At 38.4% G+C, this 144,179-nt stretch overlaps 3 protein-coding genes and 1 pseudogene across 6 annotated transcripts in view; 2 read left to right on the forward strand and 2 right to left on the reverse strand.

Moving 5' to 3' along the window:
* Window positions 1-788: 788 nt before the first annotated feature.
* On the reverse strand, window positions 789-74,339 carry LOC139984172 (uncharacterized). Of its 3 annotated transcripts, none has more exons than XM_071997941.1 (49): window positions 74,106-74,339; window positions 59,751-60,006; window positions 58,470-58,490; window positions 58,206-58,226; window positions 57,155-57,267; window positions 55,288-55,355; window positions 54,301-54,500; window positions 49,978-50,028; window positions 45,317-45,559; window positions 44,533-44,775; window positions 43,483-43,722; window positions 41,017-41,256; window positions 40,185-40,424; window positions 38,973-39,138; window positions 36,650-36,933; window positions 36,083-36,231; window positions 34,830-34,989; window positions 33,921-34,217; window positions 32,338-32,691; window positions 31,694-31,816; window positions 30,406-30,759; window positions 29,167-29,277; window positions 28,465-28,800; window positions 28,158-28,271; window positions 26,840-26,950; window positions 25,907-26,242; window positions 24,888-24,929; window positions 19,710-19,829; window positions 17,887-17,946; window positions 17,333-17,659; window positions 16,406-16,654; window positions 15,894-16,016; window positions 14,971-15,312; window positions 14,543-14,662; window positions 13,950-14,297; window positions 13,016-13,131; window positions 12,366-12,436; window positions 11,604-11,770; window positions 11,114-11,374; window positions 10,400-10,723; window positions 9,799-9,906; window positions 8,666-8,776; window positions 7,475-7,828; window positions 6,653-6,760; window positions 5,686-6,048; window positions 4,295-4,481; window positions 3,281-3,540; window positions 2,278-2,420; window positions 789-964 (listed from the first exon to the last, which is right to left on the reverse strand). In XM_071997941.1, exons 1-49 carry the CDS (start codon window positions 74,130-74,132, stop codon window positions 797-799), a joined length of 9,330 nt encoding a protein of 3,109 aa, XP_071854042.1. In that variant the 5' UTR covers window positions 74,133-74,339; the 3' UTR covers window positions 789-796. The 3 variants fall into 3 exon arrangements, with proteins under 3 accessions (XP_071854042.1, XP_071854040.1, XP_071854043.1); XM_071997939.1 differs by lacking the exon at window positions 74,106-74,339 and adding an exon at window positions 64,850-66,467; XM_071997942.1 differs by lacking the exons at window positions 24,888-24,929; window positions 74,106-74,339 and adding an exon at window positions 64,850-66,466.
* Window positions 74,340-76,710: 2,371 nt separating this feature from the next.
* LOC139954680 (uncharacterized) lies at window positions 76,711-81,270 on the reverse strand (annotated as a pseudogene).
* Window positions 81,271-83,201: 1,931 nt separating this feature from the next.
* LOC139984408 (structural maintenance of chromosomes flexible hinge domain-containing protein 1-like) lies at window positions 83,202-133,082 on the forward strand. Of its 2 annotated transcripts, none has more exons than XM_071998320.1 (43): window positions 83,202-83,381; window positions 84,873-84,951; window positions 86,245-86,406; window positions 87,312-87,394; window positions 88,567-88,700; window positions 89,319-89,445; window positions 90,312-90,431; window positions 91,315-91,478; window positions 93,923-94,236; window positions 95,443-95,569; window positions 96,242-96,425; window positions 97,375-97,569; window positions 97,718-97,831; window positions 98,097-98,203; window positions 98,935-99,017; window positions 99,567-99,677; window positions 100,339-100,416; window positions 101,427-101,546; window positions 102,664-102,808; window positions 104,348-104,514; window positions 104,716-104,858; window positions 105,597-105,734; window positions 106,017-106,182; window positions 107,615-107,828; window positions 109,061-109,190; window positions 110,144-110,383; window positions 111,451-111,576; window positions 113,257-113,336; window positions 114,801-114,958; window positions 117,065-117,245; window positions 117,994-118,078; window positions 119,157-119,291; window positions 119,773-119,919; window positions 120,993-121,128; window positions 121,831-121,950; window positions 122,509-122,594; window positions 123,536-123,658; window positions 123,868-124,058; window positions 124,490-124,605; window positions 125,223-125,293; window positions 126,135-126,306; window positions 127,918-128,076; window positions 129,078-133,082. In XM_071998320.1, exons 1-43 carry the CDS (start codon window positions 83,217-83,219, stop codon window positions 129,272-129,274), a joined length of 6,093 nt encoding a protein of 2,030 aa, XP_071854421.1. In that variant the 5' UTR covers window positions 83,202-83,216; the 3' UTR covers window positions 129,275-133,082. The 2 variants fall into 2 exon arrangements, with proteins under 2 accessions (XP_071854421.1, XP_071854423.1); XM_071998322.1 differs by lacking the exon at window positions 83,202-83,381 and adding an exon at window positions 83,770-83,820.
* Window positions 133,083-135,763: 2,681 nt separating this feature from the next.
* The window catches only part of LOC139984750 (uncharacterized), a 28,050-nt gene continuing 19,634 nt past the window's right edge, over window positions 135,764-144,179 (forward strand). The window contains exon 1 of the mRNA XM_071998781.1: window positions 135,764-135,988. The gene's annotated coding sequence lies outside the window, so the exon portion shown is untranslated. The remainder of the gene's footprint in view (window positions 135,989-144,179) is intronic.

Consider the following 144,179-nt stretch of genomic DNA (forward strand, 5'->3'; position numbering starts at 1 on the left):
CTACCAAAATGTTTGGCGACTGATGATTGTTTTGAGATTTTAGGAAATTGTGAGTAATAAAATATACCAGAAATTAGGCCGTTAGGCCACACATCTATGTACTCTAGGCTATGGCTGGGCGTCTAGGCTTCGCAATGCAAGAGTAGTAAACGAGTCATGAATCTTGTTCCTTTGATGCTGTAACAAATCTGTGTGTGCGGGTGTATGTGTATGCACCTGTTTTGTATTCTGACTGAGGACTCTAACAAAGGAAATTCAAGTCCTCAGATGCCATTTCAAAGACTACCCACGTCCTCAGATGAATTCCTTTGTTCAGGGGTATTGTTAAGGTTTAGGTTGCATGGATTTAAACAATGGGAGAAACAAATTATTATCATTAGAAACATTCTGAGTTGTTCTAATTAATTAATTAATTTGAAAATGCCAGAGTACATTGGAAATATATATACCACGAAATACCCTCAAATCTGCTACAGATGTGAAGCAAATCTTCAGCATCCCAAAAAAAGAAACCTTTAGCAACCTTACACAAAATATCAAAAAACATACACACCATACTTGCTAGTTTACTAGTATACAATGTTGCATATTGATTTGGTTTTAAGCAATCTTAATTCAAAATTGAAAAAAATATATATGAAATGAATACACATTTTAAAATGATCGTTTGGTCATGATATCATATTTTAAATTTTTTTTAAATATCTTACAAAATATCTTAAATACTGTACAATTTCATGTAGAAAAGAATATTAAGGTTATCTGTTTTCAAAATACAAGGCTTTTACTTTCTCCTTCATCCAAATTGACCAATCACAGTTGTCACAAAATCCGTGTGGGTGGATATTCTTGTGTACACTCCTGGAAGGCGAGGCAGAGCACAGCTATAGCCAAATGACGTGACCCCCACCAGATGCCAGCGTCCGTCCTCTCCTTCACAGATCAATGGCCCGCCGCTGTCACCCTAAATGAGAGGGGAAAAAAATTGAGAATTATATGGAGTGTTAGCTCAGTGGTTAACGCCGGTGCCTTTCAATCGTAAGGTCCCTAGTTCGAGCCACTCCCAGATTAATGTATGTCGTCCAGTTACAGAGTTGTTGACAATTAACAATTCATAATCATGGACGTTAAATATGAATCTAAGAGACTGACTTCAGTCAGCTTGCGACTTTGATAAGCCAATGATGGCTTCTTCGCGAGTTCCTGCTTGTGGGAGGATCTAAAATACATACATGCATACATACACACATACATACATACATACATACATATGCTAGAAGAAGATATAATCTTTCTGACATTGAAACTTCACTTAGCCAAAAGGGAGACCAAACCCCCTACTAGGTGTTATCAGGCCATAATAAGCATTATCTTTGAAAGTTATGAGAACACATTCATCAGTAATGGCAAGAATCCAATCAGTTGTCCAAGCACCACTGTAAAGTCCCCGTTTCAGAGCAAAAAATTTCATATCCAATCAAATGGGACCCTTCAAATTCTTTGCCAATTCTTAAAATGTACTGAAAATACTTCAAAAATATAAAAAGACTGAAATATATAAGAAGCTGAGAATGGTTATTAAGAAAAGAACACAAAATGCATAGTTTTTCCTTGAATTCAAATTTTTCCTTGAATTCAAATATCTTTATCTACAAACAAGTCCAAGCTTTGTCAGTTTCTTTAATTCTCTCGTTTGTGAGGTTTCTTTCACTCGATTATTGGTGATGTTTTTTGACTAATATTTCAGGTAAAATATCAATGAATCTGCTGCTTGAAAAGTTACATCCATTTTTTTACTCCAAAGCTGGGATACATCTCAATATGAACACACCTCAGTCCTTGGTTTCACAGGGAATCATTTAGTGTTCAAATTTGGTGTTGCACTATTGAAGGGCTCTGACTTTTTGTTCTTTACAAAGTACTACTGTTCCTCTGTAAAGACAAAACGCTACACATCTTTGGACTTTGTATAGCAATTTGCCCATTTTTACACAGCATTTTGGGCTGCGATACTACATATGAAGGAATACAAAACATTTGCTGTCAGTGTACAACTATGACATCATCACACTTGTTTGCTTCAAGTTCACTCATAAATGATAACATCTGCAACAATTTCAATCATCAATATCTAGACATAAATGTTACGTAGGAATTATTTGCAAACTTCACCAGGATCATTTGGAATATGTTCACCAGTCATAAATAAGATTTTTCCTCTGAACTATCCTCTTCTATCATAATACATATTTTGCGCCAAGTAATCACTTTCCTCACCTGACAAGAATCGATGCCTCCTTCCTCATAGCCCGCACAGAGCATGAGAGCTTCGTAGAAATCACTGCCGACTTGGTTGTGACATTGTTCAGCTGTGATGAACCTCGTCAGTGCCTCTTGGAGACGGTCTGGCACCTCTCCGGCTGAAACAAAACAAACGTTTGCTCTTAGGGACGATTACCTCTGGTCATCGACTGGTGTGAGCGGGGAGGGATTGTCATATCTTAAGTTAGTTAGTTAAGGTTCCAATGTAACTACTGCATGGGAATGACAGACAAAAGCCACAGTTACTTCCATACTGCCCAATCAAGGGGGAGCACATTTTGATTATGATCCAACCTAGTAAGGCAAACGAACACTGCCATACAATTAATGATATTTTACTTATTGTATCGTTACTGGCCAACATGCTATGCTTGTACAAGTTTAATCCACACGTCAAGTCACAAAAAATAACACTATAAATGACAATGATTTTGAATATTTCAGCCTGACCTTCCGGTTCAAGGTGCACCCATCGGGTTACATGATTACATGGTTATTATGCATGTACATGTTTGATCCACACGTCAAGTCACAAAATAACACTATAAATGACCATGATTTGGAATATTTCGGCCTGACCTTCCGGTTCCAGGTGCACCCATCGGGTTACATGATTACATGGTTATTATGCATGTACATGTTTGATCCACATGTCAAAGTCACAAATAACACTATAAATGACCATGATTTTGAATATTTCAGCCTGACCTTCCGGTTCCAGGTGCACCCATCGGGTTACATGATTACATGGTTATTATGCATGTACATGTTTGATCCACACGTCAAAGTCACAAATAACACTATAAATGACAATGACTTTGAATATTTCAGCCTGACCTTCCTGTTCAAGGTGACCGCATCCGGTTACATGGTTACTATGCATGTACATGTTTGATCCACATGTCAAGTCAAAAAATAACACTATACATGACAATGATTTCGAATATTTCGGCCTTACCATCCGGTTCAAGGTGACCCCATCCGGTGACGTAACATCTTGTATAGGCCTCCGTCTCATTCTTCAAAGTGGTCAAGCATGCAGGCCTTGCATAATCAGTGAAATTGACCGGTTTGTCGAACCTCAGAAGTGCAATGTCGTGTTCTTTGGTGATGTAGTTGTAATCCGGGTGTGTGAAGGTTCTGAACGTGGTTTCATGATGGTAAGGGGTAGGTGAGGACAACAACAGGTCGCCAAGTGTTGCAGTGGACACAAAACCGCTGAGGGAGATGAGAAGATTATAAGATCAGAGATTTCTTGAAAGAGCAAATACTGATTAATATATAAAATTAGTAAAAACAGTTGGTGCTTAGTGCCGGTCCATGATATACTGTTGGTTGCAGTTATAAACCCACTTACATTCAACAGGCTACTGTAATAGCACAGAGATAGTCATGGTAATAGCATACTATTACAAGAGTCTTTGGTGCAGTGGGCTGCAGTAATAACCCACTCTACAATGAGTAAACTAACATTCAGCCAGCTACTGTAATAGCACAATCTCCAAGAGATAGCCATGGTAATGGCATAGTATTGCAAGAGAAGTGCAGTGGGCTGCAGTTGTAGCCCATTCTACATCATACTTACATGCAGTGGGCTGCAGTAATAGCCCATTCTACATCATACTTACATGCAGTGGGCTGCAGTAATAGCCCATTCTACACCAGACTCACATGCAGTGGGCTGCAGTAATTGCCCAGTCTAAATCACAGTTACATGCAGTGGGCTGCAGTTGTAGCCCATTCTACATTACACTTACATGCAGTGGGCTGCAGTAATAGCCCATTCTACATCACACTTACATGCAGTGGGTTGCAGTAATAGCCCATTCTACATTACACTTACATGCAGTGGGCTGCAGTAATAACCCATTCTACATCACACTTACATGCAGTGGGCTGCAGTAATTGCCCATTCTACAATACACTTGCATGCAATGGGCTGCAGTAATAGCCCATTCTAAATCATACTTACATGCAGTGGGCTGCAGTAATAGCCCATTTCTCTGTGATGAGGGTAGCACCACATTGATGGTCACCTTCACTGTCCCTTAGTGATATCATCCAGGGCCAGTCACCAAATGACGCTCCAACACCACCTACGATACGACCACGTGGGGGAGTCGCTAGACGGGTGCCACATATTTCTGTGTTAAATATATCTGAATGGAGGGAAATGTATACATTACATGAGAATGGCATCAACATATATCAACACAAAACATATTGACAAAACTGCAATCTCAAGACCAGATGACATATTGTACAATAATTCCCACATTGAAACCAAATCATCTCAGTATTACTTCCCACATCTGCCCCCCCACCCCACCCCTCATCAGAAGTTCAGGTTACCTACAGGTAGGGCAAAATGAAACTTACACGTCTTTTCTCACTACGTGGAACTTTACTGCATACTGATCCATCACAGGTTCCTTGTCAAACTTTCCCCTTAAAGGATACACGTGGTATCCCAAAATTAATTTTAAAAGTGTTGTAGGCCGTTAGAAAACACTGCTAGCAGTCCAGGATGTTGTCCTATACCATTTTACATTTTTTATTTTTTGTTGTTTTGGGAATGACCCTTTAAACATATCAGGCTGATCAATGAAGTGGCTGAACTACTTAGTCTAACACACAGACCAATAGACCAGTTCCTAATATGCAACACCATACTCAATAGGGAAACATAACTTTAAATGGCTTCACAACATGTTAACAGTGTGCATTCCAAATCAGTGAAGGACAAAAGGCATTAAACTTCATCCAATGGTGCCCTGATGGTCATATAAAGTAAACCGCAACACATTTTGGTTGAGTTATTAGAATTTATGGATTGACAGGCCTGCAGTGAGGAACCAACATCATCAATTTACCCTTAAAGTAACATTTCAGATATATAACATATTGAAAGGTTAACATTATGAAAACCCAGGACGGCTTCACCAACAAAACCAGCTTTCAAATATTCTTTTTTTATGAAATATCAAGACAAAAATTCTGCCTTAAAGTCATCCATTAAGACTAGAATGAACCTGCTGGTGATTCTTTTTATTCATGGTGTAGTAAACATGTAAATATTGACCATCAGGGTGAATTTAGCACTTTGAAATACCAACTTCTCCTTTCTCAAATATTAAACACAACCAATGCTGTCCAGAAAGGCAAAAACCCTCTGACATAAGAGCAAGTAAAATCTATTGAGAGATACTCATTAAAAGTTAGCATTGTAGATGCAGTACAAGTTAACCCTTTGCAGCAAACAGCCAATTTATGAAGTAACATGTATGCTACCGACACAGAATGAAACTACACTCCTAATTAAAATCCCTGAATTAAATAACATTCAATGCAAAGTGAACTTACCTCCACTGCCTCCATCACATAAACCGTTTCCGACCGGCAGGCGGTCATCGTATCCGTTGCAGTCGATTGGCCATGGTGAACTGGTCATGTTCTCGTAAATGGCTCTGCAGGAATCGGTCACATTCTTACAGAAGGACCGACACGGTCTCTGGACGGGGCCGGTGTGAGGGCAATCGGGGAAGAAGACAGAACAAAACAACAGATGGACGTCCGGATGGCAGCCCGAGACCATGGAAGAGGAGGAGGAGTTTGAAACAATCTCTGAAGCCTCTTCGGATGAGCCCGCCAAAAGGTGGGGGAAGATGGTTTCTCCATAAGGGAGAAGAGGGGAACAGACAGGGTCTGCTATATGTACACAGGGTGCTGTGGAAGAACACAATAAATAAAATGTAATGGTAAAAGTAGGTTACCTTCCCAAGCATCAGTAATGACTTTTCTAGACATGTCTGGAGACAAAATCCTTCCTCTATAGGCAGTGAGGTTGTGTTAGGCCCTATAGCCTATACTCTTAGGCCCTATAGCCTATACTGTTAGGCTCTACAGCCTATACTGTAAGGCTCTGCAGGCTTGCAGGCCTGTTGGATTAAGGCTCTACTTTTTGGTTCTCATCTCAATAACCATTAGAGGGGCTTGAAAGCAAACTTGCAAGCCACTACCAGAGTTGGTGGTTATTTAAATTAGCAATTAACATTAATTGCTTGAATCTGACAGTATAATATTTGATTTACATAAATTCTGCAAGCTTCAAGTTGAAAAAGAAGTCTACAAGTCTTGTCCAGTTCTGAAGAACTTAATTTTCATTCCTCACAAACAGCAGCAGATAAGCTGTCTGGTTAGCTTTCCAAACCAGTTGCCAAGCAGTTTAAAGTGTACTTGATGGATCGTGGATAATATTCAGGAATTGAATATTTTGATCTAATTCTGTTTGATCATGCTTACACTTGAAAATTTACTAATGTTCACTTACGGCATTCGTCCTCATCTGCGAAATCCTTGCAGTCGTTGATGCCGTCACAAACAGCTGATTGGATGATGTAATCACCTGAGTAACATTGGAACGTCTCACTAGTAAAATCTGATCAAAAAGATTACAAAATTATGGAAGAATTTTAGTCATCCAAGAAAACTACTTCAATAAAAATGTCAGCATTGAACCAGTGGTTAAGAATATTAAAAAAGGAACCTATTATTCGTTATAAAAATATTGCAGTAACATATACTAAGTTTGAAACTGACAGAAAATGAAAAATCTAAAGAAAAGTGTTTTTTTTTAAAGGCAAAGCCATTAATTTTGTCTCTTAATACCTTTTCACCAGATACAACGCCTAGCCTAGCTTACTTTTCCTTTGCTACTTAAACGTACTTCTCTCAGAGCCCACTTTTCACAACTCTCAGCCCCAAAAAGGTTCTACTTCTTACAACTTTCAACACCAAACAGGTTCCACTTTTCACAACTTTCAACACCAAACAGGTTCCACTTTTCACAACTTTCAACACCAAACAGGTTCCACTTTTCACAACTTTCAACACCAAACAGGTTCCACTTTTCACAACTTTTAGCCTCAAAGAGGTTCTACTTTTCACAACTTTCAACACCAAACAGGTTCCACTTTTCACAACTCTCAGCCTCAAAAAAGTTCTACTTTTCACAACTTTCAGCACCAAACAGGTTCTACTTTACACATCTCTCATTCTCAAACAGGTTCTATTCAAGCTATCACTACCAAGCTACCAATCTCAGAAAGTTTTTACACAAGTTTTATCTAAAACTAAAGATTTCAATGCTTACCTTCTGAGGTCAAGACTTGCACTTCTAAAGAGAACCGATTATTTCTGACATCTCTCCCACTGCTGAATCGAATCCAGGCCATGTTGCTATTGATCGGGATGACGTCGTCTCCTGCCGAGAGAGTTCTGATGGCACTGCTCGAGTTAAGGTAATCCCGGCCCTGTCCGATCTGGACAGAGTCACGGCTGCCAAGATCCAGGTGCTTAATGCGGACAATCATGCTGTGATTTTCTGGTGCCAGCAATGACCAAGCGCACTCCATATTTGGGTAATAAAATCCAGGGAAGTTGGTGCTTTGAATGGTCATAGTTTCATTGGCATCTAGGGTGACGTTGCCCGCAGAGCAATTCCGATCTAAGTACAAAAGTGGAAATTCTTGAAAGCAATTGGGAAATGCCATCTGGGTGCATGGAATCAATGAAAATGAGTGTTATCCTTATTCATGGGGTGCGCAGGGTGCTGTATGTGATCATTGGCCAAGGTGTATTCACAAGGTCACAGCGAAACGGGGGAAGATAAAAAATTAAAATTTTGGTTAAGGAAACTTTCAAAGTAATTTTTATATTGACAACCCATCCTAAGCTTGTCTGAGAATAATCTGAAATATTGCAATAATTAAAACCATTCATGAAACAAGATTTGTTACATGATAAGTACCTGACACAAGTTTTACTAATGTTACAATATTATTCTGACAAAAAAGGGTGGTATAACAGTGAAACGGAGTCAGAAATAAAGAGAAAACCATCAGAATTGAGGTCGTAATGCATATTCCCACGAGTCCAAATCATTATACCTTATATTATGTCAGGGCGCATCTCTATAACAAACGCAGAGTTAATGTACGACAGTCAGGTCCAAATGGTTGATAAAAACAGACCCAGCACCTCATTTAGGTCCTACCATAATATAAAAGAATCAACTGTTTATCTCCTACCTCTCCTCTTCCCCTGTTGGTTTCCTTCTTTCTTCTCTCCATCCCTTGTCTACTAATCCCCTTACATCTATCTCTTTGTGTTCACCATGCTCAATAACATGTCTGTATTCTGTGTGTGTTTTTGTCCAATCTGTTACTGTTACTTGTCATTTGGCCTTTGAAGAAGATCCTGCTAGGATTGAAATTTCAGGCCAACTTACTTTTACACATAATATAAAAGAAACAACTTGGTTTCCCGTTTCTGAATAACTTACGACAGTTGATTTCATCATCGCTCTCAGCGCAGTCTCGGACCCCGTCGCAGATTCTGTGGTCTCTTGCACAAATATCTCTCCCATAGCAGACATAATCACCATCTCTACAATCTAAATATATGAAAAAATAAATTAAGATGGAAGGAACATATCTCTGGAAAAATTCTGAAAAAAAGTAACTCTAGTAAGTGACCAGGAAACTTGTTATACAAATTGCAGATTTCAAATTGGAAGACATTTATCAAAACTTGTATAGATATTTAATTCACTCTGAAAGATAAATGGCTGTCACCATATACTGTCTAGATTTGTTTTATTCACTAACATAACATTAAAGATTCAAGATTCTTAATATTAAATGTCAGCAAAAGCATACAACTCATGCTAACCTTACAAACCATGGTGTTGTTGTACTCTATTGAGGTCAACATCCTCATTTACTCAACATGTTGACACTAAAAGATGTCAACCATGATGTTGCTGTTCTGTGCTAAAATCAACATGCTCATACAAGCTGTTGATACCTGAAAGATGCAAACCAGTGCTGCTGTTCTATGCTGAAGTCAACATGCTCATATACAACATGTTGACACTTAAAGATGTAAACCATCATGTTGCTGTTCTGTGCTAAAGTCAACGTGCTCATTTACAAGCTGTTGACACCGAAAGATGTAAACCACAGTGTTGCTGTTCTATGCTGAAGTCAACATGCTCATATACAACATGTTGACACTTAAAGATGTAAACCATCATGTTGCTGTTCTGTGCTAATGTCAACATGCTCATATACAAGCTGTTGACACCGAAAAATGTAACCACAGTGTTGCTGTTCTATGCTGCAGTCAACATGCTCATATACAACATGTTGACACTTAAAGATGTAAATCACAGTGTTGTTGTTCTATGCTGAAGTCAACATGCTCATATACAACATGTTGACACTTCTATGTAAACCATCATGACTGTGATGGTTACACAATGTTGCAATGTCTTGTACATGCATGTATCTATACACTTATCAATTTGATAACATCTGTTTCAGGCTGTGTCACTAAGGGTCAAACTGTTGATGTACAATTGTCAATTTCTGTTTCTCTTGGCATTTACAAATTGAGTCCTGCAGTTAGACTTACTACAGTCGCTTTCATCGCTATCATCGAGGCAATGGCCGACGCCATCACAGATGAGTTCTTCTCTGGGTAGAACCTGTCCGCCATTACTGCAAAGGAGTCCTTCGTAATCTGTTCAAGGGAACATAGATTCAAAACAAGCTATGAATGCGATTTAGCCTCTCGAAGTAAATTATTGATCTGTCTTCATTTCAGTTTTGCCTCTGAAGATTCTCCTCAGATTGAAACATCAGGCCCTCTAACTTATACTGTCACCTACACATCATGTTTTGTAGTAGATAAAGCCGGTTGTTAACAACTTTCTCTCTCTTAGTACATTATTTGAACAGGAATGTTAATTGTCTTTTGTAATATCCAATTCAAATTTCTTTGGAAACCCCTTCTCTGCTGCTTATTGGTTTGTATTAAACATTAGTGGGTTTCTTTGTGACATAATAATGTGGCTTCTGACTGTTACCACCCTTACCCACCCACCCGCCCCCCTTCCCTCCCCCTCTGGCAAAGATAAGCAGGGATTGCTATTGCTAGTTCTCCATTTGATGGCAAACATTGTCATATAGAAGCTTGCAAGGCCAATGAAACAGTTCTGCATCAATAAACTTACCACTGACATTCACTGCTCTTACGGTGGCTAAGAAGCCCTGGTGACTAAACTGTTCAAAGCTGCTGACAAACTTCACGTGTGACTGCGATCCAGCTGAGATCAACGGAAGTGGAGTCACAAAGCCGGAGAACACTCCGATCTCCGTGATCAGTTCCGCCACGCCGATGGCAAACTGAAGGAATTCGGTCATCACCCTCATCCCGGACGGGGCGGTGAAGTTATAGACGCAGGTGATGTCTCTGGGGTAATCCCGGGGAAAGAATGGGGTCGAGATGTTAATCTGTTCCCCTTCCCGTAGAGTCGCCACGATAGGTTCGCAAACATCTGTGAAAGTTTCACCAAATTCAGAGGGTCGGCATTAAACTTTCATACTTGAAAGACCGAGTGAAAACCTCCCCATATCAATTGAGAGTTAAAATATTAATTTTCTGTTGTCATAATGAGTTTCAAATCTACTCTAAATAGTTTATGTGTTCTAAATAGTTAGGAAGCTTACAACTTGGAACAAAACAAAGTGGTAATCATATCATATAATTATTAAGTCAAATGAAGTTTGAATTCTTTCATATATATCAAAAAACATTGTTATTTTGTGTTCTTATAATTTTTCTTCTTCATAATAATTTCATGCTTTACTTCAATGTCTTCTGACATTTAAACTTTCTACCCCCAGACAGAGAGACAGACAGAGAGACAGACAGACAGAAATCTTACACGGTAGGACGGCTACATAGAATTCACAGCTAGCTTGATTCCCGGACGGATCCACAGCAACGTACAGGACATCTGTGATGGTGTTCACCTGAAATAACTTGTAAGGGAGGACAGAACCTTCAACTAATGACCAGAGACCAGAGTTATCCTCAAACTGAGGGACGTCCCACGAAACGTTGACAAATTGCTCGTACGCAGCAGTGACTCTTATGTCACTGGGGCAGGAGAGAACAGTTGGGGGCTCGTTGTCGACCACACTCGCTGAGGAGAAACAAAGTCAAGGTTTTTTATTGTGACCTGTGATGAACAGAATAAACACTTTGATCACTGTATTAGGTCCCTTGCTTATAAATACCAATTGCATGTTAAAATCATCTCAATTTCTAATCAGAGCTAGTAACATTATTATCAATAGTTTTCCAGAATCTCCATTTGAAGACATAACCCACTATTTCTTGAGCACTCCAAAATTTAAGACACCATTTCATACCTGGTGAGATTGTCAAACTCTCTGACTGGAGTGGTAGACCCTGGTAGTGCGTCCCGTACTCGATGCCGTCCAGGACAATTTGCCTGACGAGGCTAGTCGTAAAGATGAGGTCGTTATCCTTGAGTTGATTAAGGTAGATGTTAAATGAGATGTTGATGCTCCCAGGACTGAAAACATAACAAAATTAGACAAAGATTATACCATCATTAAACAAATGTAAGCAAGAAATGGTACTCTAAGTACTTAAGAATAAAATCTGTTGAAAATGACATGTTTTGCAAGAATTAAAGTTTTGTAAGAAGTATTAGATAGGTACAAATTCCCCAGTATAATATAATTAAGAGTACAAGGTTCTAAGCAAAAGTAATTAGTCTTGCATAAGTAGCTGTACTAGAATTACAAACTACAGGAGTTTGAGTACAAGCGAAACTCCATTGTGGAGAGGGTGGGAGAGGGGAGGGGAGTGGTGAGTATGCGTAAAGGCAATTAGATACTAGAAGGATATGAGTGCGAAGTCTGTTTGTAAATAGTAACCTTTGTTAATATTCTAGGAGCCCGCTTCTTAGAAGTCTGTTTGTAAATGTGACACTTTTTAAGTACAAAAATATGCTCTCTACAAATCTGTTTGTAAAACCGACAATTAATTCATATCCTGTGAATAAAAACACCATACAGACAAGTTGAAGTTTCTCTCTTTAATCAGATATATTATTATAAATATTTAAAATCACAATTTACATCTACACTAGAATAATCACACACCTGAAGCCTGTTACTTCTGTCATAATGTATTCCTGACTTAGCAAACTGCTATCTTCAAACACAGAGGCAGTCTGCAAAAAAACAATAAAAAAAATCCAAAAGTGGATGAAATAAAACAAGATTTTTGTTAGTATCAATACTTAATAGGCTCAAGAAACATTGCTACAATATGAGAGGCAAAAATGGAAAAAAAAAACCGATGAAAACAACAAAATAAACATTGGAAAGGATACCAAAAGAACGGTCCAATTTCACTGAAAATTAGCAATCAATAACAAGACTATAACCATACAAGGAAAAACAGCGGAAAGGCAAATTTAATAATTCAAAATTATTCTAAGCATAAACTGCTGCAAAAATTCACTTAACTATACAACAAATGAATGATACTCCCTACAACTTGAAACATGCACCTTTTATTCCTGAAAATGTTACAAACAGGAAAGAAAACACAGACCAAGCAACGACTGATGTTCAAAAGGACTTCTTTTTCCAGGCTTGATTAGATGTTGGCATCTTTTCTGCTCCTTTTGCTGCACAGTGAATGTTTTAAAAAGATTCCAGTCTCAAAATAAAAGAAGCCACACGATTGAATTCTGCCATTATTCAACAACCCAGTGCTTTTAAAATATGACCATCTCGCGACTCACCTCTGATACAAACTCCGATTCAAGTGTGAGATAACTGGTTGAATTTGAATCCAGAAGATCTGGGGTGAAAGAACCATTCATGAGAACAAATCCAGGAACTGTCACAAGGTATTTCACTGCAAGTACAGAAAAGAAGAACAGAAGATAATAATAATTAATAATACTTAACAGTTCTTATATAGTGCAACTGACAATAAAGTCTTGCTGCGCTGTACTTAACCCTGGTCATTGGTAACTTGTCACACCTACGCACCAAAGTGTGCACAATTCAAACTTCTCTCCTGGGGCACCACAGTGCACCACAGCCACGTGTCCCCTGGGGGACTTCCCATAGGGTGCAGCCACAAACCGGCGCATGCAACTATATTTACAAGTCACCTCGCAAGTCCCCATTTCTACACCTGGGTGAAGAGAGGCAATGGAGACAAAGTGCCTTGCCCAAGGACACAACGCAATGATCTGGCCAGGGCTCAAACCTGTAATCCTCAGATCACAAGTCCACTGCCTTAACCACTTGACCACAACGCCCTCAAGATGATAAAAGAGGATCAGCCACAGAACCCCATATATCCCAAACGACTGTAAGAAATAATTGTTACCATCTACACACACCTCTCTTCAATAAAATTATGGAGTTTCTAAATTTCAGATAATCATTTTAGTAACGAGGAATTCTCCCGTCGTCCTACAAAACTTTTCTCAGTTTCAGAAAAACGAGCGACATCATCTAAAATTTCTTTTGGGATCTTTGTGCAATTCCATGATTAAAATAATTGTCATTTTAAAACAAAGAAATTACATCAAGCATCTCCTTTCAGTTCTGCTAGCTCCCCCTCCCGATCCCCTTTCCCGGCCCGCTGAAGAGAAGAAAGGAATTTAACACTAGGTGGAAGGTCCGATTCTCCTGTGTTACAAGACACGGCATACGATTTACCTGTGATGCAAAATCCGTCGTCCCGTTCTTCATAATTTCCATAGTGGGAACAAGTGAAAGGCCACAATTCCTGCGTTTCGTTAAAGTACGTTTCCTCGCAGTTCTGGATCACGGCGTAGCAGGTGGTGTTACATGGCTCGAGGACCACACCCGTGTCGCGACAGTCAGGATAGAGGGCAGCACATATGTATGGCAATGCATCCACATGGCAACCGGCAATGGGTATCAGTTGCGATAATGTCGATTCGGCGTCCGTGGCGTTTGCGGCGAACCGATTGGGAAATTTGGTGGTACCGTACGGGAGGTAGGGCTGGCATTCTGATGGGACACTTGAACATCCGCTTGTGTCTGTAATTACAATTCACAGCCTCAGATTTGTTTGTTTTCAAGATTTGTTTGTATACAATTATATCCTACAATAAGAGCATGACTTTTAACATTACAAAGACATTCTGAGCACAAGTACTTCTTGGATAAACTACAGCCCCTCCAGTACCCTACACCCCCTCCCATCCCTTCACCCCCCTCAGTCTCTCCACCCCCTCCCATCCCTCCACCCCCTCCAGACCCTCTGATTTGTAACATATCTGTACCTGTACAGTTGGCTTCATCATCTCCATTCCCACAGGACACAGTATTATCACAGACAGCTGACGGTGGAATACAGGCATAGCCACTACAGCTGAACTGGTTACCCTCACACTCCAAGGAATCTGTCAAAATATGTGAAAAACATCGAATCTGAAAAATGAAAACTATAGAACTACAAAATAGCATGGAAGGACATCTATACAACTATCGATATCATAAATGGTAAAAGAGAGAATCTATAAAATTACAAAACAGACATGAAGTGATAGTCTACCAAAAATACCCCCCACCCCCCCAACCCATCCCCCTACCTAGATTTAAAAGGCCCTGGGAAGATTCCTATGACCACAGTTTAAAAATTCACTTAAGAAGAAAGAGGGTTCCATTTTGAACCTGTTCTATAAAGTCACTGAATGTAGATCACACTCACCATTTGAGGGGACCTTGATGGCATAAGCATTTGCAACAAAACCGGCCTCCTGGTGTGAGACGTCGGATGTGAATCTCAGCCAAAGGTAACCTGAAGTAGATAATGCGTATATGGATGGGTCGCTACCAGACCATTGCAATATTGTGTGATGGGGAGGCTGAAATCCGTTGCCGATGGTTACAAAGTCGTAGCCGCTCTCGGTTGCAAATTCCGTAAAGTAGAGGAGTATTTGTACTCCTTGGTGTGTCGTGAAGAACCAAGTTATATCTGTGTTGTTGTCGTATTCGCCGGGATAATTCGGCGATTTGATCTCCTCGATGGCGTTTTCTTGAACGTAAGTTACTAGAGGTGAGAATTAAAAGAATCAGAAAATGGAAATATTTAATGACCAAAAGGGAGACAGTAACTATTGCATCATTCAAGAAAAGGGGAATGGGGGGTGAGTGGGGGGGGGGGAATAAAACATTAAACCCAGAGACAGGAACAACAATTGTATTACACCCTTCAAAAATAATAAATCATAAAAATCAAACCCTCCTATGGCAAATGCAGTTGGAGTCACAGGTAGAGCTTTATCCTATATTTGGTTGCTGTGTGTAGTTAACATGAAATCAAATCTGATGTCTGTGGCTTTATCTTTTAAAGCATTTATTACTGTTTGGAATGTTAACTTGTCCAGACATGCAAGTATACAAGAACACAAAGTTTTAATTCTTTGTCGACGTATTAAGGTAATGACTGATTCAATGGGAGCAGATCAACTGGCAGGTACTGCTTGGACAATTAAAGGTACTGATTTATTATTAGGTAATGGACAACTCATGGTCTCCTAATTGACCAATGTTCATGATCCTACCAAGGTACTAACAAACCCAACCCACTGTTCAATACAATTAACTCAATAAATACACTGCAGTTATTACCTCTTTTGCAGAAAACCTCATCTTCAGCATTGGGACAATGGTCCAGTCCATCACAGACTTGGTCGTTGCTGATACAGAAGTCTCCGCAGTTAAATTGGTAGAGGTTGCAGCCAGAGTTATTCGCTGTTCAATAAAATTACATAGAGTACAATTATGTGTTAGGAGAAAGAGGGAGGAATATTGAAAAAATCCCAAAACCAAGGAGTAATCTAGAATAAAATTTTACACAAAACTTGATACACTAAAATGTGCAATGGAGGAGGTAAACTGATCCAAATCCCTCATTATCTGGCCCTTCTAATCTTGTTGCTTGTGTGGGGTGCATAAAAGGGAAATAAATTATACTAGTACTCAGACTTGGTCAATTATCTACATCAGCTATCAGAAATAATTACTGACATTTCAAAAACAAGGAAAAGCCCCCAAGCAAGTGAAAACTCAGAGACCAATACAACCGAGTCTAACATTAGGCGGACCATTCACAAGAATTCGGAGAGGCTGTGACAACTCACCCAGACATCCCACTTCATCAATCTGTGTCGAGCAATGATCGATCCCATCGCAGACGGCTACCTGGGGTATACAGGTTCCGTCCAGGCAGTCAAACTGTGAGAAGGTGTTGCATGGCGCTGAACAGTTAGACTCATCCAGTGAATTTGGACATTCGATGATCCCGTTACACCTCTGGAATGTGGGGATGCACGTGTCGTCTCCCACACCACCACAGTTTAATTCTTGAGAATAGCACGGACCTTTGAACTCTATCAAATCCAAAAAAAAGGAGCTATAAACTTGAAACATTTAAATATGTTTTGCATTTTATTGTGACTTTTAAAATGATGGCAATGACTTTATCAAAATTCCTGATGGGATCAAACAGTTTTTGGGATCTGTAGTATCAACCAACCAACCACCACCACCTTTCTGAATGTACCAAGCGATTTTCAAAGAAGAATTCTTTTGAGTTTTATTGTATTTTCAAAATGTTACATCATCGCTTTCGTTACATTTTATCCTTCGATTGGAAAATCATTATTTAACCTTTGCTTCTACATTTGTACAATACTATCATCCAAAAGTAGAAAAGTAGAATTCTGAGAATAACAACAGCTAAAAATCTTGTTAATTATGTCAGGAAACATGATATTTTTGGTCACAGAACTATCCTGCTGAAAAAGTGACAAATTAAGCCCCCCCCCCAAAAAAATAAACCATTTCTTAGTTCGGGGTATGTTGTAAAAAGACAGGTTTTTAACGTCAGGGTCACAGCATGCAAAATCAAAGCAAAGCTTAAAAGATAAAGATTCAAAATGGAGGAATATAGGAATATGTCCAGAAAGAGGACAACAGCACAATTTGTAACATAAACACTTGCAACATTTTACATAAGAGACACACAAAGGTTATATTTCTTCCTTATTTATTGTTTTCGGGCTCACCTTCAAGACAGAAGCCGTCTGTACTACCATTCTCTGATGGTAGTCCGTTGCATAACATCGGTATCGGAGTACCTGTGACGTTTTCGATCGTCTCTCTGCATTCGTCTAAAATCTCTTGGCATGTTTCCAGACAGATGGAATGGACGAGTCCGGAGTCCGGCGGACACTCTGGATACAGCATCCAACAAAACAGAGACGAGAACTTAGGGTGACAGCCGGAAAACTGGGTCCAGGTCAGTCCCGGGTCGCTTCCGTCCCAGTTCCTGGAGGCATTCTGGTAGGGGAGGCTAGACTGGCAGGTATCAGGGATGACAAAACAAGCTGAAGCTGGGAAAATCGGAATAAAAAACTTTTAAAGTTTAAAGCAGCTGATTGTGTCAATTTTAAAAAAAAAATTCTTGATGCTATGATCCTTGCTAAAAACTAAATGCTATAGATTTATTGGTAAGTTTAACTTCCACTCTTCAAGAAACAGTCAGAACAATTTGACCTTTCTGTGTGGTTCATCATAATTGATTAATGGTTTAGAGTTTCATCATCCTAGCCTTACTCACCATCATCAGATGGAGTGGTGGATTGACTATTGGTAACCATTCCTGCTGATGTGGTAGTCTCTGGGAAAACAAATGATACAATAATAACTGTTAGTACCACTATAGCATCACTTTAACCCACTGTGTCAATATAACTGTTAGTACCACTATAGCATCACTTTAACCCACTTGTCAATATAACTGTTAGTACCACTATAGCATCACTTTAACCCACTGTGTCAATATAACTGTTAGTACCACTATAGCATCACTTTAACCCACCATATCAATATAACAGTTAGTACCACTAGAGCATCACTTTAACCCACTGTGTCAATATAACTGTTAGTACCACTATAGCATCACTTTAACCCACTTGTCAATATAACTTATAGTACCACTATAGCATCACTTTAACCCACTTGTCAATATAACTGTTAGTACCACTATAGCATCACTTTAACCCACCGTATCAATATAACTGTTAGTACCACTATAGCATCACTTTAACCCACCTTGTCAATATAACTGTTAGTACCACTATAGCATCACTCTAACCCACCGTGTCAATGTAACTGTTAGTACCACTATAGCATCACTCTAACCCACCGTGTCAATATAACTGTTAGTACCACTATAGCATCACTCTAACCCACCATGTCAATGAGACAAGCTGCAGCAGCTGCAAGATCCCCTGCAGCAAGGCTGAATGAATATCAAACAATAGAGATTACCTAGGCAGACCAGTAGCACCTATTGTGTGAAACTGCAGAACGCAAAGAGTATGTCCTATGCAGTCTGGCTGCAGCCCCCTCAGCATCTGACTTTCGACATGATGCCTAATGCCTAATGTCCATTCATGTTGGTTACTTTAAAGGGGTCACAAAACCAAGTATTGTTTTTTAATAGCTAACATGACAGAGATCCTTGTGAAGAACAACTCCCCCACCAAAGAGCTAACAAAAATAGTATACACCTAACTAAATTTAGATATATTTTATATTAATTCAAGTAAACTTGTACTCTTGTTGCACTGAGGTGATTAAGGCTCAAAGGCTTCTCTTTACTAATCAATGCCCCCCCCCCTTCTCCCCACCTAACATCTGCATGTTTCATCATCCTCAAAGCTGTCCCAATCACTATCCTAGTTGATTCAAGTTTTTACTGGTTCTCTTTCCAAAGTCAAAACTAACCTAAAGAATAGGAGGTGCAAATCTCTTTTTTTTAAGAAGGGGAAGTATTTTTGTTTTCTCAACAAGAGCTAATAATTAGTAAGCAATATATTCACAAACTAAACTCCTGCATACTATAGGTTATAGTATAAGGTGAGTTAAAGGTAAACTTACTAAAATATCTATTTATTTGGATAAAACAGCAGTCAGACACTTCCAAACTTTGCATCATGTTCTTATATGAGGTTTGGCTGTGCCATCTTCCAAGAATGACCTCCCACTATCACTAAAGAACACATCACCATCATTGTCTTGGATAAAAATAAATAAAAAAACCTCTCCCCCTAAAAGTCCTCCCCCAAAAAAGCCCTCCCCCAAAAGAGCCCTCCCAAAAAGAACCTTCCCCCAAAAAAAACCTCCCCCAAAACCACCTTCCTCCCCAAAAAAAACCTGCCCCAAAAAAACCTGCCCCAAAAAAACCTCCCTCAAAAAAAACCTCACCCTAAAAAAACCCACCCCCAAAAAAAACCACCCTCAAAAAAAACCTCCCCCAAAAAACCTCTCCCCAAGAAAATCTTCGTCCCCAAAAAACCCTCCCCCCAATTGTATTAATTAGGAGATAACAACATGCATTTAAAAAGAAACATATATCTCAAAGTGTGGACTTCATACCTGGGCATGGTTCTTTGTCAGCCTCATTGCCACAGTTGATTTCTGTATCACAGCCCGCCTCTCTCCTGAAACAAGCACCATTGCCGCAGTTGAACAACTCTGCTGGGCACAGGCCCGTCACTAAAAATTTTGGAAGCAAATGCAAAAAAAGTCAGCACTTACCAAAAACTAAATGGGGTTTTGTTTTGTTTTGTGTTTGTTTTCTTTCTGTTCATTTTGATGTTACACTTAATGGAGAAAATAAACTAAAACAACACATTTGAAATGTTACAGAAATATTTGATGAAGTTGCATCTTTTTTTCTGCAAATATTTAATGTTTCTAAAGGATTGATATATTTGTAGTTAGTTCTAACTGGGATTTAATTTAAATCTGAAAAACTCTGGTAAAAAAAATATAGAATTAAAGAAAAAGCAAGATTTTACAAATAATGACATGCAATTGGACAATTTAATGTAGTAAATATCAGCAAGGATGTAGTGCATGCAGGGCAGCTATAGATTTGTAGGGGTACCTCATGTAGTTAGTGTCATACCCCCTCCCTGACCCATCGTGACACCCTCCTCCTACCTCACTCCCCACTTGCTCCCCCACAATCTATCCCTGCACCTTAAATTCATATATAGACCGTGGGGCATAAGGCAAAAATCCCTTTAGTTTTTGAGTTCCGTAGTCCACCTCTGGGGGCAACATAATTTCTTAATAAAAGTGTTGCTTAGAACACCCTAAAATAAAAATCACTTTGTTCCACCAAAATTTCGCGGACGTTAAGGAGAAAATGGCGGTAAAAGAATACTGGAAATAAAGGGCGCCCTCTATTTTTTCAAACTGGCCTTAACGCCTCTACATTTAAATGGAATTGACCTAACTCTTTTAGAAATGTCTAGATCTATTAGAAAGTAACATAACAAATGTCAATAACAGGTTTGGGGTTATAACCACACATATATTCAGTTTGTCCATACACACTCATAGTTTAAAAGCAAGCTTACACATCATGTAGATTCGAGGATTGACATAACTTAATGTGTGAACATGAAATGCAATGTTAATGTTACCTTAAATATGCCAGTAGTTATGCCAGTGGTGCACCTTTAATAACTATTCCTTCATTTTCTCACAGCATGTGCTATATGGAGAATGAGATTGAAGATCAACGACACAGACATTGTCAATGTGACAATTGTGAAGCTTAAATGTTCACTCTGAAAAGGGTATTTACAACAAATTTAAGTGATGTTATAGTTTAGAAACATTGCAATTGGTACCATGAACTTTTTCTGGGGGTACAATTATCCTGAACTCATCCCTTCAAAATTTGTTTGCATAAATAATGATACTATTGAGTTCAACTTTCTGCTACCTTCTTCTGCCTTCTGCTACCTTCATTCCTTGAATTGACCACAACATAAAAGTAATTACAATATGGCATTGCAATAGGTTTTAATTGACCAGAGACACAAAATTCTGATGGGGAAGCCCCCTCCCCTCCTTTCCAGTGCCAGTACCCCATGGCTTTGCCAATTCTTGATTCTAACTTCATGCTACAAAATACCAACACATGAGAGCTCTCAAACTTAACATATAAATGGCTAGATTTGCAGAAAGTCTGCCTGGGCACAGCTTACACAGTCAAACATTATCATGGCTGTTCCAAGACTACAAACTAGTTATTCCATCTGATCATCTTCGTCTGTGTCCAAGTCTTCTTCAATCTCAAGTATCATCTGACTGATGTTTTCACACCCCTTGCATTGGCATAAATCTGTGCATGGAAGGCCGAAGGATACACAGCAACTGTCTCCTGCATTTGGTAGTTGGCACTTGTTTTTCTTACATGAGCAGTTCCCAAGTTCAATTATGTTTTCAGGAGCAGGTGGGAGGCTCATCCAATGGATGTCATCCAATGGATGTCAAGGTGTCCATCATCAAATATCCATCCATGTTCACTAGATGGTAAATCTTGATTCTTCATTAAGCTTAGTTTATAAATTCTTCCCTGGAAGTTGGCACGAAGGATATGTTGACGAAGGGCATCATTATTTGGAGGCATTGTACTCTCCATCCTGTTGGCTTTCTTAAACATATCAAACCGCACGTCGTTGACTGAAGTTGCATCCATTTGACCATACAGCTTGTAGACAAATTTTTCAACGGCAAGGAAATTGACTTCATCAACTGTAAAGGAGTCACCCAACATCTTTAGTGACTTTGCAGATTCTGCATCACCTTGTATGTGTCTCAAGGCTTTCACTTTTCCCTTCAAGAAAAAGGCACTTACTGAATCACATCTTGGCTTTCTTAACCATTTCAATTCTGGTTGCATCGGTAAATCTCTGATAGCATTTCCTGTGAAATCCACCATTAGTTGGAACTGGAAGTGCAGGTAGGAAGGCTGACTGTAGATCACAATTTTGAACATGTAAAAACTTAATGGCAGTTTTTCCATTTTCAGTGTGAGGATGATCCTTTCAGATATCCATGCATTTTAGGAAAGTATCCCAAGTCTTGGGAGTGAACTTCTTGTAAATGTCACTGACATCTACATTGGATGGTGTATGACACATGGTTCTTCACCCCTATCATGATCAGTTGAGGTTGGTTCGGTCATAGTTGAAAGACCTACAAGGGAATGTAAATAAGCAATAGTTTAATTACTTTGCTGTAGAAAAATGAGTCGACTATTTAAGGTTTGCAAAAATAACAGAGTTTGGTCTACGTAACTCGGTAACTGTCTTGATTTGTCAGGCATAGCAAAATTGATTTGATGTGGTTAGGTAAATTTCCAATATATACCCTGAAAATGAAAACACGTTTTACTGAATACAATGGGTTGATTTTTGACAAAGCTTCTCGATAGAGGTAGTGTGACTTTGATAGTTTCCAATCCAAACTATGTCTTATATGCGACCAGGTTATTGCATCTCAATTGTCAAACCATAAAAGCTGTCTACTTTTCAATAGTCCTTAAATGTAAAGCAATGTCATACCGCCTTAGACATGTTGTCACAAAGCAGTCTATATTTATTCCAATTTCCAACAGTGTACACAATTGGAAAACGAGACTGTTCAAACAGTAGCCCACAGTCATTACAATTACTGAACGATAAAGTAAAAACAAGACATCAGTTTTATCCTAGTGCAATTCAGTTTAATATACATGGGACAAGTACTTCTATTCCTTCTTTTGACTACTGGTAAATGCTAGTTGTAGAAGGCCTAGGTCTACAGTAGCTTAAATTACATGTAGGGGAGGGCCTCAGTGTGATTAGCTTATTAAGCTAACCGAATTTCACCCTCATGCCAAAAGTTAAATAACAAAACAAATAAACAAATTGATGTTATCTAGTTGTAAATATACATATAGTATACACATAGATTACGATACGAAAGCATGTGACTTTACCTACGTACACTAGCAGCCTCTGCGAATAGTCACCATGTTAATGATTAACGTTAGTCTATCATTCAATTTGTCCTAATGTCATTTTCAATCTTCTTTTAGTTGACGGACTATAATGTAGACAAGCCTTGTTTTTAGCTTCCAGGGGTCATAAAAATGTAACTTTACTACCCACAAAGCTCAAGAGTATGAAAAAGTTAGGCAAATACTGAGTAAAATGTCAGTAAACACGGGCAAATCGTACACTAATGACTCAACATTTAAGATTGAACCGTTTTCGCGAAACTAGCTGTTCCAGTGTCCATCCTATAAATACTTGCCAAACGTGATTCGGCTGTGTAAATACGAACTTCGAATGATGATTTCAACTTTATTTCATATGAAAAGAACCTGAAAAGTACTCACCATTGGGTAAATAGGTATGTTGTTTTCAGGTCATATCGGTACATCTATCAAATTTGAAAAAACTTGGACGAACGAACTTGTTTTCGTACGCAAAATATGGACGTTTCAACATAACTATGTGATAGCCATGCTGATTTGTGTGTGCTTATTGTCATGTGATTGTCATTTGGCAGTAATGCTGCTTTGCGATTGGTGTATACGGACTTAATCCTACCTTGCAAAGAGAGAGTTTCCAAGTGCTTTCGTGCAAAAAATAGTACCAAGTTTACCGAATAACTAAAAAACGTGCGCAAATTTTTGGTGGAACAAAGCGGATTTACGAATAATATAATTTTTGTGAATTTTTGAGAGTAATTTTGAGTTGCCCCTCTGACTGGACTACGGAACTGCAAGAAAAACGGCTTTGCCCCACGGTCTAATAGCAATGAGGCCACGGTTGGACAATGGTGAGGATCATACAAACTTTATCCCTGCCACCCCCATCCATCAACTCTATCCCAACTTTCAATTTCTACCCCCCCCCCACCCCTTGCCATCTGCTAATCCCCTTTCTCTGTAATTACTACTTGACAAAGCATGCAGTGAGCATCAACAGCTTTTGCATTTTACATGCTTGCATTTGCATGTTAAGTTTGGTATTAAAATAATTACATATCTTACAATTCGGAAGCATTGTTAGTTTTGTTCATGCATAAAAACTTCCTTCAAATATGCAGGAATAATGTACACTAAATCATGCTTATGCTTCATGTCACTCTAAATTTAACAGCGATCGCAGACTCTTATATTAAACAATCATTCTTTGCTAAATTTCATGAATTTCATAATCCTTCAAAAGACTCAAAAGAGTTGCTGCCTTGTGATCGAACTACTGGAGACCCCCCAGGGAAGGATATTAAATCCTACAGCTGAAGGCTTTGTTGGTTCTATCTGGTTTGAATCAATACTTCTAACAGAATGACACAAAGGGAATGCCAAGCACGTGAAACTAGCCTCATGTTAAATTTTTTTGGCAGAGTTGTTCTTTTGGTGATAATGTTCAACATTTTTTGTTCATAAACTCTACATTCTACATACTGCGACCATATCTTAATATTTTATGTAAAGTGGCTTTCTTCATATACGGCTACTGCTGTCCTCAGCCCTGTGGTTTGACGAGAGTAATATTGTGAATAATAAGGCTCAGTTTGTAAGTCACTAAAATACTACATTGGGCAGTGATGCAAATCACTGTAGCAAAATTACTTTAGCCTCAACTAAAGCGGACAGACAAAACACAGAGCACAAATAGCATTGTACGAGCAGATTAGTATAAATATTGTTAGGAGACAGCACAACATAGTTTGAGCAGGCGGTCATGCTTAAACTACCTGAGAGTAGTGACCTGTGGCTGAGACAGTCTTCATCAATACCTTCAAATGAAATTAACCATAAAATACAAGAAATCTTTAACTAGAAATTGAGTTTATAAATTAACAAAAATACTCAAGACATGGTCTAACCTGTTGAAGGAAAATATTATTAATATTATTACATTACTGATCTTATTATTATCATTATTAAACTTATTATGATTATATTATTGATCTTATTATTATTATATAATAGTTATCAGCAGGTATCATTTTTTTTTATGATGCACAAATGTGGGAGAAACCCGCAACAGCATATGGCTTACAACTTACTTGTCGGGTGGCTTCCAAGTCAACATTTTAACTCAAATTTGGAATCTTTTCAATTTAGAAAGTCATTACAGATTGGAAAACCGTAGATTGCTCTTGGATGAAAAGCCCACTTTACTATGACCGGGTATCGGACCCCAAACCTCCCAATTGCTAAGTCTCATTGCTTCAAATGCCACCGCCTTTATCCACTCGACCTATATATATATATTATTATATTATTGAACTTATTACTATTGTTATTGAATTTATCATTATAATATTGAACTTATTAACCAAAATGAAGAGAGGCCTATTTATATTTGTTCACGTCTAAGCTACTTCATTCATAAAACAATAACAAACAGTTGCTTTATTTTTATTACGGTTCATCTAATTGCTAGAATAACAGTATCTGAATAGTTTGAGTTAGTGATAAATTTGGAGGAATCATTGACCGAAAATTGTTACACCACTACCTTAATGCCTAGCCTGCTGAATAAATCACCTTAGATTTACACAACTTGTTTGAACTCCCATTTTTTTTTTAAATGATACCTTTGTACATTCCAAACTTTGTTGATAATTTCCTCTTCAGTGTTTTGCTGACATACAAATTTAATTGAATAATATCTGATATTTAGGTTGCAATTGACTGGAGATTATTATTACATATATTGTGAGATACATATTTTTTGTAAAGACCGTAGTCCAATTTTTCAGCTTACCCAATGAGTGGGAGGTGATGTTAATTTGAAATCCTTCCCTCTTGATGGCATCGTCAGATCGGAATGATATATGGACTTGTTCCCTGTCGGAGAACACCACCAAGCTGTCATCGTTCCCAGACCACGTCCTGACCAACTCTGTCAGATTGTTTCCGACCCCCTCCGATACAGAGATAAAGTCCGATTCGGCCTCGGTCTGGAAGGAGTTGATCTCGAAGGAGAGGTGAGATCCGACCTCGCTCTTGATACTCCAGACGATGTCCAAGTCATTCGGATAGCCGTTGGGAAAGTTGGGTGAGGAGAGCACCAGCCGCTCAGAAACGTTGAGATATGTCGCTGGAAGAGAATTGTAAGGGTATGAAAAAAATATTAATACCGGAACGAGAGAATAAAACCTTGCGCCAAACGTACTTCATCGTGTTAGGAGGCTTACATTGGAGCAATTAACTTGATTCTAGTGAACTGTGTTTTCCACTTTTTTATGATAAGAGACCCTCTGCACCTTGTGTGGACGCCACTATGTTTACGTAACTATAGATTGCGGTCAAGACTTTTTGAAACATTGAGCAGACAGAGATGCATATACGCAAACAGAGATGCATATACACAGTTCTGATATTGTTGCATTTTCTGGGCCAACTAGATCCAAACCACAAGCAAGCTTGCTAAACCTTTCAACCAAATAAGGAAAACACAATTACAGCACTTACAAATGAGTTGGAGATTTCAGTTTAAGTTTTGACTTGATCATCCAGAAATTAAAAAAAAAATTGAGTTTAATAGCAGAATACACCAAGTAACCGACTAAGCCATCTTAAATGGTATGTAGACCAATGAAATAAGGGGATAATCTTTGATGGTATAACTAAGTTCACTTTGTGTTTAGCCTCTTTATCCAGTCACTTTTGTCACAAATGTCACAGTGTTACTTACTTCCTCCACAGGAATCAAAGCTCTCATCCTTCCCATCGACACAATCACTGAATCCATCACAAATTTGGCTGGATGTGATACACTCTGAGTCCCCACAAATGAAATCACAACCTGCAGGGACAAAATACGATAGGCTAAAAGATTGTAGGCTTAAGCCATAATAGGATACGAGATAATTGGCTACAAGCTAATAGGTTAATAGACAGACAATAGGCGTTAAAGATAATAAAATAAGAGATACTAGGCTAAAAGATAATGGTATAAAATAGTGGTCCAAAAGACAATGGGGAAAATTTTTGTATGCTAAAATACAATAGGTAGCAAGCAGTAGACTAAAAGACAATGGGTAAAAGATAATAGTACAAAGACCACAGGTAAAATAATACTACCAGCATTGATTCAAACTTTATCCCAACGATCCTGCCTGGATGTCATCAATGCAAACCTCTTAATCCTTCCTTACATTATATCCACTGGTAAGTTCGTTAGGGTCAATTGATCCAGTGGGTGTGTCACTTCACCGTAAAAAATCCCTTTGTTTTTGAAGCAATAATGGTAGAATCCTGATTAACTGGAATAATCTGGAATTTGCCACCTGTCTAGGTTTAGTTTTATTCTTTCCTTGGTTGTGTTCATATCTTAGAAACTGCTTTGCCTGAATCAAAACATTATTTTACAATGTTTGGATGCTATCACTTCATAGTTTTAATTTACAATGCAACAATGACACTCAGAAATTGTCCCACATTATTGTGCGCACTGTCAAAAGTCCATATGTGTGTTTTTGCTGTAATTTGTACTAACATTATAATGGTTGATTACTACAAGTTTTTCATCGTAAAGTTATATAGAGTAAATAATTATAATGGAAGTATAAAATGGCTTAGCATGCATAACAGGACACCCTTGCAGTCAGCAGTACGTCTTCATGGAGTCACATGACCCCAAACCATCCGCAATACCTTGAAGTTATGGTTCGTATTATGAATAATTAAAAATAAAATCAGGTATGCATATATTTGACAATCATGAAAATCAAACTACAAATCAGTGTTTAATGCAATCATACTTAACATAGAGTTGATAGGAAGGTCTTATGTATAACAGGGAAAAATTTACTCCATTATCACAATATCATAAAATGGGCAAACTGCATAACAAAATGCTTCATAAAGGAACAAATTTCTGAACATGTACAACAATGTATGGCAGATATTGTACACAGTGCAATATTATTTTCAAGATATTAATTAGAAATATAATTTATAAAACCTGCTACACACGGTATGAAAACCTGGTCAATTAAGAACCAACTCACAGTTAAAGATAACTTCATCTTCTCTGTTCCCACAATTCCTTTCTGTATCACAAACTTTATCATGAGGAAGGCACACACCATTTGCACAATTAAACTCATCCCCACAGCTGTGGTCTATAATAACAAGAAAACAAGGAAAGAAAAGTCATAATAAGCACAAGTTTTCCTTTAACACCATTGACATAAGACAACTTAAAGTATCTTGTTCAATCAAAGAATAAACAATCATTCAAAGTGCTCCCAAAATGCAGTTGAATATTGAAAACCAGAAAGTTGATGAATATAATAATGATAAGTAAGGGATTACCCTCTAGAGTGATGCTGGTCATTTCTACCGAAGCTGCAAATCCTGACGCTGCTACAAGGTCATCGGTCTGGAGCATAATCCAGATGTTACTGTCCGAGGAGAGGACCCTTAATTGACCGTCTGTCGAACTACCGGACCAGACCAGAAGACGAGTTGCATTCCCTTCTCCTACCTCTACAAAGTCAAAATCTGCCTCGGTCGTGATATCGTAGAAAGTCAACAGCAATCGCTGGCCGGGGGATGTTGTAAAATACCATTTGTAATGAAAATCGTTTGGATACGGGAATGGGTAATACGGTGACGTCAGGTTGTAGGTAGAATTAATGAAAACGTGCTCTGAAATAAAATAAACAACAGAAACTAGAAATATACAATGATTTACCAATTATTTCAATGATTATAACTTTATAAGTGACAGCAATGCTTGCAAGTAACCATCAATGTCAACAGCATCTGTCTAAGACACAACTACTTCTAACATTTAGTGTGACCATATAAACAAAATTCAGGATGGATACAGGCCGAGAGATAACATGTTATTTATTCAATAACTAAACAAATAAAATCATTTTACAGAATTTCTTGTATTTCTTTTCCCTGCGTCTTCCTGCTATTTTTTTTGTCCTTTTGTTATTAATTTTTCTCTTTTTTTGCTATTTTATCTTTGATACCAAGATAAGAAAACTGTGGTTTTCAGCTCACCTTCACACACTTCATCCAGACCATTAAAGCAGTTCAAACCGTTATCACAAACAGCTATTGTCGGTAAGCAGACTCCGTGAAGGCAATCAAACTTCTCTCCGCAGTCATAAACTGTTGGAGGATAAAGAAAACAAGAACATCAAGCGATAACAAGGAATGCTTTCTGGAGTACCCTTATGAGCACCATCATGGTACATGAGGATTCTATGAAAATACCAACAGGGTAAAACAAGAGTACCATCAGGGTAGCTTATGAGCACTATCATGGTACACAAAGATAATATGAGAATACCAACAGGGTAACACGAAAGTACCATAAGGGTGCCTTATGAGCACTATCATGGTACATAAAGATTCAATGAGTGTACCAACAGGGTAACACGAGAGTACCATCAGGGTACCTAATGAGTACCATTGCAACACCCTGAGAGTACCATGAGGACACAACAAGGTCTCATAATACCATCAGGGTAACATGATCGCATTTGTGTCGAGTGCATCAGGATACCAAGAGACTGCCATTAAGGTACCTAAAGAGAACCAGTGGAATACCTAAAGGTAAAGGTCATTATCCTTGCACAGAGAATACCCTTAGGGGTACCACAATATGACAGAGTACCAGAAGAGTACCACCAGGGAGCCTAGACAGTACAATAGAAATACTTAGAATATACAATCAGGGGTACGATTGTAGTACCATCAGGCTGTTAGGGAATAGTCAAGGGATATCTTCATAGTACCACAGCAATATCTTGAGAGTACCATCAGTGTTTTACTTTACAGTACCAAACAGCATACAATGGGAGAATTATGACAGCGTCATGAATATTCATGAAGTGTATTCGGCTGTCTTGATTAGCACACAACTATCCTTGGTGTACCTTGTGTTAGCCAGAGTCTTTATGGTACCTTTGACCCATACAAAACAAACAAACTCACTTTCCCATGGAAACTTAACGTCTTTATTAACACTAGTTGGCTAAATCCATAAATCTGGAAAAAAGCTCTAAAAAAATGTTGCTTTTACATCAGATTTATATTACACTCTCTTTGTTATACACATTTGTCCACTGTAACACACTTAATAAATGAATATGTTAAGCATGAAAGGAGGTTGATGAGGGCAAACACAAAAGGTATTTCTCTCTGTTATAATTTCAGTTGTTCATCAGCTTCGTCAATCAAAATCTAAAAAAAAAAATCTAAAAAAATATTGTCCTGATAGTTTCATCTACTTACGATCCCTCTCAGAAACATTGAATCTCTCGACCTTCCCCCAGAATCCAGCAAACTGTACTCCATCATTGGCTCGGAAGTTGACCTCCAGTTTATTACCGGTGGACGTCACTGTCGGGAAGTCACGGTCAGAGTAACCGGACCAGCTTAAAAGTTCTTGACCGTCGCCGTCTTGGACGGTGATGATATCACAGCACTCTTGAGTGTCCGTGTTCAAGATTGTGATTCTGAGGACGTAGTCCTTCGGGCAGGTGAAGACCCAAGCGGCGTCGATGTTTGATGGGTAAGAGTGAGGATAACCGGGTGAGAAGAAATGCAGCTCTTCATCACTGTTTACATGCATGCTGTAGCTGTAATCTGGTTAGGGGGAAAAACAATGGAGAATTAGAAACATAAGTTAAAACAAATACAAAGGAATACAAAGCAAAAGTTGAGAGGAAAGGTTGAAATTGTACACAAATAGAAGCAAATATTAACTCTTTTTGATATTTTGACATGGTAAGAATTTGCTTTTAATTTTCCTTGTCGCTACTCTGTTCTGATTTGCATGTATGTGTTGGGAGGGGGGGGGGGGTTGGTTTTGGGGGATGACCATATATATGATTTGATCAATTGTTTATTAATTTTGCTGCACGATAGTGCCTACAAATTGAGGATCTAACAAAGAATGCTATACAGGTACATTAGAGCACTAAAATCAAGCAAGCTAAAATTGGTTTTAGTTAACTTGGCTTCTTTTCTGACAAGTATTCCACCCATTTTATCCCTTGTCCCCCATCCATTCTGTAGTTCTTAATCCTCACTGGTTTGTGAAGAATGCCTATTCTACACCCAAGATAAATGCTGGTAAATTACAGGCAGGCAGGATAACTTGTAGTATAGTTAGCTCTACAAGAACTGAAACTTTACTTAAATGTTAAAGTGAAAGGGTGATAACTACTTTAATGCCTTTCACCAGATTTTAAATGCAACTCGTATTCCAGGCCGACATCCAGAAGAACTCCAAATTAAGAATCAAAACATACAAATACTGCCTAAAGTTTCATACAGAGACATGCATTATTAGTAATGAGACCAAGTAGCTAGGCTTATCACTATAAACTGTATCATATTGTGCACACTTTGGTGTGTAGGTGTGACAAGTTACCAATGACCAGGGTTAAGCTGTAAAGTCGTGTGAGAGGGCCTTGGCCCTGAACAAGACTGTAAAACCTAAAATTAAAATTAAAAATGTTTAGTTTAAATTGTGTATCGTTGTTGCCCCAGCCCATACAGTAGTTTCAACCCTCACCGGTTTGTGAGCAAGAGGCCTCATCCTCTCCGAGGAGACAGTCCGCCACACCGTCACAGATCCAATCTTCTGGGAGGCAGACACCTCCACAGATCAAACTGTCAATATTACAAGGGAAGGTTTCTGAAAAAAATGAAAATGAAAAAACAAAACACAATCAAAATACGCTGATAAAAAAAACTGGTTTGTATCAACCACATTTTATGTAAAGAAAAAAAAATAACAAAATGGTGACATGCATGTCTTGGATTATTTAACATAACATTTCGTTACTCAGGACATGAAAGAGAAGAAGCAAGTCTACAGACTAAGAATGAAATGTAAACAGTTTCATTTTTAATTGTTGAAGAAGACATCTTTTGAAATATATTTTAAAAGTCTCCCTTGTTTTTTAAACATCCTTAACTTGTGTTTTCTAAAGCACAAATTGCACAAGTTTAAACATTGGACTAGCCAATCACCCAGCATGGCTTTATCCAAGTTCACCCTGTGTGTTCCAATGCTTACGCATTGGTGTTACTTGGATTCAGAGGTCTGTAAACAGTAGGGTAAAAGCACATTATGACAGCATTCTCTGTTCACACACTGGAGAGCCTCAAAGAACACAACATACCCCAGTTCAATACAAATGTGTTTATACATACCATTCATAGTGATGAATTTTAGAGCAAAGCCCCGGTAGGAATGGTCCAGACTTGCTCCGAACCGCAGCCAAGCCAAGTTACTCTCAATCAAGACAAGTTCAGTGTGTTGGTATCGCCTAGCAACCGTTGAAGTTCTGTTTTCCGGGTTGGACCCCAATCCAAACGACAGTGTGTGGAAGTATGTATCTATGTCCAGAACATCAAACTTCACTACTATGTGGTAATCTTCTGGAGCAGAAATAACCCAGACACAATCCCTCTTAGCCTTATGTTCAGTGGGGAAGAATGGGTTGGTCAAGAAATATGGAGTTCCCTCTGGTAGTGTAATACTCTTCTCACCACAGAAGTCTTGTCCTAATATAGAGAAAAGGAAAAAACACGAATTGGAATAATTCCTGCTTTATAAAAAACTCTTCATTCTCATCAAATAATATTTTATGTCATAAATTGTAGTATAAAATAGAGGGGCCTGTCATATCACTCCTATCTAGTTCCGCAAAAACTCTGACAAGCTGCATCCAGTCTGGAAATCACTGATCATTAATTTTAGAAATCTCTGACAGAAACGTCTAGGCAAACTACCTGCACATTCCCTTCACACATAGTGTGACATGTTCAAGCTAACATACGGTTTGTTTCTAACCACTCATAACTGGCACATTTTAGCAACGAATATTCGTTTGGCAAATTAACATACGTCTGACTGTCAACCAATCAGAGAGTTTCTTTCAGGTATTTTCAATCACGTCCACTTGAACTGAGTTTAAATTTGAGCATCAGTGAAACTATATCCAAGTCTCCGAAATGGAAAATACTGTACTTGTACCAGCGATTCTCCTTGTAATTAAAGAAGACAAACATATTATTCACAACTAGCACATAGATTGAAATATATGTTACATTGCTACACAAAAATCTTTGGAGATCTGTAGACAGGATAGATTATGTACATTAGGATCCCAGAGTCGTTTCTACGGCCCTGTTAGGACCGATGTGACAGCGCCCTCTACTAAAACACTGACGATCCCCATCGACAGTTTTTCATGACTAACATTCTATCGTTGTATTCCACTTCCTGCCACGCATTCACGTAACTAGTGCGATGTTTTCTATAAATGCTATAAAGAACTTCTGCGTGCTTAAGAAAGGTGTAATGACATGGTACTCAGCCGACATTAAAATGACATAATCACCTCTCCCTTTACTATAATCCTGTTGGTGTAACCAAAACCTCTGTTCATAACATAAGATGTGCCACCAAGAGCAGACACAAACTGGATTGGTAAAAAACATTACCGATTAAATCTGACAGTAAAATTTCCCCTGTAATGCAGTCAGCCCCCCCCCCCCCCAGTTTTGATAAATGTGTTTGCTGCTGCCGTTGGTTGAAGCTTCAGTCAATATGCCAATCCATTGCAATCAAATCAGTAAAATTTACCATTTAATTATCAGCCACTGAAGGAGTATATATTGGATGCCTTTAGGCCTTAGAAATTATGGGTGTTCTCTGTTAAGCTATGGAAAATCCCTACATCGTTAATGGTAAGCTTTGAAACCGGTTAACATTTCAGACTGTAACTCACCCTGAATACACCATTCTTCCCCTGGAGGGCCATAAGGTAGATCGGAACAGAGACCGTCCTCTAGTATGCACTCTTCGCAGTGTCCTCTACAGGGTAACCGCCCCTCTGAGCAACCTCTGAAGAAATATCCACAGAGGAGTGAATCCAATTCTTCCACGGTGCACATATCCATATAGACGTAGTTGGATACCAAGTCCCTGTAGTCGAGAATGACATCTTGGGAGCTTGTAAAAGTGTCTGAGTAAGGTACTTGGGCGAGACAGTCTTGATTCACAGTTTCGCAAGTGACGACAGGATCTGAAGAGGAGAGAAGTCTGCACTATCTCACATAGAACCCTTCCTATTAAAGATCATCAGTAGTGTTGGCATCAACTTCTCACCTAATCTAAAAGTTACCTTCTGGGCGGCTTTGCCTCTCCTCATTATGCATACACATTGGAAATTGTCCAATCTGACAATTATATATCTCAACTTTCTCAAATAGGATGCAGCTTGCTATTAAAGATCATCAGTAGTGTTGCTAACAACTTCTAACCTAATCTAGGAGTTACCTTCTGGGCGGCTTTGACTCTCCTTATTATGCATACACATTGGAAATTGTCCAATTACACAATTAAATATCTCAGAGAGGCTAAATGCCTTCAGGGTTGCAGTATAAAATACCATTGAAGTTTGAGCATGAGTGACCATAAATAGCATTTCTAGCATATTTTGTGGTATTAATTTAACAACAATTTATTTTTTCTAGCATGTTTTGTGTGGCATTAATTAAAACAATAATTTTGTCCCATACTCCATGTTTGTCTTAACCATCACCAAATGTCATGAAATTCACAACTCCTACTGGAAACAGTGAAAATCAGTAAGAAACTTTGGACCAAGAAAATTAAAACTTTATTGTGGACTTACCTCCTCTAACAATTGAGCTGATGTAATCCACATACTGGGACACCCTAGTAAAGACGGACGGGTTCTGTTGTTGGCCGCACTCGTACCCCCAGCTGGTGATACCAACTAGTGTCCAGCGGCCATCTGCTTCTTGGCAGACCAGGGGCCCTCCGCTATCTCCCTGTTAGATCAAGGTAAACATACTCTCTAATGACAGCCATTACAACAGGTGGTAACATAACCTACACTAAAAAACAAAAATAACAGTCCAAAATCAGCAACTTTAATATGGAATTAATTTGACTTATAGCAAATTCAAGGCTTCCAAAAGCTTTCTATTGTACACTTTCACAAAATCCAAAATTCATTGTCTCCTTTCCTTCAATTTTTTTACCAACTATTTTAAATTCAAACAAAAGACTTAAAAAATCTGACTACTTCTATTTGATATTTGATATGCAGATGTATATATTTAAAACTGAAACCTTTATTTTGTACCTGGCAAACAGATTCGTTACTAAATTCAAAACGTAAACCTTTATTTTGTACCTGGCAAACAGACTCATTACTAAATTTAAACTACTGAAACCTTTATTTTGTACCTGGCAAAGAGATTCTCTACTAAATTTAAAACTGAAACCTCTATTTTGTACCTGGCAAACTGATTCGTTACTAAATTTAAAACTGAAACCTTTATTTTGTACCTGGCAAACAGATTCGTTACTAAATTCAAAACTGAAACCCACATTTTGTACCTGGCAAACGGATTCGTTACTAAATTTATACCTACTGAAAACTTTATTTTGTACCTGGCAAACAGATTCGTTACTAAATTTAAAACTGAAACTTTTATTTTGTACCTGGCAAACTGATTCGTTACTAAATTTAAAACTGAAACCTCTATTTTGTACCTGGCAAACTGATTCGTTACTAAATTTAAAACTGAAACCTTTATTTTGTACCTGGCAAACAGATTCGTTACTAAATTTAAAACTGAAACCCACATTTTGTACCTGGCAAACGGATTCGTTACTAAATTTATACCTACTGAAAACTTTATTTTGTACCTGGCAAACAGATTCGTTACTAAATTTAAAACTGAAACCTTTATTTTGTACCTGGCAAACTGATTCGTTACTAAATTTAAAACTGAAACCCACATTTTGTACCTGGCAAACAGATTCGTTACTAAATTTAAACCTACTGAAAACTTTATTTTGTACCTGGCAAACAGATTCATTACTAAATTTAAAACTGAAACCTCGATTTTGTACCTGGCAAACAGATTCGTTACTGTTGTCAGCCCCGGCGCATATCATGTTTTCAGTCACTGTCATAAAACCTTGCTCTGCCAACTGATGGGCACAGACTGTCTGATTCACCAATGGAATGTTAGCTTGAAGTAGCTTTGTTGCTAGGGGACCTGCATCCAGACAGAGGGAAAAGGAAAGAAGTAAAAAACTTGAAGCAGCCTTTAGTTTTGACCGTGACATAAAAATGCAGATTTGGGACAAAATAATCTCTACAACACAGAGACTAGATCCCTACGTGACGACTTGATGGCAAATGCTTTTCACCACACGGTTTTGTCAGAATAATTTATATGTCACATTTGTTCATAGATAGAAATTCCCTATTTTTCATTTTGGTTTGGTCTTTAAAAAAATTCCCCAGTTGGAAACTTTTCAAAAGGGAAGCTTAAACAAAAAGTTGGGGGAAGAGGGGGGAGGTAGAGGGGGGGTAGCTAAATATAACTAGTTTTTGAGTACTTCTTACCTCCTTCCTTGGGGGGGAGGTAGAGGGGGGTAGCTAAATATAACTAGTTTTTGAGTACTTCTTACCTTCTTCCTGGGTATAACCCCACCCAGTGATATAACAGTTAGAGTACTGGCCTTCTTCGTTGAATGAACTACCTTCTGGAATGCAAGCAGGTCGGACGTAATCGTCGTACTCCACTGGCACAGACAACTCAAGGAGGGCGATGTCATTGTCTACGAAGGTCCCCAAATAACCGGGGTGTAAGATGACACGTTCTACTTCTACCGTCAGGCGGGTTGTGGTACCATTGATAATGTCTGTTTCTCCTAATATCACTGCCTCCAGACCATCTCTGACACCTGGGTCACTGAACAGGATAAAACCAATGGTACTAAATACTTTAAGTCGGCTGGTTAAAATTACAGACAAACATTTTTTTTTCAAAATGAAAGTAATTTTCTAAAACATTGACCAATTCCTTGAGTAGAAAGATATTGGCCTCAAAGTAGTAATGGGGGTGGGATGGAGGGGGGTGGGGGGAGGAGAAGTATGAAGGGCAGTATTTTGGTTCATTGTTCTTAATGTCATGTTGGCTTATCAGTGTAGACTGCATGCTGAGAGGGCTGTAATTAATATTTTCTGCAGCTGGAAGTTGAAGGAAATCTTTGTTCTTTTCAGATTCACACTATAGGCACTGCAGGGTCTGTCAGTGTTGCTTGTTATGGATGCAGCCTTGCTGCAGCTGGATTTGCAATTGCTGCAGCTTCTCATTTCGACACAGTACCTTTAATCCATACGTAGGCTCATTATGTACCACCATGTCTGCTGAGACAAAAGAGCTCTACTTAAAGTGTTTAATCCACATTAAGTGATAATAAGGATCCCAAGATTTTACAACACTGAACTCACAACCAATGCCATATTAAACCTGGCATGTCTGACATAAGATAAGATCCATATATCCATTTTAGGAATTTCGCATTCGACCTGTGTCCAAGGAAATTGAGTTCTTCAAGGACTGGGAACGTTTATCTTGTCTCACACCATCACTAGAGGGCATAGGAGACTTAGCAATGACAAAGGGGGAGTGGGGGAGGTAACCGCCAAAAAATGTGTGGAGAAATAAGAAAACGTTTAAACTTTACAATGGGTAACAAAAAAAGGCCCCCTACTGTACACCTATGGCTGCTACAACAGACTGCATTATCAACATAGTAAAAATCCCAATATATAACAAATAACTTCACAAATAGTCATGAATTATTGAACATTTCTCTAACAGAGGAGGATGAAAATATGACCAATTAATACCTTACGAGGCATCTCAAGCTTACCATGTTCCCCCAGAGACAATACACACCCTCTGGGTACATTGATTAACTCACCTTACACAATGAGCTGCTGTCACCGCCCATTTGTTGGATACCAGGACAGCCCCGCAGACGATGCTTCAGAATTAAAGGAATGCCTGCCACGACCAGCTACCAGCAGTAGCTTACCATGTCCCCCTAGAAACAATGTTCACCCTCTGGGTACATTGATACACTCACCTTACACAATGAGCTGCTGTCACCGCCCATTTGTTGGATACCAGGACAGCCCCGCAGACGATGCTTTGGAATTGTAGGAATGCCTGCCATGGCCAGCTACCGGGAGTGGCTTACCCATGTTCCCCCAGAGTCAATGCACACCTTGTGGTTACATTGATTAATACACAATGAGCTGCTTAACATGTCCCCCAGAGACAATGCACACCCTCTGGGTACATTGATTAACTCACCTTACACAATGAGCTGCTGTCACCGCCCATTTGTTGGATACCAGGACAGCCCCGCAGACGATGCTTCAGAATTAAAGGAATGCCTGCCACGACCAGCTACCAGCAGTAGCTTACCATGTCCCCCTAGAAACAATGTTCACCCTCTGGGTACATTGATACACTCACCTTACACAATGAGCTGCTGTCACCGCCCATTTGTTGGATACCAGGACAGCCCCGCAGACGATGCTTTGGAATTGTAGGAATGCCTGCCATGGCCAGCTACCGGGAGTGGCTTACCCATGTTCCCCCAGAGTCAATGCACACCTTGTGGTTACATTGATTAATACACAATGAGCTGCTTAACATGTCCCCCAGAGACAATGCACACCCTCTGGGTACATTGATTAACTCACCTTACACAATGAGCTGCTGTCACCGCCCATTTGTTGGATACCAGGACAGCCCCCGCAGACGATGCTTTGGAATTGTAGGAATGCCTGCCATGGCCAGCTACCCGGAGTAGGTTACCCATGTTCCCCCAGAGTCAATGCACACCTTGTGGTTACATTGATTAATACACAATGAGCTGCTTAACATGTCCCCCAGAGACAATGCACACCCTCTGGGTACATTGATCAACTCACCTCACACAATGAGCAGCTGTCACTGCCCATTTGTTGGATACCAGGACAGCCCCGCAGACGATGCTTCGGAATTGTAGGAATGCCTGCCATGGCCAGCTACCGGGAGTGGCTGCTTCCCCTGAAACAATCTTAATACTTGGAAACAGAGGGTTGCTACCACATATGTCTAGAAAAGAAAAGAAACAAAATAAAAGAGAGAAAAATGTAAACTGAAGATGGCATGCTATCATAAATACCATAAATACCTTAAAGCCATTGAACACAGCAAACCCTATACCAAAAATAAACCACAGGTAATACCACAGGTAAATCCACAGGTGAAACCACAGGTAATACCACAAACATTTATAACAGGTTTTAGTCTCACATAATTAAAACACGATGCAGAGAGTTTAAGTCCCTATTTCTAATAACACAGCAGTTCTTTTGCATTATTTGTAAAGAACTAATGACAAAAAGGTACAAATAATGCTGATTTTGACCGATTTTGACCAAACTTGAATCAGCATTTGCAAGTATCACAATAAGAAGCATAAAGTGAATAACATTATCAAACAAGACAATATTTATTAAATAAAATTTTACAAAATGTGTGAATAATTAAAGACGTTTCATTCAGATATAACAAATATGTTATATGCTTTGCTCTTATTCTGTTTTTAGAACACCAGACCTTCAACAGTGGTTTATTTCTAAGGTATTCTAACAAAACCAGCCTGTCATGTCAGTTATCTATGTCTGTTATGAAATGAACCACAACTGAAGGAACTATTCATAACTTGCAAATCAAAGCTTTAAAAGTGTATTTGCATTAAAATGTAATTTATGCTGACCAAGCTATGTAATATTTATATTAGACATCTCTCTGGGTTTTACTGTGGTCTCCAAGTTTTGAAGGCAATCTCATGCTCTCCCAACCTTATGCGCAAATGCCTCGACAGAAATAATTTTCTTGCTAAATTTGCAATCAGAAACAGGCCATGTGTATGTTTTTGAACAGTGTTAGGAACATTGAGAAAAATCCCCTTTTGAAAATTTGAAAAATTGAGAAACCAAATTTTTTTTCCAGGATATTAGCACATAAAATAGAGAGAGAGAGTAGGGAGTTTGGTTATGTTTTACCAAAATGGCCAAGTAATTGTTACGCCAGCAGAAAATGGCTGCTTCATGTTATGACTGTTTTCAGGTTCATCATGTAACGTAAATACTTACTGAGTATTGTCAATGTAAATGAACAGTCGCCAATGTTCCCTGCTTCATCTGTAGCTGTATATGTCACGACATGCTGGCCTACTTCGTACTGCCCTGGTCGAAGGTCAGAGGTCAAATTGATGACGACACCAGAATTGTCTGTGGCAGACGCAGGCAGCCATGTGACACTGACTGTCGGCTGCAGAGAATCTGTTTCCATGGTGACATCCACAGGGCATGTTACAGAAGGGCTTTCATCATCTGAATAAAAATTTGAAAAATATCAGTGCTGAAAATAAAGTTCTTTAATCAAATGGGCTTTACAAAGCTAATAATAAACTCTGTACAGAATATCGGGGAGGGATCTGGGAGGTTTGTCATGGACACGAGCAGTAACAACATTGAACAGGTTAATGCCTCAAAAAGTGGTAATCAGTTTCATGGCATATATGTTTGGTCTTGTTTCAGTAAAGTTTTGGAGCTTTGGAGTTATGAAGCTTACAGAAACAGATTCTTTTTACACATGTTCCTTCCCCTCCCACCCCCCCCCCCCCCCCCCCGTTTCACCAACCAGAGAATAAGAAAAGCTGATGTTCAGGCCGCATTCAGATTAGCTTACATCAAAATTAAACCTGGGATGGTTGAAAAGGCAGAATCTGAGAGGATGAGACTTATATTAACAGATTTAGTTTGGAGCTTAATTTGTCTTACACATCTAGGGAAAGGATAGCTTAAGAGATCCAACTACAGCGGTCTCCTTCAGTTCTATGCTAATACATCTCCGCTTCCACCCAAGTGTACGTTTCTTTTTTCTTGCTTAAAGACTTGTGATTAAGTTGAGTTTTCATCTTACCATGAACAATCACACTGAAAGAACAATTGGCTTTGTTCCCTGATGGATCTGTCCCTGTATATGTCACCATGGTTACCCCAGTACCAAATACTCCTGGTCGATAGTCCGACGTAAGTGTTTTTACTGTTCCAGAGTTATCTACCGCTAGCGCATCGGACCATGTCACGTTGGTTGTCATCTTACCCAGATCGGTGCCCTGCATAACATCGTTTGGACAAGTCACTGTGGGAGCTTCCTCATCTAAAGTAGGCAAAAAAATTGGTTTTGATTCCATTTTATGATCACACCCTTGCTTGGCTATTGAGTGTTCTAGCATTCATCCTCTTGTCTTGTCATGAGATGTTTGCATCTCTATATGACAATCACTTGTAATTCCAAAGGCCTCAAAATTCAGGCTAAAATACTAGCTAAGATGCCAGTGGATTTTTGCTGTTTACCAGAGTGAGAGAAAAAAAAAACACTGGTGCCTTACTGCCAGTAGATAGTGAGAACATAAACACAGGGTTAGTCGGATAATTAAAATAAAAAATAGTATGATAATATCCATACCTAACATACTGTAAACCCTGATTATTATCAGTATATAAATATTATTTGACTGCTTCCATAAGCCTGTATATATGTGCAGTAATTGATGTGCACTGCTGTGCAGGGAAATGCCCCTACGAACTTGATTTTAGCCAGTAGATCTTTTGTTTTTGAAGGACTGGAATTCTTTCAGCAAGATTTTATCATCCAGTATTTATTCCATGTCTGGCTATGTAACATATAATTAAATTAATTTTGCATGTCATTACATGACATTTGCACAAATTTCCATGACATCAGAATAATCTCTCCATGACATTCTTATCCCTTTTTAAATACCAATTCTTTCAACTGCAAGTTTCTTCATTCCAAGACATTTTCATATTTTTCTAGGAAGAAATTTATACTTTCCCATGACTGGTTATGAATTCCATGATATCATTTGTCTTTGAGGTGAAATTTATCTTTCTAACATGTCCACATCTTGCCTCTAGAAACATTTCTCATAGCGATATCATGCAATATTTATTTTCCATGACAATTTCATTTCATACTTGCCAAGGTCTTGTGTTACATCTTTTGTCATCACAATTTCTCTATTTCTTTGACCTTCTCATTGCTCTGTATGACATTTTCTTTGTCTTTGTTACATTTTCATCAGCTTCTTTGCCTTACAATATCAATCTTCTTGTCTTAAACAAATATTCCCATATCATACTCCCAAAAGTTACCCACTGCCCAAACAATAACAAAAAAAGCATCCTCTAAAATAGTAAACTCCCCCCCCCCCCCCAGGCAAGTATCAAAGATTGGAAAAAACCCTAACATGAAAAGAATCGCTCAAACCGGATTTTTCCAATTAATTGTGACCATTCTTTATTTAGGTTCAATGACTTTATGAACTCAGGCATGCCACTGGTTTTATTGACTTACCAATCTACTCAATTGGCCAACACCCACTGCTCTCAATTTATGACTACGTGCTCAATAGCATACATTTTTATTGAACTTTGAAAGACCCATCCAAGCATGGAATATAGTTTCCGTTATTACTCACATATATACTTTGAAGGCATGCACAGTCATGACCGCAAAAATCTATCAGGTGGTGTGGGAAGCCCCAAAGTTCATTTTTCGGTGTCATACCTCATCAAATATAGTGTTGGGTAGGGTGTAATTCAGAAGACTAATTTCTATTTCTGTCACAATTTTGTTAATTAAGTTTGTCCTCTTTAGGGCTAGCTCCTTTCAATGGATTGTTTGATATTGCAAACTTTTGCATAGGTTGTCGTTTGGGGTAAAAACAATTATTTTGGGATAATGGAATGCAATGAAGAAATACAGGTGTGGTATGTATCCATGATGACAGCTAACCTCAAAAACTCAAAGTGGGGTCAGATTCAAATACCCGATTTCAATTTACTTCCGGTAGACATTCCGATACTAGTGTCTTTATTTGTCCAGATTTATATAAGGCTTATGAATCAGTCCATGTCATATTGGTTATCATTTTATCCAGATCGGGGTGATTCAACTATCCACGATAGATAAACTAGGACTCCATCTAATATACCGACGTAGACTTGTTTGCTGTTTTACTGTTTGACGATACGACTGCAATCTATCTATCAAACCGAGAACGCTTACTTTCTTCACTTTTCATGCCATGTGTACTAAACTAAATTCAACAATGACCATCATAAAGTCATTTGTATCATCATTTTCTTTCTTTTTTCCCCCCGTTTTTCTACATTCTTACATTTTTTTTTACGTTAGTTATCGGTCCACATGAACTTTGATTCAGATACCAAGACAGATTCTTGATAACTTTTAATAATTCAACTCAAACAGTTATGATAATGAGCTGCATAATTTTGGGTTGTTAATGAAATCTTTTCAGAATCAATGGAGAATAGTGCATAATATCTGTAGACTCACCCAGAACAGTGACATTAAATGTGCATTCGGCAGTATTGCCTGAAGGGTCCTGGACGGAATAAGTAATTACGTGCCGTCCGATGCCATAATCTCCCGACTGTGGATCTGCAGTCGGGGTGAGTTCTTGATCGGAGTTATCCGTTGCGACTGCAGCAGGCCATGTCACGCCAGCTGTCGGCCGGCCAGGCTCGGCGTTAACGACGATGTCTTGTGGACACACGATGATAGGATTCTCCTCGTCTAAAAAATGAGAAGTATTTGAAAGGAAAGTTATTACGATTGGATGATATAAGAAATGTTTTAAAGAGAACGTCATTATGATTGGATGAAATTAGGAATGGAATTACTATATTAATAAATGAAAGAGATTGATACTTTTTTGTTTCCTATGGAGTAAGTTCAACTTTAACATGGTAAATGAAACCAAAAAGAGAGATCAGTTCCCTAACGATGCAACACTGTTATAATGCCAAACATCTGTACCACACTCTTGCTTAAATGCCTGTACTACTATGTTGTATGACATGATACTGCAGCTTACCATTGCCAAATGGCTTGTTAACTCATGTCAATGGCCGCATCAGAGCGGGTAGGTGGATGGGGATGGGTTGGGGGGGGCACTCTGGAAATAAAATGCACCTGTTTAAATGTGTACATCACGGGGCAGGTGGTTTCAGCTTTTCTACCAGAGCTGACTAGGGGATAACTAGAAGTGCAAATGCTCACCATGTCTCCCCCCCTCACCTTAGTGCCACCACTGACTGTGGTCTTTTTATTTCTTTAAACACATGCATTAGACTTGAAAGAATAACTTAGTACAAGACAAGTGATCTTCGCTAAAAAATAACAATATCTTAATTAGCAAAGTATTAAAGGAGACAGATTATCATTAGCACAATTAGATTGGAATTATTTACAACCATAGCATAGTTGTGCACAGCCCTAGCAAAACAACAACAACAAATGCAAACTCTAGCGGTTATAAGTTATAACCAATTGCATGAGTATAATATATTAAAATCTCAATGAATTTGGTAACTAAAAACTTACCTATAATCTCAACGATAAAGATGCATGAAGCGGCATTGCCAGTGGAGTCTGTTGCCACGGCTACCACCTCAGTGACGCCGATGGGGAACGGGTACCCTGCCTCGGGCTGAGAGGACACCTCTACCGGGTCTTCAGAGTTATCGGACACCTCCGGATCGTCCCAGTACACCTCTTTGGTGGACATAGATTCATCAACAATTTCACTGATGTCCCCAGGACAGGTTATGTAAGGGCTTTCTTCATCTAGCAGGAGCAAATACAACAATTTCAAAAATGTTAAGCCTCTTTTTTTTGGCATGAAAAAAAGCTTTGATAACTGTACTTCAATCTCTACTTTTTTTCTTCTTTCTTTTTGATTTGATTTAGCAGCTAACAGGGATTGCTAGGGTCCACAGGTTATGGAAGTCGGGCATCCAATCAGAGAACATGTGTTACAAAGTAGAAACAGTCACGTCAATTATAAAGCCCTTTGATATACTTGGTAGCTGTGAAAGAGTTTTATCATTTTCTTTGGTGAGGGGGAGGAGGGGAAGGGGGAGAGAGGGAGGGCAATTTTTGTTTTAAAACTCTGGCATTAAAGAACACAATGAAGCAACCTATGAGAGACATCTTTGTTCATGCAAGCAACCAGTCAATGAAACGGCCCAAGTTATGCTGTACCACATAACAGTCACACAAAGACTAATTACTGTAGCAAAAGTTGAAAGGGTCGAAATTGTCATCATGTACCAAATTGATGAAAGTAACTTTAAATTTCAAAAAGTATATTTTAATGACATATTACCAGTAATGGAAACGGTAAATGCGCAAGTGCCGACATTGCCTGCCTCGTCATATGCAAGAATTATGACCTCAGTCAATCCTAGGTGGAATTCTGATCCAGAGACTGGGAAGGATTCGATGAGAACTACTCGTCCCGAATTATCCGTAGCGATCGGAGGATTCCAGAAGACGTCTGTTGACGATTGGCCGACATTTGTCTTTTCTTTGATGTCATCGGGGCAGGTAACAACAGGTGGTTCCGACTCTGATGATATTAATAAGGGCAAAAGTCAGAATAAAGTCTCAAATTGCAGCGATTATATATTACAGTTATTTGATTTATAGATCATCAGTATTGCTCCCAAAATATGCAAGAATGTCCGATAATGGTGGTTACCCATGGTCAAACCTTTTGACTGACTCTCTGAAAATAGTCATTATACACCCTGAGATATCAAATTAAGTCTATTTGAATAATCGTCAATCGCTAGGAATAACTTAAAAGATCAGAGCCTCTAGGATGTGTAATATTTATAAATTTTGCAATTTATACTGGAATAAAGAAATTGAAAAATTGAAATTGAGGAACTTAAGCACTTTTGAAAACTTCTAGCAAATTTTAGTGCGCTAAAATATTCCCAGCAGGCTTTGTCTCACACCAGCCTTCCACCCACCACCCAACCCCTCTTCCCCTCAGGTCACACAGTAATTCGGAGAACTATAGCAGGCAATATTGGGTAAAATAAAAATAAAATACTATTCTATTCTATTCTATGCAATACTACAAAATGAAGGGCAACAAGGGTGCATGGTATTATTAATTATTGTCTTTTCTAGTGGGGCAAATAATCCCATGAGATACTGTGCGGTAAAATCAGTGGTTGATATATTCATCCACTTAATTACACTCCATAAGACTCTTATTTTTTATAATAAACCTATGGACACATTTGATTCACTTATATAGTTCCATACATTCTCCAATCATTGCATGTATCAATGTGAGTTGAGAGGTACAGTATAGCCCTACGGAGACAAAACAAAGATGTCACCTACAGTACTGTATGCTGGCAACATATAGTGACTTTATTAGTCACGTACAAACATGAACTACACACAGCCTACAGGCTGTATTATAAAACGAGTTACCCTGGAAACAGATCCGTATGCTTGAGTAACTTGTGTGCTTTTGTAAGTTGGCCTCTACAGAATACTCGTTTGGTCTGGACTGCCTTTTGACACATTCACAATTCACCAACAAAGGCTTCTTATTTTTTTTCAAAGACTTTGCTATTTTAAACTTTTCAAAATTATGAAACATCTGCACTGGAATTTACTTCCTCTAAGTTTGAATATAAGCTGGGTTAGTTAGAGATTCTGCAATATCCACCGGAAATTACCAAACCGAAATGGTCAATAAGTTTTATATAATCGCATCAAATGGCACATTCCAGTCCCATGAGCATAAGAGATCCTAATATATATACACTATAAAGAAGGACATCTGTTGGCAATCCCCAAACCACTTACCTGTTTGGGAATTTGTTAACCATGAGGTAAGTGTGTGTTATAAATTAGGAAATACTCTTAGTGATGACACCATTTCTGGTAATGAGGCTAATTCCATACAAACGAGTCAGTGTCAACACTCACATATATATATCAATAAACGCAAGTACCTTAACACACAGAAGCCATAAATTTATGTTTTTTCTCTCTCAAACTAGATCTTTTAGCCTTTCCTTTATATTTAAACTTATATTTAAATATCTATTTCAAAGTCCTGTTGTTTATTACAGAGTTACATTCCTCAGAAAGTCAAATATTGTAAGCACGAGACATGAATAGATATATTGGACCAGCACAGTCCTCTTTCTAATGCATATGCATGACCAAGCAATTTATATTCAGTTTACTTACAATTTACTCTCTAACAGAGTTGTATGCACTTTGTGTAACACAAAAATGGTGGAAGAAAAGTAAGATTCTGTGCTACAGTACATGAACCACTGTGCTTATTTATCCCTAAAAACATACATACATGTGTAGCTATGTCCATCTTGTATACATTCTGTACATAGGAGTATTTTATTGAAATAATGTTACACAAGATAATTTATTCGCTGATGACGACCTTTCCTTATTTCTACTACTTTTGCACGATGACGTAGTAATGTTTTACGAAACAATTTATGACTGATATAATTTATCTTCTGCTACTAGACCTACTAACTTTAAAGGAATTGAAGACTCGCCCCAAACCACGTGCGGCCATCTGAGAAAGTTAATTTTCTGTTGCTTGCAAGTGACGTTTTGTTTGTGTCGCTACAAAATGCAGACAGTAATGAAACGTGATACCTTGTTATCTTTAGCTGGACCTGAGATGTCCATCGCTGTATCGTACACTGTGCTGTGGGTATTGACCACAGCTGTATGTACTGACTGTACACTAGTGTCTAATTAACGAAGGTAGCAAGCTGTGTGCGTATTTTCTGGGATCGATGGTGGTGTCTAACACTTCTGTTACACCTCATTCGAAACTAGGTCAGATTACCGGCATTAGTTTCTTTTTGCGCGAGTCTTCACACCCTTTAAGGCAAGTTCAACTTCTGCTACTACGGTAAATCAATACCAAGCCATATTCCAGACCTGTCTGGAATGACCTCAGGTGTTTGGCTGTTGTCCTTATTACACATGTACAGTACACATGTATACATGTATCCCAGGGAAATAATGTTGAAGCCTGCTACCAAGTATTATGCAAATTGTGGTCATTGTGGCATATCTCAGGACTGGAACCACTCGTAAGCTGCCACGACAGTAATGACCGACTTTACTTAGCCTATTTCTTCACAGGCATGTTTTTTTTTTCTTCTTTTCTTTTTTCAATTTGCAAACATCCTAAGAAAATATATCTTCCCCTTATTTTTGAATCCTCAAGTCATGCTGAAACATTGAAACATATTAATAAGAGAATGAATTGTCTCAGTGTCAGAGTTTGAGCACTGTAAAGGATGGCTTTATAATGTTGCAGACCTAGAATTTCACAATTTTAACAACCTGCTGGAAAATAACGGTTGCTTAAGAAACCTACTTGCTAAATCTACGTTCTCACTGGCATTTATTTGTTTCTCTTCTTCATTTACTGTTCACATCACTTTTGAGAACAGTCCAAGAACATTTTAATGATAATAAGCAGTATTACTGTACATGGCTAATGTTAGGTATGGAAGTTATGCCAATTCTCTGTAGGGTCTTTATACCATGTGGTTAAGCTCGTAAAAAACGTCCAAAAATTTAAATCTGGACAGAGGCCTGCTCATATGTAATACCTGACCTGAGTTAATGTGTCGATTACAATCTATACCCACAATGCCTTGCAACACAAATTTCCCAACATTTCACACTAAAGGACAGAACTTGGTGAGAAGCCTGTTAACAAATTGTTCACTTCCAATCCAGTATGTCATATCAGGATCATTGTGCGAACAGATCAAATTAGCACGGAACTTGAAAGCACCCTTTATAACAGAGGTGCAATATTTATCAAATAGTTTACGGCCAATAAAATTCACAAAACGCACAAAAGTCTTCTTCAAGTCATCAAACTGTGCCAACAAAAGCCTTCGATTGCATTCCACACTTTGCATAGTCATCCATTGTTCATTTGTGGTCTTGTGTTCAAACAGACAACCACAATTGTTGTAAGAGGTATGTCATTGGCTGTGTAGACTAACAGCTACATAACATACCATACAGCCAGAAGGAGGTTAAAGTACGTATAGTTGAAGCAGTTCCGTTTTTCACTTGGAAGTTTAAGTTCCAAAATATGTGCAACAAGATTATACATATATGCTGTCAAAACTATAACAAATTTTAATGAGTTCAACCCACATCCTGTGATAAGCTAGTGCAACCTTTGTGAGCTAATCAGGACGATGCTCTTTTGTAGCAGAGCCACCCGCCAGACACTAATCATCCTCACAATAATGATATTTGCAATAATGATACTCACAATAATGATACTCACAATAATGTTACTCACAAGATATAATGTAGTGCTCAGATGTTGCCACTTGTAAGCTACAAGTAGGTTGACTTGTGTACATATATATGCAGAATGGAGTCAGGTAAAAGAGGACTGAGGTACTGTTAATCATAACGTTTGATACTCACAATAATGATACTTATAAACAGTAATGATACTCAGTAACAGTAATGATACTCAGTAACAGTAATGATACTTACAAGTGAACAGTAAACAAATCTGTGTACAATAATGACACTCCTAAACAATAAGATATTCACAAAAATAACAACAAATGATACTGTACTCATGAATATACAGTACATGTATGCTACTCACAATATACTCATGACTTGTAATGATACTAAGGGAAACAGCAATGGTTCGATTCTCAGGAACAATAAAGATTCTCGCAAGCAATAATGATCGATAAAAACCTATGTTACTCAGTACTCACAAGCAGTAAAGACGTTCACTGCTACTATAAATGATAGCCACAAATAATGATATTTATAAACAATCATGATACTTACAAATAGTGGTGGTATTCGACACCAATACTAATAATGATACTGATAATGATATAAACGATGATGATGATGATGATCACAAAAAGAGAATTGATAACTCCGAAGAGAAGAAATTTCAACACTTACCAGGAGGCTGATTGACTGCTGTTCCTGGTTGAGTCTCAATAGGTACAACCACTGTGTAGTATAAACAGAAGTACTGTAAACAGTTATGACTTGATTGTGCAATACATAGATAGAGAAAATTTATCATACAAAAAGAATAATATTCAAACTTTTTTACAGAATTAACCTTTCATTAAGTGTCAGGGAATTGAAAAGTGCTCGTCAGATCTGAATAATTTCCTTTCACTGTATTAGTTTACATCTTTATACGATTATTAATTAGTGCAAATTGTTTTTAAGTTCTACAAACCATGTTGGGACACAGAATGATAAAATGATTCATTCAAGAAAACTATGCAGAAACAATTTAGGATTGTTCCAGATACTCAACAGGGGAAAAAAAATAGGGGGTACACACTGACGAAGTAGAGGGTTACCCCAAAAGTTACTGAAAAGAGAAACTCTCAACAGATTTAATCAGCACTTTACTAATTATTTCTGATTATAGGTAACAAAGTAACTAACCATTGTGCTTATCATTCTTTTTTTCAAGTTATGGGAAGGTTGCCCTAGATTTCACATGCCAAATTTACATACAGTAGTTAGAATCTTCCAAGATGAGAATATACTCAATTTTTGAATAGTACTCCAAAGGCACATATATTTTACCATGTGATTTTGCCGTACTCGTATACTTTTCAGTCTTAAACCTTGTAAAAACCATAAGAATGATCCTTTCTTGTTTTTACGAACTACTTTTGGTAGAAATAGAAATGGCCAAAAATCTGTCCTTTTGCATGTTAGGTCTTAAGTATGCTATATGTCCCTGTTCAGCAATGGCATCTCACACATAACATGTGTGGAGCGTGGCAGAGCTGTCACAAGGGAAGTATGGATTATAGAAGGAGAAATGTGATTGGTCTGTCATTTGACAAGAGAATTTAAAAGAATGGGTAAATTTTAACAGTTATAAAGATTTTTTTTTCTGAGCAAAAGGGAATGCTCAGAGTCCATGTTCAAAACAGTTCCATAAGGTCTCCATACATCAGAAGAATACGTAGCTTTTAAATGGGCACAAATTGCAAGACAGGACGTAGACTACACTGATCAACTTTATCTCAAACTCCTTTACAATAGAGTTAAGTGATCTCCTTTAACTTAAAGAATATATCACTCATTTAATTCAGAATTCATGTAAATGAGTTAAATTGGGCTGTGTGTGGTGGCAATTTGGATTTAGTGTTGACAATGTAATCATGTTTAACAGCTGCTGCGAGAGACTGAACTGTGCTATCCATTCTATGTTGTTCTCGGTTATGTAAATGGTGTATTTATGTGTTATGAATGATACATGAGAGAGTGTATATTGGGAGTGATAGGCTGCATTAACGTATTCTGTTGTTTTCGAATGGTGGTCACATGTTCACCACCTAATCTTCAGCATTGAAAGAATAGCTTTCATTTCTTCCACTAAACCTACTTGACAAGGAAATACTGTCTACTACAAACAATGAATTAGCAAATATTTAAATTTGCCATGTATGAGGTAGAGATTTAGAGTTCTTTGCTCACCCCAAAAAATGTGAGAAAATCCTTTCTGCAAATATTTCCAAACATGAGGTCATTAGCTGCAAATTGCTCAGATTTTTGTAAAGTTTCTGATGCAGTGGCGGAGCATCCGTACAATCGGGGGGGGGGGGGGGGAGGGCGGATGCCCCCCTGACGGACTCAAATGGACTGTTGGCGCCCTTTTCAGCTTTTTACCACTTTTTACTTATTCGCGATTATTGACTTTTTTATTGCGCTCTCATCTACCTATTGACATTTGTCACATTTTGTTGGTGTAATTTTCTGACAAAATGCTCTAACGGCTATTTATTCTTTGTTTATCTGTAAATTAGCAAGGCCCGGAAAGGGTCATTTCCGGCGATCTAGGGAGTAACTTTATTCAAAAAAATTCTGTACGCTCCGCGCCAACCTGTGGTTGCGCTCCGCTTTGATAGTGTCGAAAGCGCCCCTACAGAACATTCTCGCCCCCCTGACCAATACCCCTAGCTACGCCGCTGTTCTGATGTTACTGGTACAATTTTTCTAAGAACATACTTGAAAAACATTGAAATCACAGTATAGTTGGGGTGGTGACTTTTATGATGGCACCAAACATAAAATGTTCTCTTTATATAATATATTGGCCTAACTTGTAGCCTATTCTATTACAACACATCAACAGTGTGTAGTGGCGACATTATGACTACAAGGTTGTCTGGTAAACTGTTTGTAATTGGTGACTGTTTCAAAGATATCTTTAACTACCTTAGAAGAATCTTTGTTTCATATTTTCCCTAGAGTAGAGGATATAGGCTATAGGCCTAGGCAGTAGTACTAGTAGGATGGTGACTTCGAAGTTCGGACACTTAAGACTTAAAACACCCCAAAACTAAATCTTCTGGTATAAATCACCTGAAAATATACTTCAAATGGTGGGAGAATTTTGTTATAGCACGATACACGGCCAAACTTTCTTTCCTGCAAACTGTTTTCACGTTGTTTTCCAAGAAGATTCTTTGTGATTGTGGAACTGGTATTTCTTTGCTAGAGTATTGCGAAGTTCGGACACGCAACCCACAGTGTGGCGCTGGTGATAAAATTGGTGGCGCAGTTGCTTTTTCAGTAATATAACAGACTTCATAGATCTCCGTCATTTTATTGACTAATATGTTAGTAATTTCTTGCACACGGGCCATTTTGGAGAGAAAATAACTGTAGCTTCGTACTTTTTGGTGAAATTTGGCTCTTCCTGTCAGTTGTCTTTTTAAAATCGTGTATTTCTTAGGGTGGCCGATCTTCGCAGTATGCCGAACTTCGCACTACTGACTATATTATTATTTATCAACTGAGTTCTCATTGAAATCAAATTTTGGGTCGATGTACAGTAAATTAGTACTGTGACTACATAGAATAACACATTACCTCTGCAATACTACGCTCAAGCAAAGGTAACCATCACTGCATCAGTTTCACACTACTGTTAACATGGCGGAACACAACATGGCATAGGGCTAAGTTGGACCCGTTATGGCATTTTACACGGTTAGTACTCTAGCCTCAGTCTAGGCCTAGTTTCCAAACTGTTTCGAATATTCTCTTAGTTCCTAGCATAGTTAATAACATGCAACCGGAGAGGATAAAACAGACATTATGGTTTAGTACGCTTTACTTCTGACAAATAAGTATTTGATTGTTGTGTAACGCTAGTCCCAATCAACAACAGGGGACCGAAACAGTGTTAGACAACGATAAGGATACATCGAATTTCTGTGGGATACATGCATGGATATAGCCTAACGTTAGGGCCTAGGCTAAGTCAGTAGCCAGCTCTCTGGTAACATGGCATTGAGGAAGGTCAGCGATCGCGCGGCCTACCATAATACTAGTGTCACTGAATGAATATGACAATCACGGGTGGCAATAAATCTCGAGGGAGAGGATACAAAACAATTGATGAAATGGTTTTGGTCGCTGAACAGCGATTAATTTGCAAACTGCCAATAGTTTCCAGCGAATGTGCCCATCGAAGCGCTTATGGATCAAAGTAATTATTCAACTTATGACCACAACATGTACTACCGGTACTGTGATATGCAGCCGAAGAGTTGCACGCACGTATCGACCAACGTCGAAGTCAGAAACAGTCTGCGACCTCATATTCCATGTGCGATGCATAATAGTTGTGAAGTCACTTATTAGACCCCCCCCCCCAGCCCGTACCACCCCTTAGACAATTATGCTTGATTTTCGTGCTCGCAAAGTATTACTGGTTCATTTTGGGTTTCAAAGTGCCCGATGACATAAGGTACTGTCGCTAAATTTGCGTCGAATTCACCTTGAAAACTTTTCCTTGGTCTACGTTTCATTAGCGTAATTTGTAAGAATGAAGGCATTTTGACACCTGTGTAACAGTGTATGTATATGAACGAGAATTTACAAGAAATCTACAGCACGGTAGTAGGCGGAGGTATATTATTTTGGATTGGGGGGGGGGGGGAGGGGTACGCTATAGCTGTTAGTTGAGGAAACAGGTCTTCAGGAAGCCACCAAATGGGACAATAACTGCAGCATATACAGCATATTTATCTCATAACAATTTTCAAGAAGAAAAACCCGCGTGGGCAGGATGAGTTTCGGAAATTTCTTTGGCCGATGCTCACCTTCGTATGTTCATGGTTCTTGATTAATTTGTTTTGTATTAATCACGGAGATATATTGCAATTTAATTGAATTTTCATATTATGCAGCACAATAGATGGCACTTTTATCAGGTGGATTATAGGAATTGAATGTTACCTTTAGTAATATCTGCATTAACAATTGGTAATTCAACCAACACTCCATCGTTTGTTTCCGAATTCAGAACAGCCATGATGTCAGCAGATATAGCATCTTCTGTTTGTTGTTGAAGATCGTCAGCATTCGCAGGCAATGTCCTTACGGAAGGAGTTGGTCCGTTGAGATAGACGGTAAACTCCACTATTACACTACCTTGCCTTAAACACAAAGAAATAATAACGATAGATAATATTGATGAATGGAAAGATAAGGATGAATGGATGCATATGCGTAGGAGCATAATATGATTTGGGGGGGGGGGGGGGCTGTAACGACTTGCCCAAAAAACAACCAATTTTTTTCGCGCGTACTCCGCGCGCGTTCAACATCTTAATGTATACTGTCATATAGGCAAGCATCGGTTATTACATCGCATGCCAATTACGTACAATCATTTGCCATGTTATTACCGAAATTGGCGAATTAGAACTTTATTTTAATTAACAAGGAGATTTTGTTTAAACTATTGATTTCCTTTAGATACATCATTGCAACTTATATTTCTTTCAGTAGATGCCCGAAAAAATCTCGAAAACATATTGCCCGAATATTCCCCGCCCCCCCCCCGCCTCCTACGCCTATGAATGGATGGGTAGAGAAGTATATGGAGACAAGCATAACTAGATAGACAGCCAATGCACTATTATATATCCTTATTGTTACTCTCCCCACGCTGACGTTCAGTCCAATCAAATCAAAAGACATAAGAAAAAAATCAAAGGAAAACCATGCAATTGTCAACTAGTTTCCTTAGTATCACTGTAACACAATAGAATTATGCAGTAGTCCTATAAACTAGTGCTGACATTTATTTTCCCTGCCAGTTATAATTGTCTGTGGTGGCTCGAGAGCGCCAGATATTAATATTATATCAAACCTTAAAGAACGTTATAGTGCTAGTTCAAATCACCTATTGGAATATTCTCGGAGTACGTATTTGCTTACCGAAATTCTCTAACATCTGTGCTATTATAAGCACCAGCTAAATTACTTCTTTTGTAAGTAAAATCCATCTGTTGAAAAAAAAAAAATTGAGGAAATTATGAAAGTTTTTTCCCCCCACTGCAACTGAACGCTAAATAGGCTGCACGTCCGTCAATGCCTGAAAAACAATTATTTTATTAACTTTGTAACGATGAGTAACAAGTAGGTTCAAAATGACATATCTTAAGTAGGGAAACTATCTCATATCTGTGACTTTTACGGTTCATTGTCATTTGCATATCTTTTACGTCACATGTAGGCCTTTATAAGAAAATGGTCGAATGGTTGTCCAGTATATATAGTGTAGCTATACCATGCAGTTCATCATATCACATTTTGGGCGTTCAAAGCACGGAACGCCGTAAGTTTGTTGGTAAGTCATGCAACGCTAACAGTATATATCAAACAGTAGCTCATTTGTAGTTGTCACACTGTCGGAAAGATGTGCTTTGACGAGCGATGCAAAAGTATATAAAGGCTTTGGAAGTATGAGTTAGTGGGCACCGTTGATACTGAACTGTGTCCGTTGCAAAACAGACTAGCATATATAGTTTCGTGAGCTAGGTAGCTTGGAGTACATGATTGTAGGAATTAGCGTAAAACCTTATGTCTGAGGATGTGCCACGAAGTTTTAGTTTCTGAACTCTGACGTCATGCCGGGAAAGAATCTGCATGTTTTATTGATGTCATATATCCTAAGCAGTCTCTTTATGCTTGGTTTCATGAATATGCATATTGATTACACAAGTTGGTTTTAATAAACATAACTAAATTTAAAGAAACGAAACGATTACATGTTTAGTTTATCTCGTGTCGTGCCATGAGCATACCCAATTTTATATACAAAGTACGAACAAAATAGTATACACACAAAACATCATGCTATTATATTCATCACAAGTTTATTCATATAGCGAAGTTTCCTGCAACTTGAAGGTTTGAACTGGTATAATTCAGACATCACAGACGATTCCAACCATGTAATATTTGAACAGTGGAAACAAATACAAGTGATGGATTTACTGCAAACAACACACGCCCTTCATCCCCAATAACTAAAGCAAACCAATAGCAAGCAGAGTACGTGTATAGCTCAACACTCAGTTTAACAGACGTTATTTGTATATGAATCCGGTGCTGTGGATAAAGGGGCCCTGGGCATTTGAAGCAATGAGGCTTAGCAGGGCGAACCCCGGCCGGGTCATATATTTTTTTTTTGGGGGGGGCGAGGGTTAAATCAAAGAGCAATCAGCGATTTTCCCATCTGAAATGACTTTCTAAATTGAAAAGATTCCAAATTTGAGTTAAAATGTTGAATTGAAAGCCATCCGACGTGAAGGTTGTAATCCATAAGCCCTCGTGGGCTTCTTCCACAATCGTGGTCGCTTAGTCGTCGTAAACATAACTACCTGATTATGATTATTATTTATGAACCATATTATTAACCATATTTACGGTCCCAATAAATAGCCGTGCGGCACATTAATAGCATTTCGAGAACTAGTAATGATGGGTGGTACCTGGTGGGTGTGATAACGTGACGTCATTAATTACTATGCGTAGAACGTTGCTCCTTTTTTCGATGAATGATGCAAAATAGGATGAAAAAACAAATCAGTACTCCTATAATGAAACGAATTCATGCATGCAGCGCACTCCATATGTACTGTTTACTGTCTGTTGAGGGGTATATATGCATGAAGTCAACAAAGGGAACTAAAACCAAACTTACATCATTACAACTCCTTACAAATTTTTCAACACCCTGGATTTAATGGAAGTCGGTTCCACTCTAATATCATAGAACCTGCACACAGAATGTACTTACCGCCTCTTTGAAATCATTCTCTAATGCCCTGTATTTTTCAGATGAGGAATCGTTAAAATCGTCGTCCCATGTTTCGTTGGTAAGCGTTACTTGTCCTTGGGATTGTGAGAAACCTACGGCAGGGAAAACGTAGAGAGAGTTGCTTTATTTTATAGGCCTTCACGTTTTCACAACTCAAAGGAAAGTGGGAGAGGCCTAAGGGTTCGGGAAGTGGAGGAAGGGGAAGGGAAGGGGAAGTGTTTATTTTACTCTCAATCAGCGATAAACATACATTACACCAAGTCACAAGTACCCGGGTCCGACTCGTACCTTACGAGATTTTTTTCCTTCAAATCTTTCGATTAAAATTGTCCCAATATGAACCTTAATCGATCAAACAATTTACATATGACCTTTTCACGTAGTATATTGATTTACGAAGAGGCAGGTAAGGGTAAGTTCGTGGGAAGACGGGTTCGAATGATGAATCTATAAACCCGAGCATAGCCCCACGCACCTTCAATTGGATTGATCAATCACGTGACCCCTAAATGTCATTGCTCTCAATCTTTGGGTGTCCCAGAAAGTTCTTATGAACAATGTTTGACCTTGCTTCAACGTTGTTTTAACGTTACGTCTCACCCATTATTCCCTTGTTACAACGTATTGGTACAGCTTAATCGTGGTGCGATATAGGTAACACCATGTCCTATCGTTCCTAATGCTACGAATTTGTAACGTTTATATGTATAACGTTGTGAGAACGTGGATTGATCGAATCACGTGACCTAAATCTCATTGCTCTCAATCTTTGGGTGTCCCAGAAAGTTCTTGTGAACAATGTTTGACCTTGCTTCAACGTTGTTTTAACGTTACGTCTCACCCATTATTCCCATTAATTATGACACCATTACCTTGTTACAACGTATTGGTACAGCTTAATTGTGATGCGATATAGGTAATTTCATAATGTCCTATCGTTCCTCATGCTATGAATTCGTAACGTGTCTATGTATAACGTTGTGATAACGTTTGTGATAACGTTGTGATAACGTTATTTTGTAATACTTACCAACTATTAGCACGTCACGATCTGTTGAAAACATAAAAATAGATCAGCCTTGTTAAAGATTGCAACTGATTTCAGCGGCTATAATGATTCACTTATGTGTATAACAAAAGTATACGATTCAAGAGAGAGAGACGGATAGGTACAGGGATGATAGGGTGGGGAGAGGGGTGAGAAGAGGGGAAGAGAAATGGGAGTGAGGTACAGTGTAAAACTCAACAGTACAGTTCAGGGGCAACATTAAACAAATCACACAAGTTTACTTACATTGTATTTCATCGTCCAAAACTGTAGATATAGAGAAAGGATATTATGAAAACGTTACGATCGTAGAAAATTGATTAAGAATTGTTGTAAAAGACGAGTAAAATAATTTTGAAACGATTAAAATATGATCGGTGGAAAACGGGAGAAAATTGTACCGGAAGCAGTATGAATACAAACCTCACTACGGTATGATGTATAATAGTAATAATAGTAGTAATAATAACAACAACAATAACAATAAATATAATAATAATAATAAAAATATATATAATAAATATAGTTAAAAATAATAATAAATATAATAATAATGATTATAATAATAATAACAATCAGTTACTTTTACGACGCTCAAGCGACCACAAATGTGGGAGAAACCCACAAGGGCTTATGGATAACAACTTAGACGTCGGGTGGCTTCCAATTCAACATTACTACTCAAATTTTGAATCTTTTGAATTTAAAAAGATCGGAAAACCGTAGATTGCACTTTGATGTAATACTCCCCCCACCCCCCCCCCCCCCGCGATTTTTTTTTTTTTTTGCCTAACAGGTTTTCAATTACGGAGTTTTCAGCCAATCACATTGTCTGCATCAATAATAACAATCGCTTGGAAAATTGGAAGACATACACAATCAGACGAATAATAAGGTACATGCACGGGTCTTAAAATGTCAAAACATGAATGAGTTTATTGACGTCACTGAAACTTGCATGGTGAACAGATATATTTGTTGTTGACTAAACTGTGACGCTTAGTTAAGATTCACTCACGTACCGGTACTGTACCGATTCAAACTATTGCTGCTGCGAACCCTCCAATTGCTAAGTCTCATTGCTTCAAATGCCACCGCCTTTATCCAGTCGGCCACAGCACCGGTATATGTGTCGCAACAAACGCAAACCACGATTAAGTTACGAACAGAGATCAACTTCCCATAACGGGGGGGGGGGGGGGGATTTTATTCTTTTCCTTCTAAAGTATGGTTAATCAAATATTAATTTTCACTCTGGGCTATACTTGAAAATGTCGTCGAATTATCTCATGTAAATTTTATGATATTGAAATGTAGATCTAGATTCATATAGCTCATCCTGTTCAAATAGACGTAATTTTATTGCCAGCAGACACCGGTTGAGTCTGAACAGGAATCGAGTACATATATAGTACAATGGCATTGGCTGCACGAGATTATATACGTGCGTGTCATGGACCAATTGATTTAATATATGTTTATATATTCATCGTATACTCATGGAACGCCGTAGGGTCTTACACTTACCAAATAAAACAATAAACACTGTCAAAATTGCTATCACAATGGAGACAAGAACGAACACCGTAGTAGCTGCGCATGCGCGAGCCAGGACTCTTCCTTCGTGTTCTTTGCTATCTTGTCGATAAACAGATTCCCTTTCAAACGGTCTTTGATTGCGAGGTTGAACGAATTTAAGTTGTCCGTTTGCATAGACAGGATCGCCCATTGGTTCATCAGCCTCATAGGCGGGGTTACATCTAGCACCGTGTTCGCCATTTCCCTGTGAAAATGTCAATGTTTTAGCCGTGTAATTCAATCGTCTGCTTATTCAATCTCTTAGATTTAAGATCATCATAGTATATTGATCCCAAGCCGATGATGGAGAATCAGCTAATTCTCACCCATTAAAGACCAACAAGCATTTGACCGTCACACATGAGACATTTAAGTGTCTAGTTTAACAACCCTTAATCGCTGGGAGTAATGTGGAGGGCCAAAGCCTAAACATAGGAAAGTACGGGATCCTTTTTTTAACTACAGCTAGCAATTTTAGCCGCAAATGTGGGCCCAATATTATACTGACGATTATTAAAGGATGGCATGACCAAATATTACCATGAATAAAAATATAAAAAAAATTACTGGATAGAAATTTGTTGTTTTAGTCGGGTATCGTTGTACGTATAACACAATCGACATTTCCGTCAATTTCTCCGATGCTAATATAAACCTATACATTGAACGTATTACTTATGCCTGATAACATGGAACCAACTGAAAGTATATACGAAACCAACGTAGTGTAATCACTTGCTATATAATGTGATTCGAGTTGCACCGCAAAATTAACCCGTTCGCCCTATTCTCATGCATGGCCTTATCATATAATATATAGATAAATCTATCCGTTTATCAGTTAAAATTGTATGATATGCCTTATACTTTGTATATAACTTCAACAGCCTAACACATGCAAATGACTATGCAACATAATATATATATATATATTTACACATAGATTTCAAGCGTACCCCTTCGTATAAACTGCTCCACTAATGACAACATATTAAAAACGGTAAACACCTATAGATATTTTTATATCATACGGTAATGCCTGTATTATTATGAAATATGACACTTACGTCTGTAGAATTAATACCACTTGGATGAACTTTCATCTCCATAAAACCAGGAATCATACAGGGGCGTAGCGAAGGGGTTTTTGTTGGGGGGGGGGTGTGGAGAATTTGATTTGCCGACGGATCTGGAAGTGTTGACTGAAATGGGGGAGGGGTTTAAGGGGAGGGGGTGTACCCCTCCCCTTTGGCAATTTTTTAGTTTTGAAACGTCCTTAGATGCAATCTGGTGAATATTTTAGGTCAAATTTGATTTGCCGACGGATCTGGAAGTGGTGACTGAAATGGGGGAGGGGGTCTAAGGGGAGGTGGTGTCCCCCTCCCCTTTGGCAATTTTTTAGTTTTGAAACGTCCTTAGATGCAATCTGGTGCATATTTTAAGTCAAATTTGATTTGCCGACGGATCTGGAAGTGGTGACTGAAACGGGGAGGGGTCTAAGGGGAGGTGGTGTCCCCCTCCCCTTTGGAAAATTTTTAGTTTTGAAACGTCCTTAGATGCAATCTGGTGTATATTTTAAGTCAAATTTGATTTGCCGACGGATCTGGAAGTGGTGACTGAAACGGGGGAGGGGTCTAAGAGGAAGGGGGTGTACCCCTCCCTTTTGGCAATTTTTTAGTTTTGAAACGTCCTTAGATGCAATCTGGTGCATATTTTAAGTCAAATTTGATTTGCCGACGGATCTGGAAGTGGTGACTGAAATGGGGAGGGGTCTAAGGGGAGGTGGTGTCCCCCTCCCCTTTGGAAAATTTTTAGTTTTGAAACGTCCTTAGATGCAATCTGGTGCATATTTTAAGTCAAATTTGATTTGCCGACGGATCTGGAAGTGGTGACTGAAATGGGAGAGGGGTCTAAGGGTAGGGGGTCTACCCCTCCCCTTTGGAAAAATTAGTTTGAACGTCCTCAGATGCAATCTGGTGCATATTTTAAGTCAAATTTGGCACGGAAGAAGCTCCCGTTCTCCTTTTTCTATTCAGCTTTCCTTCTTTCTTCCCCTTCCGCTCTCTTCACCTTTTCTCCTTTTGCCGACAGACCCAAAATTTGCCGACAGCGACCAAATTATTGGGGGGTGTGACACCCCCCCACACCCCCCCCCCGCTCGCTACGCCCCTGGAATCATATCTTTAAGTCTTTACAAAATTTATATAGTAACACAGCACATAGACCACCGTTCATATATCTATTATCTACACAGTATTTGCATTTACCGCAATCTTATACATGTTTTATATTAACTTATTAACTCGACTAGTCAAGGCCACAATCATGTCGCATTACGTAAGGTTTCATAATGACGTCATAGGGAATAATTAGTTTCATAGGAACAGGTGAAAAAAACACAACGGAATTTTATGAACAAACAAATATTTTGTTCCCTTTTGTTCGTGTGTGTTTGTATGTTTTTCGTCACCACTACATATTTCTTCTATATATACACTCAACAATTTGAGGATTTCAATTTATTGAATTTAATTAAAATTATAGAATAAGAATTCAATCTAAATTTAAATTTAAATTGAGAGAAATTGAACGGAAACAAAACGAGGATGAAAAGAGAGATAAAAATATTCTAATAAAATGCAGCCTTTCGTCTTAGTATGTAGATATGCAACAGCATGAATCGTGTGCGTATAGTCTGTGCCACAACATCATTTTGTTATTAAGTATTGGAATGGGTTTTGTTTTTGTAAACAAAAGGCCACTTGATGTTGGTAAAAAAAGGATGAAGGTATGGTCTAGTTACAATTAACGAGAAAGAGCATGATTACAAATTACGTGAAAGCACAATGTAGGCCTACTTTTATTAACAAAGAGAGGTTCATCGAATTTACTTAAAGCTAGTGTACTTTCCATCGTTCGCAAACGAACTAATCATTGCAAAATATTCAAAATGTTGGATGGAATTTAAAGCACTTATAAACAAAATATCAAATTGCTCGAATCAATACTTGCTGTACTTTTTCAGTCAGTTTGTTATTGTATTTGGGAACGTAATTCCCCAATACATATAATATGTTAGTATAATAAGCTTATAGGCCTAGCTGATGCCACCCGATATATACCAAACAAGATCACATACGAGTAAGTTCAGCAAACTTTCTATTTCATTTTCATCTTTTTCGAAAGTTAAACTTCTTCATAGAGTTTGCATGCAATGAATTCTGAGTGAATCGAAAGTACAAATTGCGAAATTCCACAGAAAGTTTTGTATTTCATATGCCCCCAAAGGGTTGAGGGGCGGCTGGTATCGTCGTCTGCAGCTCGAACTGTCACTCCCTGCCGTTCACCAAACACCCATATTGGTAGTAGATCATATAAAGGTCGTCGTGTGTTCATCGAATAACAAGGTGTTTTATTACACTTCTAAAGCCTATAGACTTAAACAGTGCAACATCTATACACATGCATCAAAGTTACATGCATACTAAAGCAATTTCCTACCGTATACACCCTATGGTGTATATATATCGGCGGTTTTATACATTTGAATCGGCAGTTTATATTGCTAAAAACGATGATGCGAGACACCATATTTTCCATGTACGTTGTTTCCGTAACTATTTTTTCTGTGCTATTTTTTTTTCTAATGGTTTTTGCTTTCCATATTTTAACAAGTATTGACTCTCAATCGAAATTCAAAAGAGAAAGCTTCGACGTCACGCAAAATCCGGCATACATTATTGTTGGATTCCGCAGAGACGACATAGCCTAACATATCAATGGGCCTACTTTTTATTTTATGAATTCAGGCCACCCACCACTGAGTAAAACGTCTGTTGTCTTACAGTATGTGGTTTCCGAGATGTGTCATTTATTTGCCCTAATTTGTCACGAGGGACATTTTTCACAAATTTACTACACTACTACTACTAGCCTACACGATACTACACAAGCTATAGACAACATGTCGACCACGACCTCAGAGAGAAACTAATAATTATAAAACGTAGGCTACAGTACTGACAAATGCTGGTATACATTGCCGATCACACTATACATGTATGGCAAGCCATGTGGGACAAACACTGCATAATATATCCGCGTATCATACTGGAATTTATACGCGTATATATTATTAGCCAATCATATGGCTTAAATATATCCGCGTATTAATTCTAATATATATACACGTATTAATTCGAATATATACACGTATTAATTCGAGTATATACACGTATTAATTCGAATATATACATGTATTAAATAAAATACATATGGGGATTAAATCCAATATATGCACGGATTAATTAGAATATACACGAAAAAACATTTCCGCTCTTGCTGTGAACATATACCAACGATAAATGTTTTGGCGGGCTTGCGAGATCGCTTCAAAAAGCGAAACTTTACACATGTAGGCTACAACACATGTATATTCGAATTAATACGCGTATATATTCGAATTAATACGCGGATATATTATGCGGTGTTTGTCCCACATGGCTTGCCATATACATGTGCATCTAATAAGATGCGGATATGCATTATTATCATAGATAGATGTGAGGGTTACTATTTTATATATTTTTGACTTTTGACTTCAATGATGACAAATGCGCTTCGTATTATAATAAATGACACCATTGTATGGGCCTGTCTATATGTACGGAGCACTAACGTAACCTGTCAAATGGCATAAACTGTAGGCTACACTTACATTTTGTGTGCCGCATAAAGGCCTATCAGCCTACATTACACATAATCATATAACACTCTTGCTCGGGATGTCGTTATGCCATTGTGCATGTACAACATGATATAATTACAATAATAATGCACTTACTACCACAAATTGATAATTTATATGTCATCTCAGCCTTCGGGCTGAAGGATGCATTTACAATCCAGCCGTTTTGCTATAGGCCTACTTCTTCTATGTGTCACCTGTTGGTGAATAATTATTACATAAGGCATATGCTTGTATATATGACACATTTCCCTAGAAGGACTTCTCCGTCGCCATGACGAAGAATATAGGCTTCACGTACCTCGTAGAACCACATGTAAGCATTCCTTCCGTACATTGTTAAATAGCTTTGGCGCACCTTTTACCGGTAAAAAAAGACTTCAATATAGTTTTCCCCTAAAGAGCCGCACAATATCCAAAAGTTCGAATTCAAAACTCCATCTTTGATTTTTTTATTTCTTGCAATGGTCGTCTGGATTATTTTATATCACAGATTTAGCCTGCTATATATGCAGACTCAATGACTCATTGGTAGATACACGGGTACCAAAAACTAGGCACCGATCAATGTCGGCCGAGCGTGCTTATCACCAAATCATGGCAGAACACCGATCGTCAAAATGTTCCTCGAATTTGGGGTCAGCTCGAGGCCTTGGGATTAAGAACTGCTTACTACAATTTGTGTAACTCCTTTCTTTTTATTTTTCTTCAAAAAAATGGCACAAAAAATGAGAACGCAACGCAAAAGTGAATCTGGAATGTAACTGTTTGTTGCTATCGTTCTGGTTTCAGCATGTTCCTCTAAAGTCTTTCGAACGTTACTCTCATGAGCATTTTGTAAATCGAAACCAAATTGGTTACGACGTTTTATTGAAGAAGGGAAAAGAAAGGTTTCGCAACCGTAGTAAAACCGTATTAAAACAACCCTCGGAAAGAAAGAAGTTTGAAGACGACACCTGCTAAGTTGACAAATACGCTTGCGGGGGTGACAGTAAGTTGACATAAAACATATATCAAGCACGGATGATACAACGCATCCAAATATCATCTCAGTTGATCTGCAACAGAGGTCATTTGATTCACCCCGAGGTTGCTTCTCAATCTGCTAAATTGGTCAGGTCAAATTGATATAACCTATGCCATTCGCTGAAAGTCCTGTCCGACGTGCAAAATTCAGACCAGTTTAAGTACACTGTCCAAAATGGAATCATATATATGGTTCTGAAGAAAGAATTAAACCGGTCGAAAGAAATGATCAGACCTCGTTGCTTAGGAAGGAAATATATTTGGTGATAAACACGGGCTCGTTTGATCTCCGCTTCCTGCAGTCTCCACTGTGTTTTATTTTTTATTTTTATATAGCTCCACGGAAAATATATGAATCCAAATAGTGCATGTGAAGCGAATGTCTCCCCGACTCTGATGAACGTACGTTACGTACGGTAGGCTACTTTACTAAAGACCCTATACTGCCGGTATATAGCTATATCCTACCATTTACATGAAGCCTATAGACTTATAACAAGGCTATGAATGATTGTTGTACTAGTAGGCCTACAACGAAATTTGACCAAATGATCCTCAGCTTAGCTTCCGTGAGAAAGAAACCGGCATGGATCGCTATATATAGGCCTAATACAAAATGCATAAGAGTCTGCACAAGTCTTCTATTGCAGAAATGGTTTAACGACTGTGCTCGAATTCATGCCGCAGATATCACTGGTAGGACTACTTGTAATCGTAAAGGCATCCTATACATGTTCAGTAAACCTTGACGGAGCTGTGTGATGATGCTGTTATTCATGAGAGATTTCTCATGAAGTGAATAGACTAGTATTTGACAATACACATCACTGTTTAAACACTTTCGAGCTATAAGCCTATTACCAGCTGAATAGGTTAAACTTATCAGAATAAACATGGTTTTAGTCACTGCAGCCTTTCGCAAGTACTTGCAAGGCGTATCCCCTCACCCTTCTTCCCATACTCTCCCCTACCATTACCCTCCCCTCACATATTTACTATTCCATATTCTTCCGTCAATCCTATTCCCTACCTCCCACCATGATCCCATGCTTCCCATCGTAACCCATGCCCCCCCCTACCCAGTAAGCCCACCTCACTTCCTCTCCCCACACCTCTCCCTTCCTCAATAAATGCGCTCGAACGCAAATGCGTTATCTAATCATTTTCCCTTGGTGGGGTGGGGGGGTAGCAAGACATTTAAAACAGACAGACTGTTACTACATGAACGTAACAACTATAGGCCTACAGTAGTCTTAATGCATTCAGAAATCGGCCCGACTGGGGGGGGGGGCGATGTTATTGTAATTGACTACTCCTAGCCTGGCTAAAAATGGCCAAGTCAGTGCGCCTTTATTAAAGAGAAATATTATGCAGTTTTCGTTCGCCATAGTGTAACTGCATGAATTTACAGGTGAGGATCGGAATATGGAATACAAAATACATAATTTTACCACCTTGTTTTGGAACACAGGTTGCTGGCTGCTTTAAAAAAAAAAATGAATACAACATGGTGTTCTATACCACTTCGATTCTAGCATGATTGTTATCAAAGAAAAACTGATTAACTGAAATTTAATTATATTAAATTTATCTGGACTTGAGCATAACTTCATCAGGCAGACATTCTGATTTATATGTATTACAAATTGGGAGAAGATTTTCCGTTAAAACTTGTTATTTTTGCATGATACTGTCTGAACTACATGAAAGGCAAAAAGGGAGTATTCTAACACATGTTATATAAGATTTCAGTAAACCTGTGAAATGTTACTCTGAGAGGCAATTTTACCCAACAATGTCTTGGCCGTTTTGATGTCATAATATTACAGGATATTGTAGACAGTATCACAACATGTGAAGTAGTTCTCAAAACATTATACCATTATTATCAAATAAACCATTTCATGATCTCAATCAAACGAGATTAGAAATTAGAAGGCACGTGAAGGACAATAATACCATTATTGAAGAACGATGTACTTCTTGAGAACAAATAAATACATTTTGCAAAACACATTTTCCACCAATCATATATCAAACATCAGCAAATTTATAGGATATTTCTCCCAAGTATATCCGTGACTTTAAATAAAATATTTAACATGATCCATCTGTTGTAAGGGATTAGTTAACGTCATATATTTACAATATGCTGTATTAACACTGGTATGAAAATATATGGACGGGCAGAGATGAGGGGGGGGGGGCAGTGGGGAGCCCAGGTAATGAGCTCCCCGAGCAAAGCGTTCCTCAGACATAGCAGATTCGGACTCACTACGACAGTATTCGTTTGAGCTGTCAATCGGAGCTGCCGACTGGTCACAACGTCCTTAAAGATACATCATTAGTTTTCCCGTATCTGTCGTGAAGAACGTTTCATAAAAGTGCACACGTCAGTCAGGACTTCAGGCTTGGGAAAACTTCCACTTTTACCAATTACCAATAACTTGGATCAGCTAAGTTTCTTTGGCAGCCTACTCTCACCCCCCCCCCCCCCCCGCTTCACAAAACGGTAGTGAAGCAAAAACGGTATCTCTCTGACGAAATCAGAACGACAGCATGTTTAATTTTCTGTGTAAAGGCTCTAACGTGTCAAATTTCTTCGCGCTTCAAATTTTCAGGAAACATAACATTTCCCAGATTTGTGGTTTCAAGTCTAGCACAGAAGATTCCCTAGGGAATAAAATAAGTTCTAATTCAATATCTCAAAAAGTTTGATATGTATGCGAATAATGAAGTTCAAGTATAGTTCATGGCATGTATAAAGGAACGTGTATCGCTAAGTATCAAATGCATTTCAGCATAAGGCACATCTAATGTTACTTTGTTGAATTCATATATATTACAATCATTGTCATTGTCATTATTGTCAAATGTTTAAAGCCTTCAAACAGGCTATGATACAAGCTAATAGCCTTTACAGGCTTATAGCCTATATAGCAGGGGTCCCTAACTGGGGTGCATGAACCACAATGGGGTGCGTGAGTCCATCCCAGGGGGTTCGTGAGACGTTTCTGAAAGTCAAAACTAGAGTACTTTTTGTTGAACTAAAATCTGACATATATAATTAATTAAGTACAAAAGTCGTACCATTCGATAAACTCTTTTCGCGTTCCATACGCATATGTTGCCATAGTCACTGGCGGATGCAGGGCCTTTGTTTGGGAGGGGCCAAAGTGGAATTAGGGTGATATGGGGGAGGGGTCTAAGGGGAGGGGCAGGCTCGGCGGAACGGAAAAATTATTGGGGGTGCTAATGTGTGGACACTATCGGTTGGCGCGGAGCGTACAAGAAAATGCTGTTTTTTTCAAACCCCCAGATGGCCGGAAACGGCACTTCCCGAGTGTTTTATGCTTCGAATACCTACCCCTAGAATATGGGTCTCAAGCCTGCAATTTCTCAGATTGCACGAAAGTCTGTAAAAACATTGTAATTTGTATATTCGATGGTGTTTTAATAAGAGAGTAGCTATTACTCGAAGTGTACTCGCAAAGACGTTTTTGAGTGTAGTAAGGGCAGTGGCGGAGCTCGGGGTATTGGTCAGGGGGGGGGGGGGGCAAAAATAGTCTGTAGGGGCGCTTTCGACACTATCAGAGCCAATATACGGCTCTGGACACTATCTAAGCGGAGCGCCACCACAGGTTGGCGCGGAGCGGTCAGAAAATTTTTGAGTAAAGACACTCCCTAGATTGCAGGAAATCACCCTTTCGGGCCTTACTAATTTGCAGATAAACGGAGAATAAATAGGTGTCGTCGCCATTTTGTCGGAAAATTACACCAACAGAATATGACAAATGTCAATAGGTATATGAGAGCGCAATAAAATAGTCAATAATCGCGAATAACTAAAAAAGTAGTGAAAAGCTGAAAAGGGCGCCAGCAGTCCATTTGAGTCCGTCAGGGGGGGGGGGCATCCGCCCCTGACTGTATATATGGACGCTCCGCCACTAAGTAAGGGGATGTTGGAGAACTGGCTGAAATGAGGCAAGTCATTGGCCTAAGACGAAGTTGTGTTACGCTTACCGGTACTCACACTAACTTCTTCCACTTTTCACGGGGCGTGAAGACGCGGTTGGGGTGACAATGTGGTCTATAGCCAGGGGACGGGCTGAGGGTCCCCCAGCAATTACTAAAATTATTACACCTATATAGTATACGTGTGCATCGGACAGATCGACAAGTATGCATTAAAAATGGGCAGATGCACGTTTCGGAACCTTGGTAAATATTGGGGGGGGGGGGCTTATCATGCATTTGCCCCCTCAACTTTTTCATTGGGGGGCTGAGCCCCCCAAGCCGCCCCGGTTCCGCCGAAACTGGGAGGGGGTGCCCTCCTCCCCTTTGGAAAATTTTCTATTGCTGAATGCCCTCTGATGCAATTTGGTGCGACAAAAGTGTACAATGGTGATGTTAATTTACTTCTAAAAAAAAATGTTTCCCAGGTGTAATTTTCTAAAATATTTATGAAACAAAGTTGGGATCATCTTTCTCAAGAAATTTTATTTCTCATAGGTTATAAATTTCTTACAACCCGCCTGTAACTGCAAAATTGTGTTAAACAGTAAATCCTCATGCTCATACATTTACATAGCTCCCAACTCTTGAGAAGGCAAATGCTGGTCCATGACACGAATCTCTGTCCTGGGGGAGGGGTATAAGGGGAGGGGGTCCCCCTCCCCTTTTGATTTTTTTTTTGAATCCTGGTGATGCCTACATGTAAAATGGTGGCACTTAGAAAGGCTTTTGTCACCCAAAATTTTCTGAGAAATATGCATTTTTTTGTGTGTAACATCAATAAATTGAATAGTAAGTGATAATTCATTCTTTCCCGTGGCATGAAAATGTTCGCTGCTCGCCCCAATGAAAAGAAATATAGGCTAATTTGAGGTTCAAATGATGCTGTAAAGGAGGTTTTATACTCTATTATGCTAAATGCTAAAGAAATGATGGTTGCTAAGTCAAAATTTGATGCATTTTTTTTTATGTATACTTGACAATTACAATGCGGTTTTTTTCGGACGCTTGTGCGGGTCAGCGGGTTTGGGTGTTAGAATGCGGGTCTAATTCCCGCGAATTGCGGGTCAGTTGGGAGCTCTGCATTTAATTTTAAACCAGAAAACGAAAAGGTTTAGACTAGTCTGGTCACTGCTATTCCTCTCGATTTTTTTAATTTCCAATCATATGATTTAGCGGATGTTCGGAAACACTTTTTGGCTCACCTTTGGAGGGGGGCCCCCCCCTTGGATCCGCCAGTGGCCATAGTAGTACCGTACCGTGCATGTGATAAATAACTGAATTATGAAACAGACACGGGCCGAATGACTTTGGTGAAGTTGGTGTCCGCATGACAGTACGTCGTGAAGATAAAGAGCTGATCTGATTGAAGTTTCCAAATGAATATTTGTTCATCTCTTGTTTTTTTTCATTACAATATTACACTATGAACTTGATCTTTTACGAAGCACTGTTATGTGTATTATAGTATAATAATGACTCAGATCGTGTCTCAAGAAGTTAGGGGTTCGTGGACAACCCTGACATCCACAGGGGGTTCGTGGGGGGATAAAGTATAGGGAAACCCTGGTTTATATGAAGACAAACCAAAATGGCTGCTACTGATGACAAAATCTCTGCCGTCACATCAGATGATGGTATCTCCATACCAGCTCTTTCAAAACTTTCAAAAATGTTTCTGTTTCGCGCGATAAGTGAACCCACAAATACATTTTCTTCAATCTAAGTATATTAATTAGATTGCTCAATAATTGCTCAATGATTGAAACTTAATTATTGCAGAAAACTTTCAATTTATAAGATGGTTTATGTTTATAACAGTGATGAGCCATTGTTCATCGTTATATCTTGTGATGACAGCACACAAACCACCGAGTCTTATATAGTTTTCATCTGACATTAAAATCTATGGCATATATGCTTATAACACAAACATACTCTTACGTCTTCATAGCATATATATTACATTAGTGAAAATCGCACTTCATTCCATAGTGAGTTTTTAGAATTTGCATATTTCGATTGATTAACCGTTAAAACTTCGCTTTGTTTATATTCAAAGAGTGATAACACTTTCATACTTCATGATGCAGAGGTGATGTTAATTTCATCATTTCTCTGAATCGCTTTAAAACTTGGAGAAGATACTTAACAGTTTTTTAGGCATTTTCGTTTAAACTGATTTTGTTAGTGTCTTCCAAGATGTCTAAAAAGCAAGCTTAACGTCAGTCGACCAAATGTTCTTTGAGGTTGTTCGAGAAACAGCCATCAGATTATTCGCTCTGCAAACACTATATGTACACCTTCCACTATATGAATTAAAGTATCATGGATAAACAACTAATTCGCCATAAGGATAAAGTTAAAATAAAGGACAGGTCGTCATGTCGACAATAAACTAGTTTTTTTTTATTATATCTATATTACTATTAATAATTCTGTACCAAATTGTACAGATATATGAAGCCCGTATACATCAATAAACATCTCTCAATGTTTATATTATTATTACATTATCATTATGAAGGAGAATGTATAACACCATCTTAGGGAGTGTTAGCTCAGTTGTTAGCGCCGGTGCCTTTCAATCATAAGGTCCCGAGTTCGAGTCACTCCAAGATTAATGTATGTCGTCCAGTTACAGAGTTGTTGAAAATTGACAATTCATAATCACGGAAGTTAAAATATGAATATAAGAGACCGACTTCGGTCAGCTTGCGGCTTTGATAAGCTAATGATGGCTTCTTCGCGAGTTCCTGCTTGCAGGAGGATCTAAAATACATACATGTTTCGATAAAAAGCGATTCATTATATTGGCCACTCAAAATGGAAATTTAAAACTAAAGGATCCGACACGGTTTTATTGATTTTTTTTAGACGAATGGAATTGTGAATAATATCTTTCCTATAAAGGAAGTAATAGAGAATTTTACAGATACAACATAAATGCACGGTTGGATCCAGTTCCGTTTACATACACTAATGTGAAACATTTTGTTCTCGACCATTTCAAGTAATAGATATAAACGTAACTTATCATTTGTTTTACATGCATATGACCAACATTCGCCTAAAATCCGATATTCAACATAGACTTGTCCTATATACGTACATCTGCACTGAAAGTAAGGAAAGCCTATATCTTAAGAAAATCATGAAATTTCATTTCACAATTTTTATGATATTTCAATTGTTCTTTTACTTCCTCGGGGCCATGTTGCTGGTTTTGCAGTTATAGCGTATATACTTGATTTATTACAGTACGTCTATACCAAACCCAAAGACTTGGTAGAAAATATTGAATATTGTTTGGTTTTAGTTATCGGTTATTTTGTACTTAGTTATTTACAAAATAATTGTATGCGTATAGGCTTAAGTGTCCTGTCGTATTGGCGAAGATGTACCGTAACTTTATCCATAACTATTTATATTATTATACTATTGTATATTTATATATATCAATTATATATACCAATTATATATACCAAATTATATATACCAATTATATATATATATATATTTATTTATATATATATCAGGGTTCTGCCCAGGGTAGATTGAGTGCCGGCAGGACTATCTAAGCGGAGCGCCACCATCAGTTGGCGCGGAGCGTACAAGAAAATTTTGGGTTTTGGAAACCCCCCAGATGGCCGGAAACGGCCCTTCCCGAGTATTCTGAGCCACATATAGACAGCTTTGAAATGAGATCTCATGTCTGGAATTTTTCATAATTAATGAAAAAAGTTAGGACAAATATCTGGAGCACCAGAGTACAGACCAGCCGGTGGTGCCTATTAAGTATACTAAAAAGCAATAGCAATGCACCGTGCACATGGCTGACTAGTTCGTGTAGCCGTCACGTATAGTCACTACGAGGCGGAGTGCGCTGGTCGTGCCTAATGCAATATGATGTAAATTCACCCGCTACGAAGGTTAACGGCCGTATGTGTACTAGCTAGCTGGATAGTGCCTGTGTCTCGCGCGATAAAAATAGATATAAATGAAACTATCAAAAGTACGATCGGGAGTTGGAAACGGAAACAGTCATTGGTCTGGAATGCGGAACTCTGGTAATTTTTACTAAGTATGACACTGTGATGTGTTGGATATTTTGAATTTGAACAGTTATGAACTGGATTTCCCCTGGTCTCAAACAGATTGTTTCTGTACGTTCGACCCTCCGGCTATGGAGCTGTGTTTGGAGTTCCTATCGAAAATAAGTGCCGGTCGGAAAAGTCACTCAGGCAGATTGTGGCGGTCGGTAATTCAGAGTGTTGGTCGGGCCCGACCGGCGCCGACCGGCAGCGGCAGAACCCTGATATATATATATTGATATATATATAAATACACATGTATGCATATATATATATATATATATATATATATATATATATGTATATATATATATATATATATGCATGAACCTTTAATTAAATTAAACTTTCTATATTAGCTTAGAATCCCTCCTATGTGCATCAGTCTATAATGTACATAGTATATATTCCCTCGACTCTTACCTCATTTTTAGGCCTATCTATTTCCATCACCACACCACCTATACACAAGAAATAGTAATGTTCAGCCAGCCGCGTCCAACTTTTCAGTCAGCTATTGAAAAGGAAGTTCCTGTTATACGAACAGTCGTAGTTATGGTATTCCGTTATTAGACAAATGTAGGTAATTCCTTAGGACTCACAAAGGTTGACTTAACGACGCTTTCGTTCATATGTGCTATATAACGAGTTCACCACAAGTTCTTAGATCTTATATTCTGTTTGGCAGTGGGAAACTTTGTACCCAATTACGTCACAAAGGCTCGTGTCACCTTTTAAGAAAATGTACGGCCTTCAATATTGACTAACACAAACAACGTCACTCCAAATACCTCGTAAACGCATATTTATTTTACGTGCACTGTGATTAACATGAATTAGTCATTGTATAATTTGTTCTAGAATGGGCTCTGTTTCGAGCCTGGAATGCCAATGAGTTCGTCGGTTGCCTATACGTGGCCTAATGCCTATATTGGGGTTAGTGGACGGAACAGTGTTGTGAATAGTTGGTATACGTCAAATCCACTTCTCAAGTTGTTCCATTGTCACTCACTTGTAGTTTATTGTTATGTAAAAAAAATGAAATAATAACAATTTTAAAATTGTATATGGCAACTCGTTCCAATTACCAATAGGCTATAAGTTAGTGTCCAAAGTTTCCCTAAATATGGCTTTCATTACCAATAAAAGCAGATACCTAAATAGGTAAAAAACAATAAGAAGCAAACGGGTAAAACAACGCTTAAAATCCATAACTGCGTTTAAACTGCAAGTCTTAAAGGGTGTGAAGACTCGCGCAAAAAGAAACGTCTCATGCCGGTAATCTGACCAAATGCGAATGAGGTGTAGCAGAAGTGTTAGACACCACCATCGATCCCAGAAAATACACACACAGCTTGTTACCGTCGGTAATTAGACACTAGTGTACAATCAGTACATACAGCTGCGGTCAATACCCACAGCACAGTGTACAAACGATACAGCGATGGACATCTCAGGTCCAGCTAAAGATAACAAGGTATCACGTTTCATTACTGTTTGCATTTTGTAGCGACAAGAGAAAAACTTCACTTGCAAGCAACGGAAAGTTAACTTTTTAAAGATGGCGGCACGCTGTTAGTTTAGGGCGAGTCTTGAATGCCTTTAATTATATCGCAACTCGATGACTTTACATATATATAACGCTCGAAAGGCGAAAGCTTACACCAGGGTATCTATAGGGCCGGAAAAAAAGTACTTATCAAGCAAAGGACCATAGAGACCCAAATCTGACTATACACATATAAATTGAGCTATGCACAGCGATGAGTCCTCTATGTGCCTTGATATACCCCATAAGTGCAGCAAAGAATGTGGGCCGATTTTTCTTCGAAGGTCGAACCGAAATTTTCACGGGCCATGGTTGGCCCGCAGGTCGCCTGTGGGAAGCCCTGACTTTTGCGTCTTTTCCCGGTACTACACATTTCACTTGAACTTAGCCCAAACCGGAAGTGGTTTGACTTTAAGACGTCATAAGCGTTATCACTGTTTTAAAAAGATCAATGGCATATGCTGCAGGGACTTGCCAGCTTGGGACCAAAGTTCACTATATATAGTCATTCTCTTGAAGCAGTCTTATTTACACAACAGCCAATATTTGTCGAGACTGAACTGTTGAACTTACAATTGTACGATCATACAAAACAAAACCTAATCTTTACTTGAACTCGTTGTAGTTTCGCAGAACTGTTGACAATCAATATAAGCAACTGTTATGCAAATATATGCAGGAATCGCATCTAAACATTAAAGCAGAATTTTTGAAATTCTGTTATCACTTGTTGACATATATTCACAGTCGGACAAGAATTACGCACATATACGTACAACAATACTGACAAAGCTCGACATCATATTAGGAAAGCAAGACATCATTTTCATTAAAGATAATCGTCTCTGGATAGGAGAGCATAGTGTATTATAAACTCATGACCATGAAGCTATTGTTATCGTGCCTGATTAAGCTAAGAGCAATTAATTGCAATTAATATTTGCAAAATAATTGATACCATTTGTACGAAACAATCTAATCAGTGTTAATGATGGAGGGGGTTGCTACAGCCTTACGCATTCAGTAATCGGCAGCATTATTAGCCTTTAATGGATGACTTCGGGCAAACTTTGATGTATCATAGTCTAAGAAGAAAAGATTAATTAGTGTGCTACCAATTTTTTATGTCTCAGTGGCGTAACTAGAGGGCGGGGAGTGGGAGCAGGGGCGTTGGAGTAATGTGCATCACAGAAATTTCAGGAGGAAATGGGGGGGGGGGGGGATGGCCCCAAAACGGACCATCAGAAAAGTGAGCATTTATTATAGAATACCCGCCGTTACTCGCTGGTCATGCGTTTGTACAACTTATGTGGTGGCGCTATTAAGGTCTGTAACTCAGAGCCGTATATAGAGATACGGCTCTGCTGTAACTCAGAGCCGTATATATAAGGCTCTGCTGTAACTCAGGAACGGAACATTGTATGACAATATTCTAATTAAACGAGCTTAAAGTGAAGTTTGATTTAGATTCTATCGAATCATATGCTTTGCATGAAGGAATCACGTGAGAAGCGCTGGCTGACTAAATACCGTCATTTTTCAAATCGGCAGTGGTTCCATATGAAAAAACTGCTAAGGGGTGGGGAAATCAACCCCTGGGTGGGACGTGATTCCTTCATGCAAAGCATATGATTCGATAGAATCTAAATCAAACTTCACTTTAAGCTCGTTTAATTAGAATATTCTATCTCATCATGCTTTGCATTCCAGAACCACGTGAGACTTCAAAGCTTCATATGGCACACTGCACCAAAAGAAACCTGAGCAAGTCTCAGTAATAAATAGAGAGGAAAACAATGATTCCTGTGATGTTCTGTTTTTTTTTTCCAGTTTCTGATATTATTCCAATAAAACATTGGCAAAAGAATTTTGCAAAACCTTCTTTTTATAAAACTTAGCAAAAGTGGATGCATTACTCCAATCTGCAGTGCTCAGTATTTGTTGAACTGGGACGTTCTTTCCATAGGCTGCAGAAGTTGACGCTGCACGCATACTATGAGCTGTAAATACAGATGTATCAACACCCGATGCTGTTAATACAGCTTTAATCCACCGACTTAAAGTCTCTCTTGTGATGGTGTCATGCGGTTTTCTATAACTAATAAATAACCTAGAGCTAGTTCGTAGGTTTTCTGTTTTCTCGATAAAAACCTTTAAAACAGAATATATGCACAAAAGTTCGTCCTCTGAAAACTTATTAAAACATATCTGCATCCCTACATGTCCTGGGCGAGTCTGCTTCAGCTTGTCGTTAATATAAAACACAAATGATTGTTCTGTTATGTCCATAAAATCCAAATCGAGCAGATGAAGCGTTTGCACCCTTTGTGCCGAAATTATAGCAGCTAAAATAACCACCTTGTACGTCAGATACTTTAGTGTTAACTCAGCATTTCCTCCAAGTGACTTTACATATTGGAAAACCATAGACACATCCCAAACATGACAACGTTGGGGACGAGGAGTTTTTAACTCAAAAACGCCTTTCATAAATCTTTTGATTAGATTGTTTTTCCCTATGTCCTTAGGGATCAGTACGAATGAAGATAACATGCTCCTTGCAGTGTTAATACCACTGTAACCTAGGCCGGCTTCGTAAAGTTCAACTAAGAAATTAAGGATCTCTTTGAGATCTGTTTGCATTGGATTAAGGTCCCTTTGACGACAAAACAATAGCCATTTGGATAGGTAAACAAAATATTGTTTTTGGGTACTTGGCCTCCAGGCCGCAAGTATAATTTCGGCTGGTTTTGGCGAAATTCCTTGTTCATATAATGCTTGCCGGAAATTAGACACGCTATAAGGCGCATTGTTTTCGAAAGAGGGTGCACCATACTCGTGCCTGATATGGATATTACCTCCTGTGAAGCTGGGAGAAGTAATGGTACCTCTATTAACAGTTCCATCAACTTGACAAACCATGCCTGCGTTGTCCATACAGGAGCGATAAAAAGGCCCGTCGCTTGCTCCTGCTCGACTTTCTGTAAACACCTCCCTATCAAGCTGAATGGAGGAAAGGCATAAAAATTGTGGTCAGTCCACTTTATAGAAAATGCATCAACGGCATGGGCCAGTGGGTCAAAATGCCACGAAACAAAGCTCGATACTTTAGCATTTTCCTTAGTCGCAAAAAGGTCAATATCTGGGGTACCAAAAACTGACGTTATATTCAAAAATGTTTTGTTATTTAAAGCCCATTCCGTATTAATGTTGTCACGACGAGATAAACAATCTGCGATGGTGTTTTGCGTACCTGGAATATGAGCAGCAGATATCCATATATCATTATTTTTACACCAAAGCCAAATTAATTTGGTTACGTCATTACACTGATAAGATTTTGTACCCCCCATGTGATTAATATATGACACAGCAGTCATATTATCGGACCGTATACCAACATGGTGTCCTCTAAGAGATTTACATAGGGCTTGTAGACCAAAATAAATGGCCAATAACTCCAGTACATTAATGTGGAATTTTTGGTGTGAACAACTCCAGAGGCCATTAGCAGTGGGCTGGTCTGTTGTTTTTAAAACTGCGCCCCACCCTGAGGTACAGGCATCACATTCTAATACCGCACCCACTGGTCCATGGTATATGTGGCAAAAAGCCTCATCTATATTCTTGAGCCACCACACCAAATCGAGACAACTCAACGAGGTTAAGGTAGTCTTTGCATTGAAATCACCTCTGGCAGACCTCAACGATTTTATTTTATTACATTCCAAATGTCTGTAATATAAACGGCCATATGTTACCCCTGGTAAATTGGCCACTAGAATACCAATAACTTCTGCTAACTCTCGAATTGTAATAAACGGAGCATTTAACAACCCTTGAATTTTTTGTTTGGTTTTGCATTTTCTTTCTGGAGTTATCGAGACTGTCATAGTCACGGAATTGAGCGTGAAACCCAAGAAATTTATTTCCTGTTTGGGTAGAATTTCAGATTTTTCATTATGAACAACAAACCCTAGTTCTGAAAACAAAGAAACAGCCGCAAAGACTGCTGTTTGACACTCTGCGAAAGTGTCCCCTTGAAGAAATGTGTCATCAATATAACCAAGTACTGTATGACCGTTTTTTATCAAAGTAGAAAACACAGGTTTGAGTAATTTCGTAAACACTCGAGGTGCACATGCTAGACCATTTGGCAGACACGTATACTCGTACAAAACACCATTCCAATAGAATCTCAGATATTTCCTGAAATTATTTTCAATAGAAACAGAATAATACGCATCCTTTAAGTCTATCGATGCCATAAAACATCCTGGTCGCATTAATTGTAGGACTTTTGGCAAATGGTCCATTTTGAAGTGGCGATATTTCACAAACTTGTTAAGCGACTTCAGATTTAAAATCAATCTGTAACTCCCGTCTTTCTTGGGAATAAAGAAAATGGGTGACACAAAGTCACCTTTTGATCGAGAAGTATGTCTGAAAACTCCTTTCTCGAGTAATTTTTTAAACTGTACTTCGTACAACGCATTTGACGTAAAATGAGGAGAAACTACACTTTGGTATGGTGTTTCCTCAAACTCTATTGTAAGGCCTTTTACTGTTTGAATTACTTCTTGATCTGAAGTTAAAAGTAGCCAAGCAGGCAAAAACTTAGTTAATCGACCTGCTACTTGAAAATTAGGGTTCTGATTGAAATTTCCTAAATAAGAACCTACCTCACCCTGATTTGGTGAGGTGGACATAACTCCTATGTCCTCCTTCCACTTCTCCCGTATGGGCCTGGCGATCTGCCGGAACTCCGGCCTCTGGCTAAAAAATGGCCTCTTCCTCTGAAGCCTCCTCTGCCCCGACGAGAACTCTCCCCATACTTGGGCATTACTTTGGCAGCCATTTTATTAGCATCTACAATATCCTTGAGCTCTTTAGAGATGTCATCTCCAAACAAAAACTTAGTCACTGGTACATTTTGGGAGCACAAGGTTGCAAAATCCCGACTTAGATCTGCTTTGATTAGCTCTCTCCGAGCAAGGTTGAGCTGTAAATTACCTTGTGCCAATAACGCCAAGGTGTCGAAGAGTCCATGAACGGTCTCTCTTTTTGAGGCCTGTCCTTCCAAAAAATCTTTGATAGTGACAACCACGGCGGTCATACTTTTGACCAATACTGACTGCGCTTTTTGGACCTTTATGTCTTTAGACCTAGTCCCTGGCTTTATTTTGTCTCAAATAATTTGGTTTATGCGTGTCGGTTGTAAGATATCACAATTCTCAGGTTGCTTGTAGGCTCGAACTTTCTCGTTAAGTTTATCGTCAGACAGCTTTTCTGTCATCATTCTAGCAATAAAATCCGCAATTTTAGGCGGCAGAGCAGGACCTGTATCACCTGCTAAGAAAGGCTCCACAACCGAATCCAGGAGGGTTTCCTCCTCCGGTGTATCTATCACGGACCCAGAATAACACGCATTAAAAATACTCGATATGTCATCGTCAATAGTATCAAGCCTTGCCCGTTTGGCTTCTGGCTGGTCCAAATAACCTTCGTTTTGAGGCCTATGTTGAACTACCTCGGATACCATTTTCTTTATGTAATCCGATATTTCAGGTGTTATTCCCGCTGGTCGGGATTCATCAGCCTTTTGCTGTAAAGTGTCTGCATTTTCAGACTCACAAAGTAACTCTTCTGAGAAATCAAGCTCCCCAGAATCCATGATCAGAATTTTCGAGGCTCGTCGCAATTATGCCTGTCCTCTTTACACTAGCTTTCTGCAATTATGCCTAACCAGTTTAACAGACTTGTACAGAGCAATATAAGAGATCCTTATATCGTTCTACTATACACACGTTGGCTATTACCGTAATGAAAATTAGAGAGCTGCTATCTAACCAGCAACTCAGAGACAAAAAAGCTATTATCTGCTGTGAACAAAGTCGTCCACGTACAGCAGACACACAATAGCGTAGTACTCTGGCTTAACTAAACCAGTCAATGATGTTGACGGTTCGAAGTCAATCAGCGCAATGACGGTATTTAGTCAGCCAGCGCTTCTCACGTGGTTCTGGAATGCAAAGCATGATGAGATAGAATTGGAGTTTCACCCACTGGTGTAAGTTTGAATCCTCTATGAAACTTTAAAAATGAACATGCTATTTAAAATGGGAAAATGTATTGATCCCCCTCCCCATTTTCACATACCCACACACACACACACATTACGAAGGCTGGCTACGCGCCTGCTGCATCTATTCTAGTTTTCAATGTATTTAGTATCATTTTTTGAGAATTAATAAATCAATTATAACATGTACTTTTCAGTTTATACAAACAACAGACCATCATAGGATGATATCCATTACCATATGTCCTTGACTCATTTGTAACACATTATAAACACGTCAGTTGGGGCCATAAAAGTCCTATGTTACCCCCGATTTTTTTTTTTTGTGATATATCTTAGCAACTGACCTAATGGTATGTTTAGTAGATTACATTGTTCAGTCACTTTAGCTGATGAACCTCATCAATTAGTTAAAGCGTCATATCTCAAAATTTACAAACTGTTGTAAAAATACAATAAAGTCTGATAGCAGCGTGTACTTTAGCAGTCTACAAAATTGCATTCAACTAATTTCAACGTTGGGGTATACAGCACGCTGTGAATTTAAAATATAAAACCCCAAAGGAACGGAAACTACTGGATTTAGAACATTTTTGTTGTTAGCTAAGGGTACATTCCTCTGTAATGGCACTTCACATGGACTCAGATCAGTCTTGGATAATGGTGGGGACGCGTGTTTGTTCTCTGATACTATCTAAGCGGGGCACAACCACGGGTTCGCGCGTAGCGTACAAGATTTTTTCTTGGCAAATATACCTCCCAGATCGCCGGAAATAACACTTCCCAGACCCAATGATGCTCCCAAACCGCCTTAATTTATGTTTTAAATCTCATGGCTTAGAAATTTAGTTTTGGGAAAAACATGGGCGTCTGCAGAAAAAAATTAGGGGACAAGTAATCCAAGTAGTCTTTTGTATACGATGGGTGTGGGGTCCTCTCCCAGAAAACAATTATAAACTGCCGCAAATGCGACTTCCGTCCTATATTTAACAACTGTGGATAAAAAAAAAATGAGAACTAGTGATAATTTAAGTTGCATCGACTTATATATGAATGCAGCTGCTCCTGCATGCTCGTATATTCATTTTAGAAAGCTCATACGTCCCACAGTTCGATGAAAACTATATAGTGTAGCAGGTTGTAAGGCCCATTTTATTCTTACTTCCGAGATATATAATTAGAAATATCCAAATACTTTCCTTCCAATATTTTATCTTCTCAAAATATTTCCCAAAATTGACCAAAACTTCAAGTAATTCAACTGAAAGTGGAAACACCTCAGGACGTGAAGCTAGCTCAAATTGCCAACAAACAGTTTGAGTTGTTAACGATTGTTTTGTTCGCACTCAGTCCGTTTTGCTGACCACAATTTACCAGTCTCGTGTATAGATTATGTTTCACATGATTGAATGTGTTAATACTTCAGCGGAGAAGTCATGCCTAACAGTAGCACTGTCAATAGATTAATAATTCTCGTCTTTTATAGCATATCATTTGCACAATGCTGGATCAAACTGCGCCAAAGTTCAATACAGGTGAATTTGAAATGCAGCGTTTGGTCAAGACAAATTGGTGGGGACACGATATATCAGGTCCCCACCACTGAAAAAGTTGCTGTCCCCACCAGGATCTGCGCCCATGGCACTTCAGGTGTTAAACCTTTTTTCGGGGTCAATGTCGCAGTTGATAAATAACAAATATAGAAAGAAAAACTCTTAAATGAATTTCGATCTATGCCGCATTTCAAGCACCACTATAAAAACAGGAAAAAAAAAAAAAGAAGAAGAAGAAGAAAAAAGACCTGGCTAATCATTTGAACAATGTAAAGTATCCACTGTATCGAACAGTTGTCGAGCGTAAAGTTTTAGCCTAAGAAGTGGCGCTGTTTCAGTAGAAAAATAAAATGGCGCTGCGCTTTGGTGCAGACAGCTTCGTCCCTGGAAACGAAGCACCAGCGAACAATTCTCACGTGTTTGTGTTTGATAGACGAAGTGGCTCATTTCCAGAAAAAGTTGTAGATATTAGCGATATCCATGAATTTACAACTTTTAACGTTAAACTGCGAAGTGTGAGCAACACATCTAATGTTTTTAATTTGTAACGTTAGGCCTGGGCTGATACCTTAGTTTAGTGTTAATCTGTTATGGTAGTTTCATAGAGGCTGTCAACCTTATACAATAACAGTAACACGTCCTCGTCGAGGACCCCTGGTCAACGCTCAAGTTGTTGAGCCATGGTCCGGTTCCTGTGTTAAACTGAAACGAGCACTTATAACAAGCAATTTATTGTGCACATATTCCTACATGCTTATGTTTCCATTTCTTGACATTAGGGAATAGGAAGGTTTAGACTAATTAGGACAAACGTGTTATCGGGCCTAGTCCACAACGTTATAGCCTAGGCCTAGGCTAGTTTCGTCCTGCTCTTGTCCGTCCTCATGTTGATGCCGTGTAGTAGTTAATAGTACATATATGCCATCATCCCACAGTAGCTTTGAACGGTCAAAGGTAATTGTGATATGTATGATTTTGCTATGGGGTTAAGTTTTATCCATCAAGTACATGATTTCACAATAACTTTGTTCTGATTCTGCCAGAATGAGATATATTTATAATGTTTAACTCAGGTCTAAAGTTAAAGGTCTGCTGTATGACCCCAACTATTGCATGCTTTAATGGAAAAGTTTTCTTGAGATTTCATAATTGACCTGCCTTGGTCGTAAAATGACTTCATTTTACCTGCAAGCCTGCCACCTATTTTATCTTGTATGAGGGTCTTTGTGTGAACGCTGTATGATTAACTACACTATAGACATGAACATATTTCCACAAAGTATTTACAAAAAGAGCCTAATGGTGTAAAGAAGCTATGCAGGCTTATTATAGAGCATGGGGCTAAATTACGACCGCCGCAGGTCAATCACATAGTCACAAAATTTTCCTATCTATAGCATGCTATAATTGGAGCCAATAAAGCAGATCTTTAAGACAGACAGTCTTATTCAAGGAAAACTTTCCCTAAGTTACTTTGTGAAGGTTTTGAAAGGTTATGGTATAATTCTGGTAAATGTGGGAACAAATTCATGAAAATGACTAGCAATACAAAGATATTTCTTTTAAGTAGGCTATAACAATTTCAGCAGTTTTTGTTGAGGTTCTGTAGATTACAATTGCACTCGAAAATGTGCTTACAACACGGCAGCTAGTACAGTGTCTATCAGTGAAGCTTCATATTGATAACACGTACAGTAGTCAAAGTTAGTTGACATGCAAAGTTACCATACACTACGGTATTAGGCAAAGAGAAGAAGAGAGTAAGAAGGCAAAGAGAAGAAGAGAGTAAGAAAAAAGGTATTAAAGGGATGCAGACTTAAAGGTGGTCTAATTAATACCATCAAACTGAAACGTATTGTAGGCTATTTGATAGGCCTAACATTAGGCCTATACTCTAATGTGTAACATTAGATTATGTCAGGCAGGAGACATTTCCCTTGTCACACAAAATCAAGTGTCATTGGACTTAACAGATTTTCATTATAATCTTAAATTTAAATTTACAGGCATTCTGTATTTCCAAGTCTGCGAAGTTTGTTGTTGTGACGACTGACAGAAAACAGATTCACGATGATGATTCATACTGTAAGTTTCTTTCATCTGAGATGGCCTGGTAGAGATGTTTCATGTTTTTAATTGTGATAACTACAGAGTACAGACAGTGGCTTGTGCATAGGGGGACGGGGGACATTCCCCCATCTTCTGTCGTCTGTTCAACCTCTTCACACCCGGTTTATTTATATAGTCCTTCATTCACCTCTGTCCCTTCCATATTGGTTCAAACTCTACCTAACTCAGTCAGTGGGGAGGGGGGGGGATACTGTATGTCAGGATAGTCTGCACTTTGAAGGATGACTTTAAAAGCGCAAGTTCAACAGTCCATTAAAACTTATTATGATTTTAAAAAGCAGATTACTTTTCAATATACCATCAGTTCCAAGGTTTTCAGTAATTATCCTTAAAGGTCATGATTATTGTCGCCATCTTTTTGTGTCTAGAGTACTAAAACATACTTAAACTATTCAAAAGGGGAGGTTCTTATTGCACCAAGTTAGCGCCAGACATTGAGGAATGTTAATTAGATCATTAAACATTCATCTTGAAATATATGAACAGAAAATTGAAGAGAACCACAGTATGAAATGTTTCGGGCAAGGTAATGAGGGCAGTATTGAAGAACTTAGCATGCATAGACTCTGGATGTGTGAACTGATTAATTCACTTTGGCTTCGGCTTTGAGAACATTTCTGTAAGCTGCATTTTTGGACGAACACATAATTACCGACTTTGCGATTCGTGTAATAGTCATTGCCAAATTTGTAATCCGCGATCCCCCTCACAATTTTGCAAGGTGGGTAAGAGTGACTCCATAGTTTACCCTTTCGGGAAACCAAAAACGTTTTCACCTTCTGATGGCACTATATACAGTAGTCTATATGACATTATGCCTGCAAAAAACACAGCTCCCAATGCAAAATTTAAGCCTTGAGATCTCCCATACAGTGCAATACTTTCATAAATAGCTTTGTCTTGAGTTGTTCAACTTAAGAATCACTTACCTTTCACTTAAAGGTGATAGTTGGGTTTGCTACTCTTTTAACCCTTTTAAAGTGTTTCACCCATCTCATCACTCTGGGGGATGTGTTTCTTCTCATGAACCTGGCCATCAAATACCCTTTCATCTGTCGTGTACAAGCTACATTTACATGTCTATGTTCTCGGTGATGAACAACAACCGATGAAACTCTTTCCAAATTTGTTTATGAAGATAACATATATTCTCAAGTCATGCCTTGTGAAATACCTTTTTAACTATTAAGTCTGATGTTAAAAATATGAAGATCAACAAATTGCTGCCTTTGTGTTTTTTTATTACAGCCCAATTTATCCATAACCTTGTCACCCTTTATATTTTGGTGGATATCAACCAACCATTGCTCGCACCTACAAAAGAAAGGATCGACTACCTCCCGCACTATGACACACTGGTCAAGAGTGGGATGTACGAATACTACGCCAGCGAGGGCAAAAATCCACTGCGTAAGTTGATGTTTAGATTTTATTTGACTTTGAATCAGCGAAAGATTTGGAGATAATTTCAATGAACTTGGTGTTACCTGCCAAAACTCTCCTGGTTTTATCGCGCCTGTTCAGGATTTTAAGGCCATCTCACTCTTTCATAAGTATATGTGCTAATTTCCTGGTAAAAATCTGGTATTTTGAACTTTTCCTAAAATGCAATAAGATATGGGCATTGCAAATATATTCTTTTACCCACTTCCACTTTATTTTTCAGGAAATAATTGTATAAAATTCTCATGGCATTGTGTTTTGCAGCAATACATTACTGCGAGAATTACTTTTACGTAAACTTTACTATTTATGTAAAATACAAAAATGGTTACTTTTGGTAATTGCTTATCTTGTTTTAGTTGTAGTTTGCATAATTCTGCTAATTATATCCCTAATTTGCCAATTTTGAGATGGAAGAATGTTTTAGATAGACAAGGTTTGCATGTCTACCTTTGGAAGGTTTCTTTGAAAATAATAGTCATGGCTGTATGTTTGAAGCATCCATACTTCATTTTCATTTTCATACTTCAACACGCTTGTGAACTAAAGTGTACTAATATGTTTGCGCTTTTGTTTTCAAACAAGAATGGAAAAAAATCCAAACCTTAAAGACCTGAACATCCTCAACAGTCAAAAATCTAAATATGCATACATAATCTCTGTCTATAACCAATGTGTCCTGCCAGAAAGTATACATTTTTTTGCAAACGCAGTAACTATGTAAATTTAATTTGTGTAAAATTGTTATTGATTTTCCTAAAAATTGAAAAAATATTGTTATCACTTTTGTTGTTATCATTTATATTGCATTGCACAAGCATCTTTGGAAATGTCAAAAAATGTTCATGTTAAACACATTTGATATTTTACAGCATTTGCATTTGCCGAACTTATTGACAATGCCCTGACAGCCACCAATGAAAATGCTGGTCCGAGATATATCGAAGTGAGAATGGTGAGTTGATCTCATAATTCCAATTTTTATTGCTATAGCTTACAGTAGGTTTGTACTAGGACAGTTTAAACAGATTAATGTTTTTTTTTCATATTAATGATAAATAACCTGAAACATACAAACCAAAACTTCACCAAATTATATTACATATCTGATTTTGAGGTTGAAAGAAAATGACATTTGACACTTACCACAAGCCTCCAAAATAGTTGAGAGTACGAATCTATTGAGTACAAGAAAAGTGAAGTTTAAAGGTCATTTGAGGTCAGCATAAGTCAACATGTGGCACCTTGTTAAACATGATGTCATGATATATCACATGATGGGAAGTTTGCAGGATGCAGTATGCATTAGTAGGATGCCTCATACTGACTGCAAGAAATCAACTGTTTTTAGTCAAAGGTAATTTCAGTTCAATATTTCTGAAAAGAGGAAAATAGAAAAGGAATTTCCAATTCTGCCTGATAACATAATTGAGACTTCCCTGCATTTTGGCATGTTAATTTGAGTCACTGCTAGTTAATTAATATCAGTGGACAGATATTTTGCATCGTTGGACAACTACTGTCAATACTGTATATCGTAGAATTTTAGGTCATGGTGGGCAAAAATTATCAACATTCCCAATTTCGGAACACTGCAGAATCTGATATTGACAGGTAAAATGCAAACATTCCATCAGTTCAAGCATTAAAAGTGGTTTGTGTAAGCATCATGACCATCATTCATGTATGCAAGATATAATCCTAAACTAGTTTATAAGGTGACGTTGTAAGTGTTTCATTTGTACTAAGTAGTGAATTGCTGATTTCAGTTCTATTGATTCTTGGCAAATAGATTTTTCAGCCAGGCTGCAGGGGACATAACCTCTGCAGTTTCACTCAATAAGCCCTGCAGCTTCACACAGTATGCACTGCTGGTAATGCTGCGATAACCGCTACCGGTTGATATTGATTCAGCCTTGCTGCAGGGGATTTTGCAGCTGCTGCAGCTTTTCATTTAGACACGATGCCTTGGGTTGTTGAAGAAGATACAGAGATTAGGTCATCAGATGATAGTCTGGAAACTTTTTTGCTTTTGCGTTAATAAGCGTGTAATCTTCACTATTGGAAAGTTACCATTTAAATTAGATATTTATACCCTGATATGAACACTATTTTTCTTCCCTTCAGTATTTCAATGACACCCCAGAGAAGTGCATGGTCTGTGTGTTGGACAATGGCAGGGGCATGACATCATCAGAGCTGAATAATTGGGCCATCTACCGTCTCTCAAAGTTCAGTCAGAGGAGACAGACGGATCACGAGTTAGTTCAAGATCCAACATTTCTTTAATACGTAATCAATAGGCATGTGATATTTACATAACTGGATAATGCATATTCAGGTATATTTAAAGGATTAGGTCACTGCATATTCATGTAGTAATCATTTGATTGGCTTAAATGTGATGATAACATAATTAAATGGCTGCCCCTTTTCTTGGAGTAAATAAGTGGTGCAGAGTAAGCATTTCCTTTGCGAACAGATTTCAACGTTTCCTCTCTCATTTCCACTCTCAATTATTTTTACACCATGCAGTTGATGTCTTTCATTTTAGAAGGAAGAACTATCCCCTACACTCCCCCTCCCCCTCCCACTTTACTTTTCTATACATTTTTAATACCACCAAATTGTACGGGATTCCAAGTAGGACTTGATCATTGACACAATGGTATGAAATTATTTTAAAAGTCCGCCTTCTACCTTTATAGAATATATCTATTCCTTCTTTGTAACATTAAGACATAAAAGTAACGATCAGATCAACGATGAGTTTGTTTTAGTAGAAATTGGGAGAACCCATCTTATATTTAATATGCAAACTGGAAAGACCAAATTATTAGCAAAATAGGAAATCTAGTCACCAAACTTTTCCTTCCTAGGCACGATGAACCAACAAGGTCTCAGAAACGACAGGCAGAAGAGTACCCACGGTTCTTGAATAGTGATATTTCCTACTTTGGGGTCGGAGGAAAAGCAGCTATATTTTTTATCGGCCAATCTGCGAGGGTAAGGTTTATGGGTGATCCATTTGAAGATTTCTCTTTTGAGCTTTGAATTTAGGGATTTAAATTTTTTCTTGTAAGATTTAAAACTTGATTTTATTCTCATTTATCAAAGCTCTGTATTCGTAATCTTTACAAGAGAAACTGCACTGAAAGTCTCTTCAGGTGAAATTGAATATATAAAAGTCGTAGAAATCTGCTTATGTAATAAATGTGCAATTTGTGTCCAAACTCATATATGCAAATCTTTTTGTGTGGAGTTAGTTCTAGTTTGAAATTTTCACTTTTTCATGTTATATGTTTTTAACAGTCCTAACATGTATAAAAATATGTTTATATCGAAATTTGGTTAGCATGAATAAAGTTTTATATATTTATTCTGAAAGAGATGATATGCAAATCAGAATTGAAAGCTCTGCATAAATAATGACATCATTAAACACTGTGCAGACATCATTGTTTTACTTGTCAAAATACATAATTCTTGTGATGACTTCAAACAAGTTGATCAAAGAAACAATTTTTAATATGTACATTTGTAGTTGTTAGAAAATATCATTGGCAATACACTGACTGAACTTCTGTTCTCTTGAGGTGAGATATTAATCAAATGTTTATATTGGCCTTTAAGACAGGGTTTCCATAACTATATCTCCCCACGAACCTGGGGGTTCATGCACCCCAGGTAGGGAACCCTTGCTTTAAGACAATAAAGAAAGCGTGTCTTTACTTCTCCTGTTATCGGATCCAATTATGAGATGACAGTCACTCATATGTTTGTCTTTGACAAAGATGTCCCGAGTAGTCTAAACTAACATAAACTACGTATTTAAACATTCTGTTTGTTTTCATTGTTTGCGACCATAACAGATGATTTCAAAGAGCTCTACATCAGCTGATGTGCATGAACTCTCGTTATCCAAGGAGGAATTTGAGAGGCGGGAAAGAGAGAAGGAGTCAATCTACAAAGGTTACATTCATAATAGACAGGTAAATTAGCATTTTGATTGTTAGTATTTTTCCTGTTCACTATAATGTCACGTATCTCTTGATTGTTTGACAAAATCTTTGTTAGGTGATCTGAAAAATCCAAGTTGATTGTCCTGGGTAGTAAAACTTGAAATAAAATATTTGCTTCTTATATGAAGTGTTTCGTTTCCCCAGTGGTAGATATTTAAAGTTTTATACAATTAATATTCTGGTTTATTCTCGTAATGGTAGAAAAGAGGTGTAACACCATCAGTAACTGGCAGAGAAAACACCTACTGTTGACCCCATCCCTAAACAAATGCTACCACTTACAATATTAATTCTTGTGGTAACAACGTCAGGCCAACTTACTTTTACACATACTCTTTACACAGGCTCTCTAGTGGATAAGCAGTTTGCTAACAGTTTTATTTTATTTTAATATTAATTCTTATCTGAGTTGTTAATTAATTTGTTGTCAAAATTATCTTGGCATTCTTAAAATCTTATTCTGGGTGAGGATTGGTTTGTAACCTCCCAACCCTAGGTTTGGTATCAAGTTATTGTCTGAGTCTGGTGGATTTGAAGGGATAGATGAAGGATACCGCCCCCCCCCCCCTCTTAATTGAGTCTTACCGAGATTCACGTCATTGTCAGGTGGAGTCATTGCCTTGAAATGAGTCATGGAAATTGAGTCTCTGTGTCATTCCTATGTATTAAAAGTTGACCGATTTGTTTGAGTCGCTTCACGTTTGAATTGTATTGAACTTGATTCATGACTCAGTATGCCACCCCCGTCTAAAGAACTACGTGTCCCTCCATCTTCCCCGGGTCCAAGTTAAGGTTTCTTACTGCCGAAAACCTTTTTTGGCCGAGTGTTGTATCTCTCATATTTATCTTACAGGCCGGTGACGCTAGTCATTTCACAGAGAGCGATGAAAACATCATCAAACTGTTGCAAGAAGAGCTAGGCCAAGAGAGTTTCACACACGTTGTAATCACTGGTATCAAGCCAGAGCATGTTCAGTATCTCAGGGAAGACTTCAACAGATGGTGTACACAACTTGTGTGAGTACAACAAACCGACTTAAGTTATAGCTCATTGCCTCATTTACCAAAAATTAAAAGAAAACTTTCGTGCTTCACACAACTTTCTTTTCTTCTTCATTTATGTAACTTCTTCATAGTTCTGTATGAAGCTGTGGAGTATTTCTTCTTGCCTGATGTATGTAATACAGTCACGGCATGGCTTAACTTAATGTAACTTCTTCTTCAATAACTTCAATAACTATTTTTTCTTTTCTTTTCTTTCTTTCTTCAGGGAGTCTTCCACATTGTTAAGCTTTTAAGCTTTATGGAAGACTTCCCTCCACTTTGTACTTTTGTGGCAAAACAAATAAATAAATAAATAAATAAATAAATAACTGGTATTGTATGAAGCTGTGGAGTATTTTGCCTTGCCTGCTGTATGTTATACAGTCACGGCATGGCTTAACTTAATGTAACTTCTTCATTTATGTAAATTCTTCATAGTTCTGTATGAAGCTGTGGAGTATTTCTTCTTGCCTGATGTATGTGATACAGTCACGGCATGTCTTAACTTAATGTAATTTCTTCATTTATATAACTTGTTCATAGTTCTGTATGAAGCTGTGGAGTATTTCTTCTTGTCCGATGTGATACAGTCACGGCTTGGCTTTAAGCTAGTATCCAGATGACGCACTGATAGGATTTCAAGTACCCTACTGTAGTAGAATGTGCGAAAATGTGTATGCTGGCTACTGTAGTAATATCCCAATCAACCAAATGAGATATTTTGCCATGTTTCCTGTCACATGGTTATAGAAATCTCCATAGCAACTGTTCTTGTGTTTTTTAAAGAGAAACACAACGGAAATTCATTCTTTGTTCATGGAAGAAAATTTTTATTTTTGTAAACCCTTAAACTGATGACTAACTGTGGTAATAGGGTTTTTGTGTTTTTGGTGGTTACTTTGCATTCTACAGTAAGTTAAAGTACCTATTCTCCAAGGCAACACTATAACACCAACAATTAAGTTACTTTCCTTTGTCAGCAGCTAAGACAGGGAAGACTTGTAGTTCTCCTCCAAACATTGGGATTTGAAATGGTGCATCAAAAGCTTGGTCACTTACATAGAACTTAAATTTGTGAATGGTGCCAGTTCAACCTCCAATTTGAAACCGTCTGCAAGATTTGCTGTTATGAGCCTAATTCACTCATGGCATATATAATAACGTCCTCTCAAGAGGTGTTAAAGGCATTGAAGACTCGCCCCAAACCGCGTGTGGCCATCTGAAAAGTTAACTTTCTGTTGCTTGCAAGTGACGTTTTGTTCGTGTCGCTACAAAATGCTGTATCGTTTCTACACTATGCTGTGGGTATTGACCGCAGCTGTATGTACTGACTGTACACTAGTGTCTAATTACAGATGGTAGCAAGCTGTGTGTGTATTTTCTGGGATCGATGGTGGTGTCTAACACTTCTGTTACACCTCATTCGAAACTAGGTCAGAATCCCAGCATTAGATGTCTCTTTTTGTGAGAGTCTTCACGCCCTTTAAGGTGTCATATGGGTAGGCTAAGTGTGTGGGTACTTCCTTTGCAAGGTGCTGTGTTTGTTTCACCTCCCTTTGACAATCCAATGGTTGGTATCATGCCAACAGAACAACAAAATATCACTAAACGTAGTCAATGCAGAAGCCAAAGCAAAGTTGATTTGGTATGGTTTTAAATTTCCTATCAGCGATTTGATGACTATTGGTGAAAATCTATAGATAAGTTTTTAAGTGTCAATAATCATGGAGATTGCATGCCATTGGTGATGTGCAATAGACTTATAAATATTCTTAACCGTAAGATGAAGAAAGTACCTACTTCTAGTTAATCACAATATAGATTTTGTCACAAGATAAAGAGAACCAGTCGGTCTGCAGCAGCAACATTACCCTTCCTAGGAATCAATACAATTCAAAGTTAAAACTGGCAATCTGCATAATGCATCAAAATAAGGTCAAAGGGCGATCACTAGGTCAATATGTGATATTCCACAAGGATTTTAAACCAATCATGTGTCCATTAGCTATAGGTTGCATCCAAAAACCTGCCATTCAGTACAAACGGCAGGTTTTTTCCAGTTGGTTAACTGAGTGATCAGTCCCATCTTTTCGCATCTTAGTTGAGCTGCCTATTTCGTCTATTAGGCAACTCTTCACACAGCTAGTCACCAAATCACTATCAGATCAAGGCAGACATGGCAAGGTGTGAACAAATCAACTTTTCTAAACTAACCAGTCTGTTTGCAGAAGAGATCAAGTTTCAGTAAGTTGAGGTCAAGAGAGCTGAAAAATGCAACCTATGGTTAATGGACTAATTCTCGTCGTAATCCATCTCCTATTATCCGAAGTGTTTTCCGGATCCGAGAATGAGATATCTTGTCTCCGAACATTCATCTCACCTTTCATCCTGTCTTCCCTGTCTCTCATCCGCTGCAGTCACATATATCATTATTACCTCCACGGCCCAGAGGGTAACAACCTCCCAAGATCTAACCAGACCCCCAGCAGAGCCAACAGCCCTTTCCGTCACATCAACATTGTCATCTCACATTACAACAAGGGCAAGCTGTTACAGAAGAGGAACCTCAGGGACGTCGACGATGACATGCAATCAAAGTTCCTCTCCACTGCGGCAGCAACGTTTGACTTCAGAGCCAGAGTCGAAGGGGATGCGGTGGTGGAGGGTTCGTTGAGGTACCATCCTTTCCTCTACAACAAGGAGACGTACCCATTGGATAATAGCAACTGGTGTAAGTATAACCTCTTTTCTGTCTTTGGGGGTGAGTTGGTAGGGCCTGATAGTGGTAGCTTGTAAAGCCTTCCATTTTCATTTTAGTTTTTATTTATTTGATTTGATTTGATTTGATTTTGTCACATGTAGAAATGCTGCTTTGCGGGTAAATGTTACTGTTTGTCACATGCAAAAATGCTGCTATGTGGGTAAATGTCACTTTGTCACATGCAGAAATGCTGCTATGTGGGTAAATGTTAGTTTGTCACATGCAGAAATGCTGCTATGTGGGTAAATGTTACTGTTTGCCACATGAAGAAATACTGCTATGTGGGTAAATGTTAGTTTGTCACATGCAGAAATGCTGCTATGTGGGTAAATGTTACTTTGTCACATGCAGAAATGCTGCTATGTGGGTAAAATGGTAGTCCGTCACATGCAGAAATGCTGCTATGTGGGTAAATGTTAGTTTGTCACATGCAGAAATGCTGCTATGTGGGTAAATGTTAGTTTGTCACATGCAGAAATGCTGCTATGTGGGTAAAATGGTAGTCCGTCACATGCAGAAATGCTGCTATGTGGGTAAATGTTAGTTTGTCACATGCAGAAATGCTGCTATGTGGGTAAATGTTAGTTTGTCACATGCAGAAATGCTGCTATGTGGGTAAAATGGTAGTCCGTCACATCCAGAAATGCTGCTATGTGGGTAAATGTTAGTTTGTCACATGCAGAAATGCTGCTATGTGGGTAAATGTTACTGTTTGTCACATGCAGAAATACTGCTATGTGGGTAAATGTTACTGTTTGTCACATGCAGAAATACTGCTATGTGGGTAAATGCTTGTTAATGAAAACTGGTTATTTTTCACTATGGTTTACAACTTACCATTAGTTTTCTATTGTTCATTTACTTATATCTTTCTAGTTAGTTCATATGTTTTATGGCATTTCAGGTTCTGATGCATTTGTGCTTTATTGACAAAGGTCTTTCATACCCAGTAGTGTGATGTTACGTTATGTTAACATAGTGATAATAAGCTTGTCAGTATCACTTATTAATTGACTGTTGACAAAATCTAACTCTTTAATGTCACTGAAGGGTGGTACAAAGTTAAGACCATGGATTGCAACGTTAATTCCAGTGCATGACAGACTTCGGTGGCTGCAGTCCAGCCTTTTGTTCCATTTATTGCTTTTATCTTGATGATTTCCCCCTCCCCCCTAGATGCTCCTAGGGATGATGGTTCAGATGACGATGGATTTCAGCAGGAGGACAGACCAGCGAGAGGCAATCGGCCAATCTTTGATTGCTACTGGAACGGAAGACTAATTCCGTACACCACCGTAGACGAGTAAGTCGAGTGGATAGTGTGAACACACGTCTCACAGTTTATACTCTCAGCTTCATAGCTAATGTATCAAATCTATAGTCTGCATTGCATGTACAGATAGTAAACCAGGACTGATCCTTTTTTTACTTTTCACAACCTCTCAGGGTTAAAAACCAAGTAGTTGCTAGTTGCATGATTGTGATGAGAAGTAAAAAAATAAAACCCCTCCAAGAAATAAAAAACAAACAAACAAAAAATGCGGAAAGTAAATGATTGAGGATATCATAACTCCAGTCAATAGGGCAGTTCATGGAATGAGTTTATCAAATACGACAGACCAATTTCAGGTGGAATTTGTGCACAATTTTTCAACATTTTAACATTTTGCTGCTTCACTTTTGATACTAGTGTAATAGTCACATGTATGAGATTAACTTGGATGTTAAAATATAATTTACTGATATTAACAGAAATACTTTTGTTTTCAAGTTGGTATTGCAAATTTCAGATGCCCGAAGTTTGCATCATGCTACTATAGCTACCATTTTATGCACAAAATCTCTGCTCTGCCTTTTCGTAAAGCAGTTTACCGAATTTGAATATGTGATCTTGCGAATATGCGATGATATTGCAATCTGATCATTAAATGGACTGTGCCAGACATATTCTAAGGAGGGTATCCTTGCTCGGCAGATTCGATTGGTGTGGGGTTCCTAAGAGGATGGGTAACATCCCTATCCAATGCTACAACAGAGTGTCGGGCGTACTCTGGACGAACGATAAATTTCAAGTCAGTACAAACAAATTGACCTTCCTGGATTTGGGAGTCAGGCTGAAGGAGAAGTCGACTTACTTTGAAAGAATCACCTCTGGACAGGTAAACAGTTTCTTAAAGGTCATGGGTTTAAAATTAATTAAAAGTTGAGTAAAATTTTAAAACTTTATTTGGTAGAAATGAAAAGCTATACGAATTTGCTTGATCTATGGCAGTCTTTGTTTGCGTATTAATGAATTTACATAACTATACATTAGCGTGAGGGATTTTACCCAAAACTTTACGAGTTGTGGGTACCCATCCTGTATGCATCACGTTTCAAATTTTTAACAGGTGTGGCCTACCATTCTGAGTGGTAAAATAACTCAAGTCACGGTACTGTCTCTGTGGAGGATAGCACGATTTTATTTCCTAATTCCTTGTAGAAAAGTGTTCATGGAAAGTTGCCAAAGGTACCTTTCTAGTAGTTCAGTTCAGATTCACCATTTTATTCCCAAACATTGAGGAGAATTAAGTGAGAAAACTGCATATCTCAGTCAGGAAAAATGCTTTGAGGTTCACAGATAATTGTCGAGTCATGACTGTCCACTATTTTGATTTTGTAACATATAGCGCTGTTATTCTGATTACTTTTACAGCTTTAGTCTTGTCAATTAGAAAATTTGACAGTTAAAATGCAGTTAAAGAGGTGGTCAAGTCTGAACAAATATGACCTTTTCTTTTTCATTGTGTGTATGTTGTCCTAGAGACAACCCTAAAAAACAAAACTCGCCCCCTCCAAAAAAAAAAAAAAACCTTTCCTGGAGACAAAATCAGCAATAATATAATCACTGTAATATATATTTGCATAATGTAGTGAGATAAAGTGTTTGTTCAGTATTCAATCAAAAAAAGTTGCAAATAACTGCAAAATAACTGGATGGTCTCCATCACTTTTAACATATTCCAAGTTTCCTTGTAGCACAACAGATCCCTCGTAACACGACAGATCCCTCGTAACACAACAGATCCCTCGTAACACAACATATCTCTCTCCTGTTTTGTTTCGCAGCCCCAACGGTCCATCCATCGTAAATTTTCCGACTGGCTGAGAGACTGCCACGAGAGGTGCGATAAGCAGGTGCTCTTCCAAGGATTTAAGGAATGTATCACTCGGACGGACGTAGCCATCAAGAAGCACCAGTACCCTTGGTCAGTGTTTGAAAGTATCGTCTGGGAAGGTAAACAGTTCACTGCTGGACAATTGGTAGGTGGCTAAGTTTATATCTCACATTTCTATTTCTCTTTCTGTAATTTTTGGAAAAGAGTCTTGGCACTTCTGTGTTTTTGGAGTGTAAGTATTCCTTTATTTCTTTTAACGGAAGACCCACTCTTTGTACCATATTCGTCCTCAGGTTCGAACTACCAGGACTAATCCCATAATCTACGGCACCATCAAAAACTTCCTTCTCTTTGGGTTTCACGATGGAGATGTCTTTGCAACGGGCGGTGAGATGGTTCTTATTCAGGTAATAATTCCTGGTCAATGATCTCATTGCATTTCTTGTTGTAAACTTTGCTTAGGTACAACCGTCCAAAATCTAATAGCAATTATACAGGGACACCCCCTAATGTCTGAAGATTCCTAAAAAAACAAAAAAAAAAACAAACAAATATTATTATTATTATGATTATTATTATTATGATAATTATTATTATGATAATTATTATTATGATTATTATTATGATAATTATTAAATGTTATTATTATTCTTTCTTCCGCTGTCGACTTAGGAACCAAGCATGCTGTATAATGAACTGAAAACGTTTCCGTTGTCGAGGCTGGACAGAGCAGCGGGGGATCGTGCAATGAAGAAAGGAATGGACGAAGAAGAAGGAAAGTTAGTATGAAATGACTTAAAGCAGACGGGTGTGTGCTTTGAAGTAACTGGCTTCCAAATGGTTCAAAGCAAACAGTCGCATTTGTCTCAAAGCGTTCAGCTTCGTTTTCTTGAAAGCTGCCGGCTGCATTGGACCGAAATCAACTGGTAACAATTGCATCGAAAGCAATTATTTCTGTTTTCATCAAAGCTACCGATTATGTTCGCTTTAAGGCAACCAGTTGAGTTTGCCATTAGGCAACTGGTTATGTTTACCCCTCAAGGCAATGGGTTATTTTGCATAAAGCAGCGGGTTGTGTTTGCTTTAAAGCATGGTTTGTTAATTTGCTTTAAAGCAACCAGTTGAGACTGCCTCAAGGGCAACTGGTTATGTTTGCATCAAGGCAACTGGTTAGTTTGCTTAAAGCAGCCGGTTGTGTTTGCTTTAAAGCTGTGGTTTTGTTTGCTTTAAAGCAACCAGTTGAGATTGACTCAAGGCAACTGGTTATGTTTGCATCAAGGCAACTGATTAGTTTGCTTAAAGCAGCCGGTTGTGTTTGCTTTAAAGGAACCAATTTCCCATGATTCATTGTCAGATAAATTGAAAATTTTAGATTTATTCTGTAATATCTGTTCCTACCTGCATTTATCGTCCCTTAATTAGGATATTTTTTTGCTTCAGCTCATCATTCCGTAAAATTAATTACACAATGGCTTCATTTTGTGCCTTTTTTGTTGTTGTGTTCCTCAAGACTTCCCCATTCACTGCTGGTGAAGTGGCCAGATGGTAACGAGGTTAAACCTGGAAGTAAGGTTCCTGCTGGTTCAGTTATTGGTAAGCATTCGTTTTATTCACTTGTAAACTTCCAAATTATTCTTTCTTTCTGTCAGAACTAACATGATCAAAATCATATTTAAGTTAATATCAGATTAATTTAAAGAAACTATTCACATCATTACAATTAAATTTATCTTAAATTTAAATATTTGATATTTTGATGTGTTTCGGGTGAATGCTATGAAATATTTTTTCTCTCAGACAAAATCGTGCATTTAGCTTACGTAGTCACTGAAAATATCTTCTTTAAAATATTAAAGCTTATATCTTTCAATATTTGATTACTTTGATGTGTTTTGGTATCTTTATTATATATAATATAATATATATAATAATATATAAGTACTCTTTCTCCCTCCCAATGCTCATCATCTCCCACTCGCCTGATATATAGTACATGATAACAACATGATATTTATTAACTTCAGTACTGGTTTGTTCTTCACATGATAATTCCATATCATTTTCTTCCAGCTGATACTTTTGTTAAGAATATGTTGCATTATTATTATTCATATTTACTTCTTTTGTCAAAACAAAAATCAGGTGATATTCAAGTCCAGCTTGTAAACAAGAAAGGGGAAGAGATCGTTAAGCTGCCAAACACAAACACAGCTGCTAAAAGATTCTTGATGGAACAAATACTGATTAAACATAGTAAGCAGTCTTTGATATGATTTATCTGTTTCTTTTCCTGGGACAAAAACAAGTCAAAACTGCTTAGTTCCACTCCCAATTGTCAATGTTATGGCAGTTTTCTGCAACCATTTTAAGATCTGATAGTAAAAACATATTTTCTGTCATAAACCCGCTCTTTCAGAAGTTTGCATGAAAATAAACGTGAAAAGTGAACATTTTTACCATTTTCCTAATGCTTTTATTAATTTCTGTCATGTTAACATATAGTTTGGTTCCTGTTTGATACTATCATAGTTATGTAAGCTTCTATAATTCTGATTCCTGATTTAAAAAGTTCATCGTTTGCAACATTTTGTCAAGCATTGTCTGCAACACTAACCGATAATAATGTCCTTCTATCATGTTTCATTGGAGTAACATGAATGTTTGAGTTTGGTGAAATTTCATAAAGCTGGTGAAAAGAAAAACATACTGAATGATATCACCATAGCAACTAAATGGCAACTACAGATACAAACTGCTGTAAGTGGATATTCATGGTTGGGAATTGGTTGCGCCAAACATTTGTTTAATATCCATTGCTACCGTTGGCTTTTCCACAGCTTGTAAGACATGAAATTTGTCATCAATACAGGAAGGATATATTGATCTTGATATTTATTTTGATAAATTTAAACAGGTTCTGTTGGAGATTCCAGGATTGTTTATCACATCAGCCAACACAACAAGCTGTGGGCTCATTGGTTCCATCGTATAGGTAAGGGATACTACGTACATGGCAGGCCATATGTGCAATAATTCCATAAACCAAGTTTGTCGCCATTAAACTCTGTTTTTTCGATTGATAAACTCAGTTTATCAAATGGATAACCGCGTTTTTCGCGATAAACTCAGTTTATCGAGCGAAAAGCAGGGTTACCTCGATAAACTAAGATTATCGGCAATAAACCAAGTTTATCAAATGGGAACTATGTTTTTCGCTCGATAAACTAAGGTTTTCGATAATCTCTGTTTATCAATAAACTGAGTTTATCGATAAACCCAGTTTATCGATCGATAAACCAAGTTTATCGAATTGGTTATGGCACGCCACATGTGCAAAAATTTGATAAACCGAGTTTATCGCCGTTAACTCTGTTTTCGATCGATAAACTTAGTTTATCGATAAACTCAGTTTATTGATCATAAACCGAGTTTATCGAATTGGATATGGCATGCCACATGTACAATAATTCGATAAACCAAGTTTATCGCCGTTCACTCTGCTTTCCGCTCGATAAACTGAGTTTATTACGAAAAACATGGTTATCCAGTCGATAAACTCAGTTTATCGATTGAAAAACAGAGTTTAATGGCAATAAACTCGGTTTATTAAATTATTGCACATGTGGCTTGCCATATACGTAGGGACTTTAGGGGAGGAATCATGATAAGTCTGACAAATACTGGGAAAGTACAGAATGAAATTCTCTCCCTGATCTCTTGCTGTTCAAAGTTGGTTTAATTAACATCATCCTGCTATGAAAGTGTGATTATATTATGAAACTTCTTACTAATGAATAAAAACAAAAAATGCACAGATTATCAACTGTATTTAGAAAGATTGTAATGACAAGCATAGCTGCTGGGGTTATCATGTTGAGAATATTAAATTCTGATGTCAGATATATAATATAATCATTCTCTTCAGCACCTTGTCTCATTTGAATTGTGTGGGTCAAACCGCAAAGAATTACCGATCGTTATCTCTTACCTTGTAATACTCAGAGGTTGTTCGGGATGTCGGCTCGTACTCCCTGGTACTGCAAGCGGTCTTGGGAGAGAGCGGGGCAACAAAATTTGCCGGGAAGACTCTACCCAACGTGAGAATCAAATTCACGGTCATAGGTAAATGTTTATTCATGTTATATGTTATGGTGATAAGTTACTCCATTTAAAAAAAAATTGCCTCATATTTGTAGAAGTTTGGTGTAAATCTAAGAGGAGAGTTCAGTGATAGACAAGACACTTATTTCAAGTATGTGGTTCTGTGCACAATCTGTTCTGTAATTAATTCCTCATTTGAATTGGGCTGTGAGAAGCTTTTAAACTGCAAAATGCAGATGAACAAATGTATATAATGAATGTTTGTGTACTGTTACGAGCAAGTTTTCCTGTGATGGGTGATCGCCAGATAAGGTATCCAGGGAATAAATTAAAAATATACTGTTGTGTACCATTTTCTATAAAGGCTCTGAAGTTGTTCTCTGATCAAATAGTATAGTTCCTGTGTAGAAAACTGCTATATATATCTTTACTCTTGTGTAGCAACTTAACCATTTAGTGTAGCATTTTGCGATGCGATACTGGATAAATTGTTCCCTGGTATCTGACTTTTTTTCCCATCTCACTCAAAAATGTTTGATCCCGGTGATTTTTGGCTTTGTCTGATTCATTCCACCCAATTGAACTAGGAAATACAGCCAGTAACAAAGCTCTATTCGGCTCAGTAATCTCGGAGAGGAAGATTCTCAAAAGGCTCTTCTAGTTTGAAGGGAGTGTAGAATGAATCATTGGTTTCACAGATCCATCAGGATCTGGTTTCTTAGGGAGGAAGTAGACGGACAATGAAGTATTGTCTAACCTGTGTTGTAGTCTTCTCTCTCATGAATGCTCTTTGGTTACACAAAGAGTTATCACTTCAAAAGATTATAAATGAAAGTTTACCGCAGATTCTATGCTAGAATGTTATAATGCAGATAGCCTGTAACTTACATCAATCTAAATATGCTGGATTTGTACAGTTCAGAAGACCCTTCCAGATGGGGAGACAATACTCCCCCCTCCTCCCCTCCACCCCCTCTTCAGATTCTAAGTTTCGTCTAATCAATTTTTCTTCATTTCTCCTTTCCCTTTAAAACTTAACTTACTCTCAATTTGGCCACAAAATTGTGAGCCAGGACGACTATGTCGTGAACGTTTGATGAAGATGTTGAGGTTTCTGTGGTTGTTGCTTTGATTTCAGAGGGTCCACCAGCAAAGTTCAGCATCGGCCTGATGGAAGGCCCATGTCGGATTGGGGTCCCCTTCTCCATTCCTCTTCAGCTGCGAGACATATTCAACCACCTGTGCAAGCCGGATATGTCACTCATCCCTGAGGTCAAAGCAAAGTGAGTTGATGTGGACGGTATCAATGATTTATGACAGAAAAGTAAATGGAACTTGATAACTCAGTTTTGGTAAAAGTCAAGCAGTTTCTCAGGTTGCTGAATTGCAGGAATTAATTGTAAGAGATGACTATGCTATGTGTCAGTACATCTGTAATTTTTGAACCAGCAGTAAAACTGGTCATGTGATCTGATGCTGAGCAAGGATTCTTGTAGGGTTTGTTAATGTTACCGATCAATGTCTTTGATGTCAATGAGTCACTTAGATCCTTCATTCATTATCTATCGTGTGCTGTTGATGTGAATGGATGAGTAACATCTTTCATTCATTATCTATCATGTGTTGTTGATGTGAATGGATGACTTAGATCCTTCATTCATTATCAATCGTGTGTTGTTGATGTGAATGGATGACTTATATCTTACATTCATTATCTATCATGTGTTGTTGATGTGAATGGATGAGTAACATCTTTCATTCATTATCTATCGTGTTGTTGATGTGAATGGATGACTTAGATCTTTCATTCATTATCTATAACATGTTGTTGATGTGAATGGATGACTTAGATCTTACATTCACGATCTATCATGTGTTGCTGATGTGAATGGATGACTTAGATCCTTCATTCATTATCTATCGTGTGTTGTTGATGTGAATGGATGACTTAGATCTTTCATTCATTATCTATCATGTGTTGTTGATGTGAATGGATGACTTAGATCCTTCATTCATTATCTATAACGTGTTGTTGATGTGAATGGATGACTTAGATCCTTCATTCATTATCTATCGTGTGTTGTTGATGTGAATGGATGACATAGATCCTTCATTCATTATCTATAACATGTTGTTGATGTGAATGGATGACTTCGATCTTACATTCACGATCTATCATGTGTTGCTGATGTGAATGGATGACTTAGATCCTTCATTCATTATCTATCGTGTGTTGTTGATGTGAATGGATGACTTAGATCCTTCATTCATTATCTATCGTGTGTTGTTGATGTGAATGGATGACTTAGATCCTTCATTCATTATCTATCGTGTGTTGTTGATGTGAATGGATGACTTAGATCCTTCATTCATTATCTATAACGTGTTGTTGATGTGAATGGATGACTTAGATCCTTCATTCATTATCTATCGTGTGTTGTTGATGTGAATGGATGACTTAGATCCTTCATTATCTATAACATGTTGTTGATGTGAATGGATGACTTAGATCCTTCATTCATTATCTATCATGTGCTGTTGATGTGAATGGATGACTTAGATCCTTCATTCATTATCTATCATGTGTTGCTGAGTGGATGTCTTAGAACATTCATTATCTATCATGTGTTGCTTATGTGAATGGATGACAAACATCTTTCATTCATTATCTTTTATGTGTTGCTGACATGAATGATTTTCTTAATTTATTCATTCAGAATTCTCAGGATAAATGTGTTGCTGATGTGAGTGAATGCCAGTGATATTAATGTCACATGATGGCATACAAACATGATATTGGTTTATTTTTCTTTTCTGATCAGTGGCCTGGACTTGAGGTGGCAGGGTGTAGAGTCAAAGAACAAATTACTTTACATAAAGAACGTCACAGCCAGTGGAAAGGTCTTATCAACACAAGATTTCAATCTCAAGGTGACCATCCGTAGCTTGCAAGATGCTACTCAAAAACTCAGGGTCCGTATGCTACCAGGTATGTATTATAAACCTTTACTTCAGGACATCCTGGATAGAAGATAGACATGTAGCATTCCAATCAATTATCCTCTTAATGTGGTGACAAACAGCTTCAGTCCACTCATGTAATGATAAATACAGGAGTCCTTGTAAGACTCTCACTCACAACCATCCATCACTTCATTCAGTAGCTCATCTTTTCTGGTAATTTCCTTAGGTGCTGTTCATTCCATCAAGGTCACTGAGTTCTCCCGAGGTACAACCACGCTGGAGAATGGTGAAGCTCTGTCCTTGGAGGTGGAGCTTCTTGATGAGGCAGGAAATCCGACCGTTGAGAGAGGTGCTAAAGTAACATGCAAGGTAAGAAAAGAAGATTAAATCATTTGTCCAGAGAAAGAATTAAACAGGGACAAAGTGGGTGTTTGGAAATAGAGGAGCTAAAGTGACTTGCAGGGTAATAAGATTAAATCATTTGTCCAGAGAAAGAATTAAACAGAGACAAAGTATGTGCTTCTGTGGAGACAGCGAACACGTGTCGGCCGAATCTTTGGTGCGGTTTGCTGTGTGGAGGGAAAGAAACTGAGTGTGTTTCTCAGTCAGGGCTAAAGTCATGTGTTATATGGATGCCATAACTCCATCGCAGATGTAGTTTCACCTAGGCCACAGAAGACAAAAGAGGCAAATGCTTGAATTTTCTTATATTTTGGGTAAATGGCAATGGCACAAGTCAGTCATTTAGCTACTATGTTTCTCAGTCAGGGCTAAAGTCATTTGCTATACGGATGCCATAGCCCAATCGCTGATGTAGTTTCACCCTAGGCATCAAATGAAAAAAGAGGCAAATGCTTGAATTTTCTTATTTTTTGGGTGAATGGCACAAGTCAGTCATTTAATTAGTTTACAACCATATTCATCATTTGTCAGATCTGTTCATTGCCCCCAGCACCTCCTTCTATACCAGCCCAGTACCAGCCCAGTATTGGTTAATATTTCCATTCAAAATTGGTCCTTATTCTACCACACATCATTGAAGCCTCTGTACCCTCTCCCCCTCTCCCCCATCTCGCCTAGTTCTGCCTTTCTTTCTTTGCCTTCCAGTTTATTGGACGTCCAGGTTTACCTGTTTACAAGTCAGCTTGCAGTCAGAGTGGCACAACGCAGTTGACCGGTAAACCGATACTTCTGAAGAACATGAGTAAAACTTCTGTCAAAATCACTGCAAAGGTTGAATTGGAGGTAAGAACAGAGGCTCCAAAAGCCCAGTTGCTCAGAAGTTAGCAAACCCGCCCCCTCCCCCCACTTCCTTATTTTTCCAGGCCCCCTAATTGACCCTGGGCCCTGTTGTAAGTTTACAGTCATGTGGATCTAGAACAATTTTAAAGTAGCATACATGGACAGTAATGGTCAACAAGACTTATGTTAAGAATCTTGCTCAATTTAGAAGAAACCTTTGTGGTGCCTCATCCTTATATCTTTCCAAAAGATTTCTCACATGACATGTATGGTTAATTTCAACAGGGTTCGTCTAGTAGAGTGTCCGCAGTGGAACAAATGGTTGAAATCGTGCCGGGGACCACTCCGCATTTCATCAATGTGCGGTACAAGGATAAGACGGGAAAGGAAATCACACTGGTTGATGGTGAAGTCATAGAATGTACCGTTGGTGAAGCCGTCTCAAATTTAGGTAAACTCCCTATCTCATTGAATCTCATTGTATTTATCAACTAGGTGTGAAAGTTCATTACAAGCAGTGCTAGTTTAACACTTTGTGAGGCCCCTAGGACCCAAATACCACCGCCTTCATTAAATGTTATAAGCCCACCCAAAGTAGAAAGTTGGCATGTCTTGCATGGAAGTGTCTCCTGGTCCACGTACCCGCACTCGTTATGGGGATCGTGCCTTTTCTGTCTTTTCTTTTCTCTTTGGAACAAACTCCCATTTCACGTTCGTGACTCTCCCTCCCTTTGTACTTTCAAGAGACAACTTAAAACGTTTCTGTTTGATTCCTAGTTTCTTTTTTCCCCCTTGGTTTCCTTTGTCTCTTTCCTACTTTGTAAAGCGCTTTGAAATGCTGTATTAAGCACCATATAATGTAATTTATTATTATTATTATTATTACTAAGTGTCCACACATGTTCCTTGACCATGGGCACCTCAGGCCTATTGGATAATCCAGCACTGATTCTCAGCAGAATGGGTTTCATTACTTTGAATCAAAATTAAGCTGTTGATTTGGGGCAATTTACTTCATTTTAATAGTCAATCTTTCAGAGTGCAAGCTTTCCAAGTAATATTTGGTAATATTTTGGTATCAGGTACAACTTGTCTCCCTGTGTAACCTCTGCATGAGGAAAGTTTGTGTCATTCTTACGTCATTCATGCCGCAAAAGTGTCCATTAGCTATAGGTTGCATCCGACAAACACCCGCCGTTTGTACTGAACGGCAGGTGTTTTCCAGTTGGTTAGCTGAGTGATCAGTCCCATCTTTCGCACCTTAGTTGAGCTGCCTATTCGTCTATTATGCAACTCATCACACAGCTAGTAGCTAAATCAATATCAAATCAAGGCAGACATGGCAAGGTGTGAACAAATCAACTCTTCCAAACTCACCAGTCTGTTTGCAGAAGAGATAAGTAGGTTGAGGTCAAGAGAGCTGAAAAATGCAACCTATTGTTAATGGACTAACTCTCGTCATGTTAAACATGTCTGAAAAGTGACTTATCTCCCTATGTAATATTCAAGGCTAACTTCTATCATTGTAACAGTGTTAAAAATGCATAAAAGATAACTGGGTAAAACTATGCATGTTTATAGTCCACACCAATACTGAAGGGCTATCTATTGCAAACAGAATTTGTGATAAAGATGTGTTATCATCACCAAAATGGAGAAATGTATTTTGTGACTAAACCAGAATAGCATGAACTTATAAATACTAGTGAGCTTTCCTTTACATTAACATTAACATTTACATTTACATTATCAATCTCTTTGACTGTCACATACATGGCAGTGTTTGCTATCTGTAATACTAGTGATCTTTACATTAACATTTACATTAACATTAACATTTACATTAACATTAACATTCTTTTTGACTGTCACACACACGGCAGTGTTTGCCATCTGGGACGAAGGACGTCGTCAGCTGCCCCTGACTCCATCCCTGGTCGACAAGATCACCGTCAATTGGCAATCGAAGCAAGACGAGGAATTGATCAGGCAAGGCCGACTCCCCGATGTGAAAGCTCCTACCAAGGTAGACGAGAGTAAATATTGTAAAATAGACGTGACAGAAGGGCAAGGACTCTCCTTCAGTTTCTCGGTCAAGTAGGTGTCTCCAACTGCTCCTTACTGCTTTCCTCTTATCATTGGATCTATTTCTTGCGGCGGTTCTAGTCTTAGTTTGAATGGACCAATATTGAAAGATGTATGTTACGAATAAGGAGACACAAAGCCAGCTATCCTCTTGGGCTTTATATCCTCAGTAGAGATATTTGCGAAAATCTCTCCAAACAGTTTCGAAAAGCCACAGTCCCTTTGGGAAGGATTCTAGTTCAAATACTTTATGTCTATGAGTCATCATTTTGTATATCTGTGATGTCATATTGTTTTTTTTTTCTTTTCATATTTTCAGGGTAGAATGTTGTTAGCATTGTTGGCACTGAGACCATCATGAGGACATGTTAAGAACTTCATTATTTTATCATCTTCAGCATTTTCACGAAACAATTCTCTGTTAGTACAGAAACATCAACTTGAAATACACAAACAGAGAAACAATTGAAGCACATGTGGCTTGATGATGTCATATTTAGACTTGCTCAAGTCTCCTGCCTTGTGCATGTGTAAAAAGGAACATGGAACATGCAATATATTTCTATCCCGAGACGATGGGTGGGTCTGTTTCTTGTCAAATAACAGTGTTTGCACGGGTTATCCTGGTACCCGGGTACCCACCCGACGCTCTACTACCCGGTTCCTAATTTGTTACCCAAATCCTTTAAATTTTTTTATTGAATGTGTATATTCCTTTTCTTTTACTTTTTAAGAAGTTTAAAAATGTTTCGAAAGCTACAAATTTTTAAAATAACAGGTTAAATGAAAGAAACAAATGCAAATTGAAATTAACGAACCATATGAACATGGAAAAATTGCCAGAGAAAAAATACAGTTGATAAATTATAGCATTCAATTTGCAATTTATTGAAAATAGCTATACCAGAAGGTAAATAGACAAATTTCTGGGTACCCGGATCCCGGACGGGTAACAGCCTCGGGTACCAGGTTCCCAAATTTTGGTACCTGCGTAAACACTATTAAATAATAAAGTGAACCTCTCTGTACGGCTAGATAAAACTTTGATTGTCTCTGCCTATCTCTGAACCCTAACTTCATGTTGTTTTGTGAATGTCTTGATGTAAAGTATTTAAAACCATATCAGACCGTTATTAAATACAGTATCCTGACTTGATTTTCTTCTGACTCTGTCTACCAGATCATCATTATTCAAATCCACATGTGATGATAAAGTGAAGTAAATTTACTCATATATCTTTTAGACCACTGGTCGGCATCCCTCATCATCTCAAGTGTGTATGCAAGGGCAGCCAATCGGTCAAACTGAATGAGTTTCTGGACGATATCGTAGAAGTGCATGTAACTGACAGTTACGGTAATTCATTGAAGAGAGTAAGTCTAAAATTGAGCTATTTCGTTGTTGTTGTTTTGTAAACCAAACTGAAATTTGATTCAGTATATAATAATATAAGAATATTTGAGCAGTTTGCAAACTTAAAGGTCTAATGACCCAGGATCTTCCACTATACTGACCCTTGACCCCACCAGACCCCCATGCCTCAGAATTGATGATCAGAATGCATGTTGGCGAGGACCTTACCAGACCCAATGCCTCAGAATACATGATCAGAATGCATGAAAACTATGACCCCACTAGACCACATGCCTCAGACTGGATGATCAGGATGCATGAAAGCTAGCTTTTGGAGTATGGACTTCATGTTGAAAAATGAAACTTGATTTGGTCTCCCAGGGCAAGCCCTGAAACTTTTGGGTCATACTGCACAATTTGCGGACCCCCCTCCCCCTCCCCCATCATTTGAATTTGCCGATTTTTTTGTTTAACAATATAAAGTTCAACTTAAAGAGATATGTTTTGAATGTTTCATTGTAAGCAAAAAATGTTCAAAAGGAAGTCAAAATGCTCTAAAATTTACAGTGTCAATGAATAAAACAACAAATAATAATAGCACCCTCCCCCCCCCCTTCAAACAAAAAGAAGAAATCTGTAAACAATTAAGTTACTTGTAAAGTACCATGGAGTAGGCAAAAGATATTTCTTGGGATGAATGTCTGTAAGATTAATGTGAGTTTATTGACCAGTAAATGCATTTTTTTCCCCCTTTAAAGAGAGACCCACAGCTACTCCGATACTTTGAGCTTATTGAAGTCTGTATGTTCAACTAACAAGAACCACAGGGAAGATCAAACAAACATAAACTGTTTTACCAGGGCAAACATCCTCTTTCTGTAGCTGCTAATTGTCTGTGCTTCATTACTGTGACCACAAAGACTCTGATGCAAGTATCTTTATCTCTCTAATCTATTCTCCGTTTCTCAACCAGTTACCGCAGAGGGCGTTAAGTAAATTGAAAGTCACCGGTAGAGGCCTGGATGAGAAAGCTCTGGAGATACGGAACCTTCCGAACATTGGCTTTGCGCTCAACAGACTACGTTTCCGTGGGACGGATATGAGCCCCAAAGACGTCACGGTCGAATACAAGGAATTTAGGGACATCTTCAGAATAACGGTCGAATCCGGACAACCCAGTCAGCTGCAATTTGTGCATTATGCACCGAGTGATGTAAGACTCAATGTTTAAATATTATGTTTCGAGAAAGGGCGTTGTGGTCAAGTGGTTAAGGCAGTGGACTTGTGATCTAAGGATTACAGGTTCGAGTCCTGGCCAGATCATTGCGTTGTGTCCTTGGGCAAGGTGCTTTATCTCCATTGCCTCTTGGTAACTTGTCAATATAGTTGCGTGCGCCGGTTTGTGGCTGCACCCTATGGGAAGTCCCCCGGGGGACATGTGGTTGTGGTGCACTGTGGTGCCCCAGGAGAGATTGATTGAATTGTGCACACTTTGGTGTGTAGGTGTGACAAGTTACCAATAACCAGGGTTAAGTTGTAAAGTCGTGTGAGAGGGCCTTGGCCTTGAACAAGACTGTAAACCTAAATATAAAAATATAAAATATAAATGCAGGGAATAATGTATGTGGTATTTCATAGCAAAGAACTATGTAAACTGGAAAAACATGGTTAAAGAAGGGTGGATAGTCAGTGTTAGCTAGGGATAGAGTGTAGCATAGTAGTGTGCAGGTAACAGAAGCCAAAAAACCACAAAACTGCCATGCAAAATATGAACAGTAAGGTATTCAGTGTAAGAGGCTATGGGACAAGTGTACTGTTGACTTCATATGGATATATGGTGTGACCATGGATAAAGTGCACACAAGTATTAAAATTGTGTACTTTTTTTAGTTTAGGGTATTGTAAAAACAGTGATATTTTTGAACGTCAGAAATACCTGTAGAATATGAAGACAGTTTAGTGTTCCTGGGGGTGGGGGGGGGTGACAAAATATTTTTGTTGCAATTGAATCAACATATAACTGCTCATTGTAAGCCATATATTGAATTGTGCTGGTCTCAAAAGCCTATATAACTGATGTGTGCTGCAACTAACTCAGGATAAATGCCAGTAGCTTTTTGAAGCACTTACATTTTATAGCCATGCAGTGGTTAAATTCTAGGCCGTTATTAAATGTATCAACTTATATAATCTATTACGATCACATTGAATTTGTAATATCTTTCCATTACCAAACATTATCATATTTTGTGATTTTCCTTTCCATTTCTTTTCTTGAAGGTCATCCATTTAAATCAGGGTAACCAACTGCCAAAGTCTCTTCAGCTGCAGATATGCGACAGCGACGGTAATCCGTGTAAAGAACCCACAGCTGTGTTTAATCTCCAAATCCCCAGTGGATTAAAGGTAATCCGGTAATCCAGACACTGAGGTTACAGTTTACTTACCTGCAACTGATACAGCTATGCTAACAGTTGACGAAAGTATCAGTTAAAAACTCAGGCAGGTCATATTGTTGAAATGGAGAGATTTTTAGTCCATTAGGATGCGCTTAAATTCATTAAAGTTCTGTTGGAATAATTGAATGAAAGCTCTGTTTTTTTTCTTATTAGGAAATTTAGAGCTTTGTCAAATCAGTCATATTTTAACTACTGGAGTGTTGTAAACAGTAATGTTGGAATGTTAATGGTTGCAACAAATTTTTATCCAAGAAATTTAACATGATGATGTGACTGACTAATTCCTGGAAACTGCAGACTTAAAGGAATCTCACTTCTTCAGTTGTAATCGTGATTAGAAGAAAACTCTGTAGTAGGAATGGGCAAAATATCAAATGTCAATGTTCTCAAACTAACTGCAGTCTTTTCTGAATAATATTGGGGTTTGATATTGGTCACTTAATTGTCTATAATGCACATCTTGAGATAGCAACTGATTTCACACCTTGGTTTTTCTTTCTTGGCCATATTTGCATTCATCTAAAACCTTTTCAACACAAAATATTTTATCTAAAAAAAATGAGGATTTCTGTGTATTGTTAATTAAGACCACAAGGATTGTTTGATCTGTCGATGTACTCATTTTATCCTCTTTCATTTTGCTATTCCATCCCACGAGGGCCCCCTCCCCCTCCCCCTCCCCCTCCCCTCCCCTCCCCAAATAAAATTTGAGTCCTGGCTACGGGCCTCATGTATGGGCAATCAAACCTTTACTTAAAGTCTCTTTGACTCACCCTAATAGTATATATCTTATTATGGTACATAACACTCAACATGTCAGTACACTATCCTTGGACTCATGCAATGTCTCTATGCACACTGTACTTCATATACTAAACTATATAGTATACAAATAATTAATGGTTATGAGTGCTATAGTGCAAATATTTCATGAGTTGAAAGAATGGAACAAATTACATCTTTCAACGAATGAAATATTTGCACTATTGCACGAATGGAAACCATTCATTATTTGTTTTATACAACACCTTCAAATTTGGATATAATTGGATGTAAAATGCACTCATGGGACAGATTGTTTTGAACAGACAGGTTTCTCTGCTCTCTTACCATCGAAAAAAGTGCTATCAAAAAAGTATAACACATGGTTCTATCATCATAGCGTGCAATAGAGTGGATTTTGCATGCAATCGATGAGCAATTGACCAATCAAATGGCCAGAATATAATTAGGTGTTGTATAATACCGCATACTCCCTGTACAGATGTATCAAGACCATTACCAGAATATATAGTCAGTATATATTATACTGTAGTTATAGTTAACTGATACTACACACTATATACCTGTCATGAAACTAAACCTTTTTTGTCTTTTTCGGGTTGTCTAATGTTTTAGAAATTCCCAACTGCCTCTCAAAAAATGATAACTAAACGATCATTCACTTCTCTCAAAATCCATATCCATGTTCTTGATAGGCCAATTTCGTTTAGTTTCACAAAAGATGCCACATTTTATTTTTTGGGCCGTAGGGATGATATAAAGAATAATTTAACATTCGATACTGCATAATTTAATTTAATGAATGTTTCAACTGGTTTGTGTCGATCATTTCTTTCCTTCTCAGCTGAAAAATGTGAGCTTGAGTTTGAAAGCACAGAAATATGGGAGAGTTGATTTTGGGAGACCACATGTGGAAGGGGATTGGTGAGTTTTCACATCATTTAGATATGATATTTAAATATTGATATTTGCAGGCATCTGTTTTTCCATTTTATTAAATACACCAAAACTACTAAAATTCAGTGTGGGTTGTAAAGCTGAAATATATGTACGTCATAAAATATACACCAAATCCATTCCCTGTTGCTTTCTGGGTTTGTATGGAATGCAATTGATTTGTGATCACTTGTTACAGCATATGCAAAATACTGTTTTTCTTACTGGCACCCCTAGTAAAGAAATGGCTATATAGGGATCACCACCAACTAAAGGCTGGATAGATCAGTCAATACAGCTCAGGACTTGTATTCCTAAGATCACTGGTTTGAATTTTATTCCAGCCAATACCTTTTGTTACTGAGCTCTTTTTCAAATTTGTTTGTTACCTCCCAGTCAGTTTCTTGTTTTTCATTTACACATGATTTACACATGATTATTAGGTTATTAGTCTCGCCCATTCATGGCTATTCGTTCAGCCCAGATTCTTGTATGCAAAATAGGCTATTAAAAGGCAGGTAGTTCTGCTAGGAAAGTGTTATACAGCAATTCAAAGTGTTGGAGTTAGTTTTGAAATAGCAAACTAGATTTGTGTGAAGTTTCTGCAGTGACATTAATACAAGCACACAATTCAAACAAGATTGTTTGCAGCCAAGCCTATGTATGATGCATAGCTGGAAATGTACAGCCATTGTTAAGACATGCTAAACCCACAGGCACGTGGAACCATGCCTCTTTGAAACTATTAGTATTTGTGTAAACTTTCAAAAGATATCGGATTAAGTAGACCAAGATTGTTGATGTATGATATGGTGGGGGGGGGGTCTAGGTTAAAGATGTGTTAATATGAGTCTTGTAATGTTTGGAGCAGGGAGAGGAAGGAATATGCCATCAAGGTGATATGTGAGACCACTTTTATAATCACCCAAGGGTATTGCATCATCCTGGATGAGAGGAAAGACTCCATCACAAAACACTAGTTACTTGAAATAAAATTGAGGGCTTCTTGGTGTGAAGTAATAATAATATTAATAATAAATGAGACTTATATAGCTTCAAATCAGTAGACAAAAGTCACTGCTCAAGGCACTTTACAAAGAAAGCAGATTAATTTACAAAAGAACAAGTGAAAAGATGGGTCTAAAGTAGACTGAATGATTTTTGAATGTAGAAAGTAATTTCGAGATTGAATTCAGTGAAAAAACAAGAAGGGCAACCAGGCCAACATGTGAAGGTTGATTATTTCAAGTTAAACATTGATCTTCAGTGATGATAGCATAAAAATACAAAAAGTTCAAAGGGTCAATGAAATCTAATCAAGAAATTTCTGTAATGACAATTGTACAATGTACCAACTTTGGGCCACTTAATAATCTTTAGTTATAGAGCAGAAAATGAGCAACTTTCATAAACTTAAGCCTGTGGTAGCATATTTTTTTTCTCTTTTTCCAGGAACCGATACGAGATTGGTACGTCAGCTACGATTGGACGAAAGAAACTGAACGGTCCTAAATTATTTGTGATGATCGAAGCAGACGATACGCAGCCTTCCAAAATCTCTGTTAACTACAAGAAGAATTGGACGTACAGAGTCGGGGAAGCAATGCCAGGTAGAAAGTTTTCTATTTTTTTGGTTCGAATAATTTGGTTTTTTAGGCAAAAACAAAAGAAAGTTACTTCAACAGGAAGTCGACAAAATTAAAAGTGGCAATATGTGTTAAGTTTGTAAATCTGCAATAAGTATGTGTAGTAGCATATATGTAAAATAGATGTTGTGGTCGAAAAATGGAACCAACTTAATTGGTTCCAGATGTAGGGTTTGATTCCAATAATCCGTTGCCATGGTGGTATCTTTGTGCATTGTTTATTTGTTAGGTCTCATGTGACAGACAACATTGGTATGTTTATGTTACTTCAAAAGGGCTTCTTTTGTGCAAAAGTGAAGGCAAAAAAACCTTACATCTTGTAATTTTTTATGTTTGGTCCCAACAAGAAAGTGACAATAGAGCAAAATGCTTTGATGTCACAGTTGAACATCCTGAAATATTTCACATATTTGTATAACTTTTTCGTTGAAATGCAAAATATGTGGACCTTTTCTTGCAGTCATGATCCTAGTGTTTAGATCACATGTGTTTAGATCACATGTGACAGACAACATTGGTATGTTTATGTTACTTCAAAAGGGCTTCTTTTGTGAAAAAGTGATGGCACAAAAACCATTTCAGCTTGTATTTTTTTATTTTTGGTCCCAACAAGAAAATGACAGTAGAGCAAAATGCTTTAATGGCACAGTTGAAACATCCTTATTTATTTCACATATTTGGATAAAATTTTCATTGAAATTAAAATATGTGGACCTTTTCATGCAGTCGTGATCCCAGTGTTTACAAGATCCATATTCTTGAAGCCTCTCTAGTCAGATGCCGTGGTGAAAGAAAGTTATATTTGCAGATTCTGTCTTTTGTTTTACTCAATATGCTATATAAATTGCCCAGGTTGTTGGTGGTAGCTATAGCAAGCTACCTCTTTTACAGCAGCCATGTACCTGTAACCTTCATTAATGATGTGTGCTGTGGAATGATCGTTACGCTCTGGAGTGTTTTAATTATATGTACGGCATAAAATGATCACTCCTAGTGTGTGTTTTGGTTGTTCGTAGCAATTGTCAGGCGGTCATTTTCTTCTCTTTGCTGTTGGTGTCATTATCTAATATAGAAATTAATTTATGACTTACAAATTGGTTCTTGTAATTTATAGTGATGTACTACTCATCTGTTTTCAGACGTTGCTAATTTTTTACTCAGAATTGATATTTTTATACATAATATTTGTAAATCTGTAAACTCGATATGTCCTGGATACCTGTATGCAACCACCCTTCATACAAACTAGAACATGTGTCACATGTTCTAAATTATATATCTATGGAAACCTGTGATGATCCCTGGAAACCCCAGGGGTTTTTCCTTGTCGAAATGTGGGAATTTGACATCAATTTGCCGGTCTTTGTCCTTTGCATCACATTACCACAGGTTTTTGTTCGAAAAAAGTCCAGAAGACAGGTTGGCATAGAAATCATGTCCATGCGCTTGTTCTTATGTGTTAACTTTACCTGTGATGATGTGTGATCAGAGGTATGGGTTGCCCACAGATTGTCTCATAAGGTGAAGCATGGCGGCTATGATGGTGCCCCGCTGTGAATAAATGTCGAACACCTCGCCAATTCAAACCATCAGAAAAAAACCAGGGGTGGGCAACCGTTTTGAATGAATGGGCCAGATATAAGGATTGAAAAATTAACTGGGCCGCACCTAACCAACGACCTGCTGTTGATTTCAAACCTTTGATTCCGAGGACTTTCAAGCAATAGGTGTGTGTACTTAATCTGTATTCACAAAATCATAATGTCAATACAGTACAGTTGATAATTAATGGGGATAATAGGCCTACCTGACAGCATCATTAGTGCCGATAAATTCTAAGCAGCTAGCTCGTTTTTTGTGATCATGTAAAATAGATTGATTTTTTTTCTTTTTCTTGAGACATCTCACAGGCCACAAAAAAGTCACTGGCGGGCCGCATGTGGCCCGCAGGCAGTAGGTTGCCCACCCCAGGATTAAACCTAAAGCCACAGGTCAATACCAAGAATTTGATATTTTATCTTACTTCTTGGACCATAATTTTTTTGATACATTTTTGATAAATTGTTGCAGATTTTGAAGTCAGAGTAGAGAGTGAGGCGGGCACAGTGTTAGATAATCTGCCATCGCAGTGTATATGCATGAGACAGTGGAAGCCCTCTTCCAGTCAACAAGTCTTACCCCCTTCATCGGCCTTCTCTTGGGTGGTGGACCCCCATCAAACGGAGGATGATCCCAACTGTTTTTACTTCAGGTGAGAATTAAACTCACGGATCGGTTACTGTATAGAGCAACACGATTCCAAGTTATGAAATTGTTTAACAAACAAAGGTAAAGATCTGTAACAGTTACTGTACTTAGGACCTTGTTTGTTTGTTTCTCTAGCATTTTATGAGACACAAACCTTTATATTGATCAAAAGTACTCTGCAAAAAGTCTAATATTTAATTTATTCCCGCATTGTCATGCAGAAGGCTAAAGGGAGAGAGAGAGAGATGTTGTGAAACTGTGTAATACTCAACACATCAATGAGCGTCCGAGGATGTGATCCCTTGTGTGTTGGTTATGGTGTCTGACAGACATGTATGAGATGTTAGGTCATTTTATAAGGGACTTAATATTGCATAAATGTGACTGGCCAATTCCTTTTACTATTTGATTTATAAGTGGTGAAGAGGACAATAGATTGACAGTCCTCAATCTATGGGGTTCAACTGGAAAGAAGGTCCCTGACTTTTTGCAGATTTTGCAGTTTTTAAGTTTAACTGCTGTTTTTTCGGAGCTTGCCAACGTAGATAGGTTCAGTTAAATTTGGTAACATCACATGCATAGTGCAAGCTAGCTTTCATGCATTCTGAGAGGGGGGGGGAAGGGTTGGTGGGTCACAGCTCAATCCTCGTGGACTATACTGGGTCTTGGGCCTTGAAGTTTGTGGACCCACTGTGATAGTTGATGAGTCTATCTTTGATAATTCCCGACCATGTTTTGCTTTTCATACTCAGAGGTCGACAGGCCCCAGAGAAGGCAGGGTTTCATCATGTTATCTTTGAGGGAAACTTCAAAGGGTCTCAGATTCATAGCAATGTGGTAATTATTCAGTCTTTGTCTGTTGCTGTTTCTTGTAATGAGCATTGGGAACAAGCTGCCTAGGGGTTGTCCATTACTACTGAGAAGTCATGATTACAATAGCAAAAGTGCCAAATGTCACATGAGTGTCCCTCTTGAAGGGGAAAATGATTTAGTCTACATTAGCAGAACTCAAGAAAAATGTTGACAAAAAGGTGTTCCACAAGTTTGAGGAAGCAAAATTTTAATTGCTAATTATTTACCAATTAGGATCAGTTTTAGTGAAAAGCAACTGAAATTGGCCTTATGTTGCTACTACTTCTCAATCCAGCATGTCGTGATCAAGCTTTGCAGCTGAAAGCCAGAAAAATAGTACCAATTTCTGACCACACATATCTGCTTTAACTGTGTGGAGGTGATGCAAAGGCTCTTAGTTAGCTCAAATGATAAAACTCCCATCACATCTATTAGCTGTCTACTCAAAAGTAACTATTTCAGTAATCAGGCCTCGAAATATGGATATACTGGCTAAATGCTAGTGGATTTTACCGTTTGACAGTTGCAAAAAGTACTGGCATTTTTCTACAAAAATGGACATGTTGATTTTGTAATAATTCAAGGAAACTCCCAGTGGGAATTCCTTTAAGCAAGTTGATTTTTTTATGCAATCGCATTTACTGTGGTTCCTAGTAATTTAAAGGCATTTGAAGACTCGCCCCAAACCATGTGCGGCCATCTGAAAATGTTAACTTTCCGTTGCTTGCAAGTGACGTTTTGTTTGTGTCGCTACAAAATGCAGACAGTACAGTAATGAAACGTGATACCTTGTTATCTTTAGCTGGACCTGAGATGTCCATCGCTGTATTGTTTGTACACTGTGCTGTGGGTATTGACCGCAGCTGTATGTACTGACTGTACACTAGTGTCTAATTACCGATGGTAGCAAGCTGTGTGTGTATTTTCTGGGATCGATGGTGGTGTCTGACACTTCTGTTGCACCTCATTCGAAACTAGGTCAGATTACCGGCATTAAACGTTTCTTTTTGCGCGAGTCTTCACACTCTTTAATGTTTTTGTTTCTTTGACTCATGATGGCCAGATCGTTGCCAATGTACAGCCAGGTGCTCCTGAATCTCTGGCAGCAAGCACCTCTCCTCCTACTACTCTGTCTGTATCCAATACTCCACAACCATCCAGCAGATGCCTCATCTCATCTATGAAGCTGTACCTCAAGGTAACAGTCAACCACATTGTATTATATACTAACATCTATAGGCATGATTAAACATACCTCTGAGGTAGTTTATTACTATACCTCAAGGTAACAGTGAACCACAATGAATTATCCTAACATGATATGAGGTAGACATGATTAGACATACTTCTGAGGTTTTTTATTACTATTCCTCAAGGCAACAGTGAGCTCCACTTAATTGTGCTAGTTCCATGTGATGATGAGGTGAAATTGATTTTGTGATAGAACCTCAATGTAAGATTCAATCTCGTTTGATAGAGCCATACGTCCATTGGGATGTTAAATAAAGCAATATCAAAACACTAGGTCCATAATAAAAACACATACTTCACGGTTTCATTTCTGAGTAGGTTGGTGGACTATATTGCTTTATTGTTATTCATGGGCGATGGGATTTGTAGTCTAATTGCAGAAACCATCCGCTTTCTTTTTATATATAATCTTCTCTGTATTTCATCAGGACAAATATGGCAATATCACAGGACAGAACATCTATGGACAGGTCAAAGTTACTCTGTACGGTAAGGATAGCAAGGAGGTTCCAAGACTAACACAAAACCAATCCTCAATGATATTCCCCCTTAAGAATGGGGCTGTGCAGTTATCGGTAAGAAGGCCATTGTTTTTTCTTTCATTTTTGGGTTGTTTCTTTGTTTGTGTAGTAATAGTGGATACCTTATATCGCCAGAAGTATGTAAATATTAGATCCTCCTGCAAGCAGGAACTCGCGAAGAAGCCTCATTGGCTTATCAAAGCCCCAAGCTGACCGAAGTCAGTCTCTTACATTCATATTTAACGTCCATGAGTATGAATTGTTAATTGTCAACAACTCTGTAACTGGACGACATACATTAATCTGGGAGTGACTCAAACCGGGGACCTTATGATTGAAAGGCACCGGCGTTAACCACTGAGCTAACACTCCAGAAGTACACTACTGTGTAGTTCACAAATGAGAGAGTAAAGTGAGATCAGTCCATTTAATCTGCTTGTGTGTATTGAGACTCATGGAACCTTGAACAAGAGACGTTGATTCAGAACAATTAAACCAGAAAAATGTGAAACCTCTTTCCAATAGTAATCGAGAAAGATTGTCTGAAAGGTTGACTCAAGTAATAATTATATTCAGTAAGTATAGCAATCTATGCAGTATACTCATATCTTAAATAATTTACTTTATGAATGATTGGTGGTGTATATTCGAAGGATATATGCGAAGGAAATTCAGTCTTTGGTTCACAGCTACGCACTCATTCTTGGACCGTGGTAGACAGGGTTGCCAAAATGTATTGAGAGTGTTGCCCAAATTTGGAACAATATGATATAATATATATCATATCATTGTTGATATTTGTGGAAAAACTTTTGAACATGAAGTAGTTCAAAAGATCCAAATATAACACAATTTTGCAAATAAGCACCCTTAATCCTTAACAATTTCTCAAATGAAAAGGTGGATACACCCCCTTCCCAATTGGCCTGGCCTTTTCCCAGGCAACAACATTTGCCACTGTAGGGTGCAAGCTATGAAGATGATTAACATGAAAATTGGGATTACAAAGCAGAAACGTCTGAATAGCAGGGCGATAGGATATACTGTTAATGTGACAGTAAGATGCATAGGACAAGATGGTCATGAATATGCAATAGAAGATACCACTTTCCCCTCTTACTTTGTAGAATCTTTATCTTCAAGAGGGTACACCAGGCCAAGATGGTCATGAATATGTATTAAAGATTGCATTGGAAGATACCACTTCCAAGTCGGGGAAGACAGACGTCAAGCCTTACCTCCAACCATTTATGTTCTATAATGGTACTGGTCATATCTTCTTTTTTCAAATGATCAAAATGTTCTTCTCTTTTGCTCAAAAGTTTAAATTTTGTTTTTTATCCAAATGAGAATTTTTTTTCATATCACACAATTTGAAATTGACTTGGTCGTATTGTTCCATTAGATTTGGTTGTATTGTTCCATACCATTCCTTTAGTTGTTACTTTTGATGGTGTTCCTTACTTTTAGAGTTGAAACATCACACACTGGTTGTTTGAATCCCTGCCATGATATTGCAAGATGAATCGAACAGGTTAACAGGTTGCTAGAATACTACCCAGTAGCCTAATGTTCCTAATTCTGAACATCAACAAAATATTTGTTTTTTGACACTTTTGACCTATGATTTCTGTATGCAAATTAGGCTATTGTTAGTATTCTCTGCCTAGTAGTTTGTTCGGTTTTTTTTGGTCAGTGTTAGTGTCTGTTTGTTTGTTCGTGTTTGTGTCTTTGTTTCTTTGTATTTGTTTCTTTGTTTTTAAGAGTACCAAGTTTTCCTCAGCATTTCTTCTGACATTAAATGCAGCAAGCAAATTAAGCTAATGAAAATGGTATCCATTGAATTATATTTGCAAATTTTTTACCCTTTTCAATTGTATTTCAAGCAGAGAAATTGTGATAAAATTATGATACAAATGTAACCAGTTGCCTGAAACATTCAAATATGTTTTTTTTTTTAATCAGATGCAAAGAAACAGGAGCGAATGGTAACCTTGAACAGGGAGAGAGATGACTGCAGACTCATTCTGAAGAAATACGATCAGATATTTTCAGATTCTAAAGAAGTCCACGATACCCTGAAAAGTAAGCATGAAAACAAAACAGTAAACCCAAATCATTGGTTGGTGTGTTAGAGTCAAAGTTTTTATTACAAAGAATTGGCTGGTAAGTGACTACACAATTGCTTCTCCTTTTTGTTATTATTGTTTCAGTCCTACAGTACCTCTTACTGAAACATCTGTTTTTCATGGAAAAAAAAGTTGTAGAAAACTGTTATAATTTATATTATAGTTGAAATTGTCTTCACAGAAAACACAGAGGTACTCGACTTGTCTCCTGTTCAAGATAAAAAAAAATTGAAATAATTTCAGATATGGAGGACAGTCAAACCGTTTTGAGAATATCTTGAAATCCGCCAGAAACTTAGTTGAAAATAAGCATTTCTCATTGAAAAAATAAAAGTTCACCATAAATCCATTATGATGCAGTAAATGTATCAAAACAAGTTTAGTTTTTTTTTTTTTTAGCAAAGTCAGTGCTTTGGTGTATTTTGGTGAAAGAAACTCTTACACATCAAAAGGGTTTCAAAAACATTCAATTGGCCAGAATTGTCTTTCAATTATGTTTCATGTTGCTTAACAGGTGAAGTGAAAGCTGTTGAACAGAAAGAAAGTGGCTTGAAGAATAAATTGAAGAGGCTGGGTGTACCCCACACTGCAATACTGTCAGTAAGTATGACAATCAAATTACATACAATCCAAGGCAAACATATCAGAGAGACAGAGATGGTCTTTGTTTGACTTGATACTTCTAAAGTATGAATAAATTAAAAGGCTGGGTATAGCTCATATAGCCCATACTGCTGTGATATATGTGAGTATGGCAAACATATCAGAGAGCCAGGGATGGTCTTTGCTAGACTTGATACTTGTAAAGTATGAATAAATTAAAAGGCTGGGTATAGCTCATATAGCCCATACTGCTGTGATATATGTGAGTATGGCAAACATATCAGAGAGCCAGGGATGGTCTTTGCTAGACTTGATACTTGTAAAGTATGAATAAATTAAAAGGCTGGGTATAGCTCATATAGCCCATACTGCTGTGATATATGTGAGTATGGCAAACATATCAGAGAGCCAGGGATGGTCTTTGCTAGACTTGATACTTGTAAAGTATGAATAAATTAAAAGGCTGGGTATAGCTCATATAGCCCATACTGCTGTGCTATATTTGTGTATGACAATCAAATTACATATAATCAAAGGCAAACATATCAGAGAGACACTGAGAGACATTGTCTTGACAGTAGTTAATTGGTACTTCATTCTGTCCGTCAATACAATTATACCATGCTTGATACAAGTAATGTGTGCATATATTAAACAGCCATCAATAAATTGTCAGTGAGTTCGACATTGCTACACATGAACAAAATGAAATCATTTGTGTGATTTGAGAAGAAAGTGGCCGATAGCTTAAGCGTTACTTGGTATAGATTGACTAATTCTGACTAAAATTCACAGGCTAAGTATGAATCCTACAATGAAGGTGTACATATTTGTTCTTGGTTAATTTCTCTGATTTTGAGATGTAATAAGAAAAAAATGCTCCCTTTGAAGACTATAAAGATCAAAATGACTCCTCATATTGCTTATCTCTTCATCAGTTGGTTTCAGTCAACGATACCTTGAGGCTCTGTGAAGATGCCAAGACGAACATCGAGCAAGCTCCCCGGAGGTCCTGTAAGCTGCAAAGGTTCCCGTCCAGTGACCCGGATGTCCTAGGAAAGGTAGAGAAATCTCATCCTATGTAGTCAATGGTCATAGATATGTCAAATTGATCACGCTACTTTCACCAAGACCATGTTTTATCGTAAAACATTTGTCATCTTTGCTGTTTCTTGAGTTGACCTCTACCCAGCTTTTAACCTCTCTCTATCTTTCCACCTCTCCCTATCTTCCTCCCCCCCCCCTCGATTTCCAACCCGGCGCACCCCAGGTCGCTCATCTAGCTGAGGTTGAGGACGATACCATCGCGTGGGTGCTCTCGTGGCATTTGATGAGCGAGATGGACTGCGTGATCACCAAGACCACGGCCAAGGCCAAAGAGGTCCACGCTGCCTGCAGCGGTTCACAACAGGTGCTTCCGATAGATTCAATCTTCAGCAGAAATCTTCCCAGTTGGAACAGGTATTGATCAGTGTCTGCAAGGCCTCTAAATTTCAGGCTAGTAACTTGCCAATATACCTGTGGATCTTGCCATTGGTCTGTAGATAAACATTTGGCACTTTCATTTTTGCTGCCCTTAGACATTAAGAACATAAATAAACGATAATAAAAGTAGGGTAAGAAATTGTCAGTAAAAACAAAATTGCATGATTCGTGTACCTGATTTTGTAAGCCCTGTATCACTGCCTATCATCAGCCAGTAATGTTGGGTTGCTGTCATAAGGCCTGTACAGGGACAGATGTGTTCCGTAAATCAGGAAAATGCCAAGTGTGAGGTTGATGTTTTAGCAGGTAGATTATTTAAGCATATGCATATTTTAGCAAAGTTGCTGAAATTCCTTTCATCAATGACAGCGTTGTCACAAACAGAAATACTTTTGATTCTTGAACAGCCCACTCCCTCACGAGAAGGTCTCAAGTCTGAGACAGACAATGAGGCCGGCCGGTAATCCAATTCATGCCAGGCATCTCTTAACATTCACCAAAGATGAAGAAGACTGCCGTCTGTGTGAGTATAATGCATCAGTATAGCAATCAACTTATCCCACTCACCCTCCTCCCACTACCCTCACATACCTGTCTTCTCCCTCCTCCACCAGCCTCCTCCTCTCCCTCCTCCACCTCCCCCTCCTCTCTCTCCTCCACCTCCACCTCCACCTCCTTTCCCTCCTCTCCCTCCTCCACCACCCCCTCCTTTCCTCCTTTCCCTTCTTCCCCCTCTTTCCCTCCTCCACTTCCCCTCCTCTTTTCCTGCTCTCTTTTCCTTCTACCCCTCCTCTTAGACCTCCACTTACCCTCTTCGTAGCCCTCTCCCACATCCACCCCCTTCCCACGTTTGTCTCTGCCTTCCCCCTTTCCTTCCCACTTGCTGTCCCTCTGCTTCCTTCTCATCCTCCTGTTTACCCTCCATCCTTATCTCTTTCACCCTCCTCCTCCTCCTCCTCCTCCTCCTCCTCCTCCTCCTCCTCCTCCTCCTCCTCCTCCTCCTCTTCCTCCTCCTCCTCCCTCCTGTCCTCCTCTTACCTCATTCATACCCTTCACTAGTTCTGTGCACTACCATCTGAGCTCTCAGAAAACTCAACATCATTGATTTTTTTTTTGTACTTTTGTATTTTTTTCATTTAGTGTTTCGAATGATACTGGGTGATACCATCATCTTTGACACGTTAGATGATGCCACTGACTACAGAAAACAGGTAATGTACCCATGATTGAAAGCTACACATGTTTGAATGCTACACATCATTATGTTTCATACTTTTATGTAACATTCTCTACAAGTTACAGTGGTTTGTTGTCTGTCAGCTATGGGTAGTGATAAGCCTCTTTGGAATTAACTGCCAAGCTTCTTGAAAGTGATATGCAGGCCATGTTAGCAACCAATGTCAATTCCTTACTTTCTATCTTGGAATTATCGTATTGTGTAATAGTAGGTGCCTTGAGAAATTACTTTCACTTCTTAAAGGAAAAAGTCAAAAGTTAGCAGTGACCTAGCTACAGTGGCAAGCCACATGTACTTTACAATGCTGTCTTAAGCAGTTGTTTGGACAAAGCATTGAACCGTTTAATTTGACATCAAATGGTTTTCTAGTTAAACGATTCTCAAGGCAGCTTGCAAGAGATTCTTATCCGACTCGACCCTAAAAGAGATTGGCCCATGTTCTTGCACTAATGCTTAAGATTTAATCTATCTTAAGATTTAATCTATTTTACTATTTACTTACTTCTGAATTTGTTTTGGACTATTGCATTTTGGGCTTTTTTTATTTTATTTTTCTTATATATTTTTTTTAGTATCGTTTAGTATGGGTGTTTTTTATATTGTTGCTTTTACATTTTTGCCTTATTGGTTCTATATATTTAATATTTTGGTTTTTGTTACTATTTGTTACTACTTATCTTACACATTGCTCAATCTTGGTCTGAGTGTTTGGTGTTCTCTCCGGCCCACTCTGGCAGAAATACATATTTTAAAATTTATAAGAGCCCAGCTTGCTCTAGCTTGTACCAGTGTTTACTCCTTAATCTTCCTCTCAGGTGGTACAGTACACATCTTGTCCTACTCTCCTGACCAGAGAGGGTAATCGCATGAGAAGCAGCGGCAAATTCGGTGGCTTCCAAAACAGAGCGCCGCCTCTGGTGAAATTAAGAGGGATTCTATTCGGTGCTCCCATACCGGCCAAATACGGACAAACTTTAGAACAGATCGGTAAGTTGGGGGAGGACTCGATCGGTTTTCAAGTTTAGGCAGGCCGAAAACTGATGTTATTATAACCCTTCTATACATTACCATGCTTAGAATTCATTTTATCTGGTAAATATGAAGATTGAATCCTGTAGATATGCCAGAAATATCATAATAGGTCATATTATATTCTTATAATTGGGCTAAATGATTTGTCTCCAGTCTCCTTTAGTGTCTATGTGTACTAAAATGAAAGTCACACTCTTTGCTTCTGATGGTACCGTTTCAGGGACACAAAGGTAAACTTATAGCGGTTCATCAATTTGCTCTGTACTGCCCTTACAGTTTGGTGGGCTAACTTACCTCTGTGTTGTTCATTAGCCCATTGGAGGTATCTAATATGCAGGGATGAACCTAGGATTTCCTGAGTGCCAGGTATACTGATCGCCGTCCTGGGGGAGGGGTCTAAGGTGGAGGAGGTGTCCCCCTCCCCTTTGAGAAATTTTTTCAATTTTTGAAGGTGCTCAGATGCCAAATGCTGGCACTTGTGTAGCTTTTTAAGCACATACACTAGTTTTGCTAACAATGTACATTTTTTATTTTTTTGTGTGAAATATATTGTTAGGAATGTCAGGATTTTAGATGAAAATAGTGCTGGACGGGATTCACGATTTTTAAGACAGTGCTGGGCGGTAATTTTTAGTGCTGGGCGGGGCCGCCCAGTGCCGCCCAGCATGGGCACATCCCTGAATATGGTAAAATATATTGTCTCAGTTAGGAGCATGTAATGTATGGGTGCGGGCTTATACTGGTTAGTGATTGCAATCACAATTAAGTTGCCAGCATTTTACTCTCTAGCATATTTGGATATAAGACCGATAGTGTTTAGGAATCTGGTCTCTGGTAATTAGACTGGGACCCTCGTTATGTCTCGCTGCAACCTCTGTAAGTACCTCAGGGAGTGGGACATGTGGATTTGTATTCCCAGATCCATGATTGCTGCAGCTATCCGAAGTTCATCAATCTTTTGTCTGAATATAGTTTTGATTATGGTTTTCGTTGTAAATAATTCTAGTGATCTTTTGAATCTATTTCTAATCTCGAAATGATGGGAAAAGTGTCTCAGTCTCGTGCACTTTCAAGAAGCCTCCAAGTCTACCAAAAAATCTAACGAATTTGATGAAAAATGCAAATATAGTTGGACATTACGATTCACCTATATGGTGAAAATAGCCTGTTTTGTGTGGTATGCAGTCAAGCTTAAATGCCAGTATATTTTACTTCAACCAGTGAAGTTCTACATGGACAGTTATTGTTGGGTTATAAGAGTGTATATATGTATATTAGATCCTCCTGCAAGCAGGAACTCGCGAAGAAGCCTCATTGGCTTATCAAAGCCGCAAGCTGAGCGAAGTCAGTCTCTTACATTCATATTTAACGTCCATGATTATGAATTGTTAATTGTCAACAACTCTGTAACTGGACGACATACATTAATCTGGGAGTGACTCGAACTCGGGATCTTTTGATTGAAAGGCACTGGCGTTAACCACTGAGCTAACACTCCACATGTTATTGTTTGGTTATCAAGTAAGAACTACTTTAGGTAAAAAACTCTTCCCATCATCCCCACAGGAGTTCTTAGAGAGTTGAAAGAGGTGATCGAAGAAAGAGAGGCAGCTGTTACTGAATTACAGGAGCATGTCAACGAGATGAACTCGAGTAAATCCCAGGGACGCCACAGAGAGATGGAAGAGACCAGAGAACGACTCGTCCAAATCGAAGCAAAACTCAGTGAGTTAGAGATTATATGATAGTAGAGTTTGTAAAGGTCAGGGGTGGATTCATTAATTGATAAAATAGAACAGCTCTGCATGAGTGTTCAAGTGTTTATTCAATCAAAGCATCCCTTTTAATGATACTTGAGTCCAATATTTGATGTATTGGAGAGATTTGTTTATTGGTTCTTTATGGTATTGTAGTTTCTTGCCCATACACCTTTTGGGTGCATATAACTCTCTCATATCACAACATCCATCAGCTAATGTACCCAGCAGGTTCTTCCATTAATACAAAAAGGGAGGTTAAAAACACCAACATGTATATCATGTATAAATAAAATTATGGGTAGGGTTGTCTAATTTCCATACTCTCTACAGAATATATATACTGGCTTTGTTTCAGGACTGGTTTAATTCACAATGAGATATTGTCTCCCTCCATACTGAATTTACACGGAATTTATAAACTCGCTTTGTTGCAGATGTTAAACACCTCCCTTAATCCTGTGCTCCTCCAAACCCAAAAATCAGTACCTATCCTGAGAGTTTGAGTACCAGTGAGAATACAAAGCTCTAAACTTGAATAGGAGTACTCGCTCTTGCTCCTGTACCTGTATGAAATATGCCAAAATGTCAGAGTATGAGTACAATTCAATGACGCCAAGTACCAGTACAGGTAACTGTACTAGAATATGAGTACCAGTACAAATCATGTTGGTTTGAGTACCAGTGAGAATACAAGGCTTTCAACTTGGGTAGGAGTACTCGCTCATGCTCCCATACCTGTATGAGATATGCCAAAATGTCAGATTATGAGTACAAATCAATGTTTCCAATCCATCAAGCTTATTATATGCTCATCGTCAATTCAAATGAGTCCAGTTTTAAGTCAATTTATAGATATTTAATAACTGAGGGTGAAAGTTCCAGCTAACATGCAAATGTCTATCCTCATGTCAGTGCAGTATAGTAACTTGCCACAAACACTTTCTCTGTTTATTTTCCATATAACAGAGAAGGCCGGCAAAGACCAAATCGTTAACAACCCTCTACCAATGGATACCCTTGACGAGAGACAGGACACCAACCGGAGGAGTCCCAGGGCTGCGCAGCTGAGAGACCCGAGGTTACAGAGAGACAGGACTGTAGCCACCAGACGGGGTGCACCATCACAGCCTAGTGACTCACCTGAACCAAAGAGGCGCAGATAGTCCCCATCATGTCATTAACATAACCCTAGGTACAGTCAAATCCATGGAATTCTTCAAAATTAATGGAACCAGCTCTCCCTGTGTTGTTCAACTTATCAAATCTCCATTTTGCAATATTTCTTTTGATCTTCATGTTAGTTTTATGCACCCAAACCAAGTTTCTAGTTTTGCACAGCGTGCATATTCGCAAACACAGACTGCTCAGTACCTGCTATATGTTCATATATGACATATATATACTTATATATATACAATTGAAAACGTAATGAGTTGGAAAATCCAGAACAGTGAAAAAACTTTCAGCCTCCACCAGGATTCAAACCCGGGTCTCCCGCTTTATATGCGGACACCCTAACCACTAGGCTATGGATGCTGATTGTATGTCCAGAGGATTTTTAGGAGTTAGTCACCTGTATCTAACAATACTATTTCTGTTTTGGTGACATATTTGCCTTACTCTAGAGATCAAACATGATGCTAACTAACTCAAAATCATTTGTGATTCCTAAAGCCGGATCTCGAAAGAGATACTTTAAACAGACTTTCTGTTGACATACCACATTGGAGGGGCGCTAAGACAAACGAGGGTGAAAGTTGTGATCGCAAACCCAAAACGAATGACTACCAGTGGTTTACTGTATTAGGAAGACAATGAAATGTTACAGATAATGAGGTACCCTGATAGTGTGTTGGAGCAAATCACGACAGGCAATGTTAAGAAAGAGCTAATGACATGTCTTATACCTTAGCAAGATTTAAACCAAATAACTTTATGCACGATATCTAGCATTTGTTTCCTCATAATATGGTTACCATTGATCAGCCTTGACCAACCAACTGTTTATGGTACAAGGAATAGCAAAACAGAAGAAATGTGTTTTGGAACAAGTTGACAGGCAACATTGTTTATACTCTATAAAATTCAATACTGCCCTCTTCATCCTGCCCTCACCCTGCCACAGACAAAAAAGAGGGAAATATATGTCAAATATGAGTTTACTTGCATTGGAAGACATTGTCAGTTTAAAAAAAAAAAATTGTTAAAGAGTGAAATATAAAATTGAAAAAAAATGGTGAACAAATAGTCATCAAAATACAATAATTTAATATTGCTGGCCTTTTGTGAAGCGCTAGATAGACATTTCAAGGAATTTTTGCACATTATCATATTATGATTGTCTGTGTTAGGAGAGGCATAAGACAATAGTTGTAAATTAGCCTGGCCCATTATCCTTCCTGGAGGGTGTAGGCATCACAGGACATTCCCAAGAGTAACTTATGATAGTCTTTGGAGAGAAACAGAGACAGTCCTCCATTACTGTGCAAGAATTGATCGGCTGATCCCCCTGACCCACACCCCAAAGTACAGGGATGGTCAAAGTTGTACACATGAATTGATCAACTGACCCTTATTCCCCTCTCCAACAACCCAAAGGACAGAGATGTTCTCAGTTGTACACATGGATTGATCGGCTGACCCCCTCTCCCACACCCGAAAGTACAGAGTTGGTCAAAGTTGTACACATGAATTGATCGGCTGACCCTTTTACCCCAAAGTATAGAGTTGGTCAAAGTTGTACACATGAATTGATCGGCTGACCCTTTTACCCCAAAGGACAGAGATGGTCAGAGTTGTACACATGAAGTGATCAGCTGCCCCCCCCCACCCGCCTCTCCCACACCCCAAAGGGCAGAGATGTACAAAGTTGTACACATGAATTTCTTTCGACTATGATTGCCTTATGGCAGAACATAAGACAATTTTTTCGTCTCGAATTCACAGCAATTTGATGTGCCGGCCTTTTTAATGGCCAGGGATATTTCAAACTCATCCATATTCATTTATGCTAATTAGTAGCTTCACATGTAACAATAGTTGAATTATGAATTTTTTTGTTAATAACGTCCTGTAGGCATTTATACCTCAGTTTTCCTTTTGATCAATTAATAGTCTGTGATTTAATCAAGTGGACAAGTTTAGTTTGCTTAAAGTCTAATTCCGTTGTTAGTTTGTGTAAAAGTAAGAAGGCCTAACGTTTCAATCCTAGCAGGATCTTCTTCAGAGGCTTTGGTTAGTTACGTAAATCTTTAAACCAAGTTGTAATTCAACAAAATTCCATTGACTGTTAGAAAAAGCATTTTCAGCTTTTTGTTACAAACGTATTCGTTAAATACTCGGGCATTAAAAATTCTCTTCTATAACAATGATTTGTTAATGTTACTGTTTTTCCTGTGAAATTGAAACCGTTTTTCACTGTTTAAAGATTTTTACAGTTTTATTTCAAAGTATTTCTTGCTTAAAGAACCAATGTTACATCTAGAACGTCAGTGTGTTCTAGCCACTGGCTACAGAGTTGGCTTCTTCATCACATGACTTGTTTAATTTTTAAGATTCTCACAATTATATTCCGATTTTTTTTATTGAACCTGAAAACAATGTCACTTTAAAACTTAACATTGGCAATAAAGTGCCGACGAAATCCTGTTTGGATTGATTTTGCGGTAAAGTTACTATGTGCAAAGAGACAACATAATCCATTCAGAATGACAAACAAATCCATGGGGCTCTGTTTAAAGCAGGCAGGTTTTGTTAAAGATGACGAATATTTTATTCGATGTGAGGATGGGGGGGGGGGGGACATGTTCCTTGGGGATAATGAAACTCGCAACTTTTTCGAAAGTCCGTAACAAGCGTAAAGATTGTAATCAACTTTCCAGGGTAACAATCTTAGTCCGTCTAAATTTACATTGAATGTGACTGATTTATAATCAATGTCTTAAACACCTACCTATTCCATTAACCAATCCTTGCTTCTCCATCACAGCAAAGATGTCATGGGAGGGAGGGGGTGGGGTGGTGGTGGTGGGGGGGTAAAACTGACTGTTTATATTATATTATATCTTCACCAGTTTGACAGGTAATGTTCTTTCGCAAAGCTCAGTTGAATTTTAATGAGTTTTTCTTGATTTTGATATTTGATTTTTCATGATTGTGGGTCATTTTCGTTCAAAATGACCGCCATTTTACATGAAAATATGACAGTCATTTTACATGAAAATATGACCTATATCGTAATAGCTATCATAAATTGATTTTTTTTTCTGCAAGATGATAGATTTATCATTATAAATTGAACCTTGATATGTCCACCGCCATTTTACATCCAAATATGCCCGCAATTTTACATTATCATACGACCGCCATTTTACATTAAAATTTATGACCGATATCATAATTAGTATCATAATTTGGTTTTCTCTACAACGTTTGAGATGAATATTTAATAAGGAACCTTGATGATTTGCCCACCGCCAGTTTACATCCAAATATGACCGCCATTTTACATGAGCATGTTACCGCCATTTTTTCATTAAATAACGACCGATATGATAATTAGCCTATCATAATTTAATTTTGTATTCGATTTTCTCTACAGGGTTATAGATGAATTATTATAAAAGGAACCATGATAATATGCCCACCGTTTAATTGTTCTAGTAATGTGTACCTGCTGTACTGACTACCAAATCATTTTTAGTCCAAAGTTACAATGGCATTATACTGTTTTCTTGTATTGTTTATGATTGATTATATGTATTGAATGATTAGCCGCTGCACCTGTTGGTGCTTGTGAGTCGAGGATTTCCAATAAGTGGGTATTACTATATAATTGTATTAATGTTAACTTCACTATCATATTTTATTTCAAGTTTGTATCAACACTTTTTCACGTTTCTTAATTAACGAATTTCTTGTCCAGTTGATAAAAAAAAAATGATGAAAGTTGCAAGAAAGACGTAAAATATTCATAGCCATGTTCTGTTCTATCTCCCCAATGTTATGTGGTTTTTAGTAGTAATAATAATAATAATAAATTACATTTATATAGCGCTTAATACAGCGTTTTAAAGCGGTTTACAAAGTAGGAAAGAGACTTTGGTATTAAACTAAGTAACCTACAAGTAGGACTACCACATCCAATTCCTTTGTCATTTCAAGTGAGCTGCTTACCCGATGCCACTTGTAGCCTTTGCAAGCTACCTAGCTAAATAATGGAGAAATGGGGGGTGGGGAGGTGGGGGTGGGATATTGTTTTTTGATCCCCAACACTACTTGTCCAAATATCTCATGATGCAATCTGAAACTGGGTTTTTCTTACCCGACACACATTCCCAGAATCCCTTGCTCCCAGCCCTGTATGACTTTTCCGCTGCCGAGAGGAAACTGAATCGGTTCTCGACCTTCCGCTCTGGAGGAATCAAAGACCGAGCCATCTTCAAGGGTTCCCTATATGAAAGCAAAAAACGAAATTAATAGCAAGCTCTTTAACTGCCCGGACGAAAGGAAAGGGGTTGGGTGAGGAGGAGGAGGGGGCCAAAATGCTTGGTGATCCACATGTCTAACTACTGTAACATGCCATGTATGCCAGGGCTTAATTTAGCTAGAAACAGGATGTTTCAGGTCTAATTCTCTCCCTGACATGTTTAAAGAGTGTGAAGATGCAAAATGAAACGTCTCATGCCGGTAATCTGACCTAGTTTCGAATGAGGTGTAACAGAAGTGTTAAACACCACCATCGATCCCAGAAAATACACACAGCTTGCTACCGTCGGTAATTAGACACTAGTGTACAGGCAGTACATACAGCTTTGGTCAATACCCACAGCACAGTATACAAACGATACAGCGATGGACATCTCATGTCGAGCTAAAGATAACAAGGTATCACGTTTCATTACTGTCTGCATTTTGTAGCGACACTAAGAAAACGCTACTTGCAAGCAACAGAAAGTATTTTTCGGATGGCGGCAAGCGGTTTGGGGCGAGTCTTTAACGCCTTTATTAAGTTCAGTTCCACAGATGCAACGCACACAAATATTAGTAGTACAGCATAAGAGTTTTATTGCCTCAAGTGGGTTCTGATGTTTCTAGAAAATAAAGAGAACATTATTTTGGTTGAGCTATTAGCATTTATAAAAAAAAAACGTCGATAACCCCTTCACTAAGGAGCCGACGGCATCAGCAATTTAGCCTTAAAGGAGCTTTCCAGAGACTAAGCATATACTTTAAATGTGAGTATCTTGAAATCCGGAATACCCGATAGAAACATTCCTAGCGCCCATTTCTTTTCTTGGATTTCACAGGAAACCCCAGTAAAAATATGCTTAAAGATATCTTAAAACTAACGTTCACCTGATACACTCTCAGCCCAGTCCTCTAATACATGGCCACATTATACCTTCACAATGGGTTGTGTGACCATGAAGAAATAACAAATATAATGCAGTCTGCATCATTCCCTTGGAAAGAGGAAAGTTATTACAGATGGTCTTAACGCAAAGACACGGGAAATTTAGATAGTGTAAAGGTCGTCAGTAATCATATGCGTAGGAGGTGGGGGGGGGGTGGGCTGCAGCCCCCAACCAAACATTTTGTGAAAATTCGGGCAATATGATGAGAATTGCCAGTTTTCGGGCACCTACTGAAAGAAATATAATTTGCAATGTGTTTTTCAATGGTGAAAGTGATATTATCATTATCATTATTATTGTAACGACTTCCCCAATAATTATAACCAATATGGAAGGGTAATAACACGGCAAAAGATTGTATGTTATTGGCATCCGATGTAATAACCGATGTATACCTGTATGATATGCATATTAACATGTTGAACGCGCGCGTAGTGCGCCAAAAAATGTGGTTATATTTTTCGGGCAAGTCGTTACAGCCCCCCCCCCCCTTCTACGCCTATGTCAGAAATGTCCACTAAATATGCTAGAAGTCTTATAATGGTTAGCCATGATTATCGAAATGCAACTCATTGTGTTTTACTGCTAACTCTAAAAGCAGTTCTTCACACAGACATTTTAATTGTCCATCTACCCACCCCTCAATTCATGGGAATGATGTTGACGACCAAAACCTACAAGAAAATAGCCTACTTTTGAAAACTTACAGCGCGTTTTTGCATGTTAAAATTTGGGGTCACTTATACAGATGACCGATAAATTAAACGTTATTTGACAACTACAAAATCATATTTCTTGTGGCGCCCTCAATTCTAGGCCCACCACACAATCACAACCTACGTTGGAATTTCTTATGTATAGGGCCTACATGTAATCTAGAATATTCTTGCTATTGGCCTGTAACGGTCTCATAGCGATCAGACAAGAATCTATATATTCCAGTGGATTTTTGGTGAGTCATTTCCCACACAAAAATTACACTTTTGTTATCTTTTTTTTGTATAAATTTTCTGTTTGCAATTACGGCCTAGAAGATCGAAGGTTAAACAAGATTGTTTGTTCACAAACTGTGTGCGACACCCCTACTGAACTAACACATAGCGCAAAAGGTATGCGTGAAATAAATTCAAGATTGCACGCGCCAATAACTTCACTGAAAAGAAGACGTTTTTGTAAAGGTTACAAGCTGATTACCATAACAAAACAGCAAAAGTCTAGCAGGTTCGCTCGCATTGGAACTCGATCACAAAGTGGGGTTTGCCATCCCTTATGATAAACAGCACAAGAATTAGCTGTAGATCGTGAGCGATGCAACAGTTTAGCTAATGGGGTGTGATTTAACACAAGGAAATAGACGAACCTAAACCCACTAGTTGACATGGATTACATTCTTATTATTCCAGAAAGCGGTTTTTAGAAGCAGCCCATTAATCCAGTAGGATATTTTCTCATCATTTTGAGGTAAGTTTTTAAGATAAAGAAAAAGTTATAGGAGCTGAATTAGTTGTTGAAATGTTTTTTTATTTTTTATAAGTGGACACTACGCCCAATTAGTGAACTTTCGAATGTGATTATGTAATGTCCACGTCACACTCCGTCCACATATGGACTCGCCTGATGCTTGGTGAATGTTTGTTGGTCAACGTAACTTAAAACCGAATTGCAAAACTGGAATAAGGAGAGGAAGAGGTAAAGCAAAGTTAGGGAAATGAAAAAAATAACTTTAAAAAAAAAAATGATGAGATACGATGGCGTTGCCATCTTCTTCGGGGTCCGGAGAAGTGAAAGATATACGTTAGGCCTATACTTTCCCGCTATGTGCTGTTAGATAACCGCTTGTATACTAGCTCGCCACCACATGCTGACTATACAATACCGTTCTAAATGTTTAAACAGTAGTAGGGAAAAGGGATTTCTGACTCGTCGGGAAGGGAGGGGGGAGGGGAGAGAATCAAATCATGGTGGGTATAACCCTCACCCATAGGCAGACTAAAATATTAATAATAGAAACTTCTAGTATAGTATATAAATATGTAACATGTACTTAGGAGTTGTACTATGTAGTTTTAAAAATTCTTCGACATACCTTCCAAGCGCTCTCCAAGGCTTTACCAAAATATCAATACAAAAAGTACAAGTTTCAGTACAAACACGTTGGTCGCACCCATGGGGAGGGTGGGGGAGGGGTATATGCTGTATGCAGGCCATTATAGCCACGTCGGAGCACGCTCCTAGACTTTTGTGCCCCTTTTGAAATATTCGGTGGCCCTCTTACTCACAGATAACGGGTTATATACCTACCCGGTGATGATCTCATCACTGACTTGGCCCTGCACTAATGGTGGTTAGATTGGGTGACTTATAGATCTCAGTCCCTCAATGTTTCATCCATCTCACTAATGTATAGGCGCACACTGCGTGACCCATAGTACAGGTTAATCCGAACCAAGGGCGGCGGAACCGGGGGGGGGGGCACAGGGGGCACGTGCCCCCCACTTTTCCTCAGGTTAAAAATGTGCCCTTTTTCTACATAAAAATTGAGGTGTCTCAAGTTAGCAAGAGGCCAGGGAACCAGAATGAAGACTCGGGAAGGGCCGTTTGCGGCCATCTGAGGGGTTTGTAAAACTAAAAATTTTCTTGTACGCTCCGCGCCAACTGATGGTGGCGCTCTGCTCAGATAGTCGTGCATACAACTTTGCAAATCTTGGCTACGCCCCTGACTTTTAATGAATTTCTGTGGGTCAAACTCAAAGCTATTTCGAATGGGAAAAATTGTTAATATGTTAACAAGAAAGAAACTCTAACTCGGAAGATTCCTACATTAGCAACTAGCATGATTTCACCTCACCTCATTTAGTCTCAAAAGAAAACTTGTTCATTGTTTCCCAATTTGCACATTGGATATTGCAGTGCCAGTATGCATATTTTCCTTGAAGGGGGGGGGGGGCGTTGATGGAGTGATGTGTATACGCAAATAAGATAATACAATAAGAGTTATAAAGGGTACTAAATATAAGGCTGCATCAGTCCAATCGAATTTCTGCAAAGTGCCCTTTGATGTCGGTGCCCCCCCCCAGATTAAAAGTGCTTCCGCCGCCCTTGATCCGAACATTACGTTTGTCAGTTTATAATGTATGGAGGCTATAACGACTCTCTTTACATTTAGAATTTCTCGCTGTTCTTCAGGACATGGTTCCCTTCTTTGAACCGTAACATGGGAGGGGGACTATAGTCAATTGTGGGGAATATTTATACAGCGTACGTACGTACATTGCAGTCCATGTGGGTTATAAGATCATTCACTACGACATATAAAACTCAACCCAAAGTGTCGTACCCAGAATTATTTATGGTACAGACTTTCTGATTTAATCCATCACTTTCCAAGGATCACAACAAATTGGCAACCGCCATGACCGATCAGACTGTGAGCTAGAAAAGATGAAAAATTACTCATAATACACTCATTAACCAGGTCATAAGCCCAGTTGGTCCCCGGGGACAAATGGTTACGAATGAACCCCCTTCATAATTTCAGTCTTCATAAATGCAGGGTACATATATTGGCGTTTCAAGATGTAATCGGAAGCCCAGACCTTTGCACCCTTACGCATAACCCCGAGCCACCGGGACTACAATCACACCTGATCCACCCTCTCACCAGGGATCATAGTACCTCCCCAGCTCATGTGCCAGCTCTCGTTGTGTATAGTCTTTCTATTTCACCAAACGCCTTCAATCACATCCAGCCCTCCTGATTTTTAAGCTATCTTTAGTTTATTTCGAACTCTGTAACTCTGATAGCTGAAAAGGCGTCAACAAAGTCATGTTGTTATTTGCATCTAGTCTAAGGAGTCTACCGCCACCCCACCCCTCTCTCTCATAGAGTTTACCTATCATGCGGATGCACATAATAGGTTACTCCGCTTGTGGGTAAGATGCCCAAAGAAGTTTTTTTCAAATGGCGTAAGACATTCCAATGTTAGCTAGTTAACAATAGTTAACACCTAGACGTTTAGTCTTTAACGAAACAAGTTTGTGGTTTTCACATCGCTCCACACCTTTCTTCCCTGGAGCAAATAACATGGCACGTCAAAAGAAGTCTACACCATATGTATAACTTTGGAATCAATGTACCGTGGTTCGCTGTCTAAAGCTCCTTTGTGAGTCAACGAAGATAAAAGGACCCACGTGTAATACTAATGTATAGGCTAGAATGTTTGCTTTCTGCTAAATATAGGAAGTAACCGCTATTGTGCGCAATGTGATCGTTTTCGGACAATTCATATTACGGTATGCTGTGTGCCTTTGTTCATGTTTACCCAGGGGTCTGTCTGTTTTACCTCCATGGTTTCACCTCACTGGTTACATTCTGAACAAAATTATAATCGTTACGGTTTCAGAAAGTCCCTCCCAACTGATACATTGTTTCACCATGTGGTCTCTTTATAACCTAAAGGTTACGGTAACTTATAGTACCCTGTATATAGGTAAATGAATAAATAGGATAATAAATAAATATTGAAGGAAGATTTTGCAAATCTCGACAACTCATTATCATATTTACCATCTCGTCGCTCCCATATTGAGGATAAGATTTTGTAGTTCCTTTGCCGGTTGCGCAAGATACAGCTATACGCCAGTTGTCATAGCAATAGCTGTCATGATAATGGTTAATATTCCTGAGTAGCTTCTCTCCGGGGGTTACCCATGGTGGGGTATATCCAAGGGGTGACCAGAAGCCTATGGCGGAGGGAGGGGTCAAAACGTTCCCCGTGGGTATGTGTCCAAGTTTGAGGCAAAAAGTCCTCCTAAAATGCTGTGCCGATTTTCTTCAAACTCGTTGGGAAACATTGAATTGACATAGAACCTTCACACGTATCAGGGAAATGTCAAGTACTGTCAAAATATGTGTGTTACCATGGGGACCGAGGTCAAACTTCACGTGGTTAAAAAGTCAAATGTACATTTTTGTCTAAACTGTTATCATTTGTGTCTAAAAAAACTGCCAAACGGCAGCAACTGTTTAGATTTAAGGCATGAGACGGGAAAGACGTATTTAGGATATTACATTCAGTATATATACGAGCCTACTTCAGCTTTATAGGCTCACAATTTTTTAAACAAATTTCTTCAATGCGTCATATTATACCCCAAGTCCTCCCAATTGCTAAACTTGTGTGTAGTTAAATTAACTTATATTCTTCAATTAACATCCAAGCATGGAGCCATGATGATACTTGCACATAATATGAAGTTCCCAGGCTCGGTCTAGTTATGATTTAAAACTGTTCCTGTGTTCTGCTCTTGTGTTTGTTAAAGATCTGCTTTATTGGCTCAAATTATATATGCACGCTATAGCTATAAAAGTTTTGTGATTACGTAATCGACCTGCCACGGTCGTAAACCGTCCTCAGGCTCTACAATAACCCTGCATAGCTTCTTAACACCATTATAGGCTCTTTGTGTAAACACCGTGGGGATGTATGTTCATGTATGTAGTGTAGTTCATAGTGCAGCGTTCACACAAAGACCCTCATACAAGAAAAAATATGTGGCAGGCATTGCAGACTAATTGGTAAAAAGAGGTCATTTTACGACCAAGGCATGTCGATTACGTAATCTCAAGAAACTTTTCCATGATAGCGTGCTATATTTGGTGTCTATACAACAGACCTTTAAGTACTTGTTCATTTATGGTGGATGTTTGTACATTGCATGTGGTATGGTGAACCACGTGGTTCATAAAAACATGGCGTCAGTATCTGGATCCCCCACACAAGACACACACTATACCATTACAGAATAAAACAAATGTATATGATTTAACCATGCCCGTAGCCAGGCTGGGGTTATGAGAGGGTTTTGGAGCAGGGGAAGGGTGAGCATGACCTACATTTATATTAATGCCATGCCACCCCATTTGTCAAAAATCTGCCAAATTAATTTCTTCTTTTGTCTACTAATCCCCTTACATCTATCTCTTTGTGTTCACCATGCTCATTAACCTGTCTGTATTCTGTGCGTGTTTTGTCCCTTCTGTTACTGTTACTTGTCATTTAGCCTTTGAAGAAGATCCTGCTAGGATGGAAACGTCAGGCCAACTTACTTTTACACAAATTAATTGTGCTTCGTAATATTTCTTTGCAACGATGAAACAGGCATAGTACCTCGCTAATAGCGCTGTCCGTTTAAACTAGCATAAAAGCTGCTATATTATAAGCGTATACGATCCATTGAGTATATATAATATAGCAGACTTTATAGTTTGCGAAGGTAATACACCATTCTGATTTTTTTCTTCACCGCAAGATACAGGACGCGCACAGGCTGTTGTGCCCTTTTTGAAACTTGTGGTGTCCATTCAGCAACGCAGAATGCCTGTCTACGGACCTTGGAAGTCATGTCGCCAAAAAAAAGAAGAAAAAAAGCATTCTCATTTTAAAAACCAAAAGCTGAATTTGCCACTGATGTTATTATTTCACTGTATAGTTAAATTTAATTGGGCCATCAACAACTCAAAAAGTGGATTTATTCCTCATATTTCTTTTCGCAAAACAGACGTCTGAAGTCAATTGAATGATATACAAAAAGTATAAATTAAATCAAGGAATACATGCCCCCCCCCACTACCAACGAAAAGAAGATCTGCCACACAGTGGCGTAGGAAGGTAAGTTTGAGTGGGGGGGGGGGGGCTGAAGATTGATGGCCGGCCTGGGGGAGGGGTCTAAGGGGAGGGGGTGTCCCCCTCCCCTTTGGAATTTTTTTGCATTTCCAGGTGGCCTCAGATGCAATTTGGTGCAATATAGCACACTTCAACATCCCACTCCATTTTGTAAATAATTTTGCATTTTCACCTGGCCTTAGATGCAATTTGGTGCTCCAAATGAGATTTTTTTCTCATTTGGAAATGAAAAAGGGGTTTTTTGACTTGCGGAGCGGGGGGGGGGGCGGAATGATACTTCCGCCCCCCATATTTTTCACCGGGGGGGGGGCTGGCGCCCCCCAGCCCCCCGGTTCCTACGCCCTTGCTGCCACATCATTACATTTCGATAATCCAAACCTAACTCTTGCATCATTCGGATCGTTGATTAGTCCGGTAGTTTCATGGTCGAGTTATCTGCAGAAATCCATCCAGAAATTATTAATACTCGGAACAATCTATATAGAATATACTCTCACTTGTCTAAGGAGGAGAGATTGGTAAATAAAAATCAGGAGTACAAATTTACTTAATCCTAATGAAATTCGCAGACACCACTCGAATCAAACAGTAATAATTGAAATTTGTTTGACAGCTGAGAATCCCTGCATGGCCTATTCTATATACAGCTTACGATAGGCTGCTGTGAAGTCCATGACCGCAATGTTATGTATATACGAGTCGCATGTAATCGCCACGTTTGATTGCAATCTGTAACCTATGCAAATATTTTCCCTACTGTGCCTTCACCTTACGTTAATAACTTAATTACTTTCTCGATCGAAGAAGGGATTTAAACGAAAATTGATGATTATCTGTCCACTTAAAACACAACAGTTTATAAGCTGGTCTGTCGTTAACAATAGGCCGGCTATGAGTTCGCATTTAAGCCTATTACTAAACACTAAACCCAAGTTCACGAAGGCCTTCATATGTATTCATATGATAAGCCGGGAGGATAGCAGGGAAAGAAAGTGTGCGCAAAGGATAGCCTAATAACCTCGCCGTTTGTTTTACTGAAAGGAGGGAGGTTGCTGGGTAAATCAAGCATAGACCACAATTAAGACGGCGGGCTCCGAAACACTTTGGAGTGCTTAGAACAAGACTTAGTTATGTCACTAGATCTAAGAGAGTGTCGCAGAAACAAAATATCCTATAGACAGGTTGTTTTCTTGTTAAACAGTAAGTTTCTTTAAAAGTTTCTTAAATGTGTCATGGATGTTTTTTAAAAGATCATCAATGCAGTTGACTTGCGCAAATGGGGTGGGGGAGGGGGCGTGAGAGAGGGCAGTGGGCATTGTCCCACACCCATCGTCAGTCGGGGGACTTTTACATTCAGCCGAACGAAGATTAGACCCCGGCTTCGGGTTTACATTCCCATTTTCAACCTCTAAAACAGTATTTAGTTAGCATTATGTAACGTATAGGCTACATGTTACCTGGATATATGCTTTATTCAACCATTGAATTATTCATTATGCATTATGTATTCATTATTCAACCTCTAAACGTTTTCAATTGTTCTCGGGGGAGGACTCCCAGATCTCCATACATAGGAGTCTGCTCCAACGTTCCAGCGGCCCCAACCCGTTCTTTATGGTATCCTTGATTCACTTCTGGTCCTGTCATAAAGGTCTTAGTTCCTACCTACCTCAGTGGGGGGTGGTTGTTGTATCCCCCCCCAAAAAAAACACACCTTTACAGCCATGTGCACGCCACTGGCTTTAATAATAATGTTAGATTATTAAACCATTTTCATAATGTACTGCGCAGAATCCTTAGATAGGTGATAGGACCCCAACAATAGACGACTCTGACACACGGCGATACTACCATCAAATGTGCCCGACAAAACTGGTAAGGCCATGCACATATATCGTAATTATGATTGTGGGTTATGTTTCTGGTCTGAATCATTCTGAACAACAATGTAAAGCCCTGAAATATCCCAGTGGCGTGCGCAAGGGGGGGGGGTGGTGGGTAAGATGGAGGACAGCCTCCAACTCCGACCTTTAGTCGGGTACGTAACTTTTGAATTCAGCTAGGGAAGAATTGGACCACTACTACGGGTGTACCCCTGACCCTCTGTATTCAACCTCAAACAAAAACGTTCCGTTACGAGCCACTTATATAGATTTAAGTTTTTGCCTAATATGCCTCAGTTGCACCGTTTGACTGTCTAAATATTAAATTTTTCAGACCCCCTCCCATTGAAACGGGAGTCAGCTTTAATGACCCCACGACATCCCCTCCTTCAATAAAATAGTTCATTCGCATATGCCCCATCCCAGAAATATTCAGGACACTACCTAACTCATTCGATGGAATTTTTAAGTCAGCACAACCTTCCGATTAGAGCTAGCTATAAAGCCCTATATTATAGTCTTAAGTATGCCTTAAAATGCACCAATTTCATGTCTAAAAGTTGTATTTTATTCCTGGTGGAGGACCCCAAGATCCCCTACAAGGTGTGTCTGTTCAGTTATTCCAGGGCAGTACCCCCTCGTATTTAAATTCCTTCCGATTCACCTCTAGCCCTTCAACAAAAGTACAACCCTCTACTTACATTAGTCGGGGAAATGCAAATCCCCCCCTCCCAATTTTGAAATCCTGTGCAGGCCACTAAAATATCCCCATACCAAAGCTGAACCAAGGCCTGTCGACTTTTGATAGGGAAAAGTACCCATACTGCACCGGGACAGAAAAGCAGGTACACTGATTATGAAATGCTGACGTAAATCGAAACAAAGGAAAGTTACTGAAGAATAAAGTATACTAAGAGTGGCCGGTAGCTTAGAACCTAGTAAAACCTATGTAAATATGACGTCGGTTGACATTGATTAAAATGACACTACCGCATACAATGTCACCTAATTTTCAAAGCAGGATTGTTGGATACAAATTCACCCACGCACGCACGCACACACATACCCAAATGACCCCAATTA

This window comes from Apostichopus japonicus, chromosome 17 (genome assembly GCF_037975245.1).
Source record: "Apostichopus japonicus isolate 1M-3 chromosome 17, ASM3797524v1, whole genome shotgun sequence".
Lineage (NCBI taxonomy): Eukaryota > Metazoa > Echinodermata > Holothuroidea > Aspidochirotida > Stichopodidae > Apostichopus > Apostichopus japonicus.

Excerpts from the sequence above, each read along its gene's own strand:
- LOC139984172 (XM_071997939.1), bottom strand. The coding sequence starts at position 64,885 with ATGTACGGAAGGAATGCTTACATGTGGTTCTACGAG. Across the intron at positions 28,272-28,464 it reads GACCAGCATCACTCTAGAGG|ACCACAGCTGTGGGGATGAG; the intron begins GTAATCCCTTAC and ends TTGTTATTATAG. Across the intron at positions 26,243-26,839 it reads CTTTGATTCCTGTGGAGGAA|CGACATATCTCAACGTTTCT; the intron begins GTAAGTAACACT and ends ATTCTCTTCCAG.
- LOC139984408 (XM_071998320.1), top strand. The coding sequence starts at position 83,217 with ATGGCGCTGCGCTTTGGTGCAGACAGCTTCGTCCCTGGAAACGAAGCA. Across the intron at positions 95,570-96,241 it reads CCGTACACCACCGTAGACGA|ATTCGATTGGTGTGGGGTTC; the intron begins GTAAGTCGAGTG and ends CTTGCTCGGCAG. Across the intron at positions 96,426-97,374 it reads AAAGAATCACCTCTGGACAG|CCCCAACGGTCCATCCATCG; the intron begins GTAAACAGTTTC and ends TTTGTTTCGCAG.